This window comes from Cetorhinus maximus, chromosome 2 (genome assembly GCF_964194155.1).
Source record: "Cetorhinus maximus chromosome 2, sCetMax3.hap1.1, whole genome shotgun sequence".
Taxonomy (NCBI): Eukaryota; Metazoa; Chordata; class Chondrichthyes; order Lamniformes; family Cetorhinidae; genus Cetorhinus; species Cetorhinus maximus.
In genome coordinates this window covers 202683027-202827205 of record NC_135880.1, presented here as the reverse complement: position 1 = coordinate 202827205, position 144179 = coordinate 202683027, and the positions used below count along the sequence as shown (strand labels likewise).

At 45.3% G+C, this 144179-nt stretch overlaps 2 protein-coding genes across 2 annotated transcripts; both read left to right on the top strand.

Moving 5' to 3' along the window:
* Nucleotides 1-46930: 46930 nt before the first annotated feature.
* LOC144690925 (myb/SANT-like DNA-binding domain-containing protein 2) lies at nt 46931-54974 on the top strand. The gene is made up of 4 exons (XM_078558835.1): nt 46931-47219; nt 50578-50626; nt 51881-52325; nt 54326-54974. Exons 1-4 carry the CDS (start codon nt 47213-47215, stop codon nt 54725-54727), a joined length of 903 nt encoding a protein of 300 aa, XP_078414961.1. The 5' UTR covers nt 46931-47212; the 3' UTR covers nt 54728-54974.
* A 9541-nt stretch (nt 54975-64515) lies between these two features.
* On the top strand, nt 64516-129086 carry LOC144689758 (cystathionine beta-synthase-like). Its single transcript, XM_078557140.1, has 15 exons — nt 64516-64793; nt 95034-95140; nt 96561-96695; nt 97742-97821; nt 104060-104194; nt 104512-104581; nt 106730-106821; nt 111253-111378; nt 112225-112309; nt 120334-120439; nt 121974-122042; nt 122754-122888; nt 124383-124491; nt 127112-127196; nt 128953-129086. The coding sequence occupies exons 1-15, from the start codon at nt 64516-64518 to the stop codon at nt 129084-129086; spliced, it is 1746 nt and encodes a 581-aa protein (XP_078413266.1).
* Nucleotides 129087-144179: the final 15093 nt, after the last annotated feature.

The following is a 144179-nucleotide window of genomic DNA, read 5'->3' as shown; positions in this document are numbered from 1 at the left end:
GTTTTGGAATGTGGAAGGGACAGTGATGCAATGTGTAGCCATCTTTGACTTTGATCCCAAGTCACTGAAATGTGACTTTAATCTTTTTTTCAAAATATAATCAATTAGGGGTTTCCAGCCAGAAAAATTCAAAAATAATTTTCTAATATAAAGCATGGTTTCACAATAGTGGACTAACATTAATTTCTGTTACCATGATGTTTTGTCACACCCTTGTGCTATTCAATTTTCCTCTGTCAAGTTTAGGTGAAATGCTTCCATCATTTGTAAATTGGGTGGCTCTACATAAACTCTCTTCCAAATCAGTTGATGTTGCTTTTTTCCTGATAGGCAGATTTTATTATTGTATTCAATTTTTAACTGTTTTTCTTGAAACTATTTCCTTATAATTTAACTATATCGCCCACGTATCGTGCTTCCTGGACTACTCCCATTGTCCCACAGACTTGCATTCTGGCTCCAAACATTCCCCCTTCAAATACAGCTTTCGAACCTTGATGATTCCACTAATAACATTGTCTGCCCTTGACCTCTTTCAATGATAAAATAGGTAGTTCCCCTCCCAAATTACCATTGCAAAATCCTGAGTTCTTCTTGATCTTTACTGGTCTGTTGCTCCACCTAAGGGTTGCTCCTTACCTGTGGTCAATCAATTAGGAACTTTCCAGAGACTTGAAATAATCTATGCAGAAATTGCAAAAGTTATCTGACCCCTGGCAGCTACCTAAGCAGCCTTCGATATCCGTTTTTAAAAGAAGGCAATTGCAGAAAATGATATCCTGAAGTCCCTGTTTAAAGTTATGAAAGTGGCATGCCTTTACAGCATGTGACAGTGGGCAACTTGGCAGTGCCACCATCAGACATAGTCACTGCTGTGGCTGCAGCATCAAGGACAGGACACTCCGATGCAGAGGCACCCTCAAAGACAAAGTACATTTTCTCTTTAACCTTGCTGGGGCAAGGCAGGCAGTCCCTGAAAATCGAGGAGCTCCTGTTCATTCAACAATGCCATGCCTGCAGGAGCATCCATTACCACTGAGGGGGCAGGGGGTACACCTCAGTGGGCAATGAAGTGGCCAGGAAGGAAGGCTCTCCACAAACCTGCTGGGAGGTCACAGGGGTTTATCTGATGGCCTATCCATGTGGCAACTATAGTGTTCAATGGTTTAATTGTTCTGTGTTAGATTATGTTAACCTGATAACTGATTTATGCTCATTGTGCTTTATTGATTATTCCTGGGTCTTTGACTCAGAGCTAAAGTAAACAGACACCATGAAAAGATCTAGGGAGGAAATTTCCCCTCCTGCCTGCAGCAGGTTTTGTGGCGGGCAAGAGTGGAAAATTTGGAGAGAGGCCAAAAATCCGATTCCCTCCAATGGAAAACAGTTTGGAATTTTCCACTCACCCCTTTCATGGCAGGTTGATGGCAGGTCGGGTATGCATTACCATGTTCGGTACTAGCCGGAATCACATTCCATTTTCCAATCTTGCGTCACACCAGCAGGAATTCAGACTGATCAGAAACACATTTGAAAATGAGTGACATCGGTCAGCCCTCATTTCACTCATGACTTTGAGGTGTGTGCAACATTCAAAGCCTAGCTGCAACAGCGCTGCTTCGGTTTCTTAGCCAAGGCCATGGAACACCATCCTGGTGAGGGTGTGGGGCCGGTCTGCTCACAGTGGGTGCCTCCATACTCCGGGAGGACTCCAAAGTTCAGCAAATCTCAGGCTGGGCTGCACCCTCAAACAGAGGCCAGAATTGTGACTAGGGCTGGGGGGGAGGGGGGGAGAGGGGTGTTGGTATGGGTGAGGATTTTGACACATGGAGAGCGATGGGGTATGGAAGTGTTGGAAAGGGGAAGGGGAAGGGGAGCAATGGCAAAGCAGAGGGGTGATTAAGGGTGGGGAAGCTGGAGCCTGACATGGAAGACTAGAACGCAGACACGAGGGGTTGGATGGGCATCGAGCTGTATGAATGGGAGAGGATATACGCAGACCCTGGAACAGGAACTGGGGGGAAGGTGTGCTAGTGTGGCACAAGAGGGATGGGTTGCACTAAGCTTCATAGAGGAGGGGTGGGGGTGTGGGCGCAAGGGAGATTGTTTTGTGATCAGTCAAGAGGGAACGGGGGGAGCTCACTGAAAGACAGTCATGGTCCCTGGTCTAGAGATAATGGGTCGGAATGAAAGATTAAAGGCAGTTCTGGGGATTTTCAAGCCATGCTACAGGGCTATGCATGGTACTCACATCATAGTCCTGCTTCAGGGAGGGAAAAGCCTTGTGTGCTCAACTGGGATAAGGTACAGCTTGGTGTGCAGGGCGTGTTCACAGTCTGTGGTGATGTAATTGTTTGGCTTGATAATGGGCTGCAGATGGGATGGTCATGGTTAGGGGAGGCATCTGCAGCCTGAAAATGGGGAATTTGTGATGGGTGGGGGGTGTTACTTGAAGCTGTCCTGAGTGGGCTCTCCTCTGTATGTGACCATGCACACAGCCTTGAGTTGGGGGGGGTGGGGTCCGCATGGAGCATGGGGACATCAACAGTGATAGGTTCAGTTGGGGAAGGGCTGGAATGTCCACCACAATGACAATAAATCCAGGGTTACTAGGGGAGACTGAAGAATAACCCAAGAGTGATCTACCTGCACATCGTGATGTTCCAGGAAAATTGAAGAGCCTCGAACACTGACGGGGGAGAGGTCGAAGCTGGTCTCAAAATAAAAATGGAGCACCACCATCTTGAATCTACGAAAGTAATAGTGCAGTTTGAAATCAAAACTGGACAAAATTTACATGGGAGGGGTCTGAGGCAGTGTGGGAGGAGCACATGGCTAGACTAAGGGGCTCTTTCAGGGGGAACCCTCAAATTTCATAGAGTCACAGCATTGAAATAGAGGCAGAGCTCAGAGTAAAAAGGAAGACTTCCTTGAGAAGGTGCCATAGGAGCCAATGCCTTTTGCTGCACATTAAAGGGAGACTGCAGGAGTCATTGGCTTCATAATATAGTTGCTCCATTTGAGCATTAACAGAGAGGAATGTGATAATGCAGAATGCAGGCACCCATTAAGGAGGCACAACTGCTGCATATCTGCCAGATCTTCAATGAAAACCTCTAATGTGCTTTCTCCAATTGGCATGGAAAACATCCCGTCATTGCTCATGTGCAAGTTGAGCTTAATCAGTATACCAGATCTGAGATTGCAGGAGTGAGTTGGTAAGATGGCACATTTCATGTGTCCAAACCTCTTCCAACCTCTGTGGGATTGAGATGTCAAGTATCAGTGTTGGCATCTTGGTCAACTAGATCTGTGACTTTGCATCTCAGCTATAAGGTTGTGTCAGCAACAAGTTAGTAGCGCAGACCCAGGTTTAGGGCATGACAGTGGCTTTCTGTTAGCGAGTGGGAGCTTTTCTATACTTGACCAGTATTCATTGATCTGTTGCATCTGTCAGTCCACAGGGAGAAGGAGGATTGAATAATGACACCTGGGCTCAATGCTGCCTTCTTGATGGTACTGATCAGATGGAGTAGGAAAAGAAGGGCCCAGCACCACCTAGCACAACGTCAAGAGGAGACCCTGTCTGAGGTCCATGGTCCAGGGGAGGCCCAACAGGAACCAGAGGATGAGGAGGTCAGACCCATCCTGCGGAGGTGACTGGCATGACCAAGATAAAAGCAAAGAACTGTGGATGCTGGAAATCGAAAACAAAAACAAAAATACCTGGAAAAACTCAGCAGGTCCGGCAACATCTGCGGAAGGGAGCACAGTCAACGCCTCGAGTCCGCATGACTCTTCAACAGAACTTCTGAACAGAACAACAGAAGTTTTGTTGAAGAGTCATGCGGACTCGAGGCGTTGACTGTGCTCCCTTCCGCAGATGCTGCCGGACCTGCTGAGTTTTTCCAGGTATTTTTGTTTTTGTGGTGGCATGACCAAGAGTCTGCTGAAGAAGACTTTCCTAACTGGAGATGAGCTGCACACCCCTGTGCTTTTCCAGAGATGTGGTGGATTGGATCTGCCACATTCTGTGGGAGGATCTAATGCCCCGTGGACTGGGAGGATATCCCCTGGCAGTGGCCCTGAAGATCCCCGCTGTGCTCAATTTTTTTGCCTGTGGTTCTTTCCAGGGATCCACATGGAACCTATGGGGCATCTCACAGTCCTCCACACACAAATGTGTCAGGGAGGTGACAATTGCCCTCTACAGTAAGACTCATCATTATGTAAAGTTCACACTCGATGAAGTTAGCCAGGCTGCTAGATTTCATGGGTTTGCAGCTATCTGGGGATTCCATAGAGTACAGGGTGCAATCGGCTGCACATGTGACTTCAAGGGCTCAATGGTATCGGCCCCTGATGTTCATTAACAGTAAAGGGTTCCGCTGCCTGAACATTCAACTGGTGTGCGATCATCAGAAGCACATCATGCATGTTTATGTCAGGTACCCCGGGGGTTCCCATGACTCGTACATCCTGAGTCACTCTAAGGTGCCTCACATAGTCAAAGGGCCTCTGTGATTACAGGTCTGGCTCCTTGGGATATGGGGTACTGGCTGAAATGATGGCTCATGACACCTGTGCTTTGTCCTCAGATTGCCTTAGAGGAGAGCCTATGCAGCGCATAGCTCCACACAATCCATCATTGGGTAGACCGTTGGTATCCTGAAGATGCACTTCTGATGTTTGGACTGCTCAGGTGGTGCTCTCCAGTGCTCTCCACAGAGGGTGTCCTGCATAAGCATGGTCTGTTGCACACTTCACAACCTGGCGCTTCTGAGGGGGGGAATCCCTTGCCAGAGGGAGACATGGGGGAGGCTGAGAGCTCCTCGGATGGTGAAAAGCAGGAAGGGCAAGAAACTGAAGAGGGAGATGAGTGCAGCCTCCAAGTGAGGATGCTATCAAAGAAGCACAACATGGAAGACATGCCTATGCCACATTGATAGCCACAAGATTCCAGGAGGAGTAAAGTGCAGGCAACAGGAGATAGCCACATTCCTCCTGTCCCTTAATACCATGCCAGTGCACTGAAAGGCCTTCCAACCAGTAACATTGAGAACTGGGGCTTATGTTGGCCCTGCTGGCGTGCTTGGACCTCCTGGTGCCTGTAAGAGAGTGAAGATGGATTTAGTTGATGAGCAGTCTGAATATGGGATAATATGTCACTCACTGTGAGTATCAGGATGTGGTCAACTCATGGGGGGGCTCATCCACATTGGGTTGCTGGGAGAGGCTGATCTCACCTTATCCACAGGAGTGATCGCTGTCCTCCACTGCCAGCTCAGCAGCATCCTCCTCAAAGTGAGTGAGCTCCTGGATCCCTCCTCCTTGTCTCGGATCTCTCCATCCTGCAAGCTTGGCCTGCATGAAGGCAAATGGATGGAATGTGATGAGAAGCAATGGAGCAGAGGTTGGGAAGCATGCATGCCCCCTGTATGTGGAGAGCCCTCCCCAGCAAGGGCTGAGGATGGGCTTAGTGCTGCATGATAGATGAGATGCTGTGCAAGTGACCGTGAGACAATCAGTGCTAATGTGTCCCCCTCTAACATTGTGTGAGGTCCCTGCGCAGTGCATGATGCCATTATGAGAGTGTGAGCCTGGAGTGAGCTGAAGGTTGACTTACCCTGGCAGAGTGGATGAAATCGTTCATCTTCTTCCTGCACTGGATGGCGTTTCTGGGGCGAGTGCCTGACGAGCTGACCTCCTTTCCAACCGCTTCCCAGGCCGGCAAGGCAAAGTTGGTGGGCCTCCTGGAGCCATCCCTTGGATAGGGGACATCCTGGTGTTGGCCCAATCCTCTTATCAAAGCCTCAAGGGAGTCGTGGCTAAACCTCGGGGCAGCTTCTTGTGTGCAGCCATCTCGAGACGTCTTCTGAAGACAGCTGGGCTGGAGAGAGTGAATGTGTGTGTTTGGATGATGTTTAAGTATGGTGCCTGGACATTCGACTCCATTAGGTAACGGTGGGGTGAACGAATCAGCTCCCGACCTAGCGTGTGATATGGAGAGATACTTGCCTATGCATAATTAATTCACTTCTGAGCCCAAAATTGGGTGAGACTTCCCATTACTCCGATCAGTGGAAAACGCGTAGCGAAAGCAGCCTGCCATAGCACTTAGTTCCAAAAATCCCACCCCTCGAGGCTAGAGCTTGGATAAGAATGGGTGCAGACATTGTCTGATTGCAGAGATATTTTAAAGCACTGTAAATAAACCCGTTATACACCTAGGCCAGAATTTTCAGGATGGCAGGGGCTCAGCCAATGATGCTTGGTCAATGTTTGACTCTACAATTCTGAATTAAAACATTCACAAAGGAACAGTTGGTGATATTGTAGACCAAACAGCGCCATTCACAGATTATTAGAGGTACTGCAAGTAAAATGATTTTGAGGCTGTCGCAACTTGTTGATGTGCTTATCCAATGTGGCTCTGAGTGGATTGAAAATGCCACCTGTCATGTTATGTTGATAAAACAAGCAGACTAAGTATTTTCAAAGAAATGCCATTTTAAAAAAAATTAATCGAATTCTTTGAATATCCCCAAATCAGGCAGCAGATCACTGACCAATTCAACATCAAAATTACGGATAGCGCAGAAGGAATTAAAATTCAGATAATGATGATGTCATATAAATGACATCAGAAGTTGACAATGAATTATGGCCCAGATACTTGTCACTTTTTGCACTTTAATGCCCAGCAACTATGTGGGGTAATTTTGATTTTAGACAATAGACTCCCGATACCAACTCAGCCACTCATTGAATAACTCCCTTCCTTGCTGTTTCCATGGAAACAAATATCAGAGAGCTGTTTAACAAATGGTTGAAGTTAACTGCCTTCCTCATTACATCATGGTCTTCTGGCTTCATTCCAGCTCGGTTAATACATCTCCTCAAATGTTTTCCCTTCTCGCTTTACCACTCTGCCCTTAGTAACCTTATACATATATCACTTATATGCTACTCCTAATGATGTCATATGTACGCTTGCTGATGGCACCTGATTCTACCTCTTCACGACTACTATTGACATCTGAGCTGTTGCCACACTATCTTGACTAGCTGATACCAAATCAGCTGTAAGTATTTTTTTAGATCATTATCTGCAAAACAGAAGTTACTCTTTTTGGTTCTTATGTGTTTCTGACTGTAGCTGCATCAGTCTTGCTGGGCTGAGTCCAGTGAAGCACAAGCTCAAGGTTTTGTTTGATCCTGAGATGGCTTTCACCCCATATTCAGTCAGTGGCATTTTTCCACCCTGTACAACGCAGCCCATTTTTAATAAGTTCGTCCATGGGATGTGGGCATCGCTGGCTGGGCCAGCCTTATTGCCCATCCCCTAATTGCACTTGAGAAGGTGGTGGTGGTGGGCTGCCTTCATGAACCTCTGCAGTCCATGTGGTGTAGGTACACCCACAGTGCTGTAAGGGAGGGAGATTTATGCTCCTGTTTCTCTCCCTCCACAGTTTTAATCTATGCCCTCACCATATCAAGAATTCACTTCCCAAACGGCTTCTTGACTAACTTCCCCTCCTCAAACTCCAGTTAATCCAGAACTCTGCAGCCTGAGTCCTCTCTTAAACAAAGTCCCACACATTTGACAAACCATCCTGCTGGGCTTTGAGACTTAGCGTCATCTTGAAGGACTTCCGGGCCTTCCATCTCATTTACAAATACACCCCCCCTATCATCTTGAGTCACTGTATCCAATGATCTTCCCTCCCTGTAATTCCCTGCCCACATCCGTTCACTCTGGAATACCGTATATTCACTGCTCCAGTGAATTCCCTCCACTCATCTGGCAGATGCTATTCTTTCAGTTACTGCAACTTTGGCCTTTGGAACTCCCTACTTAAACTGCCTCTCTCCCTTGTTGAGAAAAAAAACTTCCAAAAAGCTGTTCAACTAAGCCTTTGTCTCTCCCCCAATGTTTCATTGTCAGCCTCAACTTGTAAAACTCTCAGTGACATTCTGTCATATGCAGCCCAAGTCGTTATTAAATTGTTTAAGCTACCTTACAGGCCCCAAGCTTGTTTTTAATGATCAACATGTTAGGTCAGTAGGCATTCAATAGAAGGCTTCTGATATTTGGCTTGATGCAATTTCTATCTCAGGCCTGTCTTGAACTGTTTCAGGCAGTCATTGAAAACATAATAGAACACTATGGCCCATTGTGAGTAAAGTGCAAGCCATCTCTTAACTCAAGACTCCTTGCTGTTCAGTCAGAAAATCCAGTGTCAATTAACGTATTTGAACTGTTCCAAAATAAAGATTAGAAGAAAGACCAAACCCAGCGATAAAACAAATTTGGAACAATGTAGAGAATACCGCAGCATGGCATCAATTAAGAAATGATAGAAGAGTAGAAACTGGAGTTCAAATCGAGCCTGACTCAGCAGGCCTGAATCAGTTTGTAGGCTTGCTCAAGGGGCTAATTGACTTGCACCATTAAAAGAGTCGATTTTTATCTGGCTGCTAAAGAATGGAACAATTTGAATGAACAGGTGATTTCCAAATACGGATCTATATTAAACTGGTAAAAGTGTGCAGGCTGACAGAAAAATCAATAAAACTATTATTGGCCATGGAGTAGAGCTAAATCTAATTCAGTAAAACTGCAGGTAGTTAGTTGAGATTGACTGGTTTGACAGCCTATTCTCCTGATCTGGTGAACAGATCTGTACTTCATAGCCCCGATTTTAAAACTAACCCACCCATTGATTTCAATGGTGTAAAACAGATGTCTGACCAGTGCCCACTATATTGATGCTAGGCAAGTTAGGTTAAAATCTAGGCACATGTTGCTGCTTCGCGATATATAATCTTCAATGAGACCTCGTGGTAACAGTGTAACTTATTTATAAAACCTTTTGTCCCATGCCTCAGAAGATCCTAAAGCACTACTATGAGGAGAGGTAAAATACGACTCCCCTGTCCTACCACCCGCAAATCTGACCACTACAGGTTTCTTGAAGAATTTAGAAGGATGAAGTAATTTTCTCAATGCCTGTGATTAACCATTTACGTACTGATTGCAAAGAAACAAGTCTGACAGGCTTTCTTGAGGTTTAAAACAAAAAGGGATTAGTTTTTACTCAGTTAAAAACCCACCCAGGTAAAGATAGCAAAATATTTAAAAGGGTAAACCTACGCTTCTCGAGCTTTTGTGACCCACATTCACACACACACACACACACACACACACAGGCATGTAAAATTTTCAAGTTATACTGTAGGTAGTTACTTCCTTAGCCAAATAAAAGTTCAATGTTTAAAGGTAGAGAATGGAGAGTTCACTGTTTGAGTCCTTGACTGTCGCAGATTTTTCACAATGATCCTGAAGTTCCAGGAGTGGAGTTAAAACCCATGTAAAACTACAATTGTCGCGACAATTTATTTTCAAAAACATAATCCGTCTTTTCTGGAAGTCAATGAGTTTTGCACCCATTGTTCCTTTTGATGGAAAATTCACTATCTCTGTGCTGGAATATTAAACTGTAAGGGATGGAGTCTTAACTTGGGAGAGGACTCTTTACTACTTCATTGGCAGCTTTTCCTGACTACACACCTCTCCTGTCTTTAGCAGCTTGTATTAAAGAGATTTCAAAGTGGTTACTTCAGTCACATGACCTCCCTCCCCACCATATTGATTTAAGAAGGGGTTTGTTTACCTGTTGTCTTAACCAGCAGTTGCTTTTGTTTCATAGCCATGGGTGTAAGGGGAAATGTGAGAGTCCCTATGAGGTCTCACTTAGGTTTGGAATTGTACTCTGGACGTAACAGGAGTGAGTGTCAATGCTGAGTAATGTGTTAAAACAACAATTTATTGAATATTGAATAATTATAATTAAAATAACAGTAGTAATATACCAATTATAATAATATAAAAGAAAGAAGTAAAAAGAAATATAAATTTATTGAAAGGAGAAAGCACTTTATACATTAAAAGGAAGAAATACAGCTCTACTTACATACTGTACATACTATATTACAAAGATAAATACTATATTACAAACATTAACCCCAAATTAGTCTGCTCATGACAGCTCCCCAAAATGGATAACTCCCAAATTAATCTGTTCCACAACAGGAACCTAGTTTGGTAAAATTCCCCTTGGTTCATACATCACCAAGTCTCTGAATAACCATACACAGGCGGGCACTTTGGTCAATCACTCTGTTCCTGATTCTTCCTCCCATAGTCTCAAGTGGTTGACTATTCCACTCCAGCTGCAGCACTGAATTCTGGAAACAGCGGCCCTTTAAGCCAAATTTCAGGCCCCATTCAAGCCTCTTGATGTCTTGTTCAGACATTCTCAAAACAAGGAATCCTTATCAATTCTCCTCCTGGCCACTGCAAGACTATGCAGACTTCACAGTCCAAGTTGTTTATGCATCCTTCGAAGGTGCCTTTCCATCTGCCATCAATCAGGTGGTATGTCCAAGAAACTCCATTGCCTGATGACCACACTATAGTTGACCACCCCATGTAAGGCTACTCATTGTCCTGGTTGTAGTTCAAGGGCCATCAAATGCAGTAAGAAAAAGGACTTTTGATAAATAAAAAAAAAACTTTTACTTCAATAGTCTAGCAGGAAAACAGAGATGTAGACCAAACAACAGCTGTGGATGGCCAATATGGAAAACAAAGTCTTGGGAAAACGCATCACTACTGATTATTATTGATTAATTAATCAAAGCACAATCACAGCTAGGTTTAGATCAATGTCTACAAAATAAAATTCTATACAAAATAATTTTAAATATTCAATATAGGCTTAACACCAAGAGCAAAGCAGAAATAAAATGTAAAAATACAAAACTGCAAAAAATAGTGGCTGCAGGCTTCAGGCCTACAGGGGGTAATACACTCTGTAACGTCCCAGCCATTAACCCCCTTGAATAAGTCATTATCCATGTTAATGAGATAGGAAAACATATCTCCATAAAACCATTGTTCTAGCAGACTTTCTGTCTCTACTTGAGTCTTATAGAAATGTAACTGCTATGCTCTGGACATTTCAGTAAATCCCTTTGAAGTGCTTCTTGGCATCCTCAGGTATGAAATTCCGGAGAAGGATGTCATCGTATGTCTGAATTGTACTCCACATCTGAACTTTCCAGTAACTGGCCCCTGGCAACACCAGACATCAGGTGACTTGTGGCAGCCATCTTTGGTCAGTGTCTTTTCTTGTCTTTCAAAAGTCCTTTTTGAACAATTTGGTATACATTTAGTCAGCCAGTTAAATTATAGATTAATATCATTCATTCACAAGGCACATCGCTGTGACACTACATATAGAATTAATTATTGTTGTGACATAGGTAAAAATGGTAACCATTTTGTACAAGACAAGGGCCCACAAAGAGCTATGAAAAGAATAAGTAATTGGCCTGTTTTTGATGCTGTTGGGTGATAGAGGAATATTGCTCAGGACACCCCCTGCTGTTGTTTGGATTGTAGCCAGGGTTCTTTAAAATCCACTTAAACCAATAAAACTCATCCAACTGCAATTTGAACATTTTATCCAAAGGTATGGAAGTCAGATCTTGTGGGAGTTTAAAATGCAGTTGCATGCTCTGCAGAGTGAGTTGGATACCAGAGGGATAGGTTACATGGGCCAAATTACTTTTTTTTTATCCTTTTCCTTACCGTTTCCCTTGGGTTTTGATGTATCCATACCCTCAGTTTGTTAAAAATTGCATTATAGATTGATCAGTATTTTCCGGTAAAAGACTTGTTTCGTGTACTGTCACCAATCGGATTGAATTTCTGTGGGCTTTCTCCTGCTCACCCACCATTGCTTTTCCATGTATCCAAGGTTTCAGCGGCTCATCTGGCAAAGTTAAAATGGATGAACTGGAGGGAATTCACCCCTTTTTCTGTTTTACGTGGGCCAATTTGAACATTTTTAGTGCCTTTTAAGTAGTACATTGGGTTATTAAATATAAATTAAATGCTAAGCAAATGGTAATTTGCAGAGATATCTGACCAGCATTTGCATTTCGGCTAAAATTCAGTTCATTGCAGCCTCTGAATATAGAATGACATTATTATTTGGATACATTGCATTTTAAGGTCGAAGTTGACAATGAGGTTCGATGCCAGGCAGTGCACAATCTCAAACTATTTGTGAGTGATACAAGATTCATTTGTAACCTTGTTATAGGTTAATGATGAAGAAAAGGGAGTATAGCACATTGCAAAAACAAGGCACATATTCATGTAATATTATTGTCTCAGTACAAATCCACTCAAATAGTTAGTACTGATGCATTGAACATAATAGAAATGCCACTGTCTCTCAACCAACTGCGATTTGGAGTGCCAGGCTCATAAATGAAGCAATGATTTAGCATTTTAGTGAGTGTGTTAGCGCTAATAAGGGACAGGGGCACTATAATGCCTGAAATATTTGTCAAATCACAAGTAGACAGACTGCAGCAGGAGAGAGTAATAAAACTAATTCCGACCACATCTCTGCCATTTTCCAGAGGAAGATGGGGGTCAGCATAGGTTGAGGCAACATAAAATGAGCAGCTGTCTCTTTGCTACTGGGAATACAGAAGCAGGACTTTGGGAAAGTGAAGTGATTTCCCCTGTAGTACAAATGCTAATGTTTGTTTTTAAATTGGAAGTATATATGTATATATAAATATACCTTGTCGTCTTTATTTAATTTTTCCATTTCACAGATACGCTACCAATATTTTTCCTCCATATTGAATCGGGTGTAAAGTAATTTACTTTTGATCTTAGTTATACTCAATTTCAATGTATTGGCTACAATTTAAATAAGAATCGACACAAAGTGGGGATATTGATTATTATTTGAATAACTATTTAAGAGTGGAGTTCTAAGTGGTGGTGAGCCACTGTAAATGCCCATGGTGCATGGCTTTTGTGGTTGAAGAAAATATCAATTGCTCAGTTCATCAGAATTTTATTAAACTACATAAAAGTTATGCTGAATCCTTCTGAATAATACTGTACTGGTCTCTTTTCCCCAGCCTAATTGCCACTACTCGTTACAAGTGTGAAAACTCCATGCTGTAGTGTTACAACAACAACTTGTATTTATATAGCGGGCAAATCGTCACAAACCGCTTCACAGAAGAGGAATCAGACATAAAGCCTGGACTTAACTCTGTGCACTAATTTTTCTATGGTTTCACTTAGCTTTAGGGACTCCTGTTTTCTGTGAAGTTAACAAGATTATGGAAAGCAACAAGAGAAAGTTGATGTGCATCAGATGGTGTAGGCCCTCTTTCTATGCTCTTCTACCACAGCTCCATCAGGCACAGAGAGACCACAACTCCAAATGTTACAAAGGTTCTGGTTTGATAGGATGACCCCCTAACTGCCCATGTCAACCACCCCACGCAAAAGATAGAAATCGGTCCTGTCAATCCTAAATGCATAATGCCTCCAGAAAGTACAGGATTATATAAGATAGACATTGGGTCCTCATGTAATGCCTCATAAGTTTGATTTGTTTGTGTACATATAGATTTAAAAAATAAAAGCTTTGACCACAAAGTAATTTGAATTGTGAGCTGATAGCAGTGTAGCAAGGGCAACAGGTCACTTGAGACCTTGGTGAACTATGAGACAAACAGCATATTTGCTTTAACAAATGAGATTAACAGGGTGAGAATTAAACAGAGGAAGAACTGAAAGGTGGGTGGGTGAATTCAATTTAAAATCAGGTGTGAAAGAGAAGAGAGAAGGAAAGAAAGATTGGATCAAGAGAGAAACAAAGAGACAGAAAGGAAAAGCAAGAAAATAGATATCGGGGGGAATTTTCTGTGCCCTTCGGAGTCGGGTATTTTGGAGGGCATGAGCGGATAATATGGCGGGAAGGCCAAAGCTTGGTTTCACGCCATCGTTAAACCAGTTTGCGATTGTCCACTCCTCCTGGCAATGGCGGGCCACGTTTCTTGCCGCCGCACATCGGGAGCTTCACTTTAATACATCTGCCTATCATTATAAGCACTGCTCACTGGAATCATCCCCTCATGTTGGATCATCTGGGGATGTTGGTGTGATTGCACACCGGCGTGTTTTACAAAAGCTTTTATAAGGTGTGCACCTGGCGAGTTGCACTTGGAGTTGAGAGCACAGTAATGTTGCACAGCGCTCCCGAGGGTCACCTATTGGACCTCAAGGTTGTGGCACCGTGCATTCAGGTGAGGACACAGGAAAGTTGCTTTTTCCCGACTGGCTGACAGTGCGGTGCCAGGGCAAGGGCTACGCTGCGGTTGAGGTGAGTTGGGGGAGGCAAGGGCTATACTGCAGTTGATGGTAGTGCACAAGCACATGCGGGGTGATGGAGAGAGTGAAGCGACCATGCATTGGGGAAACCTTGTGTAAAGTGACCAATCCTCTATAGTTGAGACAGTTCAGGCACAGCCACATTGACATGCTTTGAGTCGGGTCTCTGTCTTCTCTGCCCACTCAAGCATCGCAGAGGCATGAAAGTGCCACCAAATGCTCCAGAGCTTTGCATGCCTCAGGCACAGACTGCAAACTAATGAGTGTTTTAGTGAACTGCAGAACAATTGGATGACTGGGCACGTTGTACAATCTGCTTGTGGAAACTGGCCATGGAGCAGTCACTGGTGGAGGCGCTCACAGCCCCTTGCAATGTCATCATCCCCTTTGGACCAGTCTCCCCCATGGCTCAAGCTAACAGTGCAGCTTTGCAGTGTGGGTTAGGAGGATGCCTGCGCCTGAGCTGAGAGCACAGCATGCAATCCAATGGGCAAAGTTGTCGCCAATCAGTAGGTGTGGGGTGGAGGTGGGTGGGGTTTCGGGCAGCCTTGCAGCGCTCTAAACTCTGACCATCCAAGTGGTGGCCAGCACTATCCGGGATGCATTAAGGGGCCTTCAGACTTAACCAAGAGGGATTGTTAGAACACCCAAGCTAACCCAGGCATCTATCGCTTTCATCCTGCAGAACGAGTGCATTAGGACCATGCAGCCTGATGACCGAGCTGTATGCCTCGTGGCTTAGAGAGTGTGGAGACAAAGGAGAAGAAAGTGATGGAGGATCCTGGCTGGGCAGAGGAAGGAGCAACAGCCTCAGGAAGAAGGGGCGCTGGAGTTCACAGCCACAGCGCTGAAGAGCCACAGTGAGCCGTGGCTGGTCAGCGCCTAGCTAGACCCAGGGTCTATAGATGGCGATTGTCATCCCTGCCCAATAATCTGTGTCGCCGAAGGTGGCGCATGTCCAGGGAACTTGTTGGTCACATCTGCTACCTGCTGCAGGATTTGGTGCCATGGGGACATGGAGGGCATCCACTGCCAGTGGCTGTGAAAGTGACCACGGTGCTTAATTTCTATGCCAGTGACTCCTTTCAAGGCTCCACAGGTGACCTCTGTGGGATATCGCAAGCCTCCACCCACAACTGCACAAATGAAGTCACAGACACTGTCTTCACGAAGGCATAGAACTTCATGTATTTCGCCAGGAATCAGGAAAGTCAGGAAGCAAGAGCGCTGGGATTTTCCCAGATCTCAGGTTTGCCACAAGTCCAGGGTGCCATCGACTGCACATACGTGGCACTCAGATCTTGGTGGCAACAAGCAGTCAACTACATCAACCACAAGGGTTTCCACTCGCTGAATGTTCAGCTGGTGTGCGACCACCGCAAACGCATCCTGCAGGCCTGCACACAGTTCCCAGGAAGAGTCCACAATTCCTACATTTTCAGCAGGTCTCAGATCCCTGGATCCAGGGTCCAGAAAGGCTGCAGGGATGGCTCCTTGGGGCCAAGGGTGACCTGCAGAGGGCACGGCTGATGACACCCATGAGGTAGCCTCAGAGTACAGCAACTTATGCTTATGCTGCAACTCGCACCTTGGTGGAGCAAACTATCGATGTGCTGAAAATGAAGTTCCAGTGCCTGGTCCGGTCTGGTGGAGCCCTGCAATACAGTCCACAGAGGGTGTCATGCATCGCTGTCACCTGCTGCACCCTTCACAACCTGATGCTGCAACGGAGAGAGGAGCTGGCTGAGGAGGAGATGGAGGATCTGCATGTCTCCTCCGATGAGGACATCAATGGGGATGAGGGTGAAGAGTCCTTGAAGATGAGGGTGATGGCGATGAGGCCATTGCACTGGTCAGATGAGGCAGGCATACTTGGGAGGCCCTCATAGCTGCTAGATTCATGGAGGATGATGATGACATGCAGTGAGGAGACACCATAGATCCTCACATCGCATCTGTGTAAGTTTGACTCCAGTCTGGCTGATGGCAGCGGACATACCCTCTGTGGTAAGGCTTCTGTCATGGAGACACAGCAGATGCCCATAGGCCCTACATTCTGGGAGGATGATAGTCACGTGCAGTGGGAACACTCCATAGATCCTCACATAGCTTGTGTGAATGTCTGACTCCTGTCTGGCTGATGGCAGCTCGCTTGCACTCTGTGAACAGGGTCATATCATGGAGATGCAGTGGGGAAACTTTAACTTATCCTGATCGTATGGCATCCTTTGTGAGCTGAACCCTTCAGGACCACACTGTCACCGGACACAGATGCTGATGAGATGGGGGGTCAGTTGCACCTTAAAGGTGCTGAGAGCACAGAGAGGATGACGGAACTCTGTGCCGGCGGCTCAGGACATTCTGGCAGCAATGATAAGCCCCATCGAGGTGTAGGCATCATTGATGTGACCAGTGACAGTGAGGGCACACCATCAATGTGCTGGGAATGTTGCACAAAGCGCAGGGAAGAGCCCCTGGATTGAGACAACTGCCTTTATCTTGTGTAGGGACCAAGAATTCACATCTGAGTGACAAAAACGCTGCTCATCAGAACAAGGAGCCGTGGGCAAGGAGACATTCTTGGAAGTTTACTGTCAAAATGAACACTATGTACAAGTTCATTAACACCTGTTCCCAGACTGTGTAACTGCATCTTCTTAACCTTCCTAACACTGCCTTGGTGCTCCCCCGACATCCACAGTGGAGATGGAGGCAGGCTGCTGACTGTGACGCCCTGTCTGTGCTGACCTTGATGGACATCCTCTGGAGGGCCGAGACCTGCAGGGCCCTGGCCTGCTTTCGGGGTCCTGCTGTGTGGTAGTGGCACCCTCCTTGGCCTGTTGAACTGGATTTGCTGGGATCACAGGAAGAGGGGATTCGAATGGACCGGATACCCCCGGAGTCACCTGGGTGGATGGCCCTGGGTGTGCTCATGCTGATCCCCCTTCCTATGGATGCCCAAGGGCCCCAGGCTGACTACTTGAGCAGAAGGGGTAGCTGGACTGAGACTGAGCAGCCCTGCACCCCTCTCGTGTTGACACTGCTGGAGGCCAACTATAGCGTCAGCGATGGAGTTCAGCCCGCACAGCAGTGCAGGACCGATGTACTGGACCAAGGTCTCCATGGCAGGTGCCATCCTACCAGTATTAACCTCGGTGCGTTGGCATGCCGGTGCTACCACTTCAGACTGAAGGCGGACTGACTCCACCATCGTGCCTTGCAATCTGAGGAGTGCAGCGGACATCACTTCCTGATGTTCCTGAGCTTGCCTTTGTAGCTTCAGCAATTGAGGTATAACCGAGTCCAGAGGCTTGTCATCTGACTCGAACTCAGCAGATTTCTGGCCTCCAGCAGTCTCCCGAGTGCCAGAAACCTGGGAAGTCCTTGCCGCCACCTGCTGTGGATCAGAAAGTGTGATGTGCTCACTAGTTGAGACCCTGAGGATACGCTAAAGCTTGGTCCCACCAAGGTGTGTGTCTCTGTGCTGGTGGAGGGTGTGGGTGAGCGCTGTGACGGGTCTTCAATGAGGGTTTCAGCAGATTCCTCTTCCGAGGTGCCATCGAGACTTGAGCCAAGGACCTGGGTTGTGGATTCTCGTGGCTGTTTCCCAGATGTGCCTGCAAAAGCAAGAAGAGATAGTTAGTGCATGGCAGTGGCCTGTGAAATAGGACACATCACTCAAAGCATGGTTGTCTGATGGATGTTGCACTGCTGGATTCTCACTTGATAGAGCACCGCTGACCTCACCATCAGCACAGGGCTGGTCCAGATCCTCGCCGGTCAGCTGGATGACTCGATTTTCAAAGTCCGTGAGGACCTTGATTTCAGGCATTCCTCCACCAGTCTGCAACCTCTCCCTTCTGTTGTATGCCAGTTTGTCCTACACAAAGAAAGATGCAGAGAATGTAAGCAGGACACCTGTCAGGCCAGGTGATAAGTATGCCTGGCATGCGTGGGTGGTGAGTGGTCCCATGGACGGGATGAGAACAATGACGGTTTGTGTGACAGAGTGAATGCTGATGTCCCTTGAACTGAGAGTGAGTGAGGGCCCTGTGGATGAATGATGGGTTTGTGAGTGTACGAGAGTGATGCAAAGAGTGATTTACCCTGTTGGAACGAAGGAGATCGTATATCCTCTTTCGGCACTGGGTGGCTGTCCTCTTTTCAGGGCATTGGTACTGACCACTGCTACCACTGCCTCCAAGCTGGATTGGTAATGCTGCTGCCCCTCCTGTGCTCAGAGCGAGGATAGAGGACGTCATGGTGGGCCTCCACGGCATCCAAAATTGCATTCCAGGGACGTGTCACTGAATCAGGGCATGCAACCTTCTTGCCTTTTGGGGCCAAGTTGTCCCTGCAGCAGTCCTGGGCTGGAAGCACTGAGAGGTGTGTGCATGGCTGCACTTTAAATATGGTGCCCAGCGTGAGAAAATGGCAAGTTGATGGTGTGGCAGGTGAATTGGGGGCTGCCTGTCAGCGAAATGGCATGTTTCCCAGGAATGCATGATTAATAAGGTGGGATTGGGACAATATAACATGAAAGCCGCCATTGCGGTCGGCGAGTAAAACTTTCTTTTTCCCGCCCACTACCGCACTTAATACAAATCTGGGATGGTTCTGCCCATTATTTTTAAAATCTCTTAAAATAATTCACACTCAAGAAGCTCGACACTGTCCAGGACAAAGCAGGACACTTGGCTGACACCACGTCCACAAGCATTCACTCCCTCCACCACCAACACACAGTAGCAGCAGTGTATACCACCTACAAGTTGCACTGCAGGAAATCACCAAGGCTCCTTCGACAGCACTTTCCAAACCCACGACCACTGCCATCTAGAAGGACAAGGGCAGTAAATAGATGGGAACACCATCACCTGGAAGTTCCCCTCCAAGTCACTCGTCATCCTGACTTGGAAATGTATCGCCGTTCCTTCACTGTCGCTGGGTCAAAATCCTGGAACTCCCTTCCTAACAGCACTGTGGGTGTACCTACACCACATGGACTGCAGCGGTTCAAGAACACAGCTCACCACCACCTTCTCAAGGGCAACTAGTGAGGGGCAATGAATGCTGGCCCAGCCAGCGAAGCCCACATCCCATGAATGAATTTTTAAAAAATCATGAACAGGTATCACGCCATTAAAAGGGCACTTAATTAATTACTAGACTTATCTTTATGTGGAGGCTTCAATGAGTAATTATGTACAAATTTAGTGACTTTATGAAAGTTGCCAGAAGGTTAAGCATGACATGCCATTTTTAAACAGCAGAACAGGGTAAGTTGACAGAAACTTGTGACACTTTGCAATTCATATGATGTAGCCTCCTCATGACAAATTGCTGGCTGAGTTGTGCTATGGTAACAGAGTGTGTCATTCAGACAATTACTTTCTCAGCAAAATCTAGCTCATTATGCATTGCGCTTAGTACAATGTCTTGAAATAACAATGAAAGAATGGAAAAATGGAATTTTAATTTGAAGGCTAAAAGTTTATTCCTGGTAACTCAATGCAATTTCTTGTGCTAAAAGCTTCAATAGTTTGAATTATAAAAATATAAATAACACAGCCATGTGCTTTCAAAAAATGATTCAGCGGATCATTTCAATTAAGCAACTTTGCATTAAGAGGATAATCTACAGAGGAATAGAAACAGAATATGCCATAAACACTCGGCAGATCAGGCAACATTGATGGGGAGAGAAACAGGGTTAATGCTTCAACTTGATGACCTTTCGTCAGAACTGGGAAAAGTTAGAGAGTGCTGGGGTTTAGACAAATACAGAGGCAGGGAAAGGTGTTGTGGTGGGGTAAACAAAAGGGAGAGCCCGTGATAGGGAGGAGAGATTAAATGTCAAAAAGGATGATGGTGAAAGGCAAAAGGAGATGGTAATGGGACAAGTAAAGAAATGAAAGATGGGGATAGAGGAGGTGTGTGTGGGAAAAGCAGCATAATAATTAACAGCTGCCATTGGGAAAAAAATGGGGTTAGAGGTTATGGTCTGAAATTGTTGAACTCACTGTTGAGCCCAGAAGGCTGTAAAGCGCCTAATCGAATGATGAGGTGCTTTTTATTTGTATGATTGGAAAAGCAGTTGTAATTTGATGGCAAGTTTTACAGTCCTTTCAATGGCTTCAGCTGACATAGTGTAAATGGTTGTGATGCGACAAGGAGTGGATCTTTCAGGGCAGCAGTTCAAGATATGGGCAAGTTCAAGATTTTCCCAGGAGGGAAAAACAGTAAAAACCGGGAGAGTACTGGTCCGAACTATTTTTTTTTTCCCTTCTGGGATAGCCTGACTTGGATGGTCACAGTCACAGTTTGAGCTTTTCCTCATGTTCCACTTGTGGAGCAAATGACCACATTTTCCCTGGCCCGTCCTCAAGCAGTTGAGGGTTATCCAGATTTTCCATGGAAGGTTGAAATCTGGGACTTCACCGCTTCGGTCACTTGCCAGGTTGAGGTTGGTGATGTTTGCAGTCAACCAGGAGGTACGCCATCGGTTGGTGAGGCTGTTATCAGTTTGTGGGATATGGAATCTGTTCCAGTTGGGGTTACGGGATTTCAGATGAGTGTGTAGGATTTTGTTTTTGAGGTTCTGAGTCAATGGGAGTGCTTTGTTAACTGTTAGCCAGTGGTTTTCTTTTTCCCTGCAGACATCAGGGGGTTCAATATAGAGGAGGCCACTCAAGCTGTGTTGATCTCAATGTCCCAGAAATAATCCTCATGACTTCCCGGGTGTGGATGTCTACCATGTTTGAGTGGCAGCTCCTGAGCTAGGTTGAGCACCAGTACTCTGCTGTTGGGTAGACCACGGTGAATGAAGCAGTGTGTCATGTGTTGACTCTGCTGCCCTAAGTGGTACCCGGCAGCTTCCGCATGAGATTCACTCTCGCCTTGACCTTGGCCCCCGTGTTCTGGAGGTTTTCTTCCTCAAGCTTAGGTTAAATTTAAGATTTCAGACTTCCAGCATCAGCAGTGTTTTTGCTTTTGTAGACTGTAGAGGAATTTCCTGTCGGAAACAAGATTCCTTTTATATTCATGTCAAAGACGAAAAGCTATTAGAATGTTGAAGTATATTATCACAATGAATATGTCAGAATTTAAATTGGTCCAAGGATCCTGAAGGGGAATATGAATTTGGCCCACATACATCACTCGGAGATTTTGTTGCAGACTGCTAGCGCCCTGTGTTAATATATTTCTGAACATATCTTCTGGGCTAGAGTGGGAGTTGGAGCATTTCCTAATACTTGTTTATGGATAGACTTATGTTTTGATGCAACATGATCATCTATTTTGTTTAGGCAGCCTGTCTAGAAAATGTGAAACATTTTACATCTGCAACTACATCGGGTAAATTTTCTTCATTATGAATTCCTATGCCCATATTTATAATGGAAATAGCCTTTGTTAATTTGTTACATGGTGATTACACCCTCCCTCCAGTGCCACCGCTGTTGGGAGGGTGTAAGTACAATGTGACAAGTTTACACAGCAAGGCAGGATTTTCAGATCAGCGGAATCTGTGGTCAGTGGGCCCAAGAGTGGCCGGGGAACGGACTGCCGCCCGCGATTGGCTCTCGACTGCAATTTCACGCTGGCTGGCCAATTAACGGCCAGCCAACGTGAAAGGCGCGCTGAAAGGCTCCGCGCTGCCGGGGTGGGGCCGGGAGGAGGACAAGCGCTGAATTCAGCGTGAGCTTGGGTAGCGCAGAATGAAAGCTCCCTGAAGGTAGCGAGGTGCCTCAGAGAGCTGAGGAATTTAAATTCATTAAAAACAGGTTTTAAAATCTGGAAAAAATGCTCACGCATCAGAATGAGTCACGTAAACATGTGGGCACTGAAATTTGTGTCAAAATATTTTTATCCTTTTTTAAATTAATCTCGGAAACCTCACCCCGCCATTGGATGAGGTTTTCTGAAAAATCCAAAAGCCGCCTGGCCGACTTGCCCGCCCGCCAACCGTAACGTTGGACTGGCAGCAAAAAATCCCAGCTAGTTGCACCGTTAATGGGCTTAATAACCCTTCTAATTGTCGGCGGGTGTGCGGCCGACTCTCGTGCGTGCCCGCTGACCAAAATACCGCGCGAGTGCACGATGATGTTGGGGTGTTCACCCAATGTCATCACGCGCTATTTAACGGCCACACGCCGAGCGAAAAATCTTGGCCCTAGTTTCCATTACAAGTATAGACAGGCACTGAAATGGAAATATAAAAATAAGCATTAAGTAGATGACCTTAAAATGGGGCTTACATTACATATGCGTGCTTTGGTCTAATCATTCACCAGCCTCTAACCTTACCTCATTTGAAGGCTACACGTGATCTTGACTTTCCATGTGCATAAAATATTTTACAGCTTGTGTTTGTGTCTGCTTGCTGTGCACAAACATGCTGTTGTTCAGAACTTTGCTCACACTTTTATGTCAGCATTTAACATTAAAATGTCTATATAATCATTTCTACTGGAAGTTTCCTAAAATGAGGTGATGCTGTAATTGTAAGTTGTAGCCACTAGGTGGGATTTTAGCTGCTCTGCACCATATCACTACACCCCTGATGTACTGAGCAACTCCAAGGGAGATTTATTGGTGATTGTATAATTTGTTTAGATGAATAGTTTTTACTCTTCTCCTACTCAGTCAGTGATGAATTAAGTGGTAGTACCAGGAAGCAGTATATTGAATCAAAAGGCATGTTTGAAAACAATCATTAATGTACATTTATATAGAGTTGCCAAAATAATTTATTAATTCTAACTTTTTCGCTTAAATCTAGAGTCCATTTTGCAGACGCTTCTGCGGTATTAAAAACAGATAGAAGGAATATACATAGAGGAGATCATTTCTATTCTTCCAGAACAGCTAATTATACCCATTAGGGATAAGAAACTGGGCACTGGTACCTCTTCTCTATCTCCCTTTCTGCACTTTTGTAATGATGTCCTCTTAATTCCCTCTCAACCTGTTGGCAATTCCTTTCCTCATCATCCCATCATTTACCCACACACCAAAGGTACACATGGAACTTGGATTCAAATGTAAATATGTGTGCGAGATATTGAGCTATCTAGATCTTTAGGGCAGGTAAGGAAATAGATAATAACACCGAAAAAAAATACCTTTTGGTAATGTATTTAATTAGCTTACATTGACCTTTCCACTTCAATTAAAGGTAGGGATGTTCAATATGATCAGGCCTGTGTATCATGTATGTTTTGGATAGGAAATGGTAAATACACTCAAGTGCGTTAAAAATATCAATGTGTTTCACTTAGATTTGCTGATTAAAAATTGGGCGGTATCATCCCAGGTTTGCACTAAATGCAGGAGCAGGCGAGAAAAAGGACCCGCTGGCTGCAATGGCGGCTTTTCACGCCGTATTGTCCCAGTCCCTCCTCATTAATTATGCATTCCTGGGAAACACGCCATTTCGATGGGGGGAGCGAGACTCATTCACTCGTCATGCCATCACCTTGCCACTTCATCATGCCGGGCACCACATTTAAAGTACAGCCACACACAAGTCTCTCAATGCTTCCAGCCCAGGACAGCTACAAAGAAGACATGGCCCCAAAAGGCAAGAAAACTGCAGCCCCTTGGTTTAATGACGCATCTCTCGAGCAACTTTTGGGTGCAGTGGAAGCCTGCTGTGAGGCCCTCTATCCAAGCTCTGTCCGTAGGATGAGCAGCAACATCGCTAATCCAGCATGCGAGGCTGTAGCACTGGTGGTCAATGTCAGTGCCAGGATGAATGGTCCCATCCATTCTGTCAGGGTAAGTCACTCTTTTCTCATCACTCTCAACTCACATACTCCCAAACCCATCAAACATCCACTGCGATCTCACCTTTCAAGGGACAAAACCGCTAACTCTCTCACACATTCTCACACATCCTCACACCTCCATCAGGCTCATATCCTCTGGAGCTCACATCCTCATCCCGTCCATGGCTTTGCTCGCCACACAAACATTCCACGCAGTGCCATGTGTCCTGCTCACACTCTCTCCATCTGTTTTCATGCAGGAGAAGCTGGTTTACAACAGCAGGGAGAGGTCCCAGACCGGTGGTGGAGTGGCCCACATTAGGCCCCTCACTCACTTGGAGGAGCAGGCCATCGCGCTGACTGGTGAGGATGTGGACCATGGCTGCGGCGACAGTGAGGTCGGCGGCAAACACCCTTGTGAGGATCCTGCACCACATCATCCCTCTCTCAATGCAAATGTGAGTGCTCTCTCTCCACTGCTTTTGATCCTGTTGCCATGCACTAATTATCTCTACTTTGGTTCACAGGGAGCCCTGCCAAGCGACCAACACCCTCAGCCAGCCAGTCCCTCAGCTTCATTCACACCCTCACCTCCAGCCAAGAGGATTCCTCCTCCATTTAAGAGCTGGAAAAAGCAGCCTGGAAGACCCGTCACGGCACTTACCCACACCCTGCACCAGCGCAGAGACACACACCTCGGTGGGGCCTAGATCTAGAGCAGACTTGGGTTCACAATCTGGTGGTCACCGCACAGACATCTGACGCAGCAGGAGGAAGCAGGTTCAGCCGAGCTCCCCGGCACTCGGAGAACTGCTGGGGTAGAGGCATCTGTGAGGTCTGAGCCAAATGACGAGCCCCTGGATTTGGCCTCACAACTCATCCTGGAGAGACAACAGAAGACAGGGGGAACATCACGCAGAGCTGTTGGAAGCCCTCAACAGTGTGGCATGCGAGTCAGAGGAGTGCGTCCGCCTGCTCTCTGAGGAAGTGGTGCCCACATGTGCATTAATGGAGATCTCCATGGGGAGGATGGCGAATGCCATGGAGACCCTGGTCCGGCAGAATGCCGAGATGTGTGCAGACCTGCACTCCATCCCGGGAGCCATGGATATGTTCCTGCAGTGGCAACGCGAGAGGGAAACGGGACACTTCGATGTCCCCGCAGGTGTTCAGGCCGGGGGCCCCTGGCACCCTAAGGGAGGAGGACCGAAAGCTGGACGCTCCTGGGTCACCCACTCAGTAATCTCAGAGGCTGTCCTCTCCCCCTGAGTCTCTTTACCTGTGACCCCCTCAACCTCGTCCTCTGTCACCACAGACTGAGTGGCTGCACCCAGGGAGGACAGCCAAAGCAATCTGGGGCCCCCACGGCCTCAGCTCTCCAGAGGACCCACGCTGAAGGCATCAATGGCAACAGGGCCAACCATTGCACAGGCTGTCTCCACCCCTGCTGCGGATGTCAGGGCAGCACCTAGAAGTCTAAGGTGTTCAAAAGTTAAGAAATTCTGATCACAGTTGGTTGCACGGTGAACGCATTTTGTCACTTTACAATCTGGAAATATATTCACTTTCACTAAGTAATGTTTAACGGTGTAATGGTGTCATTCAGCTTCATTGGCAGGCTCACGAGTCCTCCCACTGCATCCCCCGCCCACGCCCAACTAGCAGTTCAGCTGCATGCAGCGGCCTATGAGTGATTCTGGAGGGAAAGTGTGTGTGTGTGGCAGGGCTTTTGGCCTCTCCCACACACGTGGATCATTCACATATCACACTCACTTCAATGTCCTGAGCATTTTCAATGCTGCCTGTTGGGGTTCGCTTTCAGTTGTCCATCTGAGCTGACCTGCATTTCCACCCACCCAATGATCACACCCGCATGAAGAACCTGATCTTGCCCACCACAACTCTCATCTCACTTTCGCCAGCATAGTAGTGCTACAGTTTTTCTTTCACCTTCCCATCCTTTCCCCTCTCCCAGTCACCCATTTCCTTTCCCCCATCACTGTTGACCCCCCTGGAATCACCTTCCACTTCCCCACCGTGACCTACCAGCCACAACCTTTTTCCTTTGGGGATGTCTTGGTGAACGTGCACGTTTCCTTCCTTCCCAAAAATCCCACCCCCATCCACATTAACTCCCCCAACCTCCACCTTCCCACCCCCAGGGTCCACCCACCAACTACCCTCACCATCCCTTCTACCGATACCGTCGCACCCTAACCCTCCCACCCTACCCCTCACTCTGCCCTTGGCCATTCTCACCATTCCCTCTTACCACGCCCACCCTCAGTTCACTTCTCAGGAGACAGTCAAGGACTCAGTAGTGTCCTTCCTTGCACATTCATCTGGAACATCTCCTCCACCCCAGCCTACCCCTCATCGGACTACCCCCCAACCCATGGACCCATCCCGCAGTCATATTCTATTTCCCCTCCTGACTCCTTCCTCCACCCTCACTGCTTCCCCTCTCGCAACTCCTTCCTCCCCACCACACATTTTCCGTGCCCTTCCCCCCGGATAGCTTCCCCTCCCTGGACTCCTTCCCTCCTCCAAACTCCTTCCCTTACACCTTCCTTCCCCCTTACACCTACCTCCCCAGTTGTCATCTTTTCCCCGATGCCCCCTCCTCTCCCATACTCCCTACTCCCCCAACCTCACCCCCTCACACCTTTGTCACCCCACAACCTCATCCCCGACACCTTTGTTCCCCCCCTTACAACCTCACCCCATGACACCTTCATTCTCCCCTATTTCAACCTCACCCCTCCCGACAAACCTTCCTCTCCCAGTTAAACCTAAATACCTTCCTCTCTCATCCCCCAGTATATCTTCCTCACCGAAACACAGCTGGATCTTCTTCTCCCCCCCTTGGCCATCATCCGTTGTGAGCTGACCCTCAATGGTGACTTTCCAACTTCCGTGAGCTGCTTCGCAGCAGCACCATGTCCATGAGAATGCACCCATCTTGCCATGGACACTCCTCTGGGGTCCCATTGCTGTTGAGCTCCAGCATTTTCTGCTCCTCAGATGTTCGCAATGTGAGCAAGGCCCTGACAATAAGTCCCAACTTCTGCAAGTCACACTTGTCAAAACGTGTTCTGCACCGGTGTGTTTTCCCGCCGACATGGGTGGATGATCCTGTGCGGGGGGATGATTCTGGTGGGATGGTCTTATAATGATATGCTGATGTATTACAATGGGGTTCCCGATGTCCGACGGCAGGAAACGCGGCCCACCATTGACGGGCAGAGTGGACGATTGCAAACTGGTTTCACAACATAATGAAACTGGTATTTGGCCTTCCTGCCATATTGTTGCTCACAACGCTGAACACACCCAATGCCAGTGGGCATGGGAAACTCCGCCCATTGTCATGTAATAGCAATGTACTTCTTCAATGTTATTGGGTTGCATTTCCAAACAGTCCTGTTTTGGTATGAATACTCAATACCAGATTCTATCTGTGCCAGCGTAAGCTTGTTTAAAATAAACAGAATTAACAGTTTTCTTAAAACATTACAGGCAAGAATGTGATTTGAATTTGCTTTCCCTCAGCAGGGCAAGTGGAAAATATGCCCTGGTATTGTTTTGGAAGTAGATTCAGACAGCCTTAATGTCTGGAAAAGCAATTTAGAAGCCACTCCAAAAATTTACCTTCAGGGTATTGGCAGTCAAGCAAATATTGCAGATTTGCTCATTTATTTCTATTAAATATAGAAATATTTCTGATAGTGCTGTTACTGAATCCACTTACACTAAATTCAATTGTTTTCATAAGGTGAGGTGTTAACCATTTTAAAAATGTTAGGACCTATTTAGTATGAGTGTTACTACCCAAGTGATTGCACAATACGTCCAGTAACATTTTAGGTGCAACATAATCATAGATGAGTTTGTGCTCTTCTGTTCATAAACTGGTAAAGCGAGAAGCACCTTTGTCAAGAGGACAACAGCCTTTTACTAGCAGAAAAAAATTGGAACTAAAAAAATGAGCAGACGTACAACAAGCAGTATGACTAGGGCACAACGCAGAACTAGGAGAAACTGAGTCAAGTGAGGAAGTTGAGTCACCGGTAACGAAAGGCAGCAAGTGATGAAGAACTAAAATAATAGAACAAACTCACGCTCTTTAGATAAAATTGGGAGAAATGCGTAGTCATGTGTAGGCAGAACAACTCTGTCTTCTGTGTCGCTCTCCTGTTTTTCTGTTCCCAATATATTTATCAAAAACCTCTTCCCAGTCATTCATTATCACCTTATCGACATTGAATACATGATTCAAATGCACATTCCAGTTCGAAGCTGAAAAGCCTGAGCTTCAAGGCCAAATATCATCAACGTTAAATAGATCTTACTGTGGCTCTAACTGTCTCAATTAGAATCTCAATGGCAAAAGTAGGCAGTGACACTGTAGAGCGAGTCCTTATAACCTTCACAATTAAACTGACATTTGCTTTAATAGAGCGCTGTCACCTCACGGAACAGTCTTGTCTTGAAAACCCTGTGGAAAGAATGTCTTACTATGTGGCTCTAGATAGATGCTACTACTCTCGCTTAAACTATTGCCATTCAGAGGAATGACCAACGCAGCAGACACAATCTCTTAAAGCCCCATTTTCCAATCTGGGAAATATTCTCCCAAACATAAATGGAGGGAAGAAAAAAAAATTTTTTAAATCAATTATTCCCAACAAAACAGACAGATAACAATATGTAGCCTGTAAAAAGAATGGATATTGTGTTTCCTTTTGCAATTTGAGTAGGATACATCGAAAGTGAGACTGTGCGTGAGTTATGCTTGTATAGGAAACACATATATCACAGGGTAAGTGTCTTATCTGAAGTGAAGAAGGAATTGATCAAAAATATTGCCTGTTGGAGCTAGTTACTCAAGACAGTTGTATACTTTATTAAGAGTGAACATCGCACACAGAGTGAATTCTCCCAAGGCATGAGCACAAGTATCAGAGAGGTCAAAACCACCTCATGACTACTTCTCTTAAAAATAATCACTTTAAAATGTAGAAGGATGTAAATCATGTATTACAATGATTTGGTACATGATTTATGCTCACACACGAGTGTTCGAAAATGTCTCAGCGTTCAAGCACTACCTCAGCACAATGTGCAAAACAGCAGGAAGAAGAGAGATGCAAATGCAATTGACACTGAAGTTGCATTAAACCTCCCCATCAAGGGCAATAATGGATTAAAGGCCGCTACGGTGCTACAGTTTTCCAGTCAATATTCTTTATTTCCTGCATAACCTCTATTTCATCTTCTTCACACACCATTAGGAGGAGTCGATTTGCTGTCAATTGCCATCTCAGGCAGATGCATTAATGCAGGCTCACAAAAAGACGACACACTGCATTATCACTTCACTCCCTTTCAAATTAGAGCATAATGCTGGCCCCTCACAGCTTGTGACATGTTAACACTATCAGCTATTTGTTGTGATTGGGCTTAATGCATTGTGTCTAAAGATTTCATCAGACGTTTGATGACAGAAATAAACCACTGCCCACTGGGAAATTGGACTGATTAATAGAATTAGACATTGTGTGGAATCAATAAGAAAGAGGTGGCCATGTGAGCCCCTTGGAGACTCAGCGCTTCAAGGAGACTTTTGTCAACGTTCGAGAGCTGACAGCCTCTCTTAGTAACCTGGAATCCTGTGTGTGTTCTGCTAATGGAACCCTCATTCCTCATCTGTAAAAGCTAGGATCAGGCCTCTGAGAGTAAAATTACATGTACATCCTGCAGCATTTGCTCAGCCACATAATCGTGATTCAGAATAATGGTAATTTGCCATTAGTGCTGAGATATTGTTTTAAATTGCATTTTTTTAAAGATGGGAGGTATTTTTTAGATGCAGTCTCTGAGCTTATCCAGCAGTGTTTGACATGTTGTGCATCCTGATCATTTTGTTTCAATGTCTGTAACTTTGATTTTTCACCCGGCTCACAAAAAAATTCAAATTCATTGCTTACCTGGAAAATAGATGAGATATATAGTATTTCAAAATGTTTAGAGCGGCATCAGGGGATGATTTAAGGCAGAAACAGAATTATGAAATGTTACTGAAAATATGACATGAAGTATCACACTGAAGACAGAAAAACTACATTTTTTTGATTCATTCATGGATTGCGGGCTTCGCTGGCTGGGCCAGCATTCATTGCCCATCCCTAATTGCCCTTGAGAAGGTGGTGGTGAGCTGCCTTCTTGAACTGCTACAGTCCGCACTGTGTAGGTACACCCATGGTGCTGTTAAGGAGAGAGTTCCAGGATTTTGCCTCAGCAAAAGTGAAAGAACGACAAAATATTTCCAAGTCAGGATCATGAGTGACTTGGAGGGGAAGTTCAAGGTATTCCCATCTATCTGCTGCCCTTGTCCTTCTAGATGGTAGTGGTTGTGGGCTTGGAAGGTGCTGTCGAAGGAACCTTGGTGAATTCCTGCAGTGCAACTTGTAGATGGTACACACTGCTGCTACTGTGTGTTGGTGGTGGAGGGAGTGAATGTTTGTGGATGTGGTGCAAATCAAGTGGGCTGCTTTGTCCTAGACAGTGCCAAGCTTCTTGAGTGTTGTGGAAGCTGCACTCATCCAGGCAAGTGGGGAGTATTCCATCACACTGCTGACTTGTGCCTTGTAGATTGTGAACAGGATTTGGGAGTCAGAAGGTGAGTTACTCATCGCAGGATTCCTAGCTTCTGATCTGCCACAGTATTTATATGGCTAGTCCAGTTCAATTTCTGGTCAATGGCAACTCCCAGGATGTTAATAATGGGGGATTCAGTGATGGTAATGCCATTGAACATCAAGGGGCGATGGGTGGATTCTCTCTTGTTGGAAATGGTCGTTGCCTGACACTTGTGTGGCATGAATGTCACTTGCCGCTTGTCAGCTCAAGCCTGGATATTTTCCCGGTCTTGCTGCATTTGGATATGGGCTGCTTCAGTATCTGAGGAGTCACGAATGGTGCTGAACATCAGTGAACATTCCCACTTATAACCTTATGATGGAAGGAAGGTCATTGATGAAGCAGCTGAAGATGGTTGGGCTGAGAACACTATCCTGAGGAACTCCTGTAGTGATGTCCTGGAGCTGAGGTGACTGACCCCCAACAACCACAACCATCTTCCTTTGTGCTAGGTATGACTCCAACCAGCGGAGAGTTTTCCTCCTGATTCCCATTGACTCCAGTTTTGCGAGGGCTCCTTGATGCCTCACTCAGTCAAATGCAGCCTTGGTGTCAAGAGCAGTCACTCTCACCTCACTTCAGGAGTTCAGCTTTTTTGTCCATGTTTAAACCAAGGCTGTAATGAGGTCAGGAGCTGAGTGGCGCTGGTCAAGCCCAAGCTGGGAGTCAGTGAGCAGGTTATTGCTAAGCAAGTGCTGCTTGATAGCACTGTTGATGACCCCGTCCATTATTGATCAAGCATTTTGATAGCAGGAGGGCTCTCTTTCGCCCATTACGCCATCACCTCACCGCTTCATCACACCAGGTGCCATATTTAAAGTGCAGACGCGCGCACACCTGTCAGTGCTTCCAGCCTGCAACTGCTGCACAGAAGGCAGGATGGACCCGAAAGGCAGAAAGGCTGCAGCCACCCCCCACCCCCCCACTTCAGTAATACATCCCTTGAGTGCCTATTGAACACCGTGGAGGCGCACGTGATGTCCTGTACCTCTGCTCTGGCCACAGAATGGACAGCTGCATCACCAAACCAACATGGGAGGCAGTGGCAGCGGTGGTCGGTGCCAATGCCCTGCAAAAGAGGGCAGCGAACTAGTGCGGCGGCAGGATGAATGGTCTCATCCATTCCGCCAGAGTAACTCACTCTTCTTATCACTCTCAACTCACACACTCAAACCCATCACACATCCACAGGGATCTCACACCTCAAGGGCCAACACCACTAACTCTCACACACCACCTCACATCTCCATCAGGCTCATACCCTCCTGAGTTCACGTCCTCATCCTCTCCATGGCTCTGCTCACCACACAAACATTCCACACAATGCCATGTGTCCTGCTCACACTCTCTCCATCTGTTTCCATGCAGGAGAAGCCTGCTCACATCAGTAGGAAGAGGTCCCAGACCAGGGGGTGGAGTGACCCACATTAGGCTCCTCACTCACTTTGAGGAGTGTGCCATCGCGCTGACTGGTGAGGACATGGACCGTGCCTGCGGTGACGGTGAGGACAGCAGCGAACACCCTTGTGGGGATCCTGCACCGTATCATCCTTCTCTCAATGCGAATGTTAGTGCTCTCTCTCCTGCTTTTGACTCTGCTGCCGTGCACTCATTATCTCTGCTTTGGTTCACAGGGAGCTCTGCCAAGCGACCAACACCCTCAACCAGCCAGTCCCTCAGCTCCATCCACGTCCTCACCTCCAGCCAAGAGGATTCCTCCTCCATTGAAGAGCTGGAAATAAGCAGCCTGGAAGTCCCATCACAGCGCTTACCCACACAATGCACCAGCGCAGAGACACACACCTCGGTGGGACCTAGATCTAGAGCAGGTTCAGGTTCACAATCTGGTGGTCACCGCATGGACACGTGTCCACAGCAATAGGAGGCAGGTTTGTGCGAGCTCCCCGGCACTCGGAGGACTGCAGGGGAAGGGGCATCTGTGAGCTCTGAGCCAGAAGATGAACCCCTGGATTTGGTCTTGCAACTCATCCTGGAGAGACAGCAGAAGGCGTGGGAACATCACACAGAGCTGTTGGAAGCCCTTAACAGAGTGGCACACGAGTCAGAGGAGTGCGTCCGCCTGCTCTCTGATGAAGTGGTGCCCACATGTGTGTGTATGGTGTGTGGAGGTCTTCATGTGGGGGATGGCAGATGGCATAGAGACCCTGGTCCAGCAGAATGCCAAGATGTGTGCAGACCCGCACTCGATACCGGGAGCCATGGGTGAGTTCCTGCAGTGGCAACACGAGAGGGAAATGGGGCACCCCGACATCCCTCCAGGTGCTCAGGTGCCCCTGGCACCTGAAGGGAGGAGGAGCGGCAGGTGGACACCCCTGGGTAATCTCAGACGCTGTCTTCTCCCTCCAAGCCTCCTTTGCGTGTGAATCGCTCAACCTCATCCTCTGTCACTGCAGAGGGAGCACCGGGCCACAAGTGATTCTGGAGGGAAAGGTGTGTGTGTGTGTGTGTGTGTGTGTGTGTGTGGCAAGGCCTTTCAGAGCATCGTGCAAGCCCTTTGCAACACACACGGATCCTTCCTGTATCACACTCATGAGCATTTTCAATGCTGCCTGCTGGGGTTCACTTTCAGTTGTCCACCTGAGCTGATCTGTATATCCACCCACCCACTGATCACACTCCCATGCAGCACCTGATCTCGCCCACCACGACTCTCGTTTGACTTTCAATTTGGACAGCATGGTTGTGATTCAGTTTTTTGTGCGCTCCCCTGTCTTTTCCCCTCCCCCAGTCACCTATTTCCTTTCCCCTATCACTGTTGACACCCCCCGGCATCACCTTCCCCCTCTCCTCCGTGCCAACCCTTTTTCTTCAGGGGTGTCCAGGTGAACGTGCACGTTCCCTTCCTTCCCAAAAATCCCAGCCCCATCCACAATAATCTCCCTGACCTCCCCCTTCACATCCCCAGGGTCCATGTCTGCCTCCAAGTCCATCCTCACCATCATCGCCATCCACCCTCGCCATCACTTCTACTGCTACTGTCAAACCCTCACACTCCCACCCTACCACCTTACTCTGCCATCAGTTATTCTCACCATTCCCTCATACCACGCCCACCCTCAGTTCGCTTCCCAGGATGCAGTCATAGAGTCATCAGAGTCCTCCCTTGCATGTTCCTCTCCCACACATGGGGATCCTTCCCCTCGCCCCCGGACATCCCCCCCTTCCAGGCTCCTGTCACCCAGCAGCCATCCATCCAGCCGGGCTGGAGGACTGAAGAGCCTCGGCACCTGGGAGTGTCTGAAGATGTAAGCGTCAGGGGAGCTACCAGGGAACCTTACACAGACTTGCAGAATCTGCATCTTGTGATCACACACCATCTGCACGTTCATGGAGTGGAAGCCCTTCCTCTTGACAAAGGCTCACCCACTGGCGTCTTGATGGCCACATGTGTGCAGTTGATTGCACCCTTGATGCGGGGGAACCCAGCAATCGCTGCAAAGCCTCTGGCTCGCTCAGCCTGACTGGCCTTGTCCGTGCAGTAAAGAATAAAGTTCAACACCCGCCTGAACAGAGCTTCTGTCACCAGCTTGATGCAACTGTGGACAGTTGATTGGGACACTCCACACAGATCCCCACTGAGCCAAGGAAAGTGCATAGAAGTAGAGCGTCACTGTGACCTTCAGAGCCACTGGCATGGGGTGTCCACCCACACAGTCGGAGCTGATCTCAGGCCCAATCATCTGACAAATGGAGGTCACTGTCTCCCTTGAGAGGCGGAGCCTCCTTCGGCATTGCACCTCAAACATATTGAGGTAGCTGCATCACCGCCTGTAAACCCTGGCAGCAGGATAGTGGCGTCTCCTGCGGCCCCTTCCACCTTGGCCTTCCTGCTGGCTCTGCGCCCCTTGTGCCTGTGCCTCCCCTCCCACAGGCCCCTCCCCTGGAAGCTGCATTGGGACATCTGGCCTCCTCTCCCTTCTGCCCCTCTCTGCTTCCTCAGGAGAGGTGCCTCCAGCGGAGACAACAATCCCCATGACCAGGGTTATGGAAGGTTGTCTGATACCTGGAAGGGTCCACACAGTTGGAATCCTCTGGGGGCCTTGTAGACACCAATGATTCCTGAAACGAAGCCTGGAAATGCTAACAATGAAGACCCGAACAGAGATGAAGCTGCCGAGTTCCTATAAGCAACCAGTAGCAAGATATCTCCAAAACCCCTCATTACTCACACTGGCAATGCTGCCTTTGGATGAGGTTTATCAAATTGTCGGCTGCCCGCCTGCCCATTTTGCCCATGCGACAAGCACGAAATCGTAAAGTCTAGCTTAATTGCCTTTTTAATGGCCTTAACTGGCCTCGTAATTGATGGCGGGCGCGGCTCCAACTCCCGTGCACGCCCGCCGATCGAAATATCGCGCGAGTGTGCAATGACATCATCATGCGCTATTTTAAGCTCGAGCGGGTCAGGCGCGCGCCCGTCCACTCAGTGAAAAATTCTGCCCCAGATTTTATTTGCATAAATCTGTATCAGATAATTAAGAAACCTCACGCTAAATATGAGAAGAAAATACACTGATTTGTGAAATATGATTAACCTAACATAGAAATACAATCCACAATTAGACATCATACAATTCATAAATTTTGGTGCTTTCTTGTTGTCAATTTCAGATTTCCATTGATTTCAACCAAGTAGAATCATCTGGTTTCATGAAATGCAGGCGGAGAACAAAAAAGTTTCAATACCAATGGGAGTGGATGGCTGAAGTGATTCAGGTTTAAGAGGTAACAAGAGTGAACACTGTAGGTGCAGAGGGTAAGTGATCTCTCTTCGCTTAATAAGAAATGACCTCAATCAAGTTCAGTGGATCCATTGGCACAGCATTTTTACAACCATTCGAGCTGGTCAGATTTTACTTTTCAGTTCAGCGCACTCTCACTCAGTGAATCATTCAGATCTGTAGCCTAGTGGCCCCCAGAGTTCTTATTGTGTTATTGCATGTGCTTTAATAGTACACAACGATATATAGTTATCCAGCATAGGATGGCATTGTAAAGCTGGAGCACTGCAAGCCGTTCTTTTGGTTCAGATTTAAGACTCTTGGAAACTTACCGTAAAATATACTACAGCCCTAGACCACCCACCGACCCCACCCCCACCAAAACCTTGACATGTGAACAACTGCCATCAGTTAATTTGGTTTTAGAATCGGCTCACACTCTTGTCTCTGGGTCAGAGGTCCAGCATTTATTGCCTGTGCCTAAAGCTCTTGACAAGGTGGTGGTAAGTCAGTTCAGCTGCTATTTTCTCAGAACAGAAGTCATTTCTATAAGATGGAGGGCACTTTTCTGTGTCGAGGCAATATTGCTGGTAACTGTTTTTTGGTATTAGTTCTCAGGTTGTGGGCAACAGTAGCAAGGTCTTATTTATTACCTCTTCATCTTTTCTTAAGCAGCTTGCTGGGCTAGTTCAGAAGGCGTGATAAATCAACCACATAGTGTGAGACTGGAGTCACATGTAGCCTAGAACATGAACGGGCGGTAGATTGCTTTATCGAAGGACATTAATGTACCAGTTAGGTTTCTATCTAATCATGCAGCTTTCATTTTTGCTCTTCTGGTGGCTGCTTACAGATAATCAGGTTTATTAAATCTAAATTTTACACTTTATCATGGGCTGATGTGGGCACAAACACCTTAATACCATAAAAGCAAAATACTGCGGATGCTGGAAATCTAGAACAAAAACAAAAATACCTGGGAAAACTCAGCAGGTCTGACAGCATCTGTGGAGAGGGATACAGTTGACGTTCAGGTCCATATGACCCTTCATCAGAAGTAAGACGTATAGAAATGAGATGAAATATAAGCTGGTAGAAGGGGGTGGGTCTTCTACCAGCTTATATTTCATCTCATTTCTATATGTCTTAGTTCTGATGAAGGGTCATACAGACTCAAAACGTCAACTGTATCCCTCTCCACAGATGCTGTCAGACCTTACTACCATATGTTCCCATCAGCAGTTAATGTAACATTACTATGTGGTGCATGATGCACAGGCTGATGTGGTGATCTTCTATGGAGTATAATTACAGAGTGGGGCTAAGGTAGAATGAGTTTCAAATAAATTGGTGGCTTAAGATAACTAGCATTCAATTAATTAATGTCGTGTTTAATAGTATGGAAATGCTAATGAATTAGTGCTAACTGTCAGAATTGCCGGGTCAAGCATTGCAAACAGCAAGAAACATGCAATGACATTAACTAACACAGGGCATCTGGCAACATAATCATAACTTGGAAAAATATTCTGGTATTCAATAAGATGGTCCACAAGAGATTTGACAGAAAAATTGAAGTGGATGGTACATGAAGAAAAGTACCATCCTGATAGAAAGTTCAGTGATTGACAAGGGTTGAATGTGTATTGCTCAGGTTGGAGCAGAGTTGGCGGTGGTGTACCCCAGGGCTCAGTGCTGGGTCCACTCTCATAGATGACTTGAATTTGAGTACATGCAGTACAATCTCAAAATTTGCTGATGGGCCAAAATTATTTTCTGTAACGATAGCACTGTTGTCGTTTAAGTGGATTTGTTGCCGTTAGGGAGGGAATCCCACAGTGTGGAACTGAGGTGATAGAAGGGAGGGCCACTAATGGTGGGGCAAAGTCAGCTGCGCAAGTGCCAGGATGGCACTGGTTAGCAGGTAATTATAATTTCTATTCCAGCCATGCACAGACCCAGATTGGAGAACTAAAGAATCCAATCAAAAACAGCGTAAACCTCAGCCTATGTCTGGGTAGGGGTTACAAATGGCAACCACGCCACTTCTGGAGAATATTAAAGGTTTCGCTCTAATATTACCAGTCAGGAGAATGTCCATATACTGATAAGCAGATTGGAGAGAAGGCAGGGGAGTAGCATTAGGTGAATTGTTCCTTCAGGGAGCTGGCACAGACACAGTCGGCCCAATGGCTTCCTTCTGTTTTGTAATAATTCTGTGATTTGTTATGAGGTGCAGATTCCTCTCTGGTTTTCTAGGATACAGATCCTAGATGAGCAAGGTGTGCTCTCAGAATCCAGGGGATACAAAGCCTTAAGATTTACTAATAGATTGGGGGAGGCAATGGTGTAGTGGTATTTTTGCTGGACTAGTAATCCAGAGTCCCAGGTTCAAATCCCACCATGGCAGATGGTGGAATTTGAGTTCAATAAATATCTGGAATTAAAAAATAAAGATGACCATAAAACCATTATTAATTGTGTAAAAACCCATCTGGTTCACTAATGTCCTTTAGGGAAGGAAATCTGCTGCCTACATGTGATTCCATGTTGATCCCTGAACAAGGGCAATTAGGGATGGGCAATAAACACTGGTCTAGCCAGTGGTGCCCACATCCTATGAATAAATAATTTTTAAAAACTAGTTTGCTTAATCTGTTGCTCTGTCCCAATAAAATAAATGCGTCCTGTGACATAGCTTTGGGTAGCTATGCTGTCTTTCATAACTTAAAATAGAGTATTCCCAAGAGTTTGTCAATATTCCCTGGGGTGCTCTATAAATGTGTAATAGCTGCAGAGAGAACTATATTCTTATTCTCTCCCAAAGAAAAAAGTTTGACGATCATTGGATTGTCAATGTTTGTTTAAATCAATTATGATATTGGGGTCAGACCTCATCGTCATTGAGCCAGTGAACTGTAGACACTTTAATAGGCAGCTCATAGGTGAGAGGGATTGAAGACTGGGCTACCAGCAGTGACCCTCAGATAACTAGTTAAAGGCAGGTGAAGAGGAAGGGTGACTGAGCTGGAAAGACAGGTGACCGGGTCCAGAAATGGGATGGGTGATTTGTTTGGTACCCCCTACCCACCATATTGGAGGCATTTAGCATCACATGGTCAGTGACTTACAAGATTGGCAGCATCCCAAGTGTATTTTGTTCTGCATGTGAGACAGAGTCACCTTCTCACCATACAGGAATGTACAGAAATAAGCAAGCTCTCACAATCAACATCAATTTGTCTCCCTTTCAATGAGGCCTCCAACATGTCCTTAACATATTTTCTCTGTCCCTTTTGAAATCGGATGCCATCCTTAAGTTGTGAATAAAGGATCTGTTTCAGAAGCTGATTATTTGGCATGAGGATGCAGTGTCCAGACCAGTGGAGCTGATTTTGCGTGATCCTGATTGTGATGCTGGAAGAATTAGCTTTGGTGAGGATGCTGGAGTTTGTTCACTTGTCTTCCCATTGACTTTGAACATCCAGTGGAGACACTGCTGGTGGAAATTCTGCAGCATCCAGAGGTCCCTTTGGTGGGTGACCCAAATCTTACAGCCATAATGAAAGGTGGTGACAGCAAAAGCATTGTAGACTAAAGCCTTTTTCTCTTATGGAGGTCTCTGTTGTCAATTTTTTGAAGGCTCCAATGGCTCAGCTGATTCTGTGCTGGAACCCCACTTCGATGGTGACTATTGAGAAAGGTAGACGTTGGGATATGGGAAGTGATCAACAGCTTTTGAAGGTGCCCCATCAATAACAATAGCTTCAGGTGTACGTGCTTGTCCAGGGGAGGGCTGGTGGAAAATTTTGATCTTGCTGGTGTTGAGTGAAAGAACAACACGTTTGTTTGCGGAGTTGAAGAGGTTGAGGGTGGCAGTGTGGGCTACAACTGCACAATCATCAGCATATTGCAAGTCATGGTTGGGTTGAAGGTCACCTTGGTCTTGGCTCAACGCTTGTTGAGCAAAGGAAATACTGTATCTCTGAAGAGTGACTCCTGAATTGCCCCTAGACCGAGATTGGCTATTCCTTGCCACATGAGCAATTGTGTGTATAGAATCCATATCTGACCTCTTTGTCAGAATTCGTAATCTTGAAAGAGCGAGTAAGAGAAATTCACATCCTTCATTCTAAAGCTTTTGAACTTTCGAGTAAACATAATTGCCAATGAACAGGTTGTTTAATTTATAATCAAAAAGCTCTGACCTGTGCTTTCCCAAACACGAAGTGCTTTTCTGTGGCAGATTCTGCCGAATGAATAAACTAGACTCCCGACCCCCACTGTTACACATCTCCAAACGACAACTAATCCCTGTTCTCTTTTTCTCTGCACCAATTCATGGAAGGGATGAGAATGCTCTCAGTGCTTTATCTGCCTCCAGCTTCAATTAGCTCCAGTTGTACAGGTCAGATAGGTTTAGCAGAACACTGAAAGCTGAGCTTTTACTAATCACCGAGTCTGGCATCAGCTTGCATCTAAATCCTTTAGCTCATTTGTTTCGGCAGGGATAAAGAAGGTATAAAACTTAACTCTTCTGTTCTGATGGAGGGAAAGATGTTGAAGAAGAACACACTTCAGTCTCCACAACAGCTTTATTTTCCTCTATGATAATGTTAGTAACAACACAGTGAATTGTGGTGAAATGCATTGAGAAGACTCCAATGGAACAAAAATGTATGTTTAATTCTGAATTGGATTTAGCATCTGCTAAGGCCAAATTATGTTGGGAACTTGTGCTAAGTATTCAAACGAGCTGACCCTGAAAATATAATACAGTCAGTTGTGGGCTAAGTGTCTTGGGATGGTTTGTGCTGAAGTTGCAACATTGGAACATTTGATTACATATGACACATATGTGTTTTCATTACAGTACTATGATGCAGTGTGTGTGTGAACACACTGATTTAACATGTAACGTGTACATACCAGTACTTGTATGCAACCCTCCAAGGTGCATAGTCGCCATGGCTTCTGGAGTGTTCCTCCTTGATAGTGTATCTGTTGCTACCTTGTATGAAATGAGTTATTTCTGGTCATTGAGACTTGTCACTTGCTCCATGCTACACCGTACTATTATTTTGAGTTGTACCTTGAGATGTAACAGTGTGGAGAGAAAATCCCCCCCGTTAATGCCATTTCATGCTTGGCTCCTCCCCTCACTGGCTGACTCCCAGTTCCTGACTTCTGTTGCTGCTCCGAGGGATTGAACACTGCTGAATTCTAGGGGCTGGAACTCTTATGGCTTTAGGCTTTTCAGTCCACCTCATGAGGCAGCATTCCATCCTCTGCAGCAGACTGAAAGCAGGACCAAAGTGGAAGACTGGACAAGGGGAGGAGAAATATTGCCATCTTGAAAAATCAGGGAAAATATGCAGTTATGTTATTGTAAAATCAATTTCAAAGCAATCTAACGATCAGTCTAATGCCAATACATCTTCAAACAAGCCCATAATTTTTCTTTGATAAGTGAAAGGAAGCCTTTGCAATTTTATTGCAATTTGTTTTATTGCTATGCTAGCGATGAGATGCATCTTAACTGTTGACAATTCTGTGTACCACCGTCCTTTTAAGGTTAGTATATTTTCTAGGCCTATAATCAATGCCAGTGAGCTTTTCTGAGATGGTGCAATTTTTTTTTAGAAATGGTTGGCATGGACAAGTGGGGCCAGTCACCAAGGGTGGAATTTTACAGCCCCTCCCGTCAGCGGGATCTTCTGGTCCAGCCAAAGTCAATGGAATGTTGAATGGCTCGCCGCATTTTATGGCCCTGCCTCCGTAGCGATGGGGCCATAAAATTCCACCCTAAGCCTTTTGACAGTCTACATTAGGCTGAGGGCCCTGACCTATGACCTATTTTTAAAGTGTGACAAGTATGATATGCCATGAAGGTAAATTGTACTATTTAAAAAAAAATGACTGTAACATGGAGCAAGGTGATCCAGACTTACTTGTAGGCTGATTTTAATAGAGCTCTTTTAACCTTGTGACATTGGCGACGTGTACAGATATCATCACACAGAAAATAGGTGACCTTCCAGGTTAGATGTAACTTTTATCCCCACTACTCTTTCTGCTTTGTAATTGAGTTTTCCAGATGATTTTGGGAAGAGGCTCCAGTGTCCACTTGCCTGATTATAGCTGCTGCACTAAATCTGGAATTAATAGTCACAAATCCGAGCAGAACAGAAGAATTCATTGTGTAGATTCCCGGCAGATGCTTGAAAATTGCTGGAGGGAAGAAAGGAGCTATGACTTAATTGCTAAAGGTTTGTTCCTTGCTGGCTTCCATTCTTTGTATGAAGATCAGCAACACACGGTCTGCTGGTTTCAGTGAGAGGAGCTAACTAACGTATGTAGGGCTAATAACTTCAAGCAAGAAAAGGAATTAGAGAGTCTTATGATAATGGCTATGGATCAAAACATCAGTTCCTCTGTAAGTATAACTAGAAGGATGTACTAAAGAGGGAAATTGTGAATTTTTGTGATTAAGTATTATGATCATTAATACTCATTATTTTATTAATGTTATTATTTTGTTAGAAACTGAAAATGCTGGAAATGCACAGCTGGCCTGGCAGCATCTGTGAAGTGAGAAACAGAGCTGGCTGGTGTTGGCCTCTCTTCTTTCTCTGGCTAACATTTTGCTGTCAGCCAGATCATGTCCGAGGGGGAAATTGATTCCTGCTACTGATAGCTCAGGGGCAATTCCTGCTATAACAGGGCCTAAAACAAGGTCACCCTCTAGCTGGACCATATGAAGCAGTGCAAACACAGATTCTCCTCCCACTCCACTGATCAGGGCTTTGGCCTTCAGGGAAGACTTGGAGGGTGGAGGTGCAGGTGCGTAGATTTAGGTTTACCTCCAACATTAAGGACTGAGTGGCCCCAGAGCAGTACAACAGACTTGCTCACATTTTGGGATGGGTAGGGGGGCACTGTTCCTGAAAAGACAAAGCTCTGGAAGCTCTCTGGGAGCTTGTCCGGCTCAGGCACACACAGTGCCATGCCCTCTAAGCGGTAAGTTTCTGTAGCGAGGGTCCCTGAATGCTCTGCTGTGCTACCCATTGAGGCATCCTTCGGGAGATTACTCATACGGAGCCTTATTAGACCGACAGGTTTCCCTTGCCATCTTCAGCACTCAGACCTGGAATGGCCTATTATATTACAATGAGAACACACTAGTCTCCGGGGATTCTCCTTTCGAGCTGCAGGAGGGTTTCTCGCACTCTCCTTTGTGTTTTCTTTTCTGGTTAGGGGTGGGCTCTCCCATCTATGTCACCCTGCTTATCTTTCCAATGTTCATGGGAATGGTTTGGAAAGGGTCTGCCTGAGTTTCCAGGCATAAGGGTGAGATTGTAGCTGCCTGCTGTGACTGCTGCATCCCTGGTTGTGAGGATTCTCTGTCCCTCTAAGTGCATCTGCAGGTTGGAGGGCAAGCAGTTTTTAAATTCCTCTAACAGTATCAACTCCCGCAATCCCTCATAGGTATGTGGGATCCTTAAGGACCTTACCCATTGGTCAAATGCGATTTGCTTCAACCATTTGAACTCGCAGTAGGTTTGTACGGGTTTCTTACGGGTGTTCCAGACTTGCTGGTGATGCCTCCGGGGACTAACTCATAGGCACTTAGGATGGCAGCCTTGGTCTGCTCATAGTTCACGGACACATCAGGAGTCAGCATGGAGTAGACCTCTTGGGCTCTCCCTGACACCTGTCCTTGAATTAAAAGTGTCCAGTTAGCTGACGGCTATTTTATCTTTCCTGCTACTTTCTCAAAAGTGGCAAATAATTACTTGAGGGCCTTAGAGAGTGGTTCTGGGGTAGGGAGTTAGGGGGTGCTAATGGGTAGAGAGAGAGATTTTCCCTCGCAGCTTCCAGCTGTCTGGTCTCTCTCTACCTTTGAGCTGCTAGCTCCATTTCCAATTTTTGGAGCTGGAATTCTCTTTCCCTCTCCCCTGCTTCCCTTTCTCTCTCTCTTTTCCTTTTCTGAAATTCTAGCTGTATCCTGAGCTTTTCCAACTCGAATTTGGCTCGGGGAGGGGATTCAAGGTCATAGTTGAGCCCTTCATCGACCTGTTCTATCAGATATGTGAGATCCAAATGTTCTACCAACAACTGGATCAGTTCACTTCTCCTCACTTTACTGGGTAATTTTAACTCTGTCTCCCTAGCTGCAGCTTTCAGTTTCTCTGTGCTAAGGGATGCTAATGTTTCACCATTCAGATCTCTTTGCTTGATCCACATCTGGGCATCAAAAGTTGCCATTTTCTTAATGTTAGGGAAAAGGAGTTTGCTGTGGTAAGTTACCGTGCTTTAAAATTCGTTCCAGCCACTGAGTTTTTCCTTTTGGCTTCAAATTGACTCCTTTCACCACCCATCTGTAAACAGGAAGGTGTTTTGATTTCTTTCCCTCTTCGTAAGCAGTGGCAAATTTCCCAACCCCTCAGTTTTGGTGTGATCCAATTTTCTATTAATAAGCCCACAGCAAACTTGAGATGGGATGAACTCAAAGGGTTAGTTTATTTGCATACATTCCAAGCACGAAAAGAGGGTTTGCAATATCCCCCTCACCTTCAGATAGTAAAGAGAGGCATAGTGAAAAGAAAGATTTACAGCCACAGACCGCAGAGAAAATAAATATTGTTTCACGTGAGTCCAGAGTCCAGGATCAAAGTCCAATGAGGTGTTCCTTCATGGAGGTCAGAGGTCTGAGGTCTGAAAACTGATGCTGGATAATTCACTTTTCTCTTGGTGTTGACTTCACATGATGAGATAGGCATGCAGAGATGAATAAGCCTTGTAGGCAATGGTACAGACTTCCAGCAGGAGCAGGGTAGATGGGGACAGGTGTCTAACCTGGGCCACACTTCCTTTGGTGTGGCCTGCTAGTCAGATGTTAAACAGCAGACTAAGCTTTGCAGTTTGGCAAGGCAATATTACTAGTTCCACAAGCCAGAGGTCCATGTCACATGACTCACACCTCTCCACACTGCCTTTGACAAAGGATATGTATTCCTTGTCTGGGTCCCCGAGATTGTTAAATGGCTTAACCATTAAGAATTGAAAGGAAAGTTGCAAAGCCCTTTGCCTTAGCAGATGAGCAGACTCCTGTTGACCCCTAGGTTATGAAATGCAGGTGGCCTTTGTACAGCTGTCCTTGGACTTGGCCTGTGCCGTCCATGGGGGTCATTAGTGGCTGCCCAGAAATAATGATATGTGAGTTTTTCCAATACTGCCAAGCAGCTCCTTTTGTTTGAGGATCACAGACAGACATAGATTCAGCATTTTAAGGATCTTTGTTCAGTTTTTAAAATTTTAGAAATAGCCATGAGGATATCTATCTACATATGTTTTATAAAAATATATGGTGAGGTCTTAGTCCCTCACAAAGGGGACAAGTGAAGAAATAAAAAATGGATCGAAAGTTGGTTAAAATGGGAATACCAGAATTATCACCAAAAGCTGCTGTTCAGAAACAAAATAAAAGAATGGGTACAGAGGTTATGATCTGAAATTGTTGACCTCAGGGTTCAGTCTGGAAGGCTGTAATGTGTCTAATCAAAGTTGCTGTTCCTCAAGGTTACATGGAATTTCATTGGAAAAGTATAGGAGTGTGAGTGGGACATCTTGTAGTGCAATGGGTAGCATTCCTGTCTTTGAACCAGGAGCTCTAGGTTCAAGTCCCACCCCAGGACCTGATGGCAATAGAAAGTTCATAACATGGCCAAACAGGTTAAATATCAACCTGCAAATCCTTCCAACACACACCAATTGCAGGTGGTAAGAGCGGGAGAGATTCCTGGTCAGCCATATACTGGAAAGAAAGTTGGAGCCTCGGCCATCATTTTCCGTAGCTGTAAAAGTGCATGTTGTTATTTGCAAACTGCGATAATGGAAAATCTAGACTAGTATAACACTTGAGGAAAATAAAGAGATTGTTGTGTAGAACTGACTTTCAAGGTGAAGCATGATTCTGTTGGGAGGAGAGAAGCCCAAAAATAGCTGACACACTTCTAATCATACACAAATTACATTTTTGCAATGCAATGATTTTGCCATTGAGCTGCATCATTATGTTGGTTATTTAGAAAACTATTGAAAAACTTCATTAAATAATGAAACAATACTCCTTTAAATATTTTACTCATGACCCTGTAATCCATGAACTGATGAACTAATCAGGGTTTAGAAAGAAGAAAAACTTGTTCCGTTGTAATTGGATTTATGCTGATGCTGTTCCAATCGTTCCAGACCAACTATGCATGAGCTAAATCTGCTGCTACACAATTGCTCGTATTGTACTCAGAAATGCTGCTAGATGTCATATTACCTAATGTTAACACAGTATAACACAATGAAAACTACTTCATTAAAGCAAAAACATTGCCTGGAAATTATTGTTGCTGATACTGAATGAGCAAACTTAGATTGTTGAGCACCTTTCACATCTTCAAGATATCCCAACGGATTTCAAGTTAAGGAATGACTTTCGCCAGAACATGTGGCTGCCAAACCATACACAGCAAAGCCCCCTAAAATAATGACCAGTTAATCTGCTTTGTTAGTGGTAGTTGAGGGAGGAAGAATATTAACCAGTATACCAAGAGAATTCCGCTGGTTTTCTTCAAATTGTGATGGAAATGTTTACATTGAACTGAACAGGTAGCTAGAGACTAGTTTAAATAATTTATTCTCCAACAATGCAGCATTCCCTCACAATCGTATGGAAGTGTTACCAGAAATGATATGCTGAAGCAGAGCTTGAACTTACAGCCTCCTGACTCAGAGGCAATGTACTACCAGTCAATCTGACACAAGCATAACTTATTCATGTCACATCCCTATGACCACAAGTAGAGACATTATCCCATTTGGAATAAACAGGATATCATCTACAATAAAGCAAAGCAGAAAAGTTATATGAAATGTATTTGTTCACTAATATCAGCAGCATGATTTCTGTCCTTGTGTAACCAATTGTGAGAAATATGGAAAAGCAGTAACAAACATAACTGATTATTATATAAGAAGGAAATTCTGTTTATTATAAATTGAAAAGACCCTCCTAAAATCTACCCTGTTTTTCATAATCTTTTTCCGTAAAACCCTTTTTGAACTATATTAGCTTGTCTATTCAAAGAATTCATGCACATCACAGCCAGCTCTGGGGTTAAAGGCTCCAGTCAAACAGTAGGCCATCTGTGTAAAACAAGCACATTCTTATTCTTCTAAATGAAGCTCTTGTGCATGTCTTGTGTCTTAGAGTAAAACATTTTCAACAACAGGCTGCATTGAGTTACAATGAAATCCATGTAATTTATTAAGGAGCAGTTTTGACTGCTTTTAGTGCTGCCTGATAATTTTTGCACCAAAATTGCAACAGAAAAAGGACCGGAATTTGTCAGCTTACTCCTAGGTCTATATAAAGATATGTTCCATACATTCATTTACTTCTACCCTATAATATGCCTGGTGTATTTACAGGAAGTCATTTTTGTCATGTGCCTAACTTAAAAGCTGCAAAGGGTTAATTATAGACAGAGGTTAAGGATGAGAACTGGGCACAGTGAAGAAGCAGCATTATTGCAAAGACCCATCAGTCTGATCATGCCTGCAGCTTGTTCAAGAAGTATACATTAGTTCCTTAAAAATGAAAAACAAATTGGGACACAGTGGGAAGGCTCCCTGAATTCAACACAGCATACAACACAATGGCTGGTAAGGAAACAAACTTCTTAAATAGTTCTGTAAAACACTAACTCAGTAAGATTTTATTTAACCTAGCAGCTAATCTTTGTTGCTTTCACTGGAGTATTGCGAAGGCAATTACCCTGAATAATAATTGCAAAATTGGTTATAGTACAGGGAAAGATTACATTTTGCAGATTTTTATGATTAAAAGCCCAGCACAACATCAGCCACTTTTTTTTTTGAATAAAAGAATAGTCATACCTGTTAATAGTTGGAGCAAATCAATATATTACCTGATATAATATTAAATTAAATGCTTGTAACAACATCACTTTAAAAAATCTGGGCTGAGTAGATCTGATTGTCTACTCCTGATAATTCAGTGTCATTTTGATGTGTTAAAAATGTTGGATTATCCAATAATTTGAAGTAAACAATGTAAATAAGACAGCAAAATGAAGAGTTTGGGTTAAAAATTAATTAATGGGTAACTTAATTTAAGAGGCACAGGATGTAGTGAGGTGCATAGGTTTACTGATAAACAGAAATATTGAACTCTTGGCTTCACAATTTCTTTCTAATGAAGTAATGAGTTAAACTAGTTATGACATCTACTTTATTTTGTTTATACTTCCACTATTATATTCCGATCTATATAGAAAACATGGGTACTATAATTAGATACCACTTCAAAAGTTGAAGCTAGCATTATCATTATTTTGTTTGATATAAGCAACTTCCGTTCTAATAAAATGGTTTACAGTAATATTCAAAATGTAAGATTATGATGTGAATATGGATGAAGGAAGGCATTTGGTAAATCCCACTTCTTAATTCCAAAAAAGACTTAACAATCTCTTGTTACAGTATCCAACTGTTTCCTAAATGTTCCAAAGTTTTTATCTCCACCGTCCTACCGAAAAGTTCATTCCACAATGCTGATCATTCTTTCTATGACATCACAGCAACTTGCCAAAATTCCTTCGTCAACATGTTCCAAACTCTTGACCTCCACCACCTAGAAGGACAAGAGCAGCAGATGCATGGGAACATCACCACCCACAAGTTTCCCTCTAAGTCAGATACCATCCTGATTTGAAACTATATCGTTGATCCTTTAGTGTCACTGGGTCAAAATCCTGGAACTCCCTCCCTAACAGCACTGTGGGTGTACCTACACCACTTGGACTGCAGCGGTTCAAGAAGGTGACTCACCACCACCTTCTCAAGGGCAGTTAGGGATGGACAACAAATACTGGCCTTGTTAGCAATGCTCACATCCGAAGAACAAATCATAACCAAATAACTGTTCTGGTGTCAGTCCTCAGCTGATCTTTTGTTTGTCACTCCCTCTTGTAAAAATGATTTAATTTGAAATAATGTTCTGGATTTAGCTTTTCTGTATCATTTATTGTTTTCTATATTTCTCTGTGACCTCTTCTCAGTCATCTCCTTTCAAGGCTGAAAAGCCTTTCCTTGTGATTCAATTTTCTGGCACAACCTTCTGTCTTTTTTATGTATTACTATAAGATTTGAATGACCGACCTTGTATCTCAGTGACCAGAACACATCATAGGGCAGGATTTTTACCTCATCGGGCAGGCACAGCAGGCAGGTGGGCCCGGTAGCGGTTGTGAAACCGACTGCTGCACGCAATCAGGCCTAGAGCACGATTTCATGCTGGCTGGCCAATTAACAGCCAGCGTGAATTGCGTGCTGCAACACTGAGCACCGCCTGGGTGGGGTGGGGGGGCGGGCGGGAGGAGGGTGTGCGCAGATGTTTGTGCATGTACGCTGGTGCGCACACCGAAAGCTCCCTGAACACACACAGCTGCCTCAAGCAGCCGAAGATTTTAAAAAAACATAAATAAAGACTTTAAAAATGTTAAAACATGTCCCTGCTCATGTGACTCTATCATGTGAGCAGGGACATGTTACAAAAGAGATTTCAACATTTTCATTTTATTTTCAATTCCTGTGGAAACCTCGTCCTGCCCGTGGATGAGGTTTCATAAAAAATCCAAAGGCCGCTTGGCCTTCTTGTCTGCCCATCAATTGAATGGTTGGACGGGCAGCGAAAAATCAGATTTAGTCAATTGATTACGGGCCGTAGTAGGCCTCTTAATTGTCGGCGGGCACATCGCTGCCTCTTGCGCGTGCCCACTAAGCGAAAGATCGCAAGAGTGTGCGATGGCTTCAGGATACTCACCTGATGTCATCACGCACTATTTTACTCTCGTCCGGGTTGGGCGCATGCCCGCCCAACAAGAGAACAATTCTGCCCATAGTAATCAAGTTGAACAATTCATATAACATTGGTAAAATATTGGGCAGAATTTTTAGGTAGGTGGGCGGGCGCCCGCCTTACCCGATCGGATGCAAAATCGCGCGAGATGACATTGGGCGAGCTTTCTGATGTCATCTTGCGCTTGTGCGATATTTCGGTCAGCAGGCGCACGCAAAAATCGGAACCGCGCCCACTGATAATTAAGAAGCCCAGTAGTGCAGTTAGAGTTGTAATTGTCTCCGATTTTTCATGGTTCCCCCCAACCTCACGGTTGGCAGATGGGTGAATCGACCAGGCGGACTTTGCATTTTTCATGAAACCTCATCCAAGGGCGGGATAAGGTTTCCGTTATTAAATTTAAAAAAATAAAAATGTATGGACAGAATTTTTATTTTGTATATGTTCAAGTGACTGATTGTGATGGGTGGACATTCTTGTCCAGATTTTAAAAACTTTATTGAATGGTTTTCAAGTCTTCAGCTCCCAAGGCAGCTATCTGCCTTCAGGGAGCTTTCATTCAGCGTCTGCCTGCGCCCGTGCTTAAGTCAGTACCCGCCCTCCTCCCTCTCTGACCCCAGCAGCGCTGAGCATTTCAGTGCGCGCTTCACGCTGGCTGGCCATTAATTGGCCAGCCAGCGTGAAATCGCAGTCGGGGGCCGATCGCGGTCGGTGGTCCGTTCCCTAGCCGCTCCCAGGCCCGCTGATCACGCCTGCCGGCCGACCTAGAAATCCTGTCCATTATTTCAGTCTGACAATACATCAATAACTTTTCCCATACTCCTTTTGATACCTTGTCATGCCTTGGCGTCTGGCCAATTGTGCATTGTATCACCTTGACCTCGAGGTTACAGGTGGAAGTGTAACACTACTCACCTCCTCTGGCATTCTTATTCATGTTTTGGACACCAGAACAAATGTGAAGCAGGAGTGACAGTATTCTGAAAATAGTGCTCAATAAATCTGTGAAGTTAAAGCCTTAACACTAGAGTGTATTTCTTGAATAATTGTCGTTATTTCTGCATTATTTGTGAATAGACATATAGATTGTAAATTTATAAAGCATTATTATAATAAATATATTTCTTCTTCCACCCTCAGGATTTATTAACCGTAGATCAATATGTGGGGATATTTCAGGACTGGAGAGGTAGGCGGCGAACATCAAATCTCTTATTAACATCTTCTGTTTTTAATTGCTAACATCATGCATTGAAGTTCAAATATTTCCTGTAAGCTTTTAAGTGAAGACTTGAGATCATGGGCAGAATTTTCTGCCTGTCGGGCAGGTGGTGTGGGAGCGGGCGTGGACCTGATCGGCACCCCTGATCAGGTCCACACCACCATTTTATGTGGGCGGGACAATTAAGGAGGTTCCTCAGGGAGATTAGTTTTAAGGTTAAACAGTTTAATAGAGTGGTGAAAAAAGTTTCATGACATGTCCCCTCATGTGAAACTGTCACATGAGCTGGGACATGTGTATTAATTTTAATAAAATTTTTTGTGAAAATTTAAAATCATTCATGAAACTTCATCTGCCGACCTTAAGGTTGGACGGGCAGTTCAGGTAATTGCTTAAATGGCTTTTGAAATGGCCTTAAAAGGCCTTTGACAGTTCAGCGGGCGTGCAGCCAACTCGGCTGCGTGCTCGCCGAACTGAAAATTTAAATGACGCGCAGTGATATCAGGATGCACGCCCAACGTCACCCCGCGTCATTTTACACCTCGACGAGTGGGCCCCGCCCCTGCTCGCCAAGCTGAAGATTCTGCCCCATATGTTGAAATTAGACTGACAAAAATCTAAATAGAATCCCTTCTGCTGGTTAATGCCCATTTGTAGAGGTTTCAACAAGATTATATTTGGGCTTGATCCATTGCTTTCTCTTGTAGAAAAAAATAGGTTGAAGAGATTTGCTTAGTGGAATAGTTTCTGTGTTTCTGCCATCTGTTGAAATACAAATATTTTACAGGTAATGTATTACCAAATACTAATAAAGTTGAACCTTGACAATGAGTTAACTTTTAAAAATGATGTCAAGTTTGAGGGTTGTTGAAAATAAACTCTCTCAATTGTAAAAGTCTTACCAAAGTTGCGCATTTTACCAGTAATTATTTTAAGTGAGGGAGGGGTAGATTAGCTCCTGAGCACCAATGGAGCTGCTAGTTTGTGTATGTATATGGACATGGGGTGCAGACTGTAATTAGTTTGACTTTAATTCTTCCCATGCTCAAACAGCTGACTAGCATCAATTATCTGGAATCAAACATGGGGAATGGTTATTTGGGTGAGATTTTGAAGTGCATATTGGAAGCATACTCCAGAATGGATCAGCACCTTCATACAGAGGGCAAATGGAAAGTTCCACTCTAAGCACTTTAAATACTAACTGTGATTCTCTTACAGGAGAAAGTACCTGGCAGTTCGTTCCTACATTCGATTGATAGAAACTGCATGTCCCACTTGGTTGCCTCTCAACATAGATTCCAAAGACCAGATACGTGAACTCTCTGGCTTCGGACTTTATGCCATTGGTTACAACACGCGCTGGAATCCCAAGATCCGCTATTACTTAACCAAGCTGAGCGGCAGGGGGTCAAAGCTGGTTGAATCCTTCTTTACTCCAGGTGGCAAGGGTCACAGGGTCATTGAGATGAAAGTTGAGGCTAAAAAATGGAGAAGTGTGTTCTACAAGTACGTGGATATGACAGTAAGTGAGATGGAATGCCTGCAGCTTCTGCAGCGAGTGAAATGGATGCCATTGCGCAGATGTACTTCTGAAGATGTCCTTTCTCGAATCACAGAGGAAAGTGGCCTTTTGGCATTAGGTTACAGTGGACTTAACATAGAGGTTAGTGTTTACCCCATGTTGAAGATGAGACAACCAGACTGATGAAGTATATTTCATATTCTGATACTGATTTCTTTTCTCTAGCTGTTTTTTTCTCCTCCTCTTGACTTCAGGAGCTGCAGGGACAGCACACCTGGGCCATGTCTGAATTTGAACGGGCTGGTCACATCACTGGCACTATAGCCCTGTGCTTAAAACAGAGCTGAAATTAGAGGTGGAGTTTATGGATTAAGATGTCTGCAGTTTGGGGCTGGCCACTGGCCTTAAGCCATTAAGACTGCATTCTGTCAGTAAAAAAAATTCATGGAGATGCTGGAAGAGAAAGCTGCACTTTTCCAGGCCTCCCTTGTTCCCCTCAGATCCTCTGATGTGAAGAGGGTCATGGCACATTGGCAACTTCTTTGGATGCCCCTGTGTTTGGGTGTCCTTCCAGGAAACCTTGAGGCAAATGAGATGGGAATATTATAAATGCACATGCTTCACCCGGGCCTCGATGCAGACAATCCATGCCTCTTCTTGGGGGAAGCCTCAGAAATCCCACAGCAACGTAAATGAAATGGATTCCTCACTAACAGCCATCTTTACTATATCTGGAAAATTGAATATTACTCCTGTCTCTGTTTATTCATTGGATGTGGGCATTACTGGCAGCACTTATTGTCCATCCCTAATTGCCCTTGTTCAGAGGGCATTTAAGAGTCAACCACTTTGCTGTGGGTCTGAAGTCACAAGTAGGCCAGACCAGGTAAGGACAGGAAATTTCCTTCCCTAAAGGACATTAGTGAACCAGATGGGTTTTTACAATTGTTTCATGGTCATCATTAGACATTTAACTCCAGATTTTTTATTGAATTCAAATTCCACCATCTGTTGTGGCGAGATTAGAACCCAGGTGCCCAGAGAATTACCCTGGGTCTCTGGAATATTAGTCCAATGGCAATACCACTACACCATTGCCTCCTCACTGTTTGCACTATTTGCATTGTTAATTATCTATTGTCGGATGGTGGGCAAGCAAAAAAAAAAATCTGAACTGACTTTGCAAATGCATTTTCATGAAGAAAACTGGTACCTAAACTTTATCAATAAACTAAATTAAACATAGGTACCAGGAAACACATTCAATTAGCATAATACTCTATCATCCCTGAAAACTGAGACGGCATCCAGCTCGGGTGGTTGGGATGAGCAACTCTTCTATCTGCTTCTATATTAATCCTATTTGAGATAAATTTGGGATCCTCATGCCTGTCTATATTACAACATTGCAGCTGATGGCAGTGCTGCCAAATTACCCAGGCATCATCTGGTTGGAGGTGAGCAGGCAGCAGTAAATGTTAATGGCTGTAAGCGATAGGACTGGACATCAATTGTTCTGGATGAACTGGCCGCTTGAAGACCAATCCTTGATACTGAAGAAGGTACATGGCTCAAAATTGAAAGTGCTGTTTGGAAATTTGGGAATTTGGAAATTGCATGTGCAATCTGATTGACCAGATCTTGCAATGTAAATATCCCACAGGAGGAGAGGAGTCAACAACTTACTTAGCCATTTCACTCAGAAGTAATTCTACAATATTAAAGGACATTACTGAGTGATGGAGAATGCCAAAGCACAATCATAATTTGGACAGATACAGCATTGTTGTAAATTGATTACAATCTGAGGAGATCTCTCAGTGGAAGGACAAAGTCCAATAATAGGATAAAGATCAGGGTGCTAAACTGGCCTTAGTTGCTATTCTCACTCATAATACAACAGAATATAGATATTGGTCTATAAAAGAATAGTAATTTAATATTACACGGTTAATTAGAATACTACCTACTATTAACAACCTGCCACTAATGTTGCTTTAGAAATACAATAAATAACAGTAGCTGAGACAATTATGCATTCACTAGAATCAACAGGGGCATTGTTTTATGGAAACCAAGAACTGCTGCACTTTTCTAATTGCTTTACCAATCAAAATTTGTTCTAACGTTTCTCAATTCAGGTAAGAACAGATGTGTCAGACCTGGATGCCACTGAAGACTGGGCTGAAGAATCAGGTGAGGACCAGGCCGCCTCCCCAGAGTCGGATACCGAGCGAGACAGTGAACTCAGTGGAGTAAATCAGATCCAATACTGCTACATAGAAGCTGTGACAACAAACATCCGGGAACAGCTAATGAAACTGCTCCAATGCCCAGTGAATATAATCGATGACCAACATGCCTGTGCAGATATTCATCATTTCATCTGGCACCCATCTTCAATGGACCAGAGTAAACTTTATTGTAAGTGGTATCCAGTAAAATCTGAGGTCCTCAAACAGGGCTGCATCCAGGAATGCCTGGAGTCAGCACTGGGCTATAGACTCAAGTATAAGAAACCTGGGACCTGCAGAACAAGATAAGCTAAACTAAAAATGTTGTAAATCACATGACCAAAAATTTAGTTCAATGTTGATGATCTTACTATCATTTTGTAAGATGTCTCAGTAAGAAACAGTACAATGTATAGATCTGAAAAATGAACACCTTTTCGTAGGGAGCTCTGATATGATTATTCATGATTTGTATTATACTTGCAATACCCACATTTAGCAAAATCGCACAGTTCCTTTTTAACAAATATATACACAAATAAAATGATTTAAAGTATTTATGTTGTCATATTTTTCATAAACTAATCATAAATATTTTTGAACTCTTGTCTGAATTGCACTTTGTATTAACCCTTGGAGTTGTAGTGATTGGTAATGGAACATGCACACAAATTTTCAACAAGTGCAGTTGTATTTGATTTGAAACTACTGGTACACTATATACCAAATGCATTACTGGCCAACTAGTGTCAGATCTAATAACCATGTGTAACAGGCAATTTGACATCTCAGTCCTTTAAATTAAAGGATATTTATTTCTTTAGAATATTTAAGATAGTGGGCAAAATTTTCACTCAGTATCCTGCTGCCAGGGTTTACAGCGGCGATGCAGCTACCTCAATATGTCTGAGGTGCAATGCCGAAGGAGGCTGTGTCTCTCAAGGGAGACAGTGACCTCCATCTGTCAGAGGATCAGGCCTGAGATCAGCTCCGACTGTGTGGGTGGACACCCCATGCCAGTGGCACTGAAGGTCACAGTAGCCCTCGAATTCTATGCCTCTGGCTCTTTCCAGGGCTTGGTGGAGGACCTTTGTGGAGCCTGTTATGAGACATGCTTTCGATAAGGCTGAGTTATTTAAAAATCCCAGAGGGAAACTTTAAACAATTGTCATAATTTATATTTTTAAGTGTTATGTTTGAGATGCAACTCTAAATTCAGGAATCAGACCACCAGTTCTCAAGAAGTTTTATATTAAACTAAATGAAACATTTTATTAATTTACACAAGTTAAATATATACACATGGCTGCAAATTACTACTATCATAACTTTTAACAAATTCCCAAACTAATCATCATCAAGGCAACTGCAACCCATAGACTTAACCAGACACCAGGCAAAGCATTTTCACTTTACAAATTCAAAATAAGGTTCTTTTCACTTTGGTTCCTGTGGAACAGCTGGAGACTTACAGCTGCTGTTGATCTCACATTGCCTCTGTCCTACAAGCACGAAAGTTATACCCAGCAGAGCTCATTGAATGTAAATTCTCATTGTATAACCAGCCTCTTCTAACAATAAAACCCCTTTCATAGTACCATTTTTATTAGTAACATAAATATATTGCTTGGTATCTGCTAGTTAGGAGGCAGATTTCACTTACCTTCTTGAATGCTTTATTCAAAAAATGTAAATTTCTACCTCTCTGTTTACATCTCAAAACTAGTACACATCAAGGAACCCAGACTAGCTGGTTTTAATCCAATTAAGACACACCCACAGACTAAACCTCTATTTTAAAAGAAAAATATTTTCCAATAATATTATATACATTAATAGTTTCATGACAGAGTCTCACAATCAGCTGCTTACAGTTGCATCAAGCTGGTGACAGAAGCTCTGCTCAGACATGCATTGACTTTCATTCATTACCATACTGATAAGGCCAGCCAGGCAGAGCGAGCCAGAGGCTTTGCAGCGATTGCTGAGTTCCCCTGCATCCAGGGTGCAATCAACTGCACACATGTGGCTATCAAGGTGCCAGTGGGTGAGCTGGTTGCCTTTTTCAACAGGGTAGGATTCCAATCCATTAACATGCGGATAGTGTGTGATCACAAGATGCAGGTTCTGCAAGTGTGTGCAAGGTACCCTGGCCGTTCCCATGACGCTTCCATCCTGAGACGCTCCCAGGTGACAAGGCTCTTCAGTGCTCCAGCCCGACTGGATGGATGGCTGCTGGGTAACAAGGGCTATCCCCTGAAAAGGTAGCTCATGACGCTTTTCCGCCACCCAAGATCAGAGGCCAAGCAGCAGTATAACAGGATCCATGCCTCCGTAAGGGCGGTGGTAGAGAACCATAGGTCTTCTCAAGATTGGCTTCCAGTGCCTGGACCGTTCAGGGGGCGGACGACAATACCCCCAAGACCGGGTGTCACTGATAGTGGTTGCATGCTGCACTCTCCACAATCTGGCACTGGCAAGGGGGGACCCAGCGGAAGAAAAGGATGTTGACGCAGCTGCACAGGCAACAGATGATGAATCCAGTAGTGAGTTCGAGGACGAGCACAGTGAGGAGAACACTGGGGACATGGATGCTGACCTGGGTAACCTCCAGGGCGCAGGGACACCCGGGACACTTTGATCCAACGCTCCTTCAGCTAGCCGACCAAATAAGAACCACCACCACATGCCAGGGCTGCAGGCTCTATACTCAATCCCTGACAGGGCCATTTCCTTGGCCAACAACATACACTCTGTGCCTGTGCAATAGTTTCAGGAGACACAAGCCCATCATTGCATAATGGCCCACCCAGCACCGACAGAACAAATAGAGCACACAGAGGCCAAAAGCACAAAATAACACCTCATTTAATTGTGAATGTGAAACATAGCTGAAATGAACTTTAACCGGTGTTTTTAGTCATGCCATGAATAAACTTAAAGCAAAATGGGGGAACAGAATATCACCCATGATAAGTCTGTCTTGTGCTTAAGGTGCTATACATTTACGTTTGCGGGTGCTATGTCTAAGTGTCCTCCCTTGCTGGCAGCGGCATTGGACACAGCCTGCTCACGCTGCTGTCCTGTTGGCCTTGGTGACCTTGGCGGTTGGCCTCTGGCCCGTGGAGCCTGTGCTGGCCCCGCCTGGGAGGGTGTGGCCAGTGCCATGGCTGGCATCTCCCAGTCGACACAGCCTCATCAGATGCCACGGTCACTGGCAGAGGGGTGGAGGAGCTGCTGCCATCATCTGGAGCGCTGTGAAAGGAGTCCACAGAGACAACAAGCAGCGCCAACGTGAGGTCGCATTGGACCTCCCTGCTCACCATTGATGGACAGGCACCTAGTTGGGATACTGGGTGCCCAATCCATCTCCCACACAGGCACTGACCAGCTGAGGCCATTGCTGGTGTGAGAGCTTGCAGGTTTGAGTGCATCCCCAGGGACCCCTGACTGAGTCTCTGGAGCAGCCTCTCCATAAGAGTTGCCACTCTCTCCATGGAAGAGGCATTGTGCTCAGCCATGAGGGTCAACACAGTGGCCATGCTCCACAGGGACTCCTCCACAATGGACACCATGGCACGCATTCCCCAGTGTGTCTCCGCCAGATCCACTGGACTTCCAGCGTTTGCCGCCTCATGGACGACTCCAGAGGCCCATCATCAGTCATCAACTGAGCATTGTCCTGGTCCCCAGAAGTCCTCCGACTGCCAGCACCCTGAGCTCTCTCTGCCTCCGCCTGCAGCTCAAGTGAGTGTGAAGTGCCCTCACCAATGTGGACCGAGATATTAGACGGTGATCTTATGCCCCCCGAGGTGCTGGTATCTGCGCTGGTGCCTGATTGACAGGGAGGGTGTGATGCTTGTGGGTACTCAGCATGGTGGTCCTCCGGGGTCAGGGGTGGGCCTTCAGGCACCTCATTGCGACCACCTGCTGGTGAGCCAAAAAGGGACAAGAAGGACATGTCATTAGTTTAAGTCATGACACTGTCACTGTGTATGCCAGGCACCCTGGTGAGACAGAGATAAGCATCATGGTGCCCTTGTCTTTCGATTATCAATGGGGACTCCAGGTTCAAAGCTCACATCAATATAGAGACTACATTAGAATGGTTGCAACAACTGACATTCTCACCTCAGTGCACTGCACTCTTGCCTTCCTCTGGCACCCCAACCTCACCGCAGCTGGTTGACCGAGGTGCATGGTGCCTCTCCAGCTCCAGGGCCTCCTGCTCATAACATGTGAGGACGAGAAGGTGTGGGGGTCCCCCGCCAGTCCGTGACCTCTCGATATTGTTATGGGCTGTCTTCTCCTGAAAGGATGGAGGAGCATTGATTAGTCCACTCTCTACCTGCAGTGCCATTGCGGCCCGGCCAATCCCACCTGAGAAACACCTCGCAGGGCTCAGTTGATTTGGGACCCTGAAGCCGCAAGGCACTCAGTCCAAGCACCAAGTCTCACCCCGTTGGCCAGGTCCTGCCTCATTGACACTTGCCACTCACACGGGGAGATGGGCAGCTCTTAACTGTGCTGCAAAGTGGCCCATACCAGCACGGTACTCACCCTTCCCGATCGCAGCAGATCATTGAAGTGCTTCCGGCACTGCACCCATGTGTGCCTCACCACATCGTGGCTGCTGACCCTGGATGCCACCTCCTCCCAGGCCTTTTTGGTGAGGTGGAGGGGTTCCTCCTCCTGTCTCTGGGGACATGGGTTTCCCTCTTGGCTGCCATCTCCTCCAGGAGGGCTGCAAAGCACTCAGCCAAGAAACGTGGGGCCTACCGCCCCGCCGACCTCTCCTGCCTGCCATGTCCAACCGCAATGGCATCCATCAAGTCTTCAGCGTCCTTCCATGGCAGCCTTCCAGGGGCTGCCTGGGCCGGTTTTGAATTGGCCACTGGATCACCATTTGACACAGCAGACATCATGACCCTGCCCGCTCCTTCTCACAGCTTCCCCTCAATTGGCCTACCAGCATGAAATCACGGTGTGCTTCCTGACCGCCCCCTTCTGGCCCCGCCGAGACTGCAGGCCCAGTGTGTTCTTGTATTAGAGAGTATATTTGACTGGCCTTGAAGGTTAGGAATAAGATATGTGGAGTTTTGCTTTTGCTCCAAGCATATTCCAGATTTTCTGTGCCATTGTTGCCATTAAGTGGATATCTCTGTCAAATCCCAGTTTAACAATGTCTTTGGAATTCCAAATCACAGTTTACAAAAGAGCAGTACGACGGGTGGAATCATCCCAGGATTGCATTAAGTGAGGTGACGGGTGCAATGGCAGATTTTCACACTGTATCGTCCCCTTCCTGCCTCATAAATTATGCAGTCACAGGAAACGCTGTCTCATTGATGGGTGGCCTCCAATTTGCCTGCCACGCCATTAGCTCGACACTTCCTCACTCTGGGCACCATACTTAAACTGCAGCTGTGCGCACAGTTCTCAATGCTTGTTGCCCAGGTCTGCTCCAGTGAAGACATGGCCCAGCCAAGAAAAGGGCAGTCGCCACAAATTCAATGACGCATTCTTGGAACGCCTTTCGGATGCCGTGGAGGTCCACGGCAATGTCCTTTACCCCACTCTGGCCACAGGAGGCCCATCAGTCTCACCGCTCCGCTTGGGAGGTAGGGGGCAGTGGTGGTCAGTGCCAATGCTGCACACAAGAGGTCAGCCATCCAGTACAGAAAAAGGATGAATGTTCTCATCCGTGCCACCAGGGTAAGTCAACCATCTCATCAATCTCAACTCACCCACTCAAGCATTTCACAGATTCACTGGCATCTCACTCACTGCCAGCTCAAGGGGAATCACCACTCGCTCTAGTCATGCGCTGGAGCTAGCCGGAGAGGGCGTGAACTGTTCCTGCGGCAATGGTGAGTTTGGTGGCAAGAATCCACGTGAGGATTCTGCACCTGTCAACGCAACTCTGAGTCCATGGTTCTGTGTGTATTGCAGCTGCCAATCACTAATAATCTGCACTTTCTCTCCTAGACACATCTGCCCCATCATCCTCAGGTAACCTTGGCCCTGACTCCAGCATCGAGAGCACCTGAAGGCAGCACCGTTAAAGATCTGTCACGGGGTTCACCCACACTCTCCACCAGCGCAGCGACACTCTTTGGTGAGACCTAGATGTTAAGCAGCCTTGGGATCACAATCTGGTGAGTGCAGCGCACAGTCTGTTCCACAGCAGTCAGAGGCAGGGACATTCAAGGTCATCGGCACTGGAGGACTGCTGGATGCCAGGAATCTTCTGAGTCCGAATTGGATGGTGAGCTTCTGGACTTGGTCTTCAATCAGTTGTTGGACCTGCAAAGACAATCACGGGAACATCAGGGAGCGATGTCTGGTGCACTCCTCAGGTTGCAAGGGAGTCCGCCCGATTTAAGTCTGAGGTGTTCGTGTTGTCATGCCGACGCGTCGAGGTCATCACTGGTAGGATGGCAGAAGCCATGGAGACCTTCGGCCAGGACATTGGTCCTGCACTGTTGTGCGGGCTGAACTCCATTGCTGACGCCATAGTTGGCTTCCAACAGTGTCAACGTGAGAGGGGTGTGGGTGTGGGCGTGGTCCAGCTTCTTCTTCTCCTCAAGGAGTCAGCCAGGGACCATTGGGCACCCATAGGGGGGAGTATCAGCAGCTCGACACCCTGGGGTCATCCATCCAGGTGACTCTAGGAATGTCCAGCCAATCCAAAACCCCTCTTCCTGTGACCTCATAATCTCCAGCTCCACACGCTGAAGAGAGTGCACCTGGCCCACAGCAGGATACCCAAAGTAGGCTGGGGCTCTCCAGGTCTCAGCCCTCCAGAGGATACCCACCAAGGTAATCACAGACAGGGCATAACAGTCAGCAGGCTGCCTCCACCTCCAATGTGGATGTTGGGGGAGCACCAAGATGTAGGGGCAGGGATGGAAAAATTAAGAAGATGTTGCACTGCATGGGCACAGATGTTATTTGCTTCAACGTAATGTTCACTAAGGTAAATAAACTCCCAAGAATGTCTACTTGTCTATAGTTCCTTGTTATGATGAACAGTGTTCATGTCACTCAGATGTGCATCCTTGGCTCCTGCACAAGATAAAGGCAAGTGTCTCAGTCCAGGGCCTATTCCCTATGCAGTGTGCAACATTCAGAGCAAAGTGATGGTCCGGCTTCATACTCACTGGACACATTAGTGCTGTCGACACCTCGATGGTGCTTGTCATTGCGCTGGAATGTCGTGGGCAGGCGTCACAGAGTTCCATCATTCTCCCTGTGTGTTCTCAGCATCTTTGAGGTGGGGCTGGCCCCCATCTCTTCAGCATCTGTGACCAGTAACACTGTGCTCCTGAAGGGGACAGGTGATCAATGCTGCCAAAATATCAGGTGCACTTAAATTTCACGGCTGCATCTCCATGATATGACCCTGATCACAGGGCACAAACGAGCTGCCCTCGGCCAGACAGGAGTCGGACATTCACAGAGGCTGTGTGAAAATCTATGGAGTGTCCTCACTGCATGTTATCAGCATTCTCCTGGAATCTAGCGACTATTATGGCCTCATGACATGATCCTGAGCACTGTGGGTATGTGCGCTGCCATCAGTCACACAGGAGTCAAACATTCACAGATGCAAAGTGAGGATGTCAGGACAGTCCTCACTGCATCTCATCATCATCATCCTCCACAGATCTTGCAGCTATTAGGTCCTCATGAGTGCGACAGCCTCATAAACCTCATCCCCTTCGATGTCCTCATCATTGGAGGAGATGTGCAGCTCCTCCATCTATTCCTCAACCAGAGCCTCAAAAACAGAGCCCTGTTGTAGCACTGGGGTGTGTAGTGCATAGCAAGTTACGATGATGCATGATACCCTCTGGGGACTGTATTGCAGTGCTCCACTGGACCTGCCGAGGCACCGGAATGTCATTTTCAAAATGCCTATAGTTTGCTCCACCAAAGTCCGGGTTGCGGTATGAGCCTCGGTTATACTGTCGCTCTGCTGCAGTCTGAGGCCACCACACTGGCATCTTTAGCCATGTCCTCTGTGGGTAGCCCTTGCCCCTGAGGAGCCAACCCTGCTGCCTCTGTGGACCTTGGAAGGTGCCAGGGATCTGAGACCTGCTAAGGATGTCGGAGTCGTGACGTTCCCTGGGAATCATGCACAGACTTGCAGAGTGCGTTTGTGGTGTTAGCAGACCAGCTGAACAGTCAGCAAGTGGAAGTCCTTGTGGTTCACATACTGCACTGCTTTTTGCCATGAAGATGTAAGCACCACACGAGTGCAATCGATGGCACCCTGCACCTTTGGAATAGCAGAGATCATCGTAAATCCCAATGCTCTTGCTTCCTGGATTCCCTGATCCTGGGTGAAATGCACAAAGTTCTGTGCCTTCGTGAAGATGCCGTTCATGACCACCTGGATGCACTTGTGGGTGGGGGCTTGTGAGATCCCGCACAGGTCACCTATGGAGCCCTGGAAGGAGCCACTGGCGTAAAAGCTGAGCGCCATGGTTACTTTCATGACCACTGTCAGTGGATGCCCTCCATGCCCCTAGAGCATTAAATCGTGCAGCAGGTGGCAAATGTAACCGACCAGCTCCCTAGACATGCGCAGTCTTCGACGACACTAGTTCTCAGTCATATTCAGGAATGACAAGCACTGCCTATAGACCCTGGGTCTATCGAGGCACCTACGAGCAAAGGCTCACTGTGGACCTTCAGCTGTGTGTGCAGAAGGCCCTGCTGCACCTTCATCTTGAGGATGGCACTCCTCCCTTTCGTGAGCCTGGTGCCTCCATCATACTCTTCTTCTCCTCTGGTTTCTGTAAGCCATTAGGCATATGGCGAGATCACCAGATTCCATGATCTTGATGTTCTCCTCCTGGAGGATAAAAGGATGTGCGGTTTACCATATATCTCCCAAGGACTTCCCTTGGTTAAGTCTCCGGCTCCAGCTGCGTCTCAAGGCCCCTTCACACATGCTAGGGATTGCTGGCCACCAATTGGATGGCCAGTGTGTAGTGCGCTTCACGGCTGTCCGACACCCCTCCCACTTCCGCCCCACTCCACTTGACTGACTGACGGCAGCTTCAGCCACTTGACTGCAGGTTGTGCCCTCAGCTCAGGCACAGGCATTCTCCTAACCCGCACTGCAAGGCTGCACTGTTAGTTTGAACTGTAAGGGATACTGGTCCAAACCTGAATAAGCACATTGAAAGGGGCTGTGAGCACCTCCACCAGTGACTGTGCCATGGCCACCTTCCACAAGGGGATTGTACAACTTGCCCAGTTGGCCAGTTGCTCTGCTGCTCCCTAAAAATGCACATTAATTTGCAGTTTGGGCCTGACGGGTAAAATGTTCTGGAGCATTTGGTGGCACTTTCATGCTTTTGTTGCTTGAGTGGGCAAAAAAGCTTCAGAGGCCCGACTCCAGGCATGTCAATGGAGCTGCAGCTGAATGGTCACAGCTGTTGAAGAATGCTCACTTTTGGCATGCTTTTCCAAGTGTGTGGCCACTTCTCTCACCCTCCCCTCCCCTCCCACCACTGACCCCCAATCTTGGCCTGTGCTTGTGTACTTCCATCAGTCTGTGCTGCCTTGGCACCACCCCTGCCCCCGGCCCCATCCGCATTGGAGCCCTGGCTAGTTGGGAAAAAGCGACTTGTCTGTGCACACCGCCTCCCCGAACCCCCCAAACATGTGGCACCTTTAGCTTGATGTCCCATGGGCGATCCTCACGAGCACTGTGCAACTTTGTGTGCACTCATCTCCAAGTCCCTCACGAAGTTCAGCTCACCCAGGTGCACGGCTTTTAAAGGTAGTTGTAAATCATGCTGCTCTGAAAGTCACGCTGATGTGGGAGGTAAATTTGATATGGGGTGGGGGGGCAGGCGCAGGGGGTGGTGATTCCGGCGTGAAGGCACAATGATAAGGTGCAAATGCAATAAAATTAAGTTCCCGACGTTGGATGGTGGGAAATGCAGTCCGCCACTGACAGGCGGAGCAGATGCTCGCAAACTGGTTTCATGACAGCATAAAACCGATTTTTGGCCTTCTCACTATATTGTCCCCTCACGCCGCCAAACACGGATTTGGGTTGGTCCAAGTCGAATGGAATGCCTGAGTTGGCGCTGAAGCAGTCACTGACTAAAGTCACCAAGAAACCACACAAGAAGCGGAGGAAATCTCACAAACAGAACTATTCCACTTACCTGTACAAGGTGTTGACCCAGGTCCACTTTTCCACCAGGACCTCGTCCAAGGCCATGAGTGTTATGAATTCCTTTGTTGTCGACATTTTCAAGCGCATCGCCTCCGAGGTCCTACACCTCATTCATTACGACATGTACCACACCATCTCAGCCAGGGAGATCCAGAGCGCCGTCTGCCTCATGTGTTTCTCACGTGTCGGTGCAGACTCGATGGGCCGAAAGGCCTCTTCTGCACTGTGTGATTCTGTGATTCATGCTTCCAGGGGAACTGGCCAAACATGCCGTCTCTGAAGGCACCAAAGCGTTCACCAAATACACCAACTCCGTTTGGGTTGATCATTCTAAAGATTATAAAAAACACGCCGCCAAACATACCCGTAGCCTACGGGAGCAGGACGTTCTGACTTTTCCCTTACAAAATACCCACAATCTGTAGATAATATTGTATTGACCCTTTTTACTTATTCTTTCATGGGATGTGAGCATTGCTGGCAAGACTAGCACTTGCTGCACCTTCGTGTTGCCCAGTTCTGGTCTCCTGACCTAAGGAAAGTTATACTTGCCACAGAAGGAATGTAACAAAAGTTCACTAATTTAATTCCTGGAATGGAGGGATTGTCCTATGAGGAAAGATTAAATAGACTGGGCCATTATTCTCTGAGGTTTAGAAGATTGACAGGTGATTTCATTCAAGCATGCAAAATTCTTACAGGGCTCGGCAGGATAGATGCAGGAAGGATGTTTCCCCTGGCTGGGGAGTCTAGAACCTGGGGACACAGTCTTAGAATAAGGGGCAGGTCATTTAGGACTGAGATGAGGAGGAATTTCTTCACTCAGAGGGTGGTGAATCTTCACCATCAGTGGATGCTTAGTCATTGAGTATGTTCAAGACTGAGATTGATAGGTTTCTACATGTTAAAACCAAAACGGGGAGAGTGCAGGAAAATGGTGTTGAAGTAGAAGATCAGCCATGATCTCACTGAATGGCGGAGTGTGCTCAAAGGGCTGAATGGCCTACTTCTGCTCCTATTTATTATGTTCTTATGTTCTTCATTACGCTGGAGAATATGATGGTAAGCTGCTTTCTTGAACGGTTGAAGTCCGTTGGTCATAGGCAAACTCACAGTGCAATTAGGGAGGGAGTTCCAGGATTTTGACCCAGCATTGTGAAGGAATAGTGACATAGTTCCTAGTTAGGATGATTTGGGGTTTAGAGGGTAATTTGCAGCTGGTGGCATTCCCATGCATCAGTTTTCCTTGTTCTTCTAGGCGGGAGAGGTTGCGGGTTTGGAAGGTGCTGTTGATGGAAGCTTGTCAAGTTGCTGCAGTGCATCTTATAGATGGTACACACTGCTGCCATTGTATGATGGTGGTAGATGGAATGAATGTTTAAGGTGGTGGATGGAGTGCCAATCAAGTGAGCCGCTTCATCCTGGATGATGTTGAGCTTCTCAAGTGTTGTTGGAGCTGCACTCATCCAGGCAAATTTAGTGCATTATAGATTCCACCAGAGGCACTTGTCTCATGACTGTATTACAACACAATCATAACTTGTACCTGGTGGACAGGCTTTGGGAGTTAGGAGTTGAGCTATCCAGGTCTTGCTGCATGTGGACAAGGACTGCTTCAGTATATGAGGAGTCGTGAATGGTGCTGAACATCATGAAATCATTAGTGATAATCCTCATTTCTGACCTTATGATTGAGGGAAGGTCATTGATGAAGCAGCTGAAGATGGTCAAGCGCAGGACGCTACCTCGATGAACTCCTGCGGTAATGCCCTGGGGCTGAGATGGTTGGCCTCTGAAACCTCCAACCAGTGGAGAGTTTTCCCCCGATTAATTCCAGTTTTGCTAGGGGTCCTTGGTGCCACATTCAGTCAAATTCTGCCTTGATGTAAAGGGCTGTCACTTTCACCTCAACTTATGAGTTCAACTCATTTGTCCATGTTTGGACCAAAGCTGTAATACGGTCAGGAGACAAGTGCCTCTGGTGGAATCTATACAAGTTGAATGAGATAAGACAAACATCTACTGTTTATCAATATACACCTTAAATTGGCTTTTATATCTCTATCTAGAGTTTCATTTGTGAAACCAAGATGATCTTGCTTTAAACATAATCCAATCAGAAAGACATTGATTTAAGAATGTAGTAACAATTTTAGACAAGAGTAGACCATTGACTTATCCAGAATTAAGGGGAAAGAGCTGTGAGGAGCTTTCTACACATTAGCTTCTATAACATTGAATTCTATTTGCTGAGTCTAATCCCTGTTTGAATTTGTCACTGTTCCCTGTTTCACCATGTACATTTTTATCCAAGTACAACAGCATGAGAATAATCCAGGTCTATCAAGAATAGAGTCATGGTGCAACACATGACATGCAATTCAATACTTGCTTGTCAAAGGCTTCAAAGACTTGGTCTGATGCAGAGATGACTGAGTGGCATTTAATAACATTTACTGTACTACAATTAGTATCATCACAGATTTGTTCAGCAACCGCAGTAGAAGTAGGCTGATTGTTAATATAATTTGGAAATGTCTAAGCACAGCAGTAAGTTAACTATGTAACAGGGTAATATTGGATGATCAAGATTACAGAATGGAATTAACACGGTTAAGCTCACTGCCTAAATGCCCCTTGTAAGCTTCCAATATTAAGATTGCCCTTTGTATAGCACGAGGATAAGATCACACTTGGGTGGCAACCTGGTTGCAGCAAAGATTGTCTTTCTTTTCTGTTGAGGGTGGGGTGGTTGTGGGGACAAGCAAGCAGTGATAGTAGCAGATAATCAAAAGATGTCACAGACTAAAGGATCAAAGAGGTGTTGAAGGTGGTGATATTATCTAAGAAAAGTGCTAATTAAGAATGGATGGCAGGATACTCAAGGTACAGCTCTAGTGGGGGTGGGGTGGAAAGACTAACAAGGTATTAGTTGTAGATTTAAAAATAATGGAAATAGGTGGGAAAAGAAGAATCTATGAGTATCCTGCCATCCATTCTTAATTAGCACTTTTCTTAGATAATATCACCACCTTCAACACCTCTTTGATCCTTTTGCCTGTGACATCTTTTGATTATCTTCTCTTATCACTGCTTGCTTGTCCCCACAACCACCCCACCCTCAACTTCTCTCTCCCCCCGCCCCCCACCTTAAACCAGCTTATATTTCACCTCTCTCCTAACTATACTTCAGTTCTGTTGAAGGGTCATGTGGACCCGAAACGTCAGCCCTTTTCTTCTCCACCGATGCTGCCAGACCTGCTGAGTTTTTCCAGGTAATTCTGTTTTTGTTTTGGATTTCCAGCATCCGCAGTAGCTTTTTGTTTTTATTTCTTTTCTGTGGTCTGGTTTCACCCCCTGGGTTGCTGGTGCCAGGAGTCATCACCTTGTTTCTTCAGTCATTTTCTCTTCATATCTTTAAGGGCATTTTATTTTCCTTCTAGTTGTTATGGTATAGTTTCTTTCTGCCTAGAAACCTATGCTATTGTTTTTTTTTTAAATTCATTCACGGGATGTGGGCTTCGCTGGCTGGGCCAGCATTTATTGCCCATCCCTAGTTGCCCACTTGTTTTACAGTTTACATTCTCTACTTGCCCATGGATCTAAACCAACTATTTTTTTTCCTAAGATCTCTGAACATTACTTTCTTAAACTTTCCCTAAAATTGTCCCTTTTTTCAACAAATAAAGCCTCTTCAACTCTTCCAGGAACTTTCTTCAGGTTTTCTAATTTAGGTAAAAAAAATGGAACAAATTGGCATGCAAACATGACAAGAATGTGACAGCTGGAAGTACCCTTTTAAATACAGGGCATGCATACAGATTAAATATTTTTAAATAGGCTATAGATTCTTATGTGCATAGAGATTATAAGTGGTATTATTTTTATACAAATGATTAATTTGTAATGCATATTCCTCTCTGCACTATATTAAGACAGGCTAATTTTTGGATTATTTTCCTTTTTAAATAACACAGGGAAGAATTTTATCTAAATACAGTGAGTCTTCGTGCAAGAACAGCCTTGATTATAATTTCTACTATAATGTCATCTAACGCCTTCATACAATGGAGAGCCATCTGCTGGACAAAATAAAATCAGTACTCTGAATCGTTCAATTCTAATTCTTTATTCTAAATAAAATTGTATGGAAAAAAAACGGTTAACTAGTTAATTCATAATAATCCATCAAAGTCATTGTACTTTGCATCATCAAGTTGAATGTATCAAAGCTAGGTGGTAGGCTTATGTAAAAGATCAAAGACTTAACGTAATCTCAGATGTGCAATAACTGCAAATGGCACAATAGCCTATGCGATTCTAGTCCATGATTGTGGAATGATTATCAAACAAAGTGAATAAAAACCACAAGGCAATTGCAGGAGAAAACTAGAACTCGCCAGAGCAAAAGGGAAATAACAAAGAGCAAAAGACAATCTGTAATCTGCTTGTTATTGTGAGTTGCTAATTATTTGACATTTGTTTGTGCTTTTTATTCCTTTTTTGAACAAAAAAAGCATTCTGGTACTCTTAAGCAAAAAGCATAGCAATCTCCAGAAATGACTGTAATGAAATGGTACATTCGGATTGACTGGCCAGAATTAGTCAGCTCTGCTCTTCACATTTTACTGCTCCAGGTCTTGTTAACAGAGCCAGTTGAAGAAGCCTTTATTTTCTGAGCCTTTGAAGGACATCTCAAGAAAAATTTAGGAACAGATGCCTCATTGTATGATAGTCCATCTCCTGCATGTTACTGTGTGCTGTCGCTGAAGGGAGAAACATGTGTCAGGAAACCACCGCTGCTATAAGGTTAATCTAGCCTCAACCTTCTGCGTTTTGACATAGGCCTGTATGAGATACTCGAAATAAAGAGTTAATCCTCTTAAAACAAAGTGGGATAATTTTAATCTAACCTGCCTGGTAGGAAATTAATGTGTCTGGATTAATCGTCTGTTTTGAACCTGGCCCAGTTTTACTTTCTGTCAAAGTACAGAAAGTGAAATCAGAAAGCGGGCAGTCAAGACAAATACCATTAGTTTTCTGCTGGGTGGGTTAGGTTACAGTTTCCAGTTAAAAGCAAACAGGTTGATCCAGGTACAGCTAGTTAAGTGCATCTTATGAGCGTTCAAGCTCAGGACCTGCCTATCTGAAGAAACAAGATGGATTAATGTGCCATTCTCATAGAAATCATAGAAATTTCCAGCATAGAAGGAAGCTGTTCAGCCCACTGTGTCTGCATTGGCTGACAAGTAGCCATCCAGACAAACCCCACTTTCCAGCTCTTGCTTTGGAGCCTTGTTGACAATGGCACTTCAAGTGCATATCGAAATACTTTGTGAGGGTTTCTGCCTCCACTATCCTTTAGGCAGTGAGTTCCAGATTGAAAAAAATTCCCTTTGAATCACCCCTAAAGCTCCTACCTCTTATCCTAAATCTATGCTGCCTGGTTATCCACCTTACCTAGACCCCTCATAATTTTATACATTTTGATGAGATTTCCCCATAACCTCCGCTGTTCTAAACAAAACTATCCTAACCTACCCAATCTAGCCTCATAACTAAAATTCTCCAATCGAGATAACATCCTTGTAAATCTCCTCTGTGCCCTCTCTAGTACAATCATATCTTTCCTATTGCACGCTGACCAGAACTGCACCCTACATTAGTTATTCCTTGATAAGGCCTTAAGAGCTGTGGTCAGTATTAGCTGTCCGATGAGAAGAGGGAAGAATGAAATAATTGGAAGAATGTTTTGTGTAGAAGTATCGAAAAACTGACAGTTATAATTTCATAGATGTATATTCAGTTGAATGGCACTCCTGGAAGTGACCCACATGATGCGGTTGCTTCAAACTGTCCTACAGAATTCAAAGAGATTTTGGGGAAAATTTTCCAGTCTCTGGATTGTTGGAGACTGGACGTATGAGCCAAGATGCGCATCAGGACCCTGTGAAAGACTTTGGTGGGAATTGCCTGGGAAGTTTCAATTTCTGATGGGCAATTCCCCTGCTATCTTCATGAGTGTCTCCGACTCTGACTTAAAGTTGGAGACTTCGGACAGTTCCACAGTATTTACCTGGATGGTTACCCAGGAGATGTTAGACTGATTAATCTAATACCTGGATACCTACACTGGCGCCCCCAGTCACCCTCCCTGAACCCCCGACTACCCCTCCAGCCCGACCCAAACACCCCCTGACCTGACTACCTTCCCCAACCAACCTGATTAATACCCGACCCGACTACTCACTGAAACCTTAACTACCCCACTGATTAGCGCGACTAACCCTGGACACCCTATTATCATCCCGATCTGACCCAACCCAAATAACCCCCCCCGACCTGTCTTCCCCCCAACCACCCACCTGACTACCCTCCCAACCTGAATACCCCCTGACCAGACCTGATACAACCTGTCTCCCAACTTACCCACCTCAGCCACTCAACTAACCTACCCTCTCACCCATCTACCCACACCCACCTCATGAACTAACCTACCTCACCCACTTCCCACCTCACCCACCTACCTACTCTACCCATCTACCCACCTTACCCACCTACCTACATACCACATCACCCACCTGTCCACCTTACCCACCTACCTACATGCCACATCACCCACCTGTCCACCTACCCACCTGCCTACATACCACCTCACCTGCCTATCCACTTACTCACCTCACCCGCCTGCCCATTTACTCACTCACCCATTCGCTAACATTCAAGCTGGACATTTAAACTTACCATACGACAATTAGTGCCGTAAAAAAGGGGCGTGTTCCATTTTCCCGCGACCCTACTCCACTCCGATTGAGTTGCCTGATGAACGCTGCACTGTACATTTCGGTGGAAGCGGGTGCTCCGAAGGTCCCTGCAGAATTTTCGAGCAAAGCGGCAATCCAACAAACATTGCTGTTGCTCAGAATATCCGAGCCATTAATTAGAGAATGGAGTAACAACTTCAGACAAGAGTAGACCATTGGTTCATCTAACCTAGCCACCCAAACTCCCACACGTTAGCATGATCCACCTGTAAATTTAATAACCCTGAATCCTATTTGCCGAAGCAAAAAAATCTGGTCTAGTCCCTATTCAAAGCTTGGAATCATAGCATGGTTACAGCATGGAAAGAGGCCATTTGGCCTGCAGTGTCCATGCCAGCTCTCTGGGAGAATACCTCAGCTAGCCCCACTCCCTTGCCTTTTCCCTGTAGCCCTGCAACTTTTCTCTCTTCAGGCAATTATCCAATTCCCTTTCGAAAGCCACAATTGAAGCTGTTTGCACCACATTCCCAGGGAGTGACGCAGTGTCAGGCACTGATTATTATCATTGTTTCTTGGTCCACCATCCTTTCTGGTAGTTTGTCCCACATGTTGGATGAGCTTTTAACGCACTCAAAACCTGTTCACTTACAGAGTTAAAATCAGGCCCATCATCACCCTTTTTAATTAATTTTACCAGCAGAGGGCTCCCCATAGTGTATCATTTTTTGAGATTATCACATAAATTGGGACGGATATTATTATTAGGGTAAATCTTGTAAGCAGACCCGCTGTGTCTGTACAGAATTCCTTTCAATGTTATGTTAACATGAGCATTTAACAAAAACTCAGTTATGGCCTACTTAAAAGAAGGCAGAGAGGAATTTGACGTGATTCAAGTTAAATATTTTTATTAAAATAGCACCAATTGAAATAAAATTCTCAATTTCTAACATCTGTGATACTTTGCTTTTACATTAAAATCACATGTTTAGAATACACTACTGTTGTTTCCCTTTAGCTCTTCCAACCTCTCCTTTGAGCTCTACATTTAAAATTTATTTTTTATGTTAAACATCATCTGAAAGCACAGCATTATAGTTTTCACATTTACATTGCAAATGCTCAGCTCCACCTTACAACCACCTCTCTCCACTCCTCCACTGTTGCTAAGTTATCAGATTGCTTCCTGTACCGCACGAGCAGAAATTTCCTCCAATTAAATTTTGGGAGAACTAAAGCCATTGTTTTTCGTCCCCGCTTCAAACTTCACTAGCTACTGGCTCCATCGCTCCCCTTGGCAACTGTCCGAGCCTAAACTACACTGTTCACTACCTCAATGTCATATTTGGATCTGAGGTGACCACAAATTCACAGCATCACTAAGACCGCCACTTTCCACTTCCGTAACATCGCTGAATTTCTCCCTGTTTCAGTTGAAACCATCATTTGTGATGTTGTTAGCTCTAGACTCGAGTATGCCAACTCACTCCTGGCTGGTCTCCCACATTCTACCCTCCGTAATCTTGAGATCATCCAAAGCTCTGCTGCACATGTCCTAACTCACACCAAGTCCCGTTTACCTATCACCCTTTTGCTCGTTGATCTTGGTCAAGCAACATCCTGATTTTTAAATTTTCTTCCTTGTTTTAAAATCCCACCATGCCCTCGGCCCTTCCTAATTCTGTTATCTGCTCCAGTCCCACAACTCTCCAAGATACCTGTATTTATCCAATTTTGACCTCTTGAGCATCTCTGGTTTTAATGGTTCCACCATTTGTGGCCTTGCCTTCAGTTGCTTAGGCCCTGTGCTCTGGAATTTCCTTCTTACACCTCTGTGCCTCTGTACCTCACTGTCCTCCTTTAAGACACTCCATAAAGCCTACCCCATAGACTGAGCTTTTGGCTATCAGTTCTAATATCTCCTTCTGTGGCTCAATGTCATACTTTGTTTTATATTTATAATGTACCTGTGAAGTGCTTTGGGACATTTTATTCCATTAAAAGCGGGACACAAATATGTTGTTGTTTACTTCTAAAGTGTTTACACCATTTCAGATGATTCACTGCACCCCATTCATTCTGGCCTCCTCTTCTAGGTCCATTAGACTAATCTATTCCATTGTTGAATCTTACTTTAGTTTGCATTGTGGTTAATCATAAACTTTCACAGCTGCCAGGAATACTGGTTTCTATCTTATCTCACCTAGCTCAAACTGCTCAAGGACGTCTCTTCCTGTGTCAGCAGAAGTACAAGCAGAGAACAGAAAGTATTTGTTTAGGCTCATCTCATCTACCCATGGTTCCAATGATCGCCATTCTCTTCTGTTGTCTCTAGAACCTACCAATTTGAGAATTCAGAAAGGAACAGACAGAAGTCATTCACCTACTTAAGATATTGGGATGTATACAAGCCACATCTCTAAGAAAATGATACCAGGAATTTCACAGTATTTAATTTACCAGGTCTCAGTCAAATGTATGTGTAACATGGTCACAAAAGAATATGCATTGTAAAATATTCTGATACATCTGGAAACTACAATAATTTTTCCCAGAAACCTTCCTCTTCACACACATCAACATTTTATGCTGACAATTGCTTCCCTGGGATTATCTGTTCCTTCTAAAACTCTTAAAATCTATTGCTTAATGAAAGGAAATTCAAATTGGCTGCTATTGATTGTATGAATTTTAAATGCTACAATCTACTAGTGGAAAAATTCTTGCGCTGAACTGACAGAAAGGAGGGTGTTTAAGAGTAGAGTTATTCTAATGGCATTAATTTGCCTTTCTCATTCTTCAATTCTTGTGTCTTATTCCAGCGAATGTTATAGCACCTTATAAATGATACATTCACCATGGAACGAGTGCTGAATGTTACCAAAGTTCCGAGAGATAAATTATGAAAAGTAGTTGAGTAAACCTTTGCTTGTATATTTCTAGAATATAGGTCAAAGGATGTTTTTGAAAGGAATTAATTGGGTAAATTCCAAAATTTGCAGATGATGCAAAACATGAAATTATTGGGAACTGTGGGGGCGATAGTAATGGTCTTCACGAGGACACAGGCAGGTCGGTGGAATGGGCAGACAAGTGGTAGATCAAATTTAATGCAACAAAGTGTGAATGATTCATTTTGGTAGGGAGAATGAGATAAGCTAATATGAAATAAAGGAGGCAATTCTAAAGGCAGTGCAGGTGTAGAGATACCTGGGCATGAATGTGCACAAATCATTGAACGTGATTGGGCAGGTTGAGACTCTAGTTACATGGATGGGTTAGTGCAGCTAAGGCTGTTAATCTTAGAGAAGGTTGAGAGGAGATTTAATGGAGGTCTTCAAATCATGAGGGGTCTGGACAGACAGAGAGAGAGGGGGAGAGAGAGAAAGTGAGGCTGTTTCTATTGTTGGAAATGTTGAGAACTAGAGATCAGCGATTTAAGATGGTTGACAAAAGAAGCAATGGTGACATGAGGAATTTTTTTTTATGCAGCAAGGGATTAGGACCTGGAATGCTGGAGTTTGCTGGAGGCAGATTCAAGGCTAGTTTTCAAAAGGGAATTGGATAAGCACCTGAAAGGAAAGAATTTTCAGGGCTACAGGAAAAGGTAGGCGAGCGTGAAAAGCTGAGTTGCTCTTGCAGAGAATCAGCATGAACAAGATGGGCTGAATGGCCTGCTTCTGTGTTGTAACCATTCCATGATTCTATGGACTAGATTTCACACTCACCTACCATTGGATTTTGCAGTATAAGGGTCTGGGACATATAGTACGTGGGCCTAAATAGTCTCAGCAGCGCCAGTCTGGAGAGGTGACTACTGCTGGGACTACAGGCAGTCCTACCACACCAAGGAGTCCAGGGTCATTCAGAAGAGTGATCTGGATTTGAGGTAAGCTTTTTCTGGCTTTTGGCACTGCTTGGGTTACAGAGCTGCCAGCCAATCAGCACTCTCAAAGAGTTAAGGTTGCCCACCCTCCCACCCTGTGTATTACTACTCCAGAGCAGCCAGATTTAAAGTCGACGTAATACCAACAGGCTTTTAGCTCGGGGGGTGCATGTAATCCATCCTCCCGTAAAATCCACCTCTTGCTGAGCAAAATTGGCTGCCTTTTTCCTACACTCTAAAACTTCAACACTTCAAAAACACTTCATTGGCTGTGAAGCACACTGGGACATTCGGTAGTAATGAAAGCTCTATATAAATGCAAGTTTTTCTTTCTATTCCCGAAAACATTCAAGAGGCCAGGGAGATGGCCTATTGTGAAGTATTCCAAAGCTTTGTTCGTTCAATAGCTGTTAGCCCTTCATATAGAGTGAATTAGGGTTACTGTTGCTATATAGTTGAACATAGCAATTGCTATGTATATGGAAGGCTTGGATACAAATAGCTTGTAATTAAGAAAAGCAATAAATAATCCAGGAGAAACTTATTTACGCAAAGTGTGGTTAGAATGTGGAACTTGCTACCACAAAGCTTAGTTGAGAGGAACAGCCACAGGGCAAGAGTCATCCCAGATTTGCACAAAGTGCAGTGGTGGGCTTTACCTGCTGGCCGCATCCCACCTCATTAATGATGCATTCCCGGGAAACATGCCGGATTGCTGGTAGGGCAGCCTCTGATTCGCCTGCCCTGCCGTCACCTCAGGCCTTCAGTAATCCGGACGCCATAGTTAAAGGGTATACTGTACATAACTAGCACTCTCTAAGGCATGGGAGGTGCTGCTATGACCTCAGCTGGTGTGAATTGTTGCACAAACCAAATCCCAAGGGAAACTTGGCTTGCGGGCCATACCCTTTTTTTTTGTAATGTGAAAATGAGAAGAAGTCATACTGATCTCAGCAGCAAGAAGTCCAGTAACACTTTTGAGGCTTTAGAAATTAAAATTAAAAGTTTTATTAACAAAGATAAAATAAAACTTAAACACAGATGCACAATTAAGGTTAGTTTTACAAAACATTCCCCCCAAAAGGCTCTCTACTTGGTCAGACCCACAAGTAAACACCTTCCAAGCAACACTCCCTTATAGATGATGCTGTCAGACCTGCTGAGTTTTTCCAGCTATTTTTATTTTTGTTTAAGATTTCCAGCATCCACAGTATTTTGCTTTTAACTCCCTTATAGATGTTTAACTATAAAATAAATTCAGTAATATTACCCAAGGCAAACGACTGTAGCATTAATAAAGTCATATCACATGACCTGTAACTCTCCTTCACTCTGCAGTGGAGATCCAAACTTCAGAATAAAACTGCATTTTGCAGCTCAAGACTTTCTGGCTTAACTGGATAGTTGATTCAAACCAATCCTCTCCCAGCCCACAGTTCCAGCTATAGCTCCAGCTGCCACATTCACAGCTCCTTCTCATCTGGCCTGGCAGGCATCATGCCTCCATCTGTACTCATGAGGGACAAGCTAGCACACAACAAAAAGGAGAGGTCACAGACTGGTGGAGGAATACCTGACATCAATATCCTCACTGACTTTGAAAATAGAGTCAACAGCCCAACAGCTATAACCACCCTAAGCTCTCCACAGTAACTCTAAAATACCTTTTTTCCTTTTCATCTCAGGTTCTGTTGTTCTCACAGCTCTTTGAAACTCAAGTTCTTCCAAATATAAGATCTTTCATGTTTCCATCTTGTCTTTCCTTTTGGGGTCAATAAGATATAATATCCTCACTTCTATTTACCGATGGAGCTCTGCAAGATGCCAACATGTTTCTTGGTACCTCTGACTCCCCTTTGATATTCAAAGACACTCTCAATTTATCTAATATTGCAAATGTTTCATCTAACCTATTCACTTGTACTTCAAACCTAACACCTCTATCCTTTTCATGTTTTAAATCCCCCAGATAACCTGATTAATGAAAACACACACACACACACACCACACACACAAACACATATACACACACCTTTTCCACAGAATAGCATAATATTCCCTAAAAATATTTTAGAAAAACATTCATTTCTCACACTGCAAAGTAATGCCAAAGGGAGGAAATATGCTGCCCTCAAATTTACAAACACCTCCCTCAGGCGCCTACTGGATGCAGTGGATGCCTACTGTAAAGTCTTCTACCCCACTCTGGGTGAAGACCAGCAAGCAAGGTCACCAATCTAGTACGGGAGGTTGTGGTAGTGGTGGTCAGCACCAAAGCCCTGCAAAAGAGGACAGCCACATAGTGCTGAAAGAGGTTGAATGATCTCCTCCGTTCTACAAGGATAAGTCACTCTTCTCATCACTCTGAAATCACACATCCACAAGCCATTCACACATCCACAGGGATATCACTCACTGCCTGTCCAAGGGGCATCACCATACTCTCTCTCACACACACCTTCATTTGCCCTGCGGATAGTGTCCTCATTCCATCCATTACCCCACTCATCATCCATACATCCCAGGCATCCTTCTCATCTGGCCTGGCAGCTGTCCTGCTAACACTCTCTCCATCCACTGCACTCCTCAGATTGCAAGGTACGGTGGAGTAATCTGTCCACCTTCAGTCTGAGTTGATAGTGCACCGAGGTCGACACTGATAGGATGGTGTCCGCCATGGAGACCTTGTCCCAGGACATCGGTCCTGTAGTGCTGTAGGGACTGAAATCCATTGGCTGACATCATAATTGGCCTCCAACAGTGTCAACGCGAGAGGGGTTCGGGGCAGTTTGATCTCACTCCAGTTTCCCCTTATCCTCAAGGAGTCAGCCAGGCACCCTCGGGCACCCATAGGGAGGAAGATCAGCAGGTGCACATCCCTGGCCCATCTACCCAGGTGTCTCCAGGAATGCCCAGCCCATCAAAATCCCCTGTTCCTGTGATCTCAGGAATGTCCGGCCCATCCAAATCCCCTCTTCTTCTGACCCCAGCAGCTCCAGGTCCACAGGCCGAGGAAGGTGACACTGCCACACAACAGGGCTCCGAAAGCAGGCCAAAGTCTTCCAGGTCTTGGCCCTCCAGTGGACACTGCCAAGGTCATCACAGACAGGGCGTTGTAGTCAGCAGGCTGCCTCCAGCTCGGCTGTGGATGTCGGGGCAGCACCAAGACGTAGCAGCAGGGTTAGGAAAGTTTAGAAGATGTAACTCTTTTTGAGTCGACCAAATGAACTAAATTAACAAAATCAGGAACAAAGTAAAGGGCAGCCCCTTAAAGGGAAACTTCAAAAACAAAAGACAACAGCCTGGGGGCAGGTGTTAATCACTTATACTTAAGTTCATTATTGTAAATGAATTCCCAAGAATGTCTCCCTGCCTTTGGCTCCTTGTTATGATGAACAGTCAATCAGATGTGAAACCTTGGTTCATGCATAAGATAAAGGCAGGTGTTTCAGTCCAGGGCCTCTTCCCTGTGCAGGGCGTTACCTTCAGACCAAAGTGATGGCCCGGCCTCACACTTAGTGGACACATTAGTGATGCCTGCACCTCGACAGTGCTTGTCATTGCTGCCAGAATGTGATGGGCAGGCACCACAGAGTTCCGTCATTCTCTCTGTGTGCTCTCAGCACTTTGAGGTGGAGCTGGCCCCCATCACACCAGCATCTGTGACTAGTGATGCTGTGCACCTGAAGGGTTCAGGTAATGAAAGCTGACAAAAGATCAGGTGTACTTAAAGTTTCACAGCTGTGTCTCCATGACATGACCCTGCCTCAGCCAGACCAGGAGTCAGACATTCTCAGAGACTATGTGAAGATCTATGGAGTGTCCTCACTGCATGTCGTCATCATCCTCCTGGAATCTGGCGACTATTAGGGCCTCTGCTGCATAAACATTGAGTTTATGTGCGCTACCATCAGCCACACTGGAGTCAAACGCTTACAGATGCAAGGTGATGATGTCAGGACTGTCCTCACTGCATCTCATCATCCTCCTTCATGAATCTTACGGCTATGATGGCCTCCCGAGTGTGCCTGCCTCGCCTGGCCAGTGCAATGATCCCATCGCTGCTATCCTCACTTTTGAGGACCTCATCATCATCATCTCCTTCAATGCCCTCCTCATCGGAGGATATGTGCAGCTCCTCCATCTCCTCCTCAGCCAGGTGCTCCCCCCCATTGCAATCCCAGGTTGTGGAGCACCCAGCAAGCGGCAGTGATGTGTGACACACTCTGGGGATTGTATTTCAATGCTCCAATGCAACTGTTGAGGCACCAGAGCCTCTTTTTCAAAATGCCTATCGTTTGCTCCACCAAAGTCTGGATCATGGCATGAGCCTCATTATACCAATGCTCTGCTTCAGTCTGAAGCTGTTGCACAGGCATCATCAGCCAGGTCCTCAGTGGGTAGCCCTTGTTCCCGAGGAGCCAACCCTGCAGCCTCTGTGGACTCTGGAAGACGTCAGGGATCTGAGACTTGCTGAGGAAGTAGGAGTCACGGATGCTCCCTGAGAATCATGCACAGACCTGCAGGGTGCGTTTGTAATGGTAACAGACGAGCTGAACATTCAGCGAATGTAAGTCCTCGCAGTTAATATACTGGTCTGTTTGTTGCCATGGAGGTTTAAGTGCCACGTGAGTGCAGTTGATGGCACCCTGCACCTGTGGAAAACCCGAGCTCTGCGCAATTCCCAGCGTTCTTGCTTCCTGGCTTTCATGATCCCGGCAAAATGCACAATGTCCTGTGCCTTTGCGCAGATGGCGCCCATGATCTCCTGGATGTGCTTATGAGTGGAGGCTTGTGAGATCCCGCGCAGGTCACCTGTGGAGCTCTGGAAGGAGCCACTGGCATAAAATTTGAGCACTGTGGTCACTTTCACAGCCATTGGCAGTGGATGCCCTCTGTTATGACACAGGAGGTGGTAAATGCTGAGCTGTTCAAATCCCAGAGGGAAACCTGAAACAATTTTCATAGCTAATTTTCAATTTGTATGATTCAAAATGTGGGTGTTGAATTCAGTAATAAGACCACCTAGTCTTAAGAGGTTCTTATAAAATTAAATTAAACATTTATTAATAAGAGAAATGATTTCAAATACATAGATCTAAAAATGACTACTATGATAACTTCTAAATCCCCTAATCAATCTATCTCCCAGTTAGAATTTTGTTAAGACAACAGTAAGACACATCGATTTTAAAAGACCCAGGCAATGGAACATGATACCCTGAATGAGTCAAATTCAAAGTGAGCAGTTTGATACATACAGGCTGCAGGCTTTTCGCACTTGTTGGATCTTAAACAGCCTACCCTTACACACAGCCTTCACTCCTTTATACATAGTTTCCCCTTTGAATGCAAATTCCCATTGTTTCACTATGTCTTTTAAGCTTTACCTCTCTACTAATCAAGAATCTCTCATAGTACCAATTCCACCAGTAATCTTTGGGAAGAATAAATAAATACACTATTTCTTACTACTTCTGCTGGCTAGGTATACTTTATTTCCCCTCCTTTGAATTCAAGCCACTATAGTTTGTTTAGAAATGCAAATGTTCCCTTTACACTTCACACTCTCAAACTTCCCATGTTTACCTAATTAACATTTCAAACCAAACTTCTCTTATATCAAAGCACGCAGACTAGCTGCCTCTAATTCAATTAAGTCTCATACACATACAGGCACACACACGCAAAGACACATCCCACTATTACTCTATTTTACAATATATTCCAATAACATTATGGAAATTATTATATCTTCTTGACCCCCTCTATGGCCCTGTGGTGCCAAATACAGCAGCACATGGCACATGTGACCAACCAGTTCCCTAGACATGATCAGTCTTGGCAACACTGGTTCTCAGTCATCTGCAGGAATGACAGGTGCCATCTATAGACCCTGGGTTTAGTGAGACGCCAGTGGGTAACGCCTTGCGGTGGATCTTCAGTGCATGTGCAGCAGGCCCTGTCGCCCATTCATCTTGAGGGAGGTGCTCCTCTCTTTGCCATGCCAGGTCCCTCTGCCACTCTTCTTCTTCTTTGCTCCCTGTAAGCCATGAGACATACTGCTAAATCACAACGCCCCATGATCCGGATGATCCCCTCCTGCAGGACCAAAGAGAGAGGCCGGAGAGGTTGTTTGGCATTAATTAAGACTTATCATGTTGTTTAAAAGGTATTTACACTGGAATGAGTAAACCCTAACTTTTGCTGGTGGGATCAGTTCTTATCTCTGAGGTAAGAATAGCAATGTAACATTGTTCAATATATTTCAGTCGTGAGTCTCTCAGGTAAATACTCCTTTCATTTACCTTCTGGAGGAGCAGAGTCTCTTAGACAACAAATTCTAGATTTCCATGTTGAACTGCACAAGTGCAATCACTGGATTTTGTTTTATTCTTTCATCGCTGGCAAAGCCAGCATTTGTTGCCCATCCCTAATTGCCCTTGAACTGAGAGGCTTGCTAGGCCATTTCAGAGGGCAGTTAAAAGTCAACCACATTGTTGTGGGTCTAGAGTCACATGTAGGCCAGACCAGGTAAGGATGGCAGATTTCTTTCCCTAAAGGACATTAGTGAACCAGGTGGGTTTTTATGGCAATCAATGATAGCTGCGTGGTCACAATCACTGAGATTAGCGTTTAATTCCAGATTTTGTTTATTGAATTTAAATGCCACCAGCTGCCATGGTGGAATTTGAACCCATGTCCCCAGAGAATTCGCCTGGGCCTCTGGATTACTAGTCCAGTGACATTATCACTACCTCACCGTCTCCCCAGATTTGCTATCTGATTTCCACATGAATAACGGTGAGCATTGTTAAACTCACTGTTAATTCCTTCACAAAATCCAATCCATCATAATGTGGCAACCAGAGCTGTATGCAGTACACTAGGTTTGGCTTAATCAATGTTCAATATAGGTTTAGCATAATTTCCCTACTTTTCAATTCTATCACTCTAGGAATAAAGGGTGGAATCTTGTTTTGTTGTTGGGTGTCTTGCCTGCTGGCTGGGGGGCCAGTGAGAGACCCGCTGTGCCTCTTTTTGGGAAGGCCTGCCGAACCACACACCAATCAGGCAGTGGCAAGGCCTCAAGCAGGCCTTCCTCTGAAATCAAGGCCCTGGGGCTGAAAGCCCCACCTCGTGAGAGCTGGCAAGCAATCAGAGGCTCGCAGTTCTTATGCTTAGTAGTACCACTGAGGAAGCTGTGGCCGCTACCAAAAGGACATGCCCTGGAGCCCCAGGATCAGGGAGGACCCAGGCTAGATGTAAATGTGGGATGGGGTACATGGGGAGATAGGTGGGGTAGGGGTTTCAGAAGCAAAGGCAGCGGGGTTGGCTCTCAGCGGGCTCTCCTTTTCCCGATGTCCAGTCCCTCAATCAGGCACTAATTGGCTTTGATTGATCGACGCCTCCCCCATCCCCTGAGGTGACAAGCGGCCAACACATTTTCACCTGTTGTGCACACCACATGGCGACGGGCCTGCTTGTAGTTGGGTTAATCCCAGTGTTGGTGCGAAGCGGTCCTTAAGTGGTCATTAAAATTGGCCACTTAGGGGCCTCAACTGGCGGCAGGGTCGGAAGGTTGACCTATGGATCTTCCTGCCCAGAACTTAATTCTGGTGGAGATGGGAAGGTGGCAAAGCTCAGGTACATCACCATCCTGCTTAGTCACACGGCCTTCCTGCCTCCAAGTTTACCATCAACAAGAGTAAAAGATTCTGTCCAAAGTTTAATGCCTGGTTTGTTGTTTTCAAATGGTCTTGCCAACCTGTGGCTCAACCTTTAGTAACTGATTTATTTGTACTCTGTGATCCCTTTGTTCCTCGACGCCACTTAGATTTACAACTTCCAAGTAATAAGTAACATCAATATTCTTCCTATTGAAAGCTACTCCCTCCCATTTATCTGTGTTGAATTTCATTTGCCAATTATTTGCTCATTCTGCAAGTCTTTTTAATGTCCTCCTGTAATTTTTTGCGTCCTCCTTAATATTGACTATCCTTCCCCCCACCCTGCCCCACCAATTTAGTGTTATCAGCAAATTTAGAAACTGTATTTTTGATTGTAAGTCCAAATCATTCATGCAAATTGTGAACAGCAGTGTTTCCAGCACTGATCCTTGTGGAACACCACTTCCCACCTTCTGCCACTCTGAATAACTACCTTTTACACTCACTCTCTCCTTACCATCTTAAAGCCAGCTAGCAATCCATTCTGCTATTTAATCATGCCTGTACATTCCCTGACCTTATTACATTACTGTGGGGCACCTTATTATGGACATTTTAAAAATCCAGATAAATTATATCTACTGCATTACCATTGTTTACTTCTTCTGTTACCTCTTCAAAAAATTCAATAAGGTCAATCAAGCAAGATTTTGCCTTTCGAAATCCATGCTGGCTATCAGGCTGTCAGTTATAGACAGCGCCTAACATTTAATTCTAGTGACTGCAGTGCAAATGAACATCAGCCATTGCATAAAATGGGCAGCTGATCTGAAACCACCTGTTTTGTACCATTTTGCAAGATAACTTTCTACCTCCAAGACTCAAGTTTGGGACATACTTTCTGTAAGAAAGGTGAATATGAATAGCAAAAGAAGTAAAAAAATAAAATGAATAGAAAAAGAAGTGCCTGTGGAATTCGCTACCATAGAAAATAGTTGAGGCCAATAAATTGTATGCTTTCAAGAAGGAGTTAGATATAGCTCTTGGGGCGAAAGGGATCAAAGGATATGGGGAGAAAGCGGGAGCAGGCTATTGAGTTGGATGATCAGCCATGATCATAGTGAATGGCGGAGCAGGCTCAAAGGGCCGAATGGCCTACTCCTGCTCTTATTTTCTATGTATGTTTCAATGTAAAAGAGCATTGGAACAGGAGCGGCCTAAGCTTGGTTCCATAACACATAATACCCTTACCTAACAAATACCTATTGAATTCAGTTTTGAAATTTTCAATGACCTAGCCTCAATGGGTGAGCTTTCCAGATTTGCACAACCCTAGCTCTAATTTAAGGTTAGGCCTCCTTGTTCTGGACTCTACCACTAGAGGAAATAGTTTCTGTCTATCTACTCTAATAGCTCCTTCCATCATTTTAAAGACCTCCATTTCACCATTCTGTTTGTTCAAAGAAATGCAGGTCTGCTTTGTGTAACCTGTTCTCATCATTTAACCCCTGTATCCCCAGTATCAATTTGGTGAGTTTGCGCCTCACCCCCTTCCAAGGGGAATATATTCTCCTCAGGTGTGATACCCAGAACTGAATGCAGAACTCCAAACGCAAACTAACTTTATATAATTGTAGCATAAATTCTGGCCCCATCAACCTAAAGGCCCATTAGCTTTTGCAATTACATTCTGTACCTGCTCATAAGTTTTTAGTGATTCTGTGCATATCCCATCATTTAGAAAATACTCTAATCTGTCTTTCTCAAAAGACTGAAGATCATTTAATTGTGAAACAGTCAGTCCTTTCTCATGCAGATAGCCATTAACCACTTACCTCCTTAGATTTTGGTTACTCCATATTCCTAAAGTGATCCATAATAATAAGACAGCAGTCTTCAGTGTTGCTGAAAAAAGAGACATGTCTAAGTTTTTCATCTTGCACTCATCAGGACACTCGCAAGAATACCAATATAAGGGGAAAAACAACAATCCATACTGTATGTGAAGAGAGTGTTGATTGGTTGGCAAATATTGTTGCCATGGAGAATGCACCACTGATGATGACTGATGGTTAATTGCCAAGCATTGTTTGAAATTTAAACCAGGCAGCTTGATCCTGCTTTGACGAGGCATTGCCCTGAGGAATGAGCCAGCGAATGGCTGTCACTTATTTTGTTCATTTTAGCTAAACAAAAGAAGTGACTGCATTTCTCCTGAATGTTAAACAAAGCGATTTTATCAGAGAATATAGATGCAATACAGTTCAACACAAGCCATGGCATTTACTGGCATTTGGCGTTTGCACATCTAGGTCAGTGTCAAATCCTTAGTAATTGTTATACGTGTTTTAAATATGTGATGCATTTTGATTTCAGGGATGAATCTTATCTTATAAACCATAATTGTTAAAGTTACAAAATTCTCATAAATATCTGAAACAGCATGTGGGAAATCATATTTTATTGATTGAATCCCATTGGCGGTTTTCTATTTCATGTGTTCAGCTTTTCCTTGACTTTTAACAGTCAGGCACATTATTCAGCTGTTATCATAATGTGACCGATATAGCTAATTGCAGCAAAGGTGTGATATGATCAGAGTTCACAGATGCTAATGGTTTGCTGTTGTTTACTAAGAAATTGTTACTGTCTATGAGGTTTCGCCAATATGAATAAATTATTGAATAGTAGCAGAGTTAGTCCTCAGATTTTACTTTAATATTATGTTGACTGCATTGCTGTTAATTCATTGAGGCTTAACTTGTATAGAATCAGCACTTGAGGAGGCCATTTTGCCCCCATCGAGACTGTGGCAACTCTTTGATGGAGTTATTCATTTAATTTCATTCCCAATCGACTTGCAAACATTTTCTTTCCAAGTAAATATCTAATTCCATTTTGAAGTTTACTGTTGGATCTGTGTCTATTGTGCAATCAGGCTATGCATTCCAGATCATAGCAACTCACTGCAACAAAAAAAATTCCTCACGTTCTCCCTTTTAGTTATTTTGTTTAAAAAAGACAATTTAAAAAACTGTGCTGAATTAAGAGTTCACAATCAAGTTTTGTGGCTGGTTTTAAACATACAAACAAGTTTTGCTGCTAGTATCAAATATACCATAATTATGCATAATGAGGAACAAAAAAATGTAGGAGGGTTTACAAGCTGTAAGTCCTTAGTCCTAACTGCTAGTGCCTTCCTGAAGCATTCAAGAACAATCCGTACTTTCCTGTATCTTTTCGTTTTTCAGAAGAAACACGTCTGAATTTGACCACTGATACTTTGCAGGTATGGTTAGCAGGAATATAATTTGTATAATTTATTTCTTTGTATTATCTATTTCTTCATAACTACATTTTTTTTTAAATGGTGCAACAACCAGAACTTTTAATAGTGCAATTGCCAGAGCATTAGCAAATGAATTTAAAAAAGAGGGAATATCTCCTCATTGGTTGTAGCATTCGTTATGACGATGTGGGAATCCTGATCAACCAGAAGCTCGGCAAAGTGACTGGTTTTGATATGAGCAGTATATGAGATAAATGACGGGAATTGCTCTGCTGTTGTAGCTCTCAGGCTAAAATGATCGATCGGTGTCTGAATTAATTCAATGGGAAAGCATGAGCTTGCAAGGAATAAAATGTGTGCAAAATAATTCTTCTATGTTCTTAAAACATCAAATTGTATTATGCTATCAGAGAGCTTATCGAATTATGACAGGAAAAAAATCTAATTTCATGTTATAAAGTTGAGTTGTATGTCAAGGCTTCTTAAAATCTAGTCTAAGGCAGATCTGCTCAATGATCTAGATGTCATAGATAGAATAGAGTAGAATAGAGTCGGATAGTTTTCGGAATGCAGATACACTATTTGGGCAGAATCGTCGCACATTTGCAGTAAGTGCGGTAGCAGGGGGGAAAAAGGACCTTTTACCTGCCACAAAAATAAAACTACCTGGAAAAACTCAGCAGATCTGGCAGCATCCGTGGAAAGGAGCACAGTTAACGTTTCGAGTCTGCATGACTCTTAAGTCATGAGGACTCGAAACGTTAACTGTGCTCCTTTCTACGGATGCTGCCAGACCTGCTGAGTTTTTCCAGGTAGTTTTGGTTTTGTTTTCGATTTCCAGCATCCGCAGTTTTTTGCTTTTATCCTTTTACCTGCCAACCGCAATGGAGGCTTTTCGTTCGCTTCCCACCTCGTTAATTATGCAGCCACAGGAAACGTGCCATCTCGCTGGCGAGCAGTTCCTGAATCCCCTGCTATGTCATCACCACGCTGTTTCCTCACTCGGGTGCTATATCTAAACTACAGCCCCCACAGTTCTCAATGCTTGCAGCCAGGACTGCACCAGTGAAGACATGGCCCTGAAAGCCAAGAAGAGTTCAGTGACCTGTCACTGGAATGTCTTTTGGAGGCCGGCCATGATGCCCTCTACCCCCGCACCTCTAATATAGAAAAGTACTCTAAGAAGCTTCATCAGATTGTAATCAGATGAAAATTCACACCGATCCAAAGAAGGGATTTTAGGAGGGTTGATGATTAGCTTTGCCTCCTCGGAGGCCATTGGAACAATTGAGTTTTGGAGGTAATAAAGGTATGGGAGAGGGTTTCAGCAGCAGGTATCATGTGGCAGAGGTGAAAGCAGACAACATTACAGAAGTGAAAGTAGGCGATCTTTGTGATGGACGGGCTACAGGGTCAGAAACTCAGCTAAGAATCAAGTATGACTCCAAGGTTGTGAGGGATTGAAGTAGTAGCACAGAGTTGTGTCCATATATATTGACCTTGGGCTTCCCAATGTTTAATTGGAGGCAATTACAGTTATCTAGGACTAGGTTCTGGACAAAAACATGGTCGTAGGTGAGTTGATGATAGCCTGGTTTCAGCAGAATATATGCGTGGACCCTAATGTTGAGTCTTTTGCTGATGTTGCAGAGGGGTAGCATGTAGATGAGAAATAGGAGGAGGCCAAGCAAAGACTTTAGGTGGCTCTGTCAGTACCAGTGTGGGAAGAGAAGGCAGTGTTGGAGATTCTCTAGCAACAAATGGATAGGTAAGAATGGAACCAGGTGACAGTAGTGCCAATTGCCCAGCCAACAGAAGAGAAGTATTGCAGGAGGATGATGTGGCTGACTGAGTCACAGGTTGAAGAGATGTTGAGAAGGACCTGTCGCATCATTACTTTATGTGGAAGGAATATCAGGTGGTTTATGTTACTGACACACTGGCCTGAATTTTCAGGATGGCGGGGGCTCAGTGTTGATTGGCATAACGGGGGATTTCTACAGAAAGTTCCGCCTTGGAGAGCTGCCAGCCAATCAGATTGGCTGCCAGCTTGCCAGTCCCTCCAGGAACAGTGCTGCAGTGTCTGGAAGAGGCACTGCAGGGAGCTGCCTGATACAAAGTCCCAGGACCTGAAGGACAAGGTAAGTTGCAGGGGTCCCAGGGCGGGCAAGGTAGGGAACGTCTGGGGGCTTCCGAGGGGGGTGATCGGGGTCTCAAGGGATAGGCCAGGTGTTGGAGGGAGGTCCAGAGGTCACCAGGCCTTAAGGGGAGGGCAACTCCAGTCAGAAAAGTGGCCCCCCTCCTTTCCCCCTGACGTCCAACTATCTTTATTTCCGGCCTCCCCCACTTGAGCTGTCATCCACCCACTGGCCTAACAACTGAGGCTGGGTGGGAACTAAATGGCCACTTAAGGGCCTTAATTGAGGTAAGGGCGGGATTCCTGTCCTAGGCCCTACCCACCCCAGCGCAAAATCGCTCCGAGGTCGGGGCCGACCGGAACGCGAAGGGAATCACGTCCATGCAATTTCACGCTTCCCCTACACATCAGAACCTGCCGGGTGGAGGGGTCGGCGGGGGGAGGGGGGTGCGGGGGGGGGCGGGGGTGTGGAGTGTAAAATTCTGACTAATATCCTCCTTAACGAGTTACCCCACCCTGCTCACTATCCAGACGCTATTTAATGTCTCGGCAGTAAAGATAAAAATCCATTCCACATTTTCCAGCAGTAGGGTTGTAGAATAACGATCTAGAGTGGAATCACTGGCTGGGATTTCCCCTTCTTAAATACAGCACTGAGGCCCATTGTGGTATCAGCATGAACAGATAGCAGCCAACTCACTACACTCCAGAAATTGAATTGGGGACTAATTTGCATGGCTAATTTGCTAGTTTGCATGACTGAGTTGCTGGAAAGAATTATTATCAAATGAGTTATTAATCAAGATGGGAAGCATAAAGAGTATCAAGGAAAACTTTTCAATTTTTCTCTTCAGATTGAATACGTTTTTTCCTCTGCTGTTGACAGGATGAACTCTGAACAGAGAACCGAAATGGAGGAGTTTCAAATGCAGGCAAAGCAACAGCCAAGGATGCCAGACCATCCATCGCACTGTACTTGGAGCTTGGGAATGCCACTATCCAAATCTCCACACACTCAAGACACTCTGTATGTATTATATATGGTCAGGAGAAATAGCATCGCAGCAAGAAGACGCTTATCATTTAAAGAGGCAGATAAAGAGAGGCATTGCTTTCTAAGTGTCCAACAAAGTCAAGCATTTTTTTAGAAGGAGTTTTTTTTTAACTAATTTTTGAGGAATCGTAGTCACTTACTCCACGTATTTTTATGTGCAAGCATTGGAGATTAACAAAGTGATTCTACTTGAATTATGAACGTCCAAATACATTCAGTGTATCCAGATCATTTACTCAAGTGAAGGACACTGGATTAACTGTTCTGGTACTTTTCCCTGTTTACTCAATTTTGATTAAGAGTGTAATCTATTACTTGTAACTGCTTTAGCCAGGGGAATCATCACCAGAACCTGCAGAGTAAATATTGAACTGAATACAATTGATTGTTATCTAATCAAAGGTCCAGTAAACATAAACTAAAAGAGTCTAGGCAGAGCGGCTTGAAATCATCACCTGAAACCCAATGAGCTAGATTTAATGCTTCCCCGACCAATTGAAAGTAGGAGAGCTCAAGGCCTGCCTGCATTTAATGCTCATTTAAAGGCCTAATCCCAGGGCCACTGGGATTTAACTTGTGGCAGGAGAGGCCAAGCACCCAGGCTGGCAAGTTTCCCTGGGCCCATCGGAGGACCCCTCAGTTTTAACCCATTCCCCCTCCCTCAGGTTGCCCCCCCACCCCCCCCACCCCATGACCTTTCAAAACTCAGCCCCCAGTTTCCTTGCCCCCCGCCCCCTCACCAAGGCCTGCCAGCTTGGCCTGAGTGAGACGTGTGCACCCGGACATTTACTCAAATTCCGATCCAGTGCGACTCACATCTGCCCCTGGAGTCCAGGAGAGCTGTTTGCCTCTGCTTGGCCTGTTGCTCTCTGAGCCTGGACCCTCCTGACCCAGAAGAATAGAAATTCTGCCTCCTGACTATTATTACCCAATTAGCCATTAAAGTGCTGCAGGGCAAGCTCGGCGGGATCCCCCCTCAACCTTTTAACCATGGGGCATGGGGAATCGGGCACCTCGTATAATTCAGCCCAATGTTACAGTATCACAACCATGAGCTCATTGCCTGTCTCATTTTCTTTTAAAAATTGAGGCAGTTTTTATTTGTAGAATTGCCCTAGTGTGCTTGGGAGGCATTCAATTTAATTACATTTATTCGTTCACGAGATGTGTGAGTCGCTGGCATGGCCAACATTTATTGCTTATCACTGGATCCCCTTCAGAAAGTGGTGGTGATCTGCCTTAACATGCCACAATTTGTGTGGTGCTTCTGGGTAGGGAGTCCAAGGGTTTTGACTTAGTGACGATGAAGGATTGGCAACGTATGCCCAAATTAGAATGGTGAGTGGCTTGGAGGGGAACTTGGAGGTAGGGGTGTTCCTAGGCACCTTAGCGCTTCTAGGTGGTAAAGGTTGTGGGTTTGGGGGGCTGCTGTTGAAGAAGCTTGGCAAGTTCCTACAGCAGGTATTGCAGATGGAAACACACTGCAGATACAGCGCATCAGTGCTGGAGGGAATGAATCAATCAGGCTGCTTTGTTCTAGATGGTGTTGAGCTTCTTGTTGGAGTTGCACTCATCCAGGCAAGTGGTGAGTATTCTTTCACACTCCTGACTTGGGGCATGTTCATGGAGGTATTAATGTCCACTGTAGTATCAATAATTAATTATGCATAAATTACAAAGACCTAAAGTTAATACGGTGCAATTACTCAAACTTGAATAATAATTCCCAATTTTGAGCTGTACTGTAATTTCACTTTATAGCTCTCATATTGTTATGACATGGCAGCTGATGTGTGCCAGGCAGATCAAATTCACGAAGAAAACTTGATCACGCGGTCACAATGGTTTTGCAATTTGTATTTATTTTGAGATGCGTGCCCTGAATTCAGTAGTAACAAGTCCACTAAGACTTAAGAGATTTTTTTATAAAACTAAATTAAACATGTATTAACAAAAGAAAAGATTTCAAACACATACATATTTCTACAAATCAGTACTATAATAACTCCTGAAACCCATAATTATTCTGGCTTCCAGTTATGCTCCCATTAAGGCAACGGTAAACAAAAATAGATTTAAACAGATCCAGGCAAGTCACCACAATACCCTGGACAGTAGAATTCAAAGTGGCTTTTCACAGCTTCAGTTTCTAAAGACAGCAGCTTAATGCGCAAATACTGGAGGCTTTTCACACTTCTGTTAAACCTTACAATGCCTTCCCTGACACATCACCTCAATCTTCTTTATACATGTTTCTCCCTTTTAATATAAATCCCATTGTTCCCGTATCTCTTTGGAACTTTACTTTTCTCATAATATAAATCTTTTCATGGTGCTATAGCTATCAGTAACCTTTGGGAAAAATAAACACACTGCTTGGCCTAGCTTCTCTGGCTAGGTGTAATATCATACCATCTTTCTGAAATTCAAACCACCTGATTTATCTAAAAATTCAATTTCTCCTCACCTCACCCTCTAAAATTTCAGCCAAGTTTATGTATTTAACATTTCGAACCTAGCTTCTTTTGATGAGCCAAAGCCTCCAGACCAGGGGCAGGATTTTGCCCTTGGTGGGAGTGCTGGGTGGGGGCGGACGGGGGGGCAGTCAGGAAGTCGCCTGCTGCCCGTGACCTGCTCCACAACGCGATTTCACGCTGGCGGGCCGATTAAGGCCTGCCCTGTGTGGATGGCGAGCGGCAGTGCTGAGCGCTGCCTGTGCGGACGGGGTGAGGAGGGAGAGCTGGGCCTAACGCGCAGTTCATGCATGCCTGAGAAAGAGCGCTTCAATCTCCCTGGGGCACGGAGCTGCCTCAGAGAGATTGAAGCGCCGTGTTAAAACAAAATGGAGAGAATGAAAATTTAATAGAACATGTCCCCTCATGTGACTCTGTCACATGAGCTGGGACATGTTTTTAATTCAAAAATAAAGTTTTTATTTAATGTTTATTCGCTTTAGGAAACCTCATCCCGCTCGTGGATGAGACTTCCTTAAAAAATGTAATGGCTGCTTGGCTTTGTGCCTGGGCAGCGTAAATTTGAATTTAATTAGACTGTTAATGGCGTTAATAGACCTTTTAATTAATGGCGGGCGCGCAGCTGACTCTGGCGCACACCCGCCAAATGAAATATCGCGAGACTGCGCAATGTAGTCAAGACAAACGCCCGACATCATCGCGTGTCATTTTACGCTCGGACGTGTCAGGCGCACGCCCACATGCTAAGCGTAATTCTGCCCCAGCTGTCTCCAATTCAATTAAATCCCACACAAGCACACACACACACACGCACACACACATAAACTATCCAAGCCCCACTATTAACCTACTTTTACAATTAATCACAATAATATTATGAGAATTATTATGTTTTTGTGACATAAGAAATTGTAAACTTAATGGGTAAAAGTTCATACATGTTTAGTTTGCTCTTTTGACCTCAGTGCAACTATTGGTATCAATTGCTCACTTGAGATTCGATTAGATTGACCTTCTCACTGGTTGTTGAACCGGATTGATTTAAGCTGACTGCTGCTTGCCGAATCACTCAGATCACTTTTTAATGAACAGAAACAATTGATGCTGTGACTGTTCAGAGCAGAGACAATGAATACCTGTCTTGAAGCTGCAAACGTCTGCTTTGACATTTTAATCTGGTGCCTTAATTAATACTGATCATGACTTGCACTTTTACACTGTGGTCCATTGCATCATCTGAAGTGCTTTATCTACTATTAGCCAGTTTGGCATGCAACAAGATAGATTTTGAGGCTCCCTCCCTGGTGGAAATGTGGCATTAAGGCACTGTAACTGTGAGTAATAAGTTACCACCCAGTCCCTTCCGACTATGTGGCTAACCCTATTTTTCCTGAGGCCCACTGCATTGGTGGACTAAGCACTGCCTGAGTCAGGCTATATCCCACTTTAATATGAAAATCAGGCTCCCAGGAAGCACACAGGACCCCGATTGTCATTTTAGGACAATAATGGTCAGAGTGTGGGCAATTCAGGATGAACAAAGTATCAGATGGTGGTCCAGCTGAAGAAATCACGCGCCCAAAAGCAACTTTTTGTGAGATAAGAATGAGCCAAATTGCTCCTTCAGTCTCAATAGAAACAACCTCAGCTGCAGTTTCACTGTTTCCCTCCCGTCTCGCGAAATGTGATCACTACACCGAAACCCGTTTTATCTTCTGGCCCTCACACTGGCTGGGCCACTCTCTCCATTTCACTGCAGCCCAAAGCTAACTGGCTGCCCGTAGCTAACTAACTGCCTCAAGGTGTGCGTTTTCCATTTGCAAGCTGCCAGTCTTATGCTAACAAAGTTTGTATCTCAAAATAGACTGGGCCTCCCAGCGACAGAGTAATGGGCTCACCCTTCCAACTGGCAAATGAAGCTGACTGGCAGACAAAATATAGATCTCAGTATCTGTTGCTATGTAGGTGAATACAGAATGCATACAGCAATAGCTTTCACAAACATCAATAAGCTAAGTGACAAGATAATCAACTTTTGCTGCAGTTGGTTCAGGGAGAGTTATTGGTCTGGGCACTGGAAGAACTCTTCAGGTAATAATACTGAATCTTTAGCTTGAAACACAGGTAACGGCAGAGGAGTTTTGCATGTCCATCAACTGGGTACAAGCAGGCAGTGGTAACTCAGAAATTGGCAATTCTAACTGTGTGAACCTGGATAGTCAGTGTTGGCAGGAATTGGAGTAAAGTTCATCGGGAATAGAAATCCTGATTCTGCCTTCAGCTGACATCCAGACAGAAACATTTTTCAAAATCGATCATGGCTAGAGAAGAAGAAGAGGAATCCTGGCTGTCTAGTTGATGTTAACTCAATCACAGGTCTGAGATCAAATCCGGAATCTTGACCAAGTACTACACCATGCAAGAACACAAGAACATGAACTACGAGCAGGAGTAGGCCATTCAGCTCTCGAGCTTGCTCTGCCATTCAGTAAGATCATGGCTGACCTGATTGTGGCCTCAGCTAATATTTCTGCTCTCAATAATCCTTGAGTCTGTTGTCACTCAACAACCTATCTGTTGAATGCTGATCACCAGTTTCTTGGGACTTATGAATCCGGGTTGCACGCATGTCTTGGGATGGCCAAGTTGGTATAATAGACAGAGTAGGTCAGCAGACAGTTCTTAGGTGGAACACATTCTGTTTATTTACAAAGGTATTCAGCAGCTACACTAGTGTGCTTTCAACTTAAACCCTGTCTCTACACTATCGACTCTAACTATAGACTACTGACAACTGAGGTAGCCCGCGCTACTCTGCTATTGGATACCAAGATTATGTGATCTTCCATTATAACATTCTTCTTAAAGGTATATTACACATCAGGTTACCACACTATCTAACTCAGTCTTGAATATATTCATGACCCAGCCTCTACTGCTCTCTGGGGAAGAGAATTCCAAAGACTGATAATTCTCCTCATCACAGCCTTAAATGGCAGACCCCTAATTTTTAAACTGTGTCCCCTAGTTCTAGACTCCCCATGTGCTGCCTTGACTATTGGACAGGCAGCTCAGATTATTTTAGACTTCACCATAACATTGTGATAAAATCTGTGCCTTTTGATGTTCTTTTGCAGAAAGGATTCCCCCAAGATCTTGCCGAATGTCCTGTATAAAATTGGCAATACTCCCCTCATCCGAATCAATAATATTGCAAAGGAGAATGGACTCAAATGTGAGCTATGTAAGTAATATCATGTTTCTGTTTCCCATGAATGAACTTAGATTCTTCAATGGACCCGTAACTTTCTAAGAATTTTTTTTGTGGTGTTACGGCATGTAAGCATGGCAGAGAGTGGAGACAAATGTTAGCCTGGGCCTGTAGTTTAGCTATTAATGTTGTGCTGCAATCATTCTGTTCCAATGTTTTGGGCAGCTGGTACAGTTCAAGTCATTGTATAAAAAAAAGTGCAAAAGTTCTATTGGTTGCAGTCAGATCAAAATTTGAGGGATTATTCTTCAATCAAACAGCCTTCGATTCGTTAATAAATTTCATAGGAAAACTCATTTTTAAATTGATATTCTGTAAAATGAATGTTTATGCAGAACTATTTTATTGAAACTTAGAATAACAATTAATATCTAACAGTAAAAGCCTCAGCGATCTAGTGGGAAATTTCTCAGGTTGCTATTTTTGGCAAAATTGTAAACAAGTTATAAAAATGTATTATGTCCTTTTGTATTCATTCTTGAGATGTGGGCAGTGCTGGCAAAGCTAGTATTTATTGCCCATCCATAATTGCCCTTGAGAAAGTGGTGGTGAGCTGCCTTCTTGAACCACTGCAGTCTGTGTGGCATAGGTACATCCACAGTGCTGTTAGGAAGGGAGTTCCAGGGTTTTGAATCAGTGACAGTGAAGGAACGACTATATAGTTCCAATTCAGCATGGTGAGTAACTCAGAGGGGAGCTTGTGGGTGGTGTGTTCTTATGCATCTGCAGTGCTTGTTCTTCTAGATGGTAAAGGGTGTGGGTTTGGAAGGTGCTGCTGAAGATGCTCCTTGGCAAGTTGCTGCAGTGTTAATTGTAGATAATACATACTGCTGCCAATGTGCACTGGCAGTGGAGGGAGTGAAATTTAAGATGGTGGATGAGGTGCCAATCAAGCAGATTGCTTTGTCCAGGATGGTGTCTGCTTACGTAATGTTGGAGCTGCACTCATCTAGGCAGTGAAGAGCATTCCATCACATTCCTGACTTGAGCCTTGTAGATGCTGGGCAGGGATTTGCTAGAAATAGGGGCTGGGGAATTTCCTCAGTATATTGTCAATGTCACAAATATATAATGACTAAAGGAGATCTTCCCCTAGTTGGCTTATAATAATGGAGAGTATCACATGAAAGAGTGAGGTATGATTTTAATCCTGTCAGTCTGGCGGAAACTGGGCTGCTTTGGGCTACTCTATGTTAGAAAAGATTCACAAAAGATTATTTTTAAAGATAGCATTACTACTACCAACTCCCATTATTTAATACGATATTTTGTGCTAATTTTTATTTGCACTTCCATCATTTTGGTTCTTTGTGCTAGATATTGGTAAAATGTTGGAACAGAAATAGCTAGAAACTCAGCTTCCCTAAGGTGACTTTTCTAACATCTTTTCTAGTGGCCAAGTGTGAATTCTTCAGTGCTAGTGGGAGCATTAAGGACCGCATTGCTTTACGAATGATTGAAGATGCTGAGAAGCAAGGGATTCTGAAACCAGGTGACGTGATCATTGAACCAACCTCAGGTAATACAGGTAAGAATTATTGTGACATCAGATGAATGATTTGCGTCTAAGTGGGTCATTGGACAACAACAAATGGAAGACAATAGGCCTCAGGAGATTCCAGCATATGCCTTCCTCAGTGGTGTATCCAGGCTCTGTCCTATTTTCCAAGTCTTCGGCTGAACTTGCAAGATTGCACCTGAAGGTCCCCGGCTTTTTGAAGCCAGTGGAACAGAAGTTGACATGTATTGCACCCATTTCCTGGGAGTAAAATGGCTGAAAAGCATATCAATTTAAAAGTGGGATGGCCTTCCCCAATCTGTGCTCAATTGGCCCCTAAGCTAAATTGGTGGAGGCCATTTTGCAGACGTCATGAGCGGCAAATTGTTGCAGCTTTCAATGCACTCTAGGTGCATTTTGACGATTGTGCCCCTATCAGAAACACCATGCCACTGAGCTTTAAACCACAACAATCAAAGAAACCTGCTCCATTTCATTGCTGCGGAAAATTGGTCAAAACATCCCAAAACATTACGCCTAAAAACTCATTGCATGCTGACTTCTGTGTTTAAATAATTGGCCAGCTCCTGGAAAGTACTCTAAGTGAACAGAAATTAAGGACCTAATGAAGGTGATACTGTAACTGGAGTAGGAACAAGTGGCCATGTTTCCAGATATGTATTCTTTCAGCTTTGCAATTGGCCTCTGCCCTAGGGCACCCAGTTCCATAGCCAACATCAGAATGGGATGTTGCTGGTTATTTTTGTTAGATATTTAAGGATTGGAATACATACCCTTGCAATTCATGTGAAATATTGCCTGCAGCAAAATAGCTAGGTTTTGAATTACATTCCTCCACCTTTAGTGAGTTATGTACTCCAATTGCAAGCTACAATATAAGAAACTGATTCCACTGACCAAATGAAAATCAGTGATGGAAAATCAGGAACCAGGACCAGCATTATTCCAGCTGGTAATCCATTAGATTCGAACGATCAATCATATTTGATGTTGAGTACTGCATTCTGGCCGCCCTAAGTGATTAAAAATATCCTCATCAACTCATATTTTCACAGGCATTGGCCTAGGCTTGGTGGCTGCTGTGAAAGGATATCGCTGTATTATCGTCATGCCAGAGAAAATGAGTTTAGAGAAGGTAAAAGTAACATGAAGAAACCCTGAATCTGAACAAAAGTCTCCATTTGGAAATATCCCACAGTGTGGCCTCAATTTATTTCAGATGCAACAAAGCTTCTGCTAGTGAATTAACCTGTTGAATGATTGCTCATAGCAACCCTTGACTCATATTATAGAGATCTGATAAGGCAATCTGAAATCACCCTCCGCCATTAAAAATGAAGTGTGGTCATCACCTTCATAGCCACGGAGAGAGCGTGGATACAGAACCATGGCTATTGGTTATCACATCGTAGATGAAAGAACTCCTTTAATGCCTCTGTGGTGAACAGTACTCTTTTTATACACATTCCTTCACCAAGGTTCTGATATGACCTATGGAGAGAGAAACAGAGTTAACGTTTCGAGTCCTCGAAACGTTAACCCTGTTTCTCTCTCCACAGATGCTGCCAGACCTGCTGAGTTTTTCCAGCATTTTCTGTTTTTATTTCAGAATTTCCTGCATCTGCAGTGTTTTGCTTTTATCTGATATGATCTGTGTTATCTGTATATTCTAAGGGGCAGTGGAGGAGGGTGGACAGGATAGAATATCTGACGCAGTCTGATTTTCCCTTTGCACTATCCTGCCCCTGCTGCTTCTCCTCCTCCATGTTCATGGTATACAAGGGAACATCATACTTGCTCTCGAGAATCCCTCACATTGAGGGCAGAGAGAATAGCTGAAAGTTTCTCAGTGGCCTCACCCTGTCTGAAGCAGTGAGGAGTACGCCTAGGTCTGTGTCGGTAAAATGCCAAAGCAGAAATGTTTAAAAGAACGTAATTCGCAGCTACAGAAGCTACAGCTGGAACTCTTCATATTCTTCAGAACCTCACAAACCCCCCCATTCCACCTGTGGCAGCTGACGCTGGCAACCGTTACATCTTGTAGTTCTTGAGCACTAAAATCTAGGATGAGGTTCCAGTGCAGTATGTGAGGAAGTACTGCATTAGACATTGGGTGGAATTGTCCCAGATTCGCCCGCCATGTCATCATCACTCTCAGCTCACGCTCACAAACCCATTACACATCTACAGGACTCTCATTCACTGCCAGTTCAAGGGACATCACCATTTACTCTCTCACACACACCTTCATCATCCTCATCCCATCCATGGGACCACTCACCACCCACGAATGCCAGGCATACTTCTCATCTGGCCTGGCAGATGTCCTGCTTACACCCACTCCATGTCCATTCATGCAGGACAAGCTGGCAACACAGCAAGAGGGATAAGCCGCAGACCGGTGGAGGAATGCCTGACATCAAGGTCCTCAGGGACTTTGAAAACAGAGCCACCCAGCAACAATCTGGACTGGCCCTGTGCTGACAATGAGGATCCAATAGTGCAACATTCATCAGACAACCATGCTGTGAGTAATGTATCCTGTTTTACAAGCCACTGCCATGCACTAAATATCTCCCCTTGCTTCTGCAGGCCCATCTGGGAAACTGTCGATGGAGTCCATGACCCAAGGCCTCCAATCAAGCCCCGAAGAAACCTCAGAAGATGAATCTGGAGGCACCCTCCTTGAAGTCTCATCACAGTGCTCACCCACACCCTCCACCAGCGCAGAGACACACACCTCGGTGGGACTTAGCTTTAGAGTAGCCTCGGGATCACAATCTGATATCGCACACTCTGATCCACAGCAGATGGCAGCAAGGAGTTCCCAGCTGTCCGGCAATTGGAGGCCAGACATTTGCCGAGTCGGAGTCAGATGATGAGCCTCTGGACTCATGTCACAGTTGCTGGAGCTGCAAAGGCAGGCTTGGGAACATCAGGAAGGGATGTCCGCTGCACTCCTCAGATTGCATGATACAATGGAGGAGCCCATCAGATTGAGGTGATAGCGCTGGTACACCAATGCACTGAGGTCAATACTGGTAGGATGGCAGCCGTCATGGCGACATTGGTCCAGGACTTTGCTCCTGCACAGCTGCGCAGGGTTAACTCCATCACTGATGCCAAGGCTGGCCTCCAACAGTAAGTATGCAAGTGGGGTGTGGGCAGCTCAATCTCACTCCAGCTACCCCTTCTCCTCAAGGAGTCAGCCAGGGGTCCTTGGGTACCCATAGGGAGGAGGATCAACAGGTATACTCCCCGGGCCATCCATCCAGGTGACTCTGGGAGTGTCCAGCCTATCCGACTCCCTGTGATTTCAGCAGCTTCAACTTCACAGGCCGTGGAGGGTGCCACTCTCACACAGCAAGACCCCAAAAGCAGGCCGGGGCCCTCCAAGTCTCGGCCCTCCAGAGGATGCCTGCCAAGGTTATCACAGACAGGTCACATCAGTCAGCAGGCTGCCTCCACCTCCACTGTGGATGTCTGGGGAGCACCAAGATGTAGCGGCAGGGTTAAGAATGTTAAGGAGATGTATTTGCACAGCCTGGGCACAGGTGTTAATCACTTGTTCATAATGTTCGCTATTGTCAATAAGCTCCCAAGAATGTCTTCCTGCTTATGGCTCCTTGTTCTGATGAGCAGTGTTCATGTCACTCAGATGAGAAACCTTTCTGCACAAGATAAAGGCAGGTGTCTCAGTCCAGGGCCTTTTCCCTGTGCTTTGTGTAACCTTCAGACCAAAGTGATGGTCCGGCCTCACAGTCACTGGACACATTACTGATGCCTGCACCTTAACAGTGCTTGTCATTGCAGCCAGAATGTAGTGGGCAGGTGCCACAGAATTCCATCATTCTCTCTGTGTGCTCTCAGTATCTTTAAGGTGAGGCTGGCCCCCATCTCTTCAGCATCTGTGACCAGTGATGCTGTGCTCCTGAAGGGGTCAGGTGCTGAAGACAGACAAAGGATCAGATGCTTTTAAAGATAGCTGCATCTCTATGATATGACCCTGATCACAGAGCATAAATGAGCTGCCATTGGCTAGACAGGAGTCAGACATTCTCAGGGGCTATGTGAAGATTTATGGAGTGTCCTCACTGCATGTCTTCATCATTCTCCTGCAATCGAGCGACTGTGGCCTCCACTGCATCTCCATGACAGAATCATTATCACAGAGGGTATGTGCACAGCCATAAATCAGGCTGGAGTCAAACGTTCATAGATGCAATGTGAGGAACTATCATGTCTCCTCACTGCATGTTGTCATCATCCTCCACAAATATAGCAGCTATGAAGGCCTCCCAAGCATGCCTGCCTTGTCCGGCCAGTGTGAGGGCCTCATCCCCATCAGCATCGCCTTCGAAGACCTCCTCGACTTCATCCCCATTGCTGTCTTCCTCATTGGAGGAGACATCCAGCTCCACCATCTCCTCCTCAGCCAGCTCCTCTCCCCATTGCAGTGCCAGGTTGTAGAGGATGCAGCAGATGACAACGATGCGTGACACCCTCTGTGGGCTATATTGCAGGGCTCCACCAGACCGGTCCAAGCACCAGAACCTCATTTCCAGCATCCCAATGGTTTGCTCCACCAAGTTGAGAGTTGCAGCATGAGCCTCGTTATACCTTCGCTCTGCTGCAGTTTGAAGCTGCTGCACGTGTGTCATCAGCCACGGCCTCTGTGGGCCCTTGTGCCCTACGAGCCAACCCAGCAGCTTCTGTGGACCCTGGAAGACGTCAGGGATCTGTGACCCTCTGAGGGTATAGGAGTCGTGCACACCCCCTGGAATCCGTGGCCGACCTGCAGGGTGCATTTGTGGTGGTCGCACACCAGATGCACATTCAGCAAATGGAATCCCCTGTGGTTGACATAGTTGACCGTGTGTTGCGACGGAGATCTGAGTGCCACATGAGTGCAGTCAATCGCACCCTGCACTTGTGGGAAACCCGAGATCTGGGCAAATCTTATCGCTCTTTCATCCTGGCTGTCCTGGTCCCTGGCGAAACAAAGTTGTGTGCACTCGCATCTGTGACCTCATGGATGCATTTGTGAGTGAAGGCTGCTGATATCCCACAGAGGTCACCTGTGGAGCTTTGAAAGGAGTCCCTGTCACTTTCACGGCCACAGACAGTCGATACCCTTCATATTCCTGGGGCGCCAAATGCTGCAGTTGCTGGCAGATGTGACCCACCAGTTCCCTAGACATGCGCAGTCTTTGACGACACTGGTTTTTGGTCATCTGTAAGGATGAAAGGTGGCGTCTATAGAATCTGGGACTAGCTAGGTGTCGACCAGCGACTGCTCACTTTGGCTCTTCAGCAGCGTGCACAGGAGCCCCAACCGCTCCTTCTTTCTGAGGGTGCTGCTTCTCCCTCTGCGCAGCCAGGTACCTCAGCCACTCTCTTCTCCGTCCCCTCTGCTCTCTGTAAGCCACGAGGCACACAGCTAGTTCACCAGGCTCCATTATCCTGATGTGCTCCTCTTACAGGATGAAAGAGAGAGTAGGTGTGTTAACATGGGTGTACTAAGAACCTGTCTTGGTTAAGTCTGAGGCCCCTTTAATGCATCCAGGAGAGCGCTGGCCACCACTTGGATGGCCAGAGATTAGTGCGCTGCATGGCTACCCAAAACCCCACCCATCTCCACCCCTTCCCACCTGACCGATTGGCAGCAACTTTGCCCATTGGGCTGCATGCTGTGGTCTCAGCTCAGGCGCAGGCGTTCACCTAACCCACACTGCAAGGCTGCATTGTTAGCTTAAACCATGGGGGAGACTGGTCCAAACCGGGATGCTGACCTCTCAAGCTGCTGTGAGCACCTCCACCAGTGACTGCTCCATGGCCAGCTTTAGCGAGGAGATTGTACAACGTATGCAGTCATTCAACTGTTCTGCAGTCCACTAAAATGCTCTTTACATTGCAGTCTGTGCCCAAGGGGTAAAAAACTCTGGAACACGTGCCTCTGTGTTGTTTCAGTGGACAGAGAATCTAGAAGCCCGAATCCAAACATATGAATGTTGCTGCGCCTGAACTTTCCCAGCTGAAGTGAAATGTTCACTTTATACAAGGTGTCCCTCATGCTTGGCCACTTCCCTCACCCACCACCCTACTCCACCTCGAATGCTTGTGCGCCACATTAAACCGCAGCGCAGCCCTAGCCCCTCTCAACGTGCCTCAACTGCAGGCCAGCCCTTGCCCCTCCACCCCCTGCATCCCCTGCTCCCCACCACCCCCCTCCCCCAACCACAAGTTGCCTCAACCCTGAAGTCCAACAGGTGAGCCTGGCAAACCCTGCGCAATGTTACTGTGTACTCACCTCCAAGTTCCCCTCAAAGTGCAGCCTGTAAAGTGCATGCCTTTTACATGCTGTTGTGAAACACGCTGATGTGTTTTCCGTCAGCGTGTGTGGATGATGCAGTGGGGGGATGGGTGGGTGCTGATTCCGGCGGGCTGGCCTAATAATGATATGCCGATGTATTATAACAAAATTCCTGATTTCCAATGGCGGGAAATGCGGCCCTCCATCTGTGGGCTGAGCGGACCATCGCAAACTGGTTTCACGCCGTCGTGAAACCAAACGCTCCATACTGTCCACTAACGCCACTGAACACGCCCGACACCAGTAGGGCCGGAAAAACACGGCCATTGTCTGCTCTATCTTTGGATGTAAAAGATCCCATGGCATTATTTTGAAGAAGAGTAGAAGAGTGATCCTCCGTGTCCTGGCCAATGATTATCCTTCAATCAACATCACTAACAGAAATTGTCCAGTCATTATCACATTGATGTTTCTGGGAGTTTGCTGTGTGAAGATTAGTTCCCACATTTCCTACATTACATGAATAAGGGGAAGGCAGAGTTGAGATAGAAAATCAGCCACAGCCTTATTGAATGTCAGAACAGGCTCTAGGGCCCAAATGGGCTACTCCGATTCCTATTTCTTATTACAATAGTGACTACACTTCAAATCTACCTCATTGACTGAAAAGTGCTTTGGGTCATCCTGAGATCATGAAAGGCACTATTTAAATGCGAGTGTTTTTTTTCTTTTCTGTCGCTGCCCATCATTATAATACATTTAAATAACCTCACTTAGGACTTGTGGGCCAAAAAAGAGCTAAGGAAATTGGAAGCACTTGATTTTGGGGTGGAAAACCAGAATAAACATTTCCTGCCCCATTTTGCAACCAAAAGTGGATGCTTGTCCAAATTAGACATTGACATTACACAAAAATGGCAGGGTGTTCTAGTTCATTAGTACGTTTTGATGTGTCAGTATGTTTTTATTATGGGAGCAGTGTTCCTTCCAAATTTCAACAGTACCTTTTTAATGTTGCACTGATTAGCAACAATTTCCCAACTCTTTTCCCTTTGTGTAGGCCGATATTTTAAATGCCCTGGGGGTTGAAGTGGTCCGGACACCAAATGCTGCAAACCTCAATAGTCCTGACTCTCACATTGGAATGGCCTGGAAACTGAAGAATGAGATTCCTAACTCACATGTGTTTGATCAGGTGAAAACTCATCTTTCAGTACGTCTACTGTAAACCTGCTGTACCTTTCATATTACAACAGTATATTGTGCAATGTTATATTTTAAAAAGCGCATCTAGCAGAACTTTGACACCCTCATCGGGTGGGTGGAGGGGTTACAGGGTGGGGGATCAGGCCATTGAAGTTCAAATAAAGTACAGTAAAACTTTCAGAGAGCTTCAACCTTATCATTGAAATTTCACCCCTCTAATACCCTAGGAAGTTATAAGACCTGTCTATAAATCTGTTGCTTTGATTTAAATGGAAATGTGAATGTCAATATTTATTTTATCCTCAGTATCAAAATGCTGGCAATCCATTAGTGCATTATGACATTACTGCAGAGGAAATTCTGGATCAGTGTGATGGTAAGTACAATGGATAGTGATTCTTTGTAGGAACTATTCTTAACTTACCTAAAAACGCATGGAGCATAGGGTGTCCTAGAGGTATTGTAGGCTGTTATAATGACTGAACAGTAAGCTCCATGTTATCCATACTATGATTGCATGCTAGATTTCATTGAAGAACAACACAAGCCACAATGTAGTTGCCAAGTGGATAGAAGTCCTCAGATCTCTTGCCCTACTAAGCCTGAGGTCTAATGCAAACTGTGATGAAGTTCCAGGAATGTTCATGTTGGTGCATCAGGATGTCATTGTCACAATCAGTTGATTCAGTTGTACACAAGTTTCTTACTTACTAAATTTACATCCTGTTAGAATTTGCATTTAAACTGGAAACTTTAATGCTGGGGCTTATTTTATTCCTTTGACTTTGATAGATAGTTAATACACCCCCAGATTGAGCTTCTCCCTTCATGCCTATGGACTTAACTCTGGTGTAAACCAGAGTAATTCCAAGATCTTTCCTCTTCATTACCAATATGTTACTGCCTCTTAACAACATCCACAAGCACTTGGGTCAGCTTCTATATGTACATTGATGACGCCCATCTCAAACTCTCTACCATCAACATTGTCTTTAGGGCTGTTTTACCAAATGACTGCCTATCTATCATCAAGTGCTGGATGATTCCTAATTCGCTACAGCTCAGTGCCAGCAAAATTGAAATCATCCGACTTGCCCATACCTATATGTCTCTGCTATTGACTTGATAAACATTACCTGGATGTTTGTTCAGGCTAAGCCCTGTCATATCACAGTATTCTGTTCAACCCCCCTAGTTCAGCTTTGTGTGCCATATTTGGTCCGTTGCAATCTCTGGAATATTTGCCAGTCACACCTCTATGCTATACTATGTGCCAAAATTTATATCCACAACTGCAAGACAGAGAACAATAACTCCTCGAATGCTTTCCTCAAAATATCCCACCCCCACCCTTCTCACTTGAGCTCATCCAAAACCACACAGCCTGAGATTTTACCTATTCAAAGTCCTGAGCATTTGTTACCTAGTCTTTGCCAGGCTCCTTGTTCCTCAACTCAGACTTCAAGATCTTTGTCCTCACTTTTAAGCCCCTCTACAGTCTTGCCCTATCCCGTCTTCTCTAGCCATATGTCCCGTCCAAATCCTGTGTTCCTCCTACTCTGGGTGGCCCATCCTCTCTCTGATCCACCAATGAATGGTAACCTTTCTAGCCCCTACATCCCACCCTCTGGAACTCTCTTCTTAAATCATTTTGCTTTTCTGCTCTTTTTCTTCCAAATAACCATTCAATAATGGTCCTGCTTTTTTCCCATTTTTACTCTTTCTCTCTCTCTCTCTTCAGCTACCATGCCCTAAGAGGGTGACCATGGACCTCCATATTAATCTTGCTGTGGAGCATGGATCATCTTCATTGGTGGTACATTCATCCAGTTTGCAAGATTCTTTAGAAAGATCATTCATTGTTGACCCCAATCTCTTTTACCATCGATCTTTCCCATCAGCATCAGACTTTCTAACTCATGATTTCTTATTATGCGTCCAAGAAATTCCAATTGTCTTTTCCTGATCTTGATCAGCAGGGTTCGTTTGGTCTCAGATTTTACTAACGCCTCTTCATTGCTAATGTTACTTGACCAAGACATCTTCATTACTTGCCTCAAAAACCACAACTCTGCATCCTCAATTTTTCTCTGCATTGCTTCACTGATAATCCAATGCTCGCTTCCATATGCCAAAATTGGTGTGATGTAGCACATCACCCTTTACTTTCTGTTAATTCATTTATAACCCGCCAGATGTTTACAGGGGGTATATTATTTGTGGTGGTGCAGGCAGATTTTTCAAACTGAATTAATCAACATAGTCACAGCACCTATCCACGGCTCTCAGTATAGAGCAAGTATCTCTGTGATCTTATTGAAATCTAATCCTGCTAAGGTGACTCTTTGCTGCTGGCTTGAGCATAACGAATCTCATAAGACTGCCCTATATTCAGGCAGCAATACAATACTAAAAACATCATGAAAGGTGTTTTTCCAATGAAATAATTGGCTAATTTCTAATTCCATAATTTGACAGACTCATAACCCTAAGATTGAGTTTCTACTTTGTTTTGTCTTCATAGGAAAAGTTGACATTTTGGTAGCAGGCGCTGGAACTGGTGGTACCCTCACTGGCATAGCAAGGAAATTCAAGGAAAAGTGTCCCAGCTGCAAGGTATTTCATGTTATAGAGAACAAATTAATACTGATAGAGTAAAGCCACGTCGCTAATACTGAATTTACCATTGTCCTTCAAGATGAAAGGGATAATTGAAAAACAGGATGACAATTGCTTTTGTAGCATAAAAAGTAACAGTGCCAATTAAAAAAAAAATTCATTCATGGGATGTGGGTGTCGCTGGCTAGGCCAGCATTTATTGCCCATCCCTAATTGTCCTTGAGAAGGTGGTGGTGAGCTGCCTTCTTGAACTGCTGTGGTCCTTGTGATGTAGGTATAACCATAATGCTGTTAGGATAGGAGTCCCAGGATTTTGACCTAGCGACAGTGAAGAAAAGGCAATATATTTCCAAGTCAGGGTAGTGAGCGGCTTGGAGGGGAACTTCCAAGTGGTGGTGTTCCCATTTGTCTGCTGCCCTTGTTCTACTTGATGGTAGTGGCCGTGGGTTTGGAAGGTGCCACTTGAGGAGCCTTGGTGAGTTTCTGCAGTGCATCTTGTAGATGGTACACACTGCTGCCACTGTGTGTTGATGGTGGAGGGAGTGAATATCTGTGGATGGGGTGCCAATCAAGTGGGCTGCTTTGTCCTGAATGGTGTGAAGCTTCTTGAGCTTTGTTGGAGCTGCACTCATCCAGGCAGGTGGAGAGTATTCCATCACACTCCTGACTTGTGCCTTGTAGATGTGGACAGGCTTTGGGGAGTCAGGAGGTGAATTACTCATCGCAGGATTCCTAGCCTCTGACCTGCTCTTGTAACCACACTATTTGTATGATTAGTCCAGTTCAGTTTCTGGTCAATGGTAACCCCCAGGATGTTGAAAGTGGGGAATTCAGCGATGGTAATGCCACTGAAGGGGCAATGGCTAGATTCTGTCTTGTTGGAGATGGTCATTGCCTGGAACTTGTGTGGTGCAAATGTTACTTGCACTTATCAGCCCAATCCTGGATATTGTCCAGGTCTTGCTGCAATTGGACATGGACTGCTTCAATACCTGAGGAGTCGCAAATGTGCTGAACATTGTGCAATCATCAGCAAACATCCCCACCTCTGACCTTACGATGGAAGGAAGGTCATTGATGAAGCAGCTGAAGGTGATTGGGCTGAGGACACTACCCTGAGGAACTCCTGCAGTGATTTCCTGGAACTGAGATGATTGACCTCCAACAACCATAGCCATCTTCCTTTGCACTAGATATGACTCCAACCAACGGAGAGTGTTCCCCCTGATTCCCATTGACTCCTGTTTTGCTAGGGCTCCTTGATGCCACACTCAGTCAAATGTGGCCTTGATGTCAAGGGCAGTCAGTCTCACCTCACCTCTGGAGTTCAGCTTTTGTTTCCATGTTTGAACCAAAGCTGTAATTAGGTCAGGAGCTAAGTGACCCTGGCGGAACCCAAACTGAGAGCCAGTGAGCAGATTATTGTTAAGAAAGTGCCATTTAATAGCACAACTGATGACCCCTTCCATCACTTTACTGATGATCAAGAGTAGGCTAATGGGGCAGTAAATGGCCTGGTTGGATTTTTCATTCTTTTTGTGTACAGGACATACCTGGGCAATTTTCCACATTGCTAAATAGATGCCAATGTTGTAGCTGTACCGGAACAGCTTGGATTTGGTGCAGTAAGCTCTGGAGCACAAGTTTTCAGCACTATTGCTGGAATAGTGTCAGGGCCCATAGCCTTTTCAGTGTCCATTGCCTTCAGCTGTTTCTTGACATCACGTGGAGTGAATCCAATTGACTGAAGACTGACATTGTGATACTGGAGACCTCCAGAGGAGGTCAAGGTGGATCATTTCTGGCTGAAGATTGTTGCAAATGCTTCAGCCTTATCTTTTGCACTGATGTGTTGGGCTCCTTCATCATTGATGATGTGGAACATCTTCCTCCAGTGAATTGTTTAATTGTCCACCACCATTTGTGTTTGGATGTGGCAGGACTGCAGAGCTTAGATCTGATCCGTTGGTTGTGGAATCGCTCAGCCCTGTCTATCGCTTGCTGCTTATGCTGTTTGGCACTCAAGTAGTCCTGTGTTGTAGCTTCACCAGGTTCACACCTCATTTTTAGGTGTTGCTCCTGGCATGCCCTCCTGCAACCTTCATTGAACCAGTGTTGATTCTCTGGCTTGGGGTAATGATAGAGTGGGGGATATGCCAGACCATGAGGTTACAGATTGTGGTTGAGTGCAATTCTGCTGCTGTTGATGGCCCATAGCGCCTCATGTTGCCTAGTCTTGAGTTGCGAGATCTGTTCTAAATCTATTCCATTTAGCACAGTGGTAGTGCCACACAACAGGATGGAGGGCATCCTCAATGTGAAGACAGGACTCGGTCTCCACAAAGACTGTGCGGTGGTCACTCTTACTGATATTGTCATTGGCAGATGCATATGTGGCAGGTAGGTAGGTGAGGATGAGGTCAAGTATGTTTTTCCCTCTTGTTGATTCCCTCACCACCTTCTGCAGACCCAGTTTAGCAGCGATATCCTTTAGGACTTGGCCAGCTCAGTTCAGTAGTGGTGCTACCGAGCCACCCTTGTCCCCCAGCCAGAGTTCTGTGCCCTTGCCGGCCTCAATGCTTCCTTCAAGTGGTTTTTGACATGGAGGAGTACTGATTCATGAGCTGAGGGAGGACAGTAAGTGATAGCCAACAGGAGGTTTCCTTGCCCATGTTTGACCTGATGCCATGAGACTTCATGGCATCCAGAGTTGATGTTGAGGACTTCCGGGGCAACTTCCTCCAGACTGAATAGTACTGTGCCGCTACCTTTGCTGGATCTGTCATGCTGGTGAGACATACCCAGTGATGGTGATGGTGGTACAAAAACAAAAATTGCTGGAAAAACTCAGCAGATCTGACAGCATCTGCGGAGAGGAATATAATTAATGTTTTGAGTCCGTTTGACTCTTCATCAGATGGTGATGGTGGTGTCTGGGACATTATCTGTAAGGTATGATTGCATGAGTATGATTATATCTGGCTTTTGCTTGACTAGTCTGTGTGTGAAAGAGAGCTGTCCTAATTTTGCACAAGCCCCCAGTTAGTCAGAAGGGCTTTGCAGGGTCGACAGGGCTATGTTTGCTGTTGTTTCCGGTACCTATGTCGATGCCACGTGGTCCATCCCGTTTCATTCCTTATTGACTTTCTCGCTGTTTGATACAACTGAGCAGCTTGCTAACCATTTCAGAGAGCACTTATTAGACAACCACATTGCTATGAGCCTGGAGTCACAAGTAGGCCAAGCTAGGTAAAGGACAACAGATTTCCAGATGAGTTTTTACAATAATTGACAATGGTTTCATGGTCATCATTAGACTTTTAATTCCAGATTTTTATTGATTGTGTTGTAATATGTATGTCTCAATGATGAGATATTGAGATTTGTATATTTAATCATGAACTGATAGTTAACCTTTAACTATTTACAGATCCAAAGTATGGTCATGCTTGGAGCTGTTACCTCCATGCAGGCTGGTTTCAGAGTATTCTCTCTCAACTGTTCTCTCAGTCTATTACCATGTGGCTCTATGCATTATACCATAGGTGGTGCTATTCTCCAGTCCCACTTTAACTCATGTTCTGACGAGCACCTTTAAATTACAATGGCATGCAAGTACATGCAACATCATGCAACAGATTGAATTCAAATTCCATGATTCGAACCCTGGGTCTCTGGATTACTAGTCCATTGACAATACTACTACGCCACTACCTCCCCTGTAATAATATGTCAGGTCTGCCTGTTAAATAATTGTTATTACTAATGTTAGAGTAATTAATTTGGGTTTATCGAGGTACTACAGACATCTATCTGGTTATGCATGAATGAATCCAAGATAGCTCATCTTCAATTTTGGGGGTTTTGGTGCCTTGGATTTTACACTCACCAGAAGGAAGAATATTCAGCCAAGAAAATGAAACACACTTGAAATACCATAAAACAGTCCCAGGTCTGTGCAGCAGAGTTGGATGATACTCAATCTTGCATGTCTCAACCCTAACCCTGACAACACCAGGATAACATTTTCTATTTCCCACAATATCCATTCTTTGGTCCCCTGAGTGAACCTGCTAATATTGCATTGGTGTTATACTTTGGCTCTATGCCATAACAAAATTTTGAAGTGTGTTGTTATCAAACTCCTGCCACTAAAATTTGTCTTTTGCTGTCTCATATTACTTGTCACACTTACAATGACAAGGGTCTGTGCTACCAACATTACACAGCACTTAAAGCACATACATCACTGAAATCTCAGCAGTGCATTGCTGCTACATTTGATTGAGAGCTCACAAACCTAATTCTAAGGTCAGAACTGAAAAAACTGGCCATTTTACCTAACCAGAACTCTGCTACAATTTCCATTAAAATTTAAAATCTTAGTCAAGTCTGGAAAATGTAATTGTTTTTCTTTATTCTTGTTAGATCATTGCTGTTGATCCTGAAGGTTCAATCATGGCTGAACCAGAAGAACTGAATCTCGCAGACAAGACTTCATATGAAGTGGAAGGAATTGGCCATACATTTATACCCACAGTAATGGACAGAAAAGTATGTCTTAGCACCCCAGATAATGGTCATAATTATTTAAAGGTCTCATTACTGACAATTTATTATAAAATGAGGACAATGTGATATTTAGGGTCGGTTCAGCTTGAGTCTTGGTTAAAAATGTCAACATTTAAGGCTAATTTCATTATAAATGCTTTCCATTTGCAAATAAATCCAAAATTGTTTTCAGTAATGATGAGCGCGGGAAGGACAACTTGCGTTCCTGCTTTGCATTATATTTTAGAAATTATTTATGGCATAGGTTCTTTCAAAAGGCAGCAAGCGTCACTCATTTGAGGTTCAAGCTGTATACAATTTGGAAGAGTGCAATGTAAATGAATAAGAAGAGGTTACTCAGCTAAGTGAGCCTGCTGCTTTCAACAGACCATGCCTAATTCTCCATCAAAGTCTCTTGAAAAAATGAACTATGGCCTATTAAGGGGCTGGTTGGCAGCTTGTTCCAAAACCTTTGCTTCTGCTTTGGACAAAGTGCATGGGGATGGCAGGATGATGGTTCTTTTTCTGATGCTCCCTTTTTCTGTAGGAACATAGCTGATTCATATCACAACTGATTGATGTGGGATAGGCAGATGTGAACCATCACAAAATATAGAAGTGTTGTTGTTACCAAACTCTTTCCAATAAAATGCATGCAGTGCTTCCTTGCCCAATAATAGCGTGTACCTCAAGATACAATGAATTAAATGCTCCTTGTGGCAAACTGACAACTTCTTAAAGAACTAATGAGACTGAGCAGCTAAGAAAATGTTATTTTTATCTTCAGCCTAATTCTTCAAAACAACACTGTCCCACATAATAGTAACAAGGGTGTTCTTTCTCAAAAAGGTGATTGACAAATGGGTGAAGACTAATGATGCAGAAAGCTTTGCAATGGCTCGGATGTTGATCAGAAAAGAAGGATTGCTGTGTGGTAAACCATGTTTCAGATAGTATTTACATGATTTTTTTTCTGCTTTGATACCAAATGAGATTCACAACATGCATCTTTCCAACAGCCCCATTTCCCAGGTGGGGGTTATATTGAATTGCGGGACTTATTGCTGTTTGATTTTAACATGCCGAATAAAGATGTTCTGAAATTGGTCTTAAGCACAACTGGAAGGTTGAGTAATCAATTTCTCATGGTATGTTATTTTTGACTAGAGTAGCTCCTTGATAATTACCAGCATTATGTTGTACACAATCATTAAAAGCAGACCTTGTAGAGAAAAGTTGCCTGACATGTGCCATAATGGATTAGAGTCATAGAGTCATAGAGTTTTACAGCACGGAAAGAGGCCCTTCGGCCTATTTTGTCCACGCTGGTCATCAATCCCCCATTTTATCTAATCCCATTTTCCTACACTTGGCCTGTGGCCTTGTATGCTATGGCATTTCAAGTGTTTGTCTAAATACTTCTTAAATGTTGTGAGGGTTCCTGCCTCTACCATCCTTTCAGGCAGTGAGTTCCAGATACCTCCCACCCTCTGGGTGAAAATTTTTTTCCTCAAATCCCCTCTACACCACCTGCCCCTTACCTTAAATCTATGCCCCCTGGTTATTGACCCCTCCGCTAAGGAGAAAAGTTTCTTCCTATCTAACATACCTACGCCCCTCATAATTTTGTACACTGCAATCAGGTCCCCCCTCAGCATTCTCAGCTCTAAGGAAAACAACCCCAGCTTATCTAGTCTCTCTTCATAGCTGAAACGCTCCAGCCCAGGCAACATCCTGGTGAATCCGCTCTGCACCCTCTCCAGTGCAATCACATCCTTCCTATAATGTGGCAACCAGAACTGCACACAGTACTCCAGATGTGGCCTAACTAATGCTTTATACAGCTCCATCATAACCTCCCTGCTCTTGTATTTAATGTCTCGACTAATAAAGGCAAGTATCCCATATGCCTTCTTAACCACCTTATCTACCTGTGCTGCTGCCTTCAGGGATCTATGGACAAGCACACCAAGGTCTTTCTGATCCTCTGTACTTCCTAGGGCCCTACCATTCATCGTGTACTTCCTTGCCTTATTACTCCTCCCAAAATGCATCACCTCACACTTCTCAGGATTAAATTCCATTTGCCACTGTTCTGCCCACCTGATCAGCCCATCTATATCATCCTGTAGTTTAAGGCTTTCCTCCTCGCTATTTACCACACCACCAATTTTCATGTCATCTGCGAACTTACTGATCATACCTCCCACATTCATGTCTAGATCATTAATGTGCACTACAAACAGCAAGGGATCCAGCACTAAACCCTGCGGTAAGCCACTGGACACCGACTTCCAGTCACAAAAACATCACCCTCCGCCTCTTGCCACTAAGCCAACTTTGGATCTAATTTGCCAAATTGCACTGGATCCCATGGGCTCTTACCATGCGAGACCTTGTCAAAAGCCTTACTGAAGTCCATTTAGACTACATCAACTGCACTACCCTCATCTACACGTCTAGTCACCTCCTCAAAAAATTAAATCAAATTTGTTAGACATGATCTCCCCCTGACACAACCATGCTGACTACCCTTGCTTCTTCAAGTGGAAATTAATTCCGTCCCTCAGAATTTTTTCCAAAAATTTCCTTACCACTGACGTTAGACTCACTGGCCTATAGTTCCCTTGTTTATCCCTAACAACCTGCTTGAATAATGGTACCACATTCGCTGTCCTCCAGTCCTCTGGCACTTCTCCTGTGGCCAGAGAGGATTTGAAAATGAATGTCAGGGCCCCTGCAATCTCCTCCCTTGTCTCCCATAGCAGCCTGGGATACATCTCATCTGGACCTGGGGAATTTACCCAATTTTAAGCCCACTAAAACCGCTAATACCTCCTCCCTCTCAATGCTAATTTGTTCAAGTATATCACACTCCCCCTCCCTGATTTCTATATCTACATCATCCTTCTCTATAGTGAATACAAATGCAAAGAACTCATTTAAAACCTTACCTATGTCTTCTGGCTCCTCACACAGATTGCCACTTCGGTTCCTAATGGGCCCTATTCTTTCCTTGGTTATCCTCTTGCTCCTAATATACTTATGAAATGCCTTTGGATTTTCCTTTATTTTACTCGCCAGTATTTTTTCTTGCCCCCATCTTCGCTCTCCCAATTTATTTTTTAAGTAACCCCCCTGTACTTCTTATACTCCTCTAGGGCTTTCATGTTTTGAGCCCTCGGTATCTACCATAAGCTTCCCTTTTTTCTCCTTATCCAATCCTGTACATTCCTCAACATCGGGTTCTCTGGACTTGTTGGTCCCACCCTTCACCTTTATGGGGACATGTTGACCCTGCACTCTCATTATTTCCTTTCTGAATGACTCCCACTGCTGTGATGTAGATTTTTCTACAAGTAGCTGCTCCCAGTCCACTTCGGCCAGATCCTGTCTTATCATATTAAAATCGGCCTTCCCCTAATTCAGAACCTTTATTGTCGGTCTATCTTTGCCCCTTTCCATAACTATCTTAAATCTTACTGAGTTATGGTCACTATCACCAAAATGCTCCCCATTGACATTTCCACCTCTTGCCCAGTTTTGTTCCCTAAAACTAGATCCAGTACCTCCCCATCTATTGTAGTACTTTCTACGTACTGGCTTAAAAAGCTCTCCTGAATATATATTTAAGAATTCTGCCCCCTCTAAGCCTTTCACACTTTGCCTATCCCAATTAATATTAAGGAAGTTGAAATCCCCTCCTTTTATTACCCTATTATTTTTACACTTCTCTGAGATTTGCCTACAAAAAAGCCCTTCTATCTCTCCCTGACTGTTTGGGGGTCTATAGTACACTCCCAGCAATGTGATTGCCCCTTTTTGTTTTTAAGTTCTACCCAAATGGCCTCATTTGAGGAACCTTCTAAGATATTATCCCTCCTTATTGCAGTAATTGACTCCTTGATCAATATTTCAACACCACCCCCTCTTTTACAACCCCTGCCCCCAGTCTCACCTGAAGATTCTATACCCTGGAACATTGAGCTACCAGTCATGCCCCTCCCTCAACCATGTCTCCATGATAGCAAGGATATCATATCCCCATGTATTAATTAACACTCTCAACTCATCTGCCTTACTCACAAGACTCCTTGCATTAAAATCAATGCCACCCAGCCTTGCTATGCTCCCTTGTGCCTTAACTTGACTCTATATACTCTGCCTTCCAAACTGACTTGGTTTTCCTTCTATACTTGTCTGTACGTAACCCCCTACTATACCTCCAATCTGTATCCCACCGTCCTGCCAAATTAGTTTAAACCCCCACCAACAGCACTAGCAAACTCCCTGCAAGGATATTGGTCCCATTCCGGTTCAGGTGCAACCCATCGGACTTGTACAGGTCCCACTTTCCCCAGCAATGGATCCAGTGATCCAGGAATCTAAAGCCCTCCCTCCTGCACCAACTCTTCAGCCACCTATTCATCTGCTCTATCCATCTATTCCTATACTAACTAGCATGTGGCACCAGGAGTAATCCAGAGATTACAGCCTTTGAGGCCCTGCTTTTCAATTTGCTATCTAGCTCCCTAAATTCTTTTTGCAGGACCTCATCCCTCTTTCTACCTATGTTGTTGTTACCAATGTGAACCACAATCTCTTTTACCCTCCCCCTTCAGAGTGCCCTGCAGCCGTACAATGATATCCTTGACCCTGGCCTCAGGGAGGCAACATACCATCCTGGAGTCACGTCTGCGGCTGCAGAAGTGCCTGTCTGTACCCCTCACTTCTGAGTCTCCTACCACCATAGATCTTCCTCTCTTTCTCCTCCTGCCTTGTGCAGCGGGGCTCTGGCTGCAATCCCCAAAGGAGCCATCACTCTCACCGTTTTCCAACACAGAAAAACTGTTCTTGAGTGAGATGAACTCTGGGGCTTTCCTGACTACCTCCCTTCTTCTGACTGGTGGTTACCCGTTCCTCCTCCGACTGTACTTCCTTAAGCTGCGGGGTGACAACGTCTAAAAATGTGCTATCCGTGTAACTCTCGGCCTCGTGGATGCAATGTTGTGCCCCCAGCCGATGCTCAAGCTCCGAAACCCGGTGCTCAAGCTGGTCAAACCGGTGGCGCTTCCTGCAGATGTGGTCATCCAGACTGCCAGGAGCGTCTAAGACTTCCCACATTCTGCAGGCCGTGCACCACATGGGACTGAGCTCCCGTGCCTTACCTTTAGTTAAAGTATTCTTACCATAAATTTATGCCAAGTAGAAAATGATTTAAGCTTCTTTCTTTTAAAAAAAACACTAGAACATTCCTTAGTGCAGTTTTAAAGTGGAAAAAAACAACTTAACCACTACCTACCAATCAGCTCTCTGCTTTGCGCCGACATCACTTTCGTCAGCCTTTTCGAATTCTGGTGGGTTTCCTGTTTTATCTCCCGAACTCTCACTGTTTTATCTCCCGAACTCTCACTGTTTTATCTCCTGCACTCTTGCTGTTTTACCTCCTGAACTCTTGCTGTTTTATCCCCCGATTCTTGAGCCTTAATGATAGTCATGACCTTAAAGCATGGTTCAGTACTTGTGTTGCATTGCATGAACTCATATTTCAATCTCATCCACCTGATATGTTGTAGCAGTTACCTTGGAGAATTTGATGGGCATTGAAGTCATGGAGTCATTATCATTAGTTAAATGACCGACCAAGAAGTCACTGGCTGTATGGAATCAGCTGGTTTAATGAACCCATTGGTAGGGCCTCAAAATGTAATTCATGATGCCCCTTCCCCCCACCCTGCCTTTTTACACATTAAATCCCATCAGCAAAAGAGGGCAGTTCAGTGCCACCATATAAAGAGTGAGTCTTATCCTACAGCTATCATGAAAGAAATGATAGAACAATAAGTTTAAGAGAAGTGGTTTTGGATTTGCATCTTGGTTATTTCCAAATTAAACTGATCACCAAAACAAAATTCTTGTTGTATTTGTAATTGAATACATTTTATTTAAATTTTGGGACACATCTTGCAAGTAACCAGCGGATATGCAAAATCACAAGTGCGCTACCTGCTATTGATATCCACATGCTGGGAGAGAGCCTGAAGCAATTTTCCCTTAATATCATACAATTTTGATTATAAGATTAACTAGGCTAAAGAGGATGCCTCCAAGACTGTTGTACATTGATATAAATATCCTCTTCAAGGTTTTGAATAGTATGTCATTCCTTCATGTAGTTATGGAAAAGAACGAAAATGGCCTTAGTGAGATAACTGAAGGTTTGCTCATCTTCTCTAAGTCGCCTCAACATCAGAGCCAAATTTCTATTGCTGATAAGATTACTATCTGACAGAATTGTGAGAAACTGAGGGCTGAATTTTCTGGCTGACTTGCAGGTGGCAGAGCCCACACATCAGCGCTTAAAATGTCCTGCGCTGACGTCGCGCGAGTGTCTCGACATCAGCACGCGGCATCGCGATGTTTAGGTCGGCGGGCGCGCTCAGCAGCGCGACGTGCGCCTGCCATTAATTAAAGGCCTTGTTAAGGCCATTAAGTCACCAATTGTCGACGATTTTGAGGGGCCTGTGCGAACTTCGGCTCGGCGCACGGGTCCAACGGGCAGGCGGTTAAGTGATTTTTTAACAAGCCTCATCCACTGGCGGGATGAGGTTTGATTTCGGATTTAAAAAAGCTTAATAAAGTTTTTGTGTACTTCATTAACATGTCCCATCTCGTGTGACATTTTCACATGAGGTGGGACATCTAAATGATTTTTTTATTTTTCTAGTTTTTCTAGTTTTGAACTTTCACCACCTTTCAGCGATCTCCCTGAGGCAGCACTTAGCCTCAGGGAGATGTACGCTCTTTCACACGCATGCGTTAGAGAGCACACTCTCGCAGTTGGGGAATTCCCCCCCCCCCCCCGCCTGCACAGGAAACGCATAGCGCTTCCCGTCAGGTGTCACGCTGGGCGGGCCTTAATTGGCCCACCTACGTAAAATGGCAGCGGGGCCCGTTTCAGCGGCAGCGATCGGCTGCCCGCCCGCTGCCAAATCGGTCGGGCCTGCCCGCCCATCAAGGGCAAAATTCAGCCCTGAGCGTTTTCAGAGTCATTATGAGTATTAAGATGCTGAATATTTTGCAAAAATGACCAACTGTTCAAATCATGACACGGGATTTTTGTAAAACTAGGCTCTGTTGGTTTAATTTTCAGGATAGGGTTGGGAAGGTCAGGAAACCACAATATAGAAGCCACTTAAAAGCTGTTGTGGATACAGCTTAAAAATAAGAGGTCTCCCATTTAAGATGGAGATGCAGAGAAATATTTTCTCTCACAGGGCCGTTAGCCTGTGGCGTTCTCTTCCTCAAAGTGCAGAGGAGGTTGGGTCATTGAACGTTTTTAAAGCAGAGTTAGATAGATTCTTGGCTAACAAGGGAGTCAAAGGGCTTGGGAAAGCAGAGACAACAATCAGATCAGCCCTGATCTTATTAAATGGCAGAGCAGGATCAAGGGTCTGAATGGCCTATTCCTGCCCCTAATTCGTATGTTCATATGTTCGTAACTGGTTGTCTGACTTCTAATGACATCCGTGTTACATAATACCATTTTTACCCCAATTAACTCCTGGGGGATGCAAAAATCAAGTTCAATGTCACCTTCAATTCTCTATTAATTGAACTCATTTAGGTTTGAGATGACTATCAGTTCTTTTGGATTTTTTTAAACGATGGAGCTTTACATTTCGTACATATACGCTGTCAGATTTGGAGGTATATACAAAATTTTTCGAAGAGCTTCCATTTTTGAAAGCACTCCCCAGCACTAAATCTGCTATGACCCACGCCGCAGAAAAGGCCCTTGCAATTTTTAAGAAAACAGTTTGCTTCCAGTCAACATTCTGGTAGAAAACAGCGGTTCTCAGATCAGCTACATTTCTTACCACAGTGTCATTAACTAGGTAGCCTTTAGAATCATTTTTCAGATAACATGATACAGAGGATTATTTTGATTGTTGACAGAACAATTTGCAGTATAAGGTTCAATACTGCCCAGTATTGGATTGAATCCAATATTTGGTGCCAATATTTTTACTTTTAGATGTTGTTAGTGTTGATTGGAGTCATTGGCCCAGATTTTTTTAACGTTGGTAAAACTGTCAGCATTCACCATCATTACTCCTCTGAAACTGACAGCAAATTCTGGAGTTCACACTTAAACAGGGAAATCCAGAGGTTGCTGTCATTGATTCTATGCTCCTCCACAGAATGCACTATTGAGATCCCCTCAGTTTGCAATCAGTTCAAAACTACTGAACTGGTGAGAACTTGCCCTTTTAAGCTATTAGTCTTGCTGAAAAACCCTTGAAAAAGTTACACCTTGTTGCATGAGGTGTAATTGGGTTTTTAATGCTGCACTATCTTCATAATTACTGATGAACAGCCTCAAAGGCCCTGAATTTCTATTTGTGGAATGTCAAAATTCTCCAGTATGTTAAAAAAACATATTTTCTAAAATCCCTTTATTAATAAAGTGTATTAATAATATTTTAGCTTCTGCCTTAATCCCATGCGAATGTCCCAAACATTTATTTCACTGCTTGTAAAATGTAATAACATGAAGAATAATCAGTTCATTTTACTTGCTGTCAGTGAGAATAGATAGAAACATTCATAGAAAATAGGAGCAGGAGTAGGCCATTCGGCTCTTCGAGCTTGCTCCACCATTCATTATGATCATGGCTGATCATCCAACTCAATAGCCTTTAGAAATACTTCAATGTGTTTGGCTGCTTGCCCAGCTTGATGAGATTACTGTTGTTGGACATGTAGAAATCCTGTTCTTTGGTGACAGGTTCAAACTAACACCAGGAAAAGGGAAATCCATGCCACACGGCCATTACATTTTTGTGGGTGGTTTTCTTTGAGGTCAGCAGTGAGCATTGCTGCAAAATCCAGTCCAATGTATGATGAACATGAGCCTGAGAGTGACCTTTTGTTTCCACCATTCCTGCTGTGTAGGTGGGAGTTCTGGTAGTGCCATGTGTGGAGCTGTGAGCGTGGCAAAAGATCTGAAAGAAGGGCAGCGCTGTGTTGTGATCCTCTCAGACTCCATCCGAAATTACATGTAAGTCAGAAAGCAGCACTGTAATGATTAACCCATCATACCTTTTATGCCTAACACAGGAACACTCGTAATGTACCTGCCCTTTACGTAAAGGCCTTGGTTGAACCTCTGTTGATTTTAGGATAGGAATTTAGTGGAATTTAATGTTGTTCCTTTTCCTATTCTAACTGGTGAGCAAAAAACCAAACAGAATGCATGTATCCCATGAAAAATGAATGTTTCTTTAAAATTATTCATCCTATCAGGATAACTTTCACACTTTTGAGTTCCCAGTCTTGAGGAACACAAGTTGAGTGCAAAAGATGGACCTATACATATTCTGCCAGATTTAAATTACTCCTCTGTGCCCAATCTTTGTTATTTGCTCCCAGCATTAGCTACTCTGTCCCAGGAATGAAACAGCAGGAACCCCTACATTTTCTCACCACTCTCTGTAGAGGGTTGCCTGACCAATAGTTGTTCAAGGGACCTGATTGTATTTACATTGTCCAATGTGTAGGGAGGCATGAGCGCAGAATTATCACCACTCCACTGAGTTTAATTTCAGCTTGGGTAGCTAACTGTCCTGGAATGCCCTGGAGTCACCAGGAATTAAAGATTAATCTCCTAGACACCGATAAAAGGATACCAGTAGATTTTCTAATAATCCATCCGTTGCATTCAAGGCATTGCTGGTCCCTTTGCATTCCTGAAAGTGTATAGCACTTTTCTATACAATCCATGATTTTGCATCAGTAAGCTACAGACTGAGCTGGCGTCCTGTAACAATCGCTGACCCACAGTGAAGGGGTGGAACTTCTTGAGTTCTTATCAATGCTCTGTTTACCCACCGTCACCCTTCGCGGCAGGTCAAGGCTGCATGATTGCCCAATGGAGGCGAACCTATCCTGCTATATGTTGACCAGTCGAATCAGGTCCTCCATGACACAGTTCCATATGTTGCAGATTTTACCAGTGACTTTCTCCCAAATTTTCCCACTCCCATCAATTGTGGGAAGTCACATAAAGTCATCTGATACATCCAATCTGAATTGCCAACCTTAATTTCAACTCAATAAGAAATAACATTAATGAAACCAAAGGTGTATAATGGAAAGACTTTGGTGGTGGTGTGTTACAGATCACTCAGGGAGTCTAAATTGCTGTGGCAACATGCACTTTTTACGTGCATGTTGTAGTCTGGAGCTTTGAATTGTGATGGTAGAGACTCCAGCTTTCATTCCATCACATTGTTGTCCAGGAATCTTTCCCACTCTTACACCCTGCCATTGGCGTGTGTTGGAAGGATTTGATACTCAACCTGTTTGGCGGCATTATGAATGCAGGGAAGTTTTTCAGGGCTGATAAAGATATTTCAATTAGAAGCTTAGACAAAATTATTGAAATTTAGGAAGCTTTTTGACACCATTATACCCTGTGCACCAATAACAGCCATTGAAAAAAATCATCCAGCATTGAGCTTTCTTTATGCTTGAATTTCTGAAAATTAACTGAATACTTCTGTTCATTTGTTCTTTAACCTGCACTGACATAGGTCAAAATTTCTTAGTGACAATTGGATGGAAGAGAAAGGATTTCTGCAAGCAGACTGTGACCAAGAAAGGTACAGATCAAAGTTAGCTGATTGGTCCTCCAATGTGCTGAGGTATTAATAACCAAAAAAGTATCTGTCTTATTTATCAGGTAATGATTTTAAAGAGATTTTCACACACAGGCACAAGTAAATTTCTCAGAAAGCTACAACTCCACTGTAAAATTATAGATAAATTATTTTAATAGTTATTTGGTAGTACAGAACTTGAATACTGCTAAAAAAAAAGAGACATGTTGAAGTTTTTCATCTTGCGCTCGTCAGGACACTTCGCAAGAACACCAATATAAGGGGAAAACAATAATTTATAGTGTATGAGTCAGTATTGCTAATCTTGCAAAGTGTCCTGATGAGTACAAGGTGAAAAGCTTCGACATGTCTCTTTTTTTCAGCAATTATTTCAATGGCCAAACTGAATAAAATATCTGTAACTTTACCAGTTATGCTGCAACTCAGGCTTCCAAATGTATGTGTTCCAGTGTTGTGGCCAGTGTATCAAAAAAAGGAGTAACAATGGTTGCTAAACATTTGAAATGTGGGCATTTTAGTCTTATAAAATTGAGGAAAGTCATATGACCCAACTAAAAGCTTCATATTTATGACCACCAAGAAGAAGCCAAGAGACTACCAGAATGATAATTGAAGTGGCAGGGAGTGTTGCTGTACGTCATCTCAACTCTTTTGTTAATTGAATTGATTTGTGGTTTATTTTGGGTTTTGTAGCTGGCGGAATGTACCGATCAATCAGGTGAAGTTTCCCCCAGCTCTGACTGTCCTTCCAACAATCACCTGCCAGGACATCATCCAGATTCTCAAAGCGAATTGCATCGACAATACAGTGGTTGTTGACTCCAGTGGGTAGGTACTGTCCCAAGTATTTATGGTGAAACTGGGAATTTTATACCAAGGAATAATTAATTGCATAACATACATAGGTAAAGGATATTCAATGTGGATATGGAATTCACAAGTAAATGGGAAAAAAAATCTATCATTCATTCCCTAATATCATCTGCAACTATTTACACCATCATGTCTTGTGTATGACAAGAATTTTTAAATCTTTTATGAAATGGAATCCGTCAATAAGAAAGGTGATTGGGAGCATGCAGAGTGCTTAATAAGTCATTTGAGTTGCTTTTCAATCTGTGCAGACTGGTCACTAACCTAGAACAGCATTTACTGTTGGGTCAGAAGAAAATTCATTGAAAAATCAAATTCCAAACAGAAACTGTTGAAGTTGCAATGATACTTCACTACAAAATGTTAAATAATTTTTCTTTCTTTGAAAAAAAACTTTGTTGCAAGTATTTACATAACTGAGTTGGTTAATTATATTTAAATTATATAAAATACCCACATGATTTAAACATAATAGCAGATATTTCGTGGCAGTATTTACAGTTAGTCTGCTGCGTGGGGCTCATTTTAACTATTTCTACAATGAACAAAATGGGTGGCCATGGGTTGGTGGCCCCCAGTGACTTGAGTGGAAAGGAAAATCCGGCATCAGGATGTTTCACTAGGTTAAGGCACAAACGTAAGTTGCTTTTGCTATTCTTCAATGTTTAGTTGCAAATTTAGCCTGCCCCTGTTTGATCTTTTATCAGGTAGTAAACTCATGCTGGGATTTACAACCATTTGTGAATGTCAGGTTCCATGTCACTCACTGGCTTCCTTTCTCCCTTCCTATTTAAGATTGTTTAGCATCTATAATTGACAATGATATATGGACTGCAATGCCTTTACTTATTACATATACTGTTTTAAATATATTAACAGATATTCCATGGTGAAAATTATGTGTGGGAAAAAACTCTGCACTTCTGAGCAATTGTTAACATGACTTGATGATTTTGCCTACTATCTTCAATCAATCCGAGCTAATTACAATTGCAGACTGTTGAATGTTGTCTCCCCAGTCTGTGCAAAGCTTTCTTATCACATAGCTTGCAGGACTGGAGACAAAATTAAAGTCTTCAGCACATATTCTAAATATGAGCAATTGAGTTTGATGTTGGTTTTTAACTTTGCAAAGACATAGAGCAATGCTCATTTGATTCATCCAAGATGTCTGTTATACCACTGATATGAAATGGTACACTGGTTGATTCGGAACATAGCAGCTACACCCAATTGTGCTTGCCAATTCCAGTGTTTTAATTCTAACCACAGAGCACAATGAGAGCCAATTGGAAGTCAGCTTTAACATTCTCAGTAGTTCCACAGAGTGACTTTATACAACAAAATTATTTCTGAAATATACAAGCTGTTGCAGACAGCTTAATACCATTATTGATATTTTGACAGTCGTGCAATTGGGTAATTATTGTTTTTTTATTTTGTCTGCAGCATAATCCTGGGTTTAGTCACTCTAGGAAATGTTATGTCATCAATTAACGAAGTGAAACTGCAGCTCACTGACCCAGTGTCTAAAATCATTTACCAACAATTCAAAAAGGTAGGGGATTCTCTTTATAAGTCAGGTGTGCAGTTTGTGAGATTGCAACTGTATTGACTTAACCTGACAGTATATTTAGGAAATCAGTGTACCTTCTGAAATAATTATTAGCTACAGTCTTAATGCTGATTTACCTAACACTTGGCATGGTTAGAAAATGAAATTAGGATTTAAAACTTGACATAATTGTGAAATTTGTTCCTTAAAAAAATATTAAGGCAGCCTCAATTTAAGGCTCTTCAATGAAAAGGTATTGCTTGAATGACAACATAAGAGAGTCTAACCCTTTACCTGAGACACTCTAGTTTCTCTTTGTACATTAGGATATTGTTATGATCCAGACAGGAACTATTAACATTTAAAGAGAAATCCAGACACCCCATAATTAACTGACAGAGCTCTGCCAGAAGATTTCACATTTCTAAATAAAAACAAACGTTATTGAATTTAAGGATTAAACAAAGCAGTCATTATTAACCTAACATTTTATAATTATTTATGCTATGAACTCAGTTCTACTTTTTACTTTCCCCCAAAAATTCCCTTATACGTTAGAAGAATCTTGAAGGTTCATTCACTTCTGTAGGGACCAACTCAAAAGTTTGCCACAGCTTCCCGGGAAGTCACTTTCATTTCTCTTCAGTGTTCCAGCTATTCCCCAAGGTGTGAAATTTCATGGCGATCCTTCCATTTGCTTTTGGCTAAGGATTCCTCCAAATTCTCTTCAGAACCTCTTGATAGTGGATTTCTCAACTCCTTGGTTAGTGGTTTAAACATTAGGAACACCCTTGGTAACTAATGGCCCTTTTTGCTCCTACAACATCTGCACAGTTGCTGGTCCAACAGCTGATTCCCAGGTCCTAGCAGATGTTTTATCTCTGCCTGTTCCAAGCTGACTGACCAAGCTGATTACTTCAAAGCTAACTGAAAACTGCCTTGTGCTACCAGACTCTGTAAGGACCACTGTTGATTTCTTCTCTAGCTTCAAGCTAGGCAAATCTTCCAGCTTATTTTCTCCCCATGAATTCCAAGCTGAGCACGAGTCTCACCTGCATTCCACACAATGAATGATGAAGTTAGTATTTTCTCTGCTTAAGGTGCAGGCCTGACTAACATTTATTTCCTTTGGCTCTTCCAACTCAGTGAGTTGCAGTGTACACCAAAACTAAAACTGCAACTGCCTGCTTTCTCAGCAAACACACAGACAACTTGAACAAAAGAACCTACTTTCCCCACACCCCATCCCTATGAATACATGGCATACTTTGGGGTGGTCTCAAACAGAAATGTAAACAAATTATTTTACCTTGAACAAAACTTTTTGATTCTGTAACCCATATGAATAATTTGTATTACTAATGGATGTAACTACCCTCTCTCCAGACTCTCTTGTTCCATTAAGAGATGGGTGACCAATGTTTAAACATTTTTTCACTATCAGCTCTAACCTTGTAAGATAAATATAGACTACCTTTTAAGTGTACTAAACCCAGGCTTGTTTGAGTTGCATTTATATCAGATTTGGTTTTACTAGTTTCTCAATCAGATGTCTCCATTCATCCTTCCTATAACTAAAAGCTACATTCTAAAACATGATTATTAAACTAGATTTTTGCAACAGTACTTTAAACAGTTAATGATATTGCATCAATATCAGGATGGTTATCTGCCATGTTACAATATGTTTACACAAAAATCACTGACAGCCCAAACATAACTAATTTTTTTCTCTAATATCAAGTGGCTGCACTAGATAGGCCATTGAGGGATTGCATAGGTGAAACCTCATAGGCACTTGAGGTGCCAGTGCAGCACTGTGACCATACACCATTATTTGTGTTTTAAAATAATTTCTCCTATTTGAACACCAGGCGGAGCAACAGTGTTTTGGGAAAATTATGCTGCTGTGTTCTTCATATTAGTCTGTAATATTTAAAAATATTTATTGCATCTCTTTCCTACCTTGAGATGTACTCCTGCAACTGTGACACTGTAACCCATGAGAGGGCTAGCCCTCAGAGAAGGCTGGCACTCTAAGGCTCATGTTACAGTAACAAAATCACTCCTGATATTCAAATGCCTTTATTGTTGTAGTTTTAGAGCGTGCTACAGGAACACAATTACTGAGTTGAAAATGTTTCAAAAAGCCTGTCCTGATGTCTAAACAAATTATTGCTGAGAGAATGCTTTGACCACTTTTATTTTGTGTTTTATGTCTCTTCCAACTCAAAACATAACATTTGCTTTTTCAGATAAGTATATTTTCACTGGGTTGCTATAATGCATTCTATCTATTCTATCTTTCCTCTCATTTTTCCCTTCTCCTTACCAGCTATACAACTCAATCAGCTAATCAATGCACATTGACTTATACTCACATACTTGGGCAAAAGAATATCTTTGATGGGTATTCACTATCAATATAATTATTACTCAATGGGTTAATTTAACAGTTTCATCAGTGAAAAGTCTGCAGAAGAGTCGTACTTACAAGAAAAAATCTTCCTCATTTTAATTTTGTAATGAAGGTAGCTGACAATATTGTGACTTGTCACAACTTTAAAAGTGTAATGAATATTCCATACACTACCTCTGTTTAACTATTTGTTTTCTCTGATAGGTGAATTTAAATGGCACGCTTGGAAAAATATCTCAGGCTTTGGCGCTGAATCACTTTGTCTTAATCGTTCATGAACAAATACAATGTAAGTCATGGCTGATTTTATTCATAAACGCAGGCTATAAAGGACAGTGAATTTACCCACCAGATTGTTACTTAGGTAGTGAAGAGGGCAATCTCTTCAAACTGAGCCACGTCCAACATAGCATAGGCTATAGGTTGAACCTAGGATCTTTCAGATCATGGTGGCTCACATTTCAAATCACTCAGTTATTTACACGCCTACCTTTTGCATGGCTCTTTAATTTTTTTTTAATGCTTAAACAAAATTGACAAAATGGAACTAACTCTTCACATTTTTTACTCCTGGTTCCTATACAGGACTAATTAGATGTATAATTCCATTTTTAGAATAGCAATGCTTACTTCCATCCCTGTTCCTCATAACTCCAAGTTTATGATTGAGTGAGACTGCTAATTTACTATTGATTAATATGGGTTTATAGGCAATACTGCGCTGTGAATTCACCATGCCAATTAGTCACTTGTTAAGTTCACCCATTTTTCTTTAGAACCTAGCTGGGAGAGAAGGAGAATGGATTTAAATCTTGACCCTAGAGGTGACAGATACTCAAAACCGCTGTGTGACCCATTTCCCTTCGTGGCTTCTTTATGATTCAAATGAAACTCTCAATAGCTGAACTATAGTCAAATATTGAGCAAACATTGGAGTATGAATATAGGGGGAAATGAATTCCCGAATAAGGCTTCTTTTGACCTTTCCATTAATTCAGCATCAGTTGTAATTTACTAACCTATAACTGGCTCTCATTTATGCTACAGTATCATTTTGTTCTGTTTGATAAATATTTGGGAAGACAATGGCATATTGATAATGTCACTAGAGCAGTAATCCAGAGGCCCAGGCTAATGCTCTGGGAACACGAGTTCAAATCCCACCACAGCAACTGGTGGAATTTAAATTCAGTGAATAAATTTGGAATTGAAAATTAGTCCCAGTAATGGTGATCATTAAGAAGGATCAATTGTTGTAAAAATCCACCTGGTTTATGAATATCCTTTAGGGAAGGAAATCTGCTGTCCATTACCTGACCTGGTCTAATCCTGCAGCAATGTGGTTTGACCTCTGAAATTGTTCTCTCAACTCATGCCCACATGTCTGTCCTTGGCCTGCTGCAATGTTCCAGTGAAGCTCAACGCAAACTGGAGGAACAGCACCTCATCTTCCGACTAGGCACTTTACAGCCTTCTGGACTTAATATTGAGTTCAACAATTTCAGATCATGACCTTTCTCCTCCATCCCCACCCCCTTTCCGATCCCCCTTTTTCTAATAATTTATAGCTTATAAAAATATATAATTTTCTTTTCCCACCTATTTTTAAATTTATTTTGATCTATTGTTTTATCTCCACCTTTTAGCCCATTTCAATCCCTTCCCCCCACCCCACCCCACCCCCACTAGGGCCATCTGCCACTAGCTTGTCTTGCTTGCTACTCATAATGTCCCCATTGGCACATTCCTTAGATAATATCACCACCGTCAACACCCCTTTGTCCTTTTGTCTATGACATTTTTGGCAATCTCTTCTTTGCCTCTCCCTATCACTGGCCCCCTATCCTGCTCTACCTGTCCCACACCCCTCTACCAGCTTATATTTCACCTAATTTCTCTATTTCCTTGATTCTGATGAAGAGTCATACGGACTCGAAATGTCAACTTTATTCCTCTTCGCAGATGCTGTCAGGCCTGCTGAGTTTTTCCAGGTATTTTTGTTTTTGTGACCTAAACAACATTTATTTTTTCCCTTTGTGTTTTAGATGTCAACAGTGGTGAATGTGGAAAGAGAGAAACAGTGCATAGCGTGGTAACATTTAACGACCTAATAACCTTTATTACAGCCAAGAGGAAAATGATGGGAACAGCAGAAAAAAAATCAAGCCACAGATTTTAAAAACTGATAAGAGCATCAATGGCATCAGCGATTTTCTGGATGTTATGCATAATTCAGGTTATTGATGTTTGTATGAACCCAAATTGTGTTTCTGTATGAAATGGTTGCACATTTGTTTCCATGTTATCAGCACATCCAGCATATCACAATTTGAACCCATCATAACTAATAAAAGTTCTTCAGAATCTAAGAGTTCAATAGAGTCGTAGCGCGGAATTGTTCATAAATGAGACTAAGGGCGGAATCGACCCAGATTTGCACGAAGTCCAGTAACAGGCGTGACAGCAGGTTTTTATTCCGTTTCGTCCCAAACCTGCCACATTATTTATGCACTCCTGGGAAACACCGTTTCGGTGGTGGGCTTCATCGTGCCAGGCACCATATTTAAAGACCAGCCGCAAGGACTCATCTCAGTGCTTCCAGACCACACCGCTGCAGAGAAGACATGGCCCTGAAAGGCAATAAAGAATGCAGCCCCTCGCTTCAGCGACGTGTTTCTGGAACGCCTTTTGTTCGCAGTGGAGTCCCGCTGGGATGTCCTATACCCCCACTCTGGCCGCAGGATGGGCAGCGGCGACACCAATCAGGCTTGGGAGGGGGTGGCAGCAGTGGTCAGTGCCAATGCCCTTCAAAATAGGACAGCCACTCAGTGCCGCAAAAGGATAAATGATCTCCTTTCCGCCAGGGTAAGTCACTCTTCTCATCACTCTCAACTCACACACTCACAAATCTATCACACATCCACAGGGCACTCATTCACCGCCAGTTCAAGAGACATCACAATTCACTCTCGCAAGCACACCTTCATTGTCCTCATCCAGTCCATGGGACCACTCACCACCCACACAGGCCAGGCATACTTATCATCCAGCCTGTCAGGCATCCTGCTTATATTCTCTCCATCTCTATTCATGCAGGACAAGCTGGCACACAACAACAGGGAGAGTTTGCAGACACCAGTGGAGGAATGCTCAACATCAAGGTCCTCACAGACTTTGAAAACAGTGCCATCCAGCCAGCCGGTGACAACCTGGACCGGTCCTGTGCTGACGCTGAGGCTGGAGGTGCTCTACCTCCAGCAATGCAACATCCATCAGACAACCTGTGAGCAATGCGTCGTGTTTCATAGGCCACTGCCATGCACTAATTATCTCCCCCTGCTTCAACAGGCACATCTGGGCTATGGCCAAGAGAGGCCATGACCTAGGGCCTCCAGCCAAGCCCTGAAGACATTGCAGAAGAGGAATCTCAAGGCACCCTTCAAGTCCCATCACAGCGCTCACCCACACCCTCCACCACCGCAGAGACACACACCTCGGTGGGACCTAGCTTTAGAATAGCCTCAGGATCACAATCTGTTGAGCACATCTCACCATCTCATCCACAGCAGGCGGTGGCAGGGACTTCCTAGGTGTCCAGCACTTGGAGGACACACTTGGTCATGTCACAGTTGTTGGACCTGCAAAAGCAAGCTAGGGAGCATCAGCTGCACTCTTCAGATTGTAAGGCATGACTGAGGAGTCCATCTGCCTTCAGACTGAGGTGATAGAGCTGGCATGCCAATGCACTGAGGTCAACACTGGTAGTATGGCGGCCGCAATGGAGACCTTGGTTCAGGACATCACTCCTGCACTGCTGCACAGACTCAACTCGTTCGCTGGGGCCATAGAAGGCCTCCAACAGTGTGTATGTGAGAGGGGTGCAGGGCAGCCCGATCTCACTCCAGCTACCCCTTCTCCTCAAGGAGTCAGCCTGGGGCCCTTGGGCACCCATAGGGAGGAGGATCAGCAGGTGCACACCCCAGGGCCATCCACCTAGGTGACTCTGAGAGTGTCCAGCCCATCCAAATCCCCTCTTCCTGTGACCTCAGCAGCTCCAGCTCCACAGGCCAAGTAGGGTGCCACTGCCACACATCAGGACCCCGAAAGCAGGCCGGACACCTCCAGGTCTTGGCTCTCCAGAGGACGCCTGCCAAGGTCAACACAGGACATTGCAGTCAGCAGGCTGGCTCCACCTCCACTGTGGATGTAGGTGGAGCACCAAGATATAGCGGCAGCTTTGGAAAGTGAAGGAGAATTAGTTGCACAGCTGGGCACGGGCGTTAATCACTTATACATAATGTTCACTATTGTCAATAAACTCCAAGAATGTCTCCCTGCCTATGGCTCCTTGTTCTGATGAGCAGTGTTCTTGTCACTTAGATGTGAAACCTTTCTGCACAAGATAAAGGCAGGTGTCTCAGTCCAGGGCCTCTTCCCTGTGCTTTGTGCAGCCTTCAGACCACAGTGATGGTCCAGCCTCACACTCCCTGGAAATATTACTGATGCCTGCACCTTGGCAGTGCTTGTCATTGCTGCCAGAATGTCGTGGGCAGGCGCCACAGAATTCGCTCATTCTCTCTGTGTGCTCTTAGCACCTTTAAGGAGGGGCTGGCCCCCATCTCTTCAATACCTGTGACTATTGATGCTGTGCTCCTGAAGGGCTCGGGTGCTGAAGGCGGACAAAGGATCAGATGCTTCCAAAGTTTCATGGCTGCATCTCTATGAGATGACCCAGATCACAGAGCACAAGTGAGCTGCCCTCGGCCAGACAGGAGTCAGACATTCTCAGAGGGTTTGTGAAGACCTATGGAGTGGCCTCACTTCTTGTCATCATTATCCTCCTGCAATTGAGTGACTATTAGGGTCTCCACTGTGCCTCCACGCTGCCATAAGACAGACGGGAGTCAAATGTTCGCAGGTGCAATGTGAGGATCTATGGGGTCACCTCACTGCATGTCGTCATCATCCTCCACAAATCTAGCAGCTATGAGGGCCTCCTGAGCGTGCCTGCCTCATCTGGCCAGTGTGAGGGCCTCATCTCCGTCATCGTCTTCTCCGAGGACCTTCTCACCCTCATCTATGTCGGTGTTCTCCTCATCAGAGGAGACATGCAGCTCCCCCTTCTCCTCAGCCAGCTCGTCTCCCCATTGTAGCGCCAGGTTTTAAAGGGCACAGCAGACAATGACGATGCGTGACAACCTCTGAGGACTGTATTGCTGGCTTCCACCAGACTGGTCCAGGCACCGGACCCTCACCTTCAGCATCCCGATTATAGCATCGCTCTGCTGCAGTCTGAGGCCGCCACACGGGTGTCATCAGCCACGACCTCTGCGGGTAGCCCTTGTCCCCGAGGAGCCAACCCTGCAGCCTCTGTGGACACTGGAAAGCTTCAGGGATTTGTGACTGACGGAGGATTTAGGAGTTGTGCACACCTCCTAGAAACTTTGCACACTCTGCAGGATGTGTTTCTGGTGGTCGCACACCAGCTGCACATTCAGCAAATGGAATGCCTTGTGGTTGATCTAGTCACCATGAGTTGTGACGGAGATCTGAGCATCCCATGAGTGCAGTCGATCGCATGCTGAACCTGTGGGAAATCCAAGATCTGGGCGAATCCTATCGCTCTTGCATCCTGGCTGTCCTGATCCCGGGCGAAATGCACAAGGTTGTGTGCCCTCGCAAAGATGGCATCCTTTAATTCATGGTTGCATTTGTGGGTGGAGGCTTGTGATATCCCACAGAGTCACCTGTGGAGCCCTGAAAGGAGACACTGGCATAAAAATTGAGCGCCGCTGTCACTTTCATGGTCACTGGCAGTGGATACCCTGCATGTCCCCATGGCGCCAAATCCTGTAGTAGCTGGCAGATGTGAGCGACCAGTTCCCTAGACATGTGCAGTCTTCAGTGACACTGGCTCTTAGTCATCTGCAGGAATGACAGGCAGTGTCTATAGACCCTGGGTGTTGCTAGGCGCCGACAAGTGACGGCTTGTTGTGGCTCTTGGGTGGTGTGTGTGGGAGCCCCAGCTGCCACTTCTTCCTGAGGTTACTGCTCCTGCCTCTGTGCAGCCAGGAGCCTCAGTCACTCTCTCCTCCACCATCTTCGCTCTCTGTAGGCCATCAGGCATACAGCTAGTTCACCTGGATTCATGCTCCTGATGTAGTCCTCCTGCAGGATGAAAGAGAGAGACACGTGGTTAGCATGGGTGCACTAAGAACCTGTCCTGGTGAAGTGTGAAGGCCCCTTAACAATTCCCAGAGAGTGCTGGTCACCACTTGGATGGTCAGAGATGAGTGCGCTGCATGGCTGCCTGAAACCCCACCACGTCCACCCCAGCCCACCCGACCGATTGGCAATAGCCTTGCCCATTGGGCTGCAGGTTGTGCTCTCAGCTCAGGCTCAGGCATTCTCCTAACCTGCACTGCAAGGCTGCACTGTTAGCTTGAACCATGGGGGAAACTGATCCAAACCTGGATGCTGACTTCGCAAGGGGCTGTGATCACCTCCACCAGTGACTGCTCCATGGCAAGCTTTAGCGAGGGGATTATACAAAGTGCACACTCATCTAACTGTTCTGCAGTCACTAAAATGTTCATGACTTTGCAGTCTGTGCCAGGGCGGGGTGAGTTGGGGGTTGGGGGGTGGGGCAGTGGCGGGTGGTGGGGGGGTGTTTGAGGGAGGGGTGAGAAGTTTTGGAGCACTTGGTGACTTTGATGCCTCTGCATTGCTTGAGTGGGCAGATAAGCTAGAAGCCCAACTCCAATTATATCAATGTTGTTGCGCTTGAACTGTCTGAGTTGCCAAAAAATGGTCACTTTATACCGGTTTCCTACATGCGTGGCCACTTCCCTCGCTCACCCTAATCCCCACCCCGAATGCTTGTGCGCTATATTCACGAGCCCACATGTCGCCTCAACAGCAGAGCTGCCCTTGCCCCGCCCTCCTCACAAGTGGCCTCAATGGTAGGGCTGCCCTTAACCCCAACCCCCCCAGCGCCTCCCAAGCTTGAAGTCCAACAGGCGACCCTGGTGAGCGCTGCACAATGTCACTGTCTACTCACCTCTGAGTTCCCCTCAAAGTGCAGGCCGCCAAGTGCATGTCGCTTATGTGCTGCTGTGAAACACGTTGGCGTCTTTTCCCACTAACGTGGACGGACGATCTGGCAGGGCGGGGGGTGGGTGGGGTGAATGATTCCCGTGCGCTGGCCTAATAACGATAAGCTGATGTATTAAAATGACGTTCCTGACGTCTGATGACATGAAACGCAGCCCCCCATTGGCGGGCTGAGCGGATGATTGGGCACTGGTTTCATGCCGTTGTAAAACCAATCGCGCCATATTGTCCATTCACACCATAGAACACGCCCGATGCCAGTAGGCACAGAAAATTCTGTGCTAAGTGCGCTGGTGGACGTTTTCGGCAGTGCCTACCCCGCTGTCCGGAATGGCGGGAACTCCCCCCTCCAATTCTGTACTTGCAGCCTCATTAATTATGCAAAGGCGCGTATCAGTCCGAATCACCCGACAGGTTGGGAGTTGATTCGTGTGGCCGCCATTAGCTGGTGGGTTTGAAGGTCTGGGCGCTATATTTAAATGCAAGTCCAACACACAATCTCACTCTCTCCAGCCCACCAGAGATGTTTGACAGCCAGAAGAGGAAGGCCGAGAGCCTGAACAGGAAGGCAGCGCCCCGCTTCACCCAGCAGGCCCTCCAGGCCTTGATCGGAGGGGTGCAGGCGCACAGGCACACGCTCCATCCCAGGGACGGCTGCAGGAAGTACAGCAACCTCACCTCTCCGGCCGGGGAGGCCGTCGCGGAGCAGGTCAGCGTGGTTGGCATCTGTGCCTGAAATGCCACCCACTGCAGGAAGAGGATGAATGATCTCATCTGCTCCTCCAGGGTAAGTCATCCTTCAACTTCCTCCAATATCAAACTCTCATCTTGGCATCATGCACTCAAATGGATACTCTCTTCAGGGGTCTCACACAACCATTAGCGGGGGACACATATCAACACTCGTTCTCTCACTGAGACTTTCACATCACCACCATCCCATCTATCATGCTGCTCACACTCCATCCTCTGGTCCTTCTGGGGAGGGCTCACCACACACAGTGGACACGCACCTCACCCAACCTCTACTCCATCCCTTCTCATCATATTCCTTTCTTTTTCGTACAGGCAAAGCTGATGCACAACAGGCAGGAAAGATCGCACACCAGGGGACGGACAGCCAACATCATCACCCTCACTGAGTTTGAGTTTGCAGCTGAGCTGGTTAGGGAGGACAGGGATCGCTCCTCTGGGGAAGGGGGATTGATCTCTCCCAGCAACCTATTATAGATCACAGCTCCATCACTTCATCAAATCCTGACATTCACAGTGATTCACGTACTGTCCTATCTAGTTCATGCTCATTAACTGAAACTCTATTTTCTATTTTCTGGGCACCAGCAGATTGAGGCCCCCCCTAGCCAGTCCAGCACCAGTGCGAGCTCCCAGGCTTCATCCGAAGAGAAAGCTCCGGAAGAACCATCACGGCACCTCACACGCCCCCTCCACCAGCTCAGAGACACGCATGCTGGGAGGGGGGGCACAGATGTTGATTAGGCTCGGCCTCACTTTCTGTGGTACATCTCACTGACACATCTCCACAGCAGTCGGAGGCAGGGACAGCCCAGGTCTCCAGCACTCGGAGGGCTGCTGGAGACCAGCTACCCGCTCAGTCCGAGTCAGATGATGAGCCTCTGGAAGTGGCCGCCAAATCAATGCTGGAGATGCAACGACAAGCATCGGAACCTCAGACAGGGATTCGGCAGTTACACAGCAGATTAGAGTGAACAATGGAGGAGTCCATCCGAGACATGCAAGTACCTTGAGGTGACCATGGGAAGGTGGGCTTCCACCATGGAGACCTTGGCCCATCAGCTCCTGCCAGATATGCGCTTGGCCCTGCACTCCATGGCCACACATCTTGGTGGGCACCATCAGGGTGCAGACGACAAGGGAACGTGGCACTTTGACCACCCTCCAGGTGCACCATCTCTTGCAGGAGTCAGGGCAGGGTCCTCAGGCACCTTCGGGAGGATGAGCATCTGCCGAACACCCTGGGGGCCTCCTCTCAGGACACTCCAAGGGTGCGCAGCCTCTCACAGCCCCCTCTGCTTGTGACCCCAGCCACTCCAGCTTCTCAGGGCTGCTGAGGGTGCTTCTGCCCCTGAGCAGGTGACCATTTTCAGGCCTGGACCCTCCAGGCCTTAGGCCGCCAGAGGACATCCATCCAAGTTCATCACAGACATCAGGACGTAGCAGTCAGCTGGCTGCCTCCACCTCTGCTGCAGATGTCAGGACTGCATCCGGGCACAGGAAAGTTAAGAAAAATTGATATCACTTTTAGGTCATGGGTGCGCTAGTCATGTAAAGAAATTGCACTTTTGTTAATACATTTGATGAACATGTGAATGTTCCTGTCAACTGAAGGCATTGTGATTTTGTACTTTGGAATCCTCTTATTTCGAGGTTTAGCCTTCCTCCCACTCAGTGATAGTGTCCCACTGTGAGATTCACATTCCTGTGATGTCAACCTCAGTTGAACTAGTCCATACAGCCTTGTGTGAAGTCAGGGAAATATGTTTAAATCCTTATTGGAAATGTGGGATGTAAGCATTTCTAACCCTTCTTCCTCAAGGAACACCATTGAGTGAGGGCAGTTCGTCAGCATTGATATTCTAGCGGCATTTGTGTCTCCTCAGTGGTTGTGGCAGAAGGAAAGACACACACGGGAGGAAGAGATCCCTCGGCATGTCCACATCTTAGTCGCAGCAGTGTTCGCATCATTAGATGGCGACAAAGGCTTCAAGTCTTCTCTCGCATCACTCTTGTCCCTAAGTGGACTCTCAGTTCCCAAAGTGAGGTCACTCACAGGGCCCCATGGACCAAAGCAAAGGTCATGGCCTGGCGATTCATGAGGCCAGAACACACAAGTGTGAATGTGGGACTTGTTCTCACTGCAAGTGGGTGGACATCCTCTAAGTTAAAAGAAAATGACATTGAAGGCTAGAAGAAATGTGGCCATATTCTCTCTCTTAACTTCACTCTTCCTGGAATCTGTCAGCAACTAATGTATCACGGACATGTGTCCCATGGCTTCCTTCCTCCATGGTGCGATTGCGCTCATACTGACCCTCAGCAGCATCCTGAGGGCCTCTGGTTATTCATCCTCCGATGAGCTCTCATCCTCCCCCTGTTCATCCTCTGGCAGGGGATCACCTCTTTGCATTGCCAGATTGTGAAAGGCGCAACACACTACAATGAAGTGGGAAAACCTGTCGAGAGTGTATTGCAGTGAGCCACCTGAGCGGTCCAAGGATCTGAACTGCATTCTCAGGAGCCCTATGGTCTGCTCTATAAGGGAGCTTGGGGAGCTGTGAGCAGCGTTGTACCCCTCCTTGGAACAACTCTGAGGGTGATGCACCAATGTCAGCAGCGACACAGTGGGTACCCCTTATCCCTAAGCAGCCATCCCCGCAGATGTCATGGCCCCTCAAAAATCTCGGCACCTGGGAGTGACTCAGGATGTAGGAGTCATGGTAACTCCCAGGGTAATATGCACAAATGTGCAGTATGTACTTCTGGTGACCACACACCAGTTGTGCTTTGATGGAATGAAAGCCCTTGTGATTTATAAACATTAGGGGTTGCCGCCATGGAGCCCGTACAGGCACATGGGTGCAGCCTATTGCACCCTGTGCCCTTGGGAAGCCTGACAGGGTGGCAAAGCCGGTGAATCTCGCAGCCTGGCTATCTTCATCCAGAGCAAACCTGACATAATGGTGGACCCTCCTGTAAAGGGCATCTGTGACCTTTATGCATCAATGTGTTGTGGACTGAGAGATGCCGCACAGGCCCCCTGTTGATCCTTGGAAATCACTGGAGGCCAAAAAACTGAGTGCTGCGGTCACCTTCAAAGCCACCGGCAGGGGATACCCTCCAACTCCACGTAGTATCAGGTCTTCACAAAGAATGTCACATGTGTGATAGAGCAAAGCTCGGGACAAGTGCAGACATGCATAGCATTGCCTCTCACACATTTGTAAATAGGGGACTCTTCTCCAATAAACCCTAGGTCTGGCGAGCCACTCTGGCTGGCTGGGTCTCTTTTCCTGAGCCTCCTGTTCATGCTCTGCCTCCGCTTGATCATGTCCCTCCTGCTGGAGCAGCGCACAGAGGCATCTCTCCTTCCTTCGCCTCCTCCATTGTATTAGAGCCTTTATGAAGAGAGCATTGAGCCCTGGATCTATATGTGCTTTTGTCTTCTGTCTGAAAAGGAATGTTGAAGACATTAATGATTGAGGGGGTAAGAAAATGAAGCTCAGAAGATGACACATTTGGAGACTGTAAGGGTCCATAGTTTTTTCTGCCCTACTTGCATGGTGGCTGATGCCGCCTTGTCCCTGAGACACCAGCACACACATCGAGGTGACCAAGGTTGCATCACAGATATGCCACATATTGAGCCCTGCGTGGGATACTAAAGTTTCAGTGAGATGAGTGACCTAACCTAGCTCTGTGCTCCAATCTCTGATGTGTCATATTAATGACCAATCAGTTGCTCATGGTCAATGAGTGGATGTCCTTTGGTTCATTAGGAGTGTCAATTCCGGTGAATATGTCACAGGCTTTCATTGATGGATTGCCATGTATGACACAACTGTGCCTCCTTTATTATTGCCTGCATCCCCAAACTCTACATTCCTGTGTGTTACTCTTGAGATGCAACGGCTGTGATGTGAAGCCATTGAGTTCTGAGTAGCCCTTTAACAGGGCTAATGAAGCCATTGGCTTTCATCGCAATGAGGTCTTCCTCCTTTCTTTCTAAGCACTCCTGCTCAGCATATAATTAAAAGACCATCCTGCCCGGCACATGGAACCCCACCATATCATCCGTCCATGTTGGCGGGAAAGCAGGCCGACGTGTTTCACAACAGCACCCAGGCAACATGCACTTGCCGGCCTTCACTTTGGGGCAACTGAGGTGAATGAGCACCAGCGTTCTCCACAGCTCTCCCGTTGTTTACAGGTCTCAGGGGCGCCGAAGGGTGGGAGCAACTGGTGCCTGGACCCGCAGGCGACTGCTGAGGCCGGGGTGGGGGGGTGGAGGAAGATTTCTGGGGGCAAGTGCTGGCCAGCCTCGAAGGTGACCATTGTCAGTGGGGGGTTCAAGTGCCACCCTGGCGCTACATCCCATGCACAGGCAATCGAGGTGGGGGGCAGGGTAAGCGAGGGAAGTGGCCACGCATTAGGGGCACCTGTATAAACTGACCATTCCTCTGCAACTGAGACAGATCACGCACAGCCACAGTGATATGATTGGGGTCGGGCTCCTAACCTGCCCGCCCACGGAAGCAACATGGAGCCAAAGAGCCACCAAGCACTAGATACCTTACCCCCACACAGCGCCGCCTCTCCCCACACCACCGCCCCCCACCCCCCCCAACCCCGCCACAATCCCGGGACAGACTTCAAGTCCACCATAAATTTATTGGACCGTGGAGCAGTTGGACTGCCCACGTTGTACAATCTCCTCGCCAACACTGGCCATGTAGCAGTCACTGCTGGAGGTGCTCACAGCCCCTTACAATCTCAGCATCCTGGTCTGGATAAGTGTCCCCCATGTCGCAGGTTGACAGGGCAACTGTGCAGCGCACTCATCTCTGACCATCCGAGGGGGTGACCAGCGCTCTCCGGGAAGCGTTGAGGGGAGGTCACACAGGGCCAGGAAAGGTGCTAAATACACCCATGGTAACCACATCTCTCTCTCTCTCTCTCATGCTGCAGTAGAACCACCTCAGGATCATGGATCCTGGTGACCTAGCTGTATGCCTGATGGCCTACAGAGACGTAGAAGACTGAGGAGAGAGAGCGACTGGGGCTTCTGGCTGTGCAAAGGCAGGAGCAGCAACCTCATGAAGAAGGGGCTGCTGGGGTTCCCGCACACGCTGCCCAGGAGTGACAGCGAGCCGTGGTTGCTCAGTGCCTAGCAACACCCAGGGTCTATACATGCTGCCTGCCATTCCTGCAGATGACTGAGAACCAGTGTCGCCGATGACTGCGCATGTCTAGGGACCTGATGGCCCACACCTGCCACTTACTGCAGGACTTAGCGCAAAGGGGACATGGAGGGAATCCACTGCCAGTGGCTGTGAAAGTGACAGTAGCGCTCAATTTCTATGCCAGTGGCTCCTTTCAGGCCTCCACTGTTGACCTTTGTGGCATTTCACAATCCGCCACCCACAAATATATCCATGAGGTCACGGATGCCATCTCCTCCATGGCAACAGCATTTCGCCCAGGACCGGGACAGCCAGGATGCCAGGGCCATTGGATTCACCCTGATCTCAGGATTCCCACAGGTGCAGGGTGTGATTGACTGCATTCATGTGGTGCTCAGGTCTCCATTGCTACACTCGGTGGACTTCATCAACCGCAAGGGCTTCCACTTACTCAACGTGCAGCTGGAATACAACCACCAGTAACGCATCCTGCAGGTATGCGCACAGTTTCCAGGGAGTGTGCACAATACCTACATCTTGATACACTCACAGATCCCTGGAGTCTTCCAGGGTCCAGAGAAGCTGCAGGGTTGGCTCCTTGGGGACAAGGGCTACCCGCAGAGGCTGTGGCTGATGACACCCGTGTGGCGGCCTCAGACTGCAGCAGAGCGACGCTATAATTAGGGTCATGCAGCAGCTCGCAACCTGGTGGAGCAGATGATCAGAATCCTGAAGATGAGGTTCCGGTGCCTGGACTGGTCTGGTGGAGCCCTGCAATACTGTCCGTGGAGGGTGTCACACATCATCGTCGTCATCTGCTGTGCCCTTTACAACCTGGCGCTGCAACAGGGAGAGGAGCTGGCTGAGGAGGAGATGGAGGAGCTGGAGGTCTCCTTGGATGAGGAGGACGCCAAAGGTGGTGAGGGTGAGGGGGTCCTCGGTGGCGATGATGATGGGGATGAGGCTCTCACACTGGCTAGACGAGGAGGCGCACTTGGGAGGCCCTCATAGCTGCTAGATTTGTGGAGGATGATGACGACATGCAGTGAGGTGACCCCATAGATCCTCTTTTGGCTCCAGTCTGGCTTATGACAGCGCCAATAGCCTCTGTGAGAATGCTCCTGTCATGGAGATGCAGTGGAAGCCTTAATAGTTGCTTGATCGCAGGAGGATGATGACAACATGCAGTGAGGACACTCCATAGATCTTCACATAGCCTCTGAGAATGTCTGACTCCTGACTGGCCGAGGGCAGCTCGCTTGTGCTCCATGATCAGGGCCATCTCAGAGATGCGGCCATGAAACTTTAAACACATCTGATACTGTGTCCACCTTCAGCACCTCAGCCCTTCAGGAGCTGGTGCACAGCATCACTGGTCACAGATGCTGGTGTGATGGGGGCCAGCCCCACCTTAAAGATGCTGAGAGCACACAGAGAGAATGAAATAACTCTGTGGCACCTGCCCGTTATATTGTGGCAGCAATGACCAGCACCGCCGAGGTGCAGGCATCAGTAATATTTCCAGGCAGTGTGAGGCCGGACCATCACTTTGGTCTGAAGGCTGCGCACAGCACAGGGAAGAGGCCCTGGACTGAGACACCTGCCTTTTATCTTGTGCAGAAGGGTTTCATATCTGAGTGACAAGAACACTGCTCATCAGAACTAGGAACCACAGGCAGGAAGACATCCTTAGGAGTTTATTGACAATAGTGAACAGTATGTACAAGTGATTAACCTTGGCCTTGGCTGTGCAGCTATTTTTACTTAACTTTCCTAACCCTGCCACTATGTCTTGGTGCTCCTCAGACGTCCACAGTGGAGGTGGAGGCAGCCTGCTGACTGATGTGTCCTGTCTGCGATAACCTTGGCAGGCATCCTCTGGAGAGGCGAGACCTGGAGGGCCCCGGCCTGCTTTCGGGGTCTTTCTGTGTGAGAGTGGCACCCTCCACGGCCTGTGAAGCTGGAGCTGCAGAGGTCACAGGAAGAGGGGATTCGGATGAGCCAGTCACTCCCAGGGTCTCCTGGGTGGATGGCCCCGGAGCGTGCACCTGCTGATCCTCCTCCCTATGGGTGCCCGAGGACCCCTGTCTGAATCCGTGAGCGGGAGGGGTAGCTGGAGTGAGATTGAGCGGCTCAGCACCCCTCTCGCGTATACACTATCGGAAGCCAACTATGGCATCAACGATGGAGTTAAGCCCACCCAGCAGTGCAGGAGCGAAGTCCTGGACCAAGGTCTCCATGGCGGCAGCCATCCTGCCAGTGTTGACCTCAGTGCGTTGCAATGCCGGCACTATCACCTCAGTCTGAAGGCGGATGGGCTCCTCAGTTGTGCCTTACAATCTGAGGAGTGCAGCGGACATCCCTTCCTGATGTTCCTGAGCTTGCCTTTGCAGCTCCAGCAACTGTGACATGAATGAATTCAGAGGCTCATCATGTGACTCAGATTCTGCAACGTTCTGGCCTCCAGCAATCCTCCGAGTGCCGGGGATCTGGGAAGTCCCTGCCTCCACCTGCTGTGGATCAGAAAGTGCGATGTGCTCACCAGATTGTGACCCCAAGGCTATTCTAAAGCTAGGTCCCGCTGAGGTGTGTGTCTGTGCGTTGGTGGAGGGTCTGGGTGAGCGCTGTGACAGGACTTCGGAGGGGTGCCTCCAGATTCTTCTTCCGAGGTTTCTTTGGGGCTTGGTTTGTGGCAATGGCTCATGGACTCTGTCGGCTTGTTTGGAAGATGTGCTTGCGAAAGCAAGAAGAGATCATTAATGCATGGGACTGGCCTGTGTAACAGGACTCATCACTCACGGCATGATTGTCTGATGAATATTGCACTGCTGGATCCTCACTTGGTAAAGCACCGCCGACCTCACCGTCAGCGCAGGACCGGTCCCGTCATCGCCAGCCAGCTGGATGGCTCTGTTTTTGAATTGTGTCAGACCTTTGATCTCCAGCATCCTTCCACCAGTCTGCAACCTTCCCCTCCTGTTGTGAGCCAGTTTGTCCTGCATGGATAGAGATGGGGGGAGTGTATCAGGATGCCTGTCAGGCCAGATGATAAGTATGCCTGGCCTGTGTGGGTGGTGAGTGGTCCCATGGACTGGGTGAGGACAATGCAGGCGTGTGTGGAAGAATGAATGGTGATGTCCCTTGCACTGGCAGTGAATGAGGGCTTTGTGGATGTGTGATGGGTTTGTGAGTGTAAGCTGGGAATGAAGAAAAGAGTGACTTGCCCTGGTGGAACGGAGGTTCATTCATCCTTTTGCGGCACTGGGTGGCTGCCCTCCTCTGTGCTGACCACCACTGCCACCACCTCCCAAGCCGGGTTGGTGACATTGCTACCCAACCTGCGGCCAGAGCAGGGGTACAGCACATCCTGCCGGGCCTCCACGGCATCCAGCAGTCGCTCAAGGGACCTGTCGTTGAAGCGGGGGGCGCTGCAGTCTTTTTTCGTTTGCTGGCCATGTCTCCTGGGCAGCTGTGGTGAGCTGGTGGCGATGAGCACTTTACTGGCAGCTGCCTTTTAAAGATGGTGTCCGGCGTGATGCAACAGCGGAGTGATGGCGGGCGGGCGAATGAGGGCCCGCCCACCATGGAAACGGCATGTTTCACGGGAGTGAATAAATAATGAGGCAGGCTTGGGACGATATGATGTGAAAACCCACCATTTTCGTCAGAGGGCAGGACTCCATTTTACCTGCCCACTACCGCACCTAGTGCAATTCTGGGAAAACTCCGTCCTATAACGCTTGATATATTTAATAGCTAGAAACCTATCAATCTCTGTCTTGAATATACTCAATGACTGAGCCTTCACAGCACTCTGGGGTAGAGAATTCCAAAGATTCACCACCTTTTGAGTGAAGAAATTCTGCCTCATCTCAGTCCTCTTATTCTGAGGGCCTTGTATAGGGCCTTTGTGACGCTAAACCCTGAGTACTGTGTACAGTTTTGGTCTTCTTACCGAAGGAAGGATATACTTGCCTCGGAGGGCACAAAGCAAAGGTTCACCAGGCTGATTCCTAGGATGAGTGGGATCAGTCCTATGAGGAGTGATTGAGTCGACTAGGTCTATATTCTCTGGAATTTAGAAGAATGAGAGGCGATCCCGTTGAAACATATTAAATTCTTAAGGCCTCGCTAGCGTAGATGTTGGGAGGATGTTTCCCTTGGTTGGGGAGTCTAGAACTAAGGGTCGTAGGCTCAGAATAAAGGGTCAGCCATTTAAG

Bases quoted from the DNA above. Each gene is read 5' to 3' on its own strand.
- LOC144690925 (XM_078558835.1), top strand. The intron at 50,627-51,880 runs GTAGGCGGCGAA...ATTCTCTTACAG, and splicing joins GATATTTCAGGACTGGAGAG to GAGAAAGTACCTGGCAGTTC. The intron at 52,326-54,325 runs GTTAGTGTTTAC...TTCTCAATTCAG, and splicing joins ACAGTGGACTTAACATAGAG to GTAAGAACAGATGTGTCAGA.
- LOC144689758 (XM_078557140.1), top strand. From the start codon at position 64,516: ATGCCTGAGTTGGCGCTGAAGCAGTCACTGACTAAAGTCACCAAGAAA. The intron at 104,582-106,729 runs GTAAGTACAATG...TTGTCTTCATAG, and splicing joins AATTCTGGATCAGTGTGATG to GAAAAGTTGACATTTTGGTA. The intron at 111,379-112,224 runs GTATGTCTTAGC...TTTCTCAAAAAG, and splicing joins CCACAGTAATGGACAGAAAA to GTGATTGACAAATGGGTGAA.